Here is a 144,179-nt window from a genome sequence, read left to right as displayed (position 1 = left end):
TTAAATGGCGAGTCAGGTCCAAAAAGAGAGAGAAAACTTTTTACACAGAGGACCCACAGATCCAGGCATAGTGACTCAAGCTCCTACTCAGGAGGCTGAGGCAGGAAGATTTCTGCAAGCCTGAGGCTAGCCTGGACTACGGAGTGAGACCTTGTCAAAAAAAAAAAAAAAGCATTAAGAAAATTAATTAAAAAGCCAAGGCACAGAGAGCTCTGTCAATCCTGTGCTGGGTGAGTGGATCCTGGGAGCTCTCCAGCTGGACAGCCAGCCTAGCAGAATGGAGGAGCTCCAAGCTCAGTGGAAGACTTTAGCTCAAAAATTAAGATGGGGTGCAATCGAGGAAGACACGTGAAGTTGACCTCTGGTCTCCACGTGTGTACCCAAAGGCACAAGGACACACCTCTCACCCTACTCCTAACAAACACACACACAAAGAGCACACAGGAAGAAAATGGCTCCATCTCCAAAATGTCAGGTTTTGGGTTGGCAAGAACAAGAAAACAATGCTGCAAGAAAAGCTAGCAGTCTTGAGAGAAGTAGGGAGTGTGGCGGGGAAGCGGTGTTGGTCTTACTCAAAAGCCCTGGGTCAGGCCCCTTCTTATGATGCCGTGCTTGGTTCCACTCTGAACGTCAAAGCCAATGACAAACTGGTTTCCCTTTTTTTGGTTTTTTTCCGAGACAAGGTTTCTCTGTAGCTTTGGAGCCTGTCCTGGAACTAGCTCTTGTAGACCAGGCTGGTCTCGAACTCACAGAGATACACCTGCCTCTGCCTCCCAAGTGCTGGGATTAAAGGTATGTGCCACCACTGCCCGGCTAACTGGTTTCTTAAAGAACTCCTAGATCAGGGGTTCTCAACCTTCCTAATGCTGCGACCCTTTAATACAGTTCCTCACATTATGGTGTCCCCAACCATAAGATTATTTTCGTTGCTACTCCATCACTGTAACTTTTGAGAACCAATGACCCAGAGGCTGGTGAGAGGAACAGACCATCCAAACACCCACTGAAGGAGCTGCGAAGAGATTGCCGGAAGCAGACAGAGAATCCACGAGTCTTTCCAGAGTGTGAAGAACTGCCAGAGACCAACACCAGCACGCCTGGGTTGTGGCACAGCCGAGTTCAGTTCATACTCAGTGTGCACAGTCTCACCGAGGCAGCAAGCTCCGTGTTCAAGCATAGCTGCACACTTTTAGATTGAGATGAAAAACAGATTCCTACCCCACCCCGAGCAAGCAGTCCGTGGAGAAGACAGCAGATGCCCAGCCCATGGCTAAGACTTCAGGTTCTATGGCAGAGTCCCAGAGAGTGGAAGTGAGAACCACCCATCTTCCAGGAGGCTGGGCAGTCAGGGCTTGTGTCTGTCCATCCCCTTGGTAGACGTGTGCAAGACTCACTCCTGGCTGAGTGTGAACTACTAAGTTTTCATAAATATTCCTTTGCCCAGCTCCAAAGATGATGTCATAGCCCAAGTAATTATGGAGAGTGATTATGTGCCCATCACCCAGAAGCCCTGCCTGTTGCTTTTCTTGTAGGAAGCAGCTCCCTTGAAGACCAATCCCCCAGCTAGGCAGGGATATCAGGCCAGCCCCGTGAAGACTCTGAGCTCTGGGGCCGTGTGTGTGTGTGTGTGTGTGTGTGTGTGTGTGTGTGTGTGGTGGTAGTGGTGGTGGTGGTGGTGGTGGTGGTGGTGGTGGTGGTTGTGGTGGTGGTGGTGGTGGAGTTGGTGAACACTTTGTAGCCTAGGAGGAAAACCAAAGAGATAATTCCCTGTGGGAACAGGCATTGCTGTGTAACATGGACCACACTCAGCACAACAAATATTTCAAGAATCCCCAATGTCTTTTTATAAATCCTCCCCCATCTGCTGGGCCCACCCAGTGCTGCCTGCAGCTGTTTCCAGTTTTCCAGTGGTTGTGACAGCTGGAGCCCGCCTCTCCCACCTGCCTGCTCCTGACCCCCTGCAGAGAGCACCACGAAGGTGCCCTACTCCTGCAGATGCAGCACTCAAAGCCGGCCTGGGGCTAGACCTTAAACTCTCGGAGGTGCTGCAGGCCATGGCCTTGGCCTCAAGGAGCCCATGTCGGCCCTAATAGCCCACGCTGCCCAGTGCTACTTGGCAGCCATGACAATGGCAGTTAAAGGCCCTCAAAGCTGCCCTAATTACAGCCTCCTCCTCCAGGCACTGAGCGCGTCCCCAATCATTTGGGCCAGCCCCTGGGGAGGAGGGACACCTGGCGTCAGTCGGACCCATGTAGTCAGAAAAGCTGGGCAGACAAACAGAAGGACGAATGGCTCACCTGGACATGGACGCAGCCCCTCCCCAAAAGTGGAAACGATTGAACAGGGCGCTGGCTGTGGGTCTCTTTGCAGAAACACCATGTGACTCATAAGTGAACACATAATTAGCTTTGAAGCCCTGGACGTCTCTGCTTGGGAGCTGGGCTTTCTTGGATTCGTCCCATTGTTCATCTTCCCTAAACACAGTGTTCTCTGGAAAGAGACTCCTTATTCCAATGCCACAAAGTGAGACTTTTGAAGAGATCCAGGGAGACACCTACTCTACAGTGGTCTTGACATTAGCAAGCCGAGTTGAGGTAAATATTGCAGGCCTTGGTTTTCCCTTCTGGAAAAGCTTCCGAAGCCTTATACCCATCCCCTCTTCCCCATGAAGAGCCACCTGGCTAGGTCCCACTTGCACCCCAAGGCTTGCAAACCCTAATTCTCTCGAGCCTGCATGTTTCAGAAGTTTCCCTGGCAGGACAATCCTGCGAGTTAATCCCTGTATCTTCACACAGCCCAAGACCTGAGAAGACCCTAAAGGGCCTCTCCCACCCTGCCCAGTGCAGCCGAAGGAATGGAGGAACTTATTTCATGCCTGTGACACTCGCTGAAGATGGCTTCCTAATCAAGGCCTCTTCAGGAGTGAGGTAGACCCTAGGCCAAGCCAGAGAGGCCAGGCTTGGGCCTGCACTGCCCAGCCCCACCCATGTTGTCCTCAGTCTGGCTGCTCTTGGGTGCACCGTTTAAGGGGTGTGAAATCAGAGAGGCTGGACCTGGTTGGAATTCAGACTTCGGGATCTCTCTCTCTCTCCCTCTCCCTCTCCCTCTCCCTCTCCCTCTCCCTCTCCCTCTCCCTCTCCCTCTCCCTCTCTCTCTCTCTCTCTCTCTCTCTCTCTCTCTCTCTCTCACACACACACACACACACACACACACTCGATCTGATCTCCTAGCATCACTACTATGACTGTGAAGGGACCTAATGTGTTCCTGGGACCAAAGTGGGTTCCCAATAAAAGGAAGTGAGGCTGGTTATTGCTAGCTCGTCACTGAGCAAAATCCAATCTCTGGGGGCTACACCCACAGTGCTCCTAACCTCTAGGTTGGGCTAAGGCCTACACTCACACACATAGGAACTCCAACTCCAGTGCACACAGACCACACTCAGAAGTATCTAGAATATGGTCTAGACTACGCTCGTAGGCTGTGTTATTTAGTCACTAAGAACAGAGAAAGAACGGGAATAGGAGACTGAAGGCTGTTTCATCTTCTAGACACACCTCTCGGTTTGCCTTTTCCACCTGGAGTCTGCCACTTGTACTAGTTGAGCCTACAAGGTGTTTCCAGAGACAGTTCATGGAATCCGGGACAGCACCAGTACAAGAGCCCTTTGAAGTCATCTGGTCAGACCATTTGATGGGTCCATAGAGAAGAAAGGACTCACCCAAGGTCACACAGGCAATTGAAGACTCAATATGGAGCCTGGTGAACCTCTGGACCTCATCATGAGACAGGGCCTTCTCTGTGTGAGTTCCCACCTTGAGACAGTGGGGGGGGGGGCGGGGAGAAAGGGAGAAACCTTGTCCCTCCCCCTAACCTGATTGGCCAATATACAATCACCCTCCACCATCCAGTATTATTAGCCAAGTTCAAGTCCTCCCCCAACTCATTCCGCAAGGCTGCCCTGATGATGTGTTGTTAAGAGTTAACGGAGTAACCTGGAAAAGGGGAGAGAAGGTTCAGAGGGGGGGGGGGCCACCAGAAGGGTTGAATTTGGTAATCTCAGCACACATAGCCCATGACCTAGGAACACTAATACACCAGACACAATGAACCCTTGAATCCCACAGTAAGACTGTCACAACTCCATCCTCCAGGGCCCATCAAAGCCAAAATATTGTCTGTTTTGCTTTTGAAAAAGAGAATGAATAAGAAAAAGCAATTTCTCCCCAGGCCCTCTGTGGGGACCCTCCCAAGCCTGGGGCAGGCCCAACCTGGCTTCCCGCAGAGGCTAGAGCAGGACTGTCATTTGCTAGGCAAGAGCTGGAAGAGCACAAACTGCCCGGCAAGATGGCAGATGTCGGGAAGTGGGGACTTTTTTAAGAAGTCACAGAGTACAAGACAGAGGCTCCTTCCCAGTGTATCACTGGTCTGAAGCAGCGGACAACGGTGCGGTCTCTGATAGAACATCTCAGAAGCAACCCTGTCCTACATCCCACAGCCAAGGCAGGCACCGGCACGGGCGGCTTCAGTGGCTCTACTGTGGTCAGGAGGCAGGAAGCAAACTCTCATCTGTAATCACAACTTTCATGTGTGTGCTGGCAGGACAAAGTCTGGGCGACGTCTTTCCTATCTGCCATAGCTGCACATCTGGGGTTACTTCCACCCATGCCTCACATCCTCCATTTGCGGAACTAACCTGGGTAGTGCCCCCCCAGCCTTGGGATGGGTCTCCCTCTACCTGCTGTGGGGTCTTCTCAGAGCTCTTCCAGGCTACGACCCTCTCACGTGCCTTCCCTGCCACTGTCCCTGCTGAGACCAACAGCTGACTCACGACCACAGGAAAATTGGACTGTCTGGCCCTAAATTTACTCCAGATGTTCAGGCAATGCAGAAAGAAAAAAAAAAAAGACCCAGTAAGGGAATTTCCAAGTCACAGAGCGGGGACAGCCGCACATCTGAGAGCTGCCTGTTATCGGTAATGGCAGCGAGCTACCCTGGAAGAGAAGCTGGTTGGGGGGGGGGGGGGGGGGACAGGCAACACTCAGTGAGCACATGTGTCATCATGGGAGTCATGGTCTGAGCTGGGGCAGTGCATTCAGCCCTAAAGGTAGAATGGCTCAGGTTGGAAGGTCCAGAAGCCTCTGCTTTTCCACAGTTGGTTTCTGTGCGTGTGGGCAGAGACTCAGGTATGGATGCAATTAAAACCCACCCAGTCAGTTCCCTGATCCTCAGCACTGGAATACATACATACATACATGTATATATATGCACATATGCGTGCATGCATATATACATGTGTACATAAATGCATGAATGCATGCATGCACATATATACGTATATGTATACACACACACACAGCCCAATACTCATCACAAATCCACCTCCAGCCACTCCTTCCCAAACTCATCAGCTCCCCTGTCCTTAGGCTCTGTGACACTTTTAGGTGACCAGATCGGGACCATCTAAGCCACACACAGAGCTAGAATCTGGACATCTAAGCCCATAGTTGGATTACATATTGGCACTCCTAAAGAGAGACTGCGCATCTGTTGGAGTCCAGCAGACAACCCTGTCAGTCTATGACGGAGAGCTGACTTCTCCCAGGCAGAAACTCATGAGGCAAAGGGTACCATCCTGGACAGATCTCTGTGCAAGGGCCCCTATAAGCAGCCACCTCAGTAGATGCAAAAGAAATTATACAGGTTCCAACAGCTGAAACCTAAGAGAAACACCTACCCTTGTGGATCTGATATCCTGGAAGAGGTAAACCCCATACTTCAGTCAACTTTCAACTAACTCCCTGCATGTCAAAAGTTCTCCCGGCTGCATCCCAAACTGACTCCACAGACCATAAAGACAAGGGAAGCAAACAGGGCATCAAGATACACAGCTAGACCCTGGGACCGGAGCAGTGGGGGCAGGCTCTCGCAGCTCCTGCTCAGGCTGTACCTGTCCAGGTCCTCAGAGCATCCCAGGCACGAGCCAGCCCTGCCCCTTCTGGACTCTCTCCCGGGATCCTCTGGTCAGCCGGGAGGTGGGGCGCGGCCGGGAGGGAAGGGCTGGCACTCACTTACCAGCAGCTCCACGCGGCTGCCGGGTCAACAAGAGGAAGCCGGTGAGGAGAGGAGGAGGACCCAGCGGGCTCAAGACTGCAGCATGAGTGAGGGCCCTCTGGGTCCTCCCTGTTATTTAAATATCCCCTCGTGAGTCACCGCAGGGGGCAGTGTCGGCCTGCGGGGCGGGGCACCCGACTCTGGGCACATCATCAGGGAACTGCGTTCAAGCTCAAGCGGTGTTCATCGACTGAATTGGAAAATAAGTTTCTCTCCCCCCTCCCCCGCCCCGCCCTTCCCCATCTCCGAATTTGTACTCTGTGTCCAATGTGATGCTGGAAAGAGGGTTTTCTGCCACTTCGTTGAGTCTGAGTGACTGAGACTCTATACTTGCCTGAGGCACCAGTCCGGGGTGGTCCAAGTCTTGTTTTCCGTGGCCTTTGAGTCCATTCTCATTTTCCTTCTCCTCTCCCCTTCACTTCCCTTCCCTCCCCCCTAATTCTAAATTTTGTAAATAGAAATAGCTCCTATTTTCCAGAAAATATGCAAGACCAATATAAGGAATATTCAGATACTTCACCCAATTCCTCCACTGTTAACATTTTAGAAAAGACATTTATTTTAAGTTCCGAAGAAGAACATAATTTTTTCCGCCATGCCTCTTCAGAAAGCAGCACTTCATGTCCCTCTGAGGCCATCTTCCCTGGACTGTGACAGCCATGAGGTGGTGACTGAGACTGAGGTATCTCCACACCTCCCGCCTCTGCACCACAGCCTGAGCCTGCCCTGCAGCCCCTACCCGGTAGGGAACCAAGATACTGTTTCTCTTCTGGGGAAGAAGATAGGGGTGTCACAGTTGGGGAGGGGCTTCACGACCCTCAAACAAAGCAGGAACCACTTAGAGACTGAAGGTGACTTGGCTCAGTTCATCTTCTCCACCAAGCGGCGAGAGCGGTGTTTGCACCCAGCACCTGGTGGAATGCCAAGAGCCTTAATTAATGTTTGCAGGGTGCTTTGAGATCTGCCATGAAAGGAGGACATAAAAGTGCCGGGTTATTACTGAGACAGTCATTTGGGTGCTCAAGCCCCACAGCCTGAATCACGCCTCACCGTGGCACCATGAATCATGGCCAGAGACAAGTGTCCTGGCTGTTAAACAAGGAGCCCAGGAGCTCGGCCACCACACCCCCAGCCCCAGCTCTCCGGCTGCAGCCTCCTTTCCCACTAATAGCTCACAGGAGAACTCCTCTCTTCTCACCCCCCAACCCTGGAGCCTCCACCTCTTGAACCCAGAGGCATCAACTTCCTGCCTGTGTACCTTCAAAAATAAGAATATTTCGCTTGTCCTGTTTCCTTCATCCAGTTCCTACACACAGTCACTGCGCTTGACTCTGCTAAGAGCTGTAGTCAACAGAGGACACAGTAAAGACGGCCGTCCAAGCAGCAAGGCTGTGGATGGATGCCCTGAAGGAGCTGGGCTGCGTTTCTCTATTGCTTCCTCTACACCTTGTTTTCTACCATACTACGGTGATGTTCAGGGCTTGGTGATTTCTGTGTGTGTGTGTATGTGTGTGTGTGGCTGCCCCATGCTTTGCAGGATAGGATACGCAAGAGCATCTCTGGCCTCTATCCTCTAAAAGCCAGTAGCATCACTTGTGTAGTGGTGACAACAGAAAATGTCCTTAGACATTGCCAAATATCGCCTTCCATGGGGAGGGGTGGCAGAGGGTCTGTTGATGGTTCTCTGTACTGCAAATGACGTCATTATCTCCAACACAAGACCCAGGCTGGTGCTGACTCCTCAGAGGTCACACATCAAGGGGCAGAGAGAGGATCCAAATTTGTGGCTTCTGTGCTGTTCATATCGCCATGGGACTAATTGCTCAGACAGGTGTGACTTCGACAGATACAAACACCGCATGGTTTAGACAGGCTCCGTGGAGGGAAAACCGTGAACAGAGGGTGGTGGGGTATGAAGGACAGAGCAGTCCTTGGGGTAAGGGTGGAAGGAAGCGTTTGCAGGCATGGTGCCAAAACACAGTGGAGCAGTTAAGGGAAACCACCGAGGAGGAACAAGGAAGGCTCTTGGCCAAATGTCACATTTGTCTGAAGCCCAGATTTGGGATGGAGTTGAAGAAGCCTGGGATGCCTTGTGTGTGTGGCCTGGCAGGCAATGGGGAGCCACCAGGAGCACTGGAAGGGACAAGAAGCATGAGCAGAGCCATCTGTAGGACGCTGGCATGGGGAGCGGGTGCCAAGTTTCTGGTTCTCATGGTAACATGTAGTTGATGTACTGTAACCAGGACATGCAGGAGGACCACCTTGGGTACCCTACCCATCCTCCTACACCTGTGCTTCCTCAAGTATGAAAAAGCATCATGGTGCCCAGTCAGCCCCCACAAGTGAGACCCATTATTGCTAAAAGGAAAAGTCTGACTCACCCGCCCTAGGCTCTGTGGCCTCAGGGCACACTTTCTGTTTATCCCGTGGGGGAGAACCAGAAGGGCCAGGTTTGCTGAAGAGCTCAAGAGAAGTCTGCCCCCCTCCCTCAGACCCATGTGGATCTATTTTGGTTAAGATGGGTACTGGAGATGGCTCAGTGGGTCAAAGTCCTTGCAGCACAAGCCTCACAGCCGGAGATGGATCCATGGAACTCAGGGACTCACATTTAAAAAGCCGCCTGCACCCCTGCAGTCTCAACCTTCCTAAGTCAAGACAGGAGCAGGAGACAGCAGAGTCACCTGGGAGTTCGTAGGCCAGCCAGCCTGGAGCTGCTGCAGAGCAGGAATGAAAGAGGCCTTCCCTCAGCAAGGCAGAAGGAGAGAACGACTCGCAAAAGGTGTCTTCTGGCTTGTGTGTGCGCACCGCGGTATGCTAGCACCCAGATTCACACAACAAATCTCATGTACATGAACTTTCTCTCTCAGACACAGAGGCAGACAGAGAGACAGACAGACAGACACACACACACACATACACACACACGGGGAAAGAAGGATGGGCAGTCAGGACTCTGGATCCAGCTTCTGTTCTGCGGAGGAAATCCCTCATAGCACCCTACCACATGGCATTGTCATCGCATGGATCCCCAGTGGAGGGACAAAATGAAAAAGACAGCGAGCACCCAAGGCTGCGAGGCTGTGGGCAACAGAACAACCTACTTTGTTCTAGCACAGGCAAGATGTGCAAAGCTGTTTGCCAGGGTCATCTCATTCACACACGATGGCGGTGAATGTACCACTGTGTTCAAGAGTGTTCAGAACAGATGTCTGACATCTGTCTTCCTCAATACAGAAAGCCGGGGAGGGAAAAGAAGGACTTGGACCCATGTACAGGGACCAAAAGAATTAAAATTTGTCTAGGAAGCCGGGCAGTGGTGGAACATACCTTTAATCCCAGCACTCGGGAGGTAGAGGCAGGTGGATCTCTGTGAGTTCAAGGCCACCCTGGTCTACAGTATGAGTTCCAGGACAGGCTCCAAAGTTACACAGAGAAACCTGTCTCGGAAAATCAAGAGAAAAATATCTGATAACAACAACAAAATTTTGCAGGAAACCCCACAGTGGGGGTAAGAATAGTTGAGGCTCTAACTGCCAGAGGAGGCCCCTCCCAGGGGAACAGTGTGATGACTAGCCACTCTCACTGCTAGCCCTGCACAGCACTTTTTCTGGTCCTTGTTTCAGCTTTTCTACAGATGACAACGTGACTATAGCAAGGCAGCAGTCGCTTCTCGATACATTATCACCACTCTGTAGAGCAACACTGTTCCTCAGTTACACCTAAACCTATGGGGAACAATCTTACTGACTGTCAATCATGGCCTCCCAGAAGTCAGAGGACAGAACAAAGTCCCAGTGTCCCCTTTAAATAACCTTCAAAGCCATTCTACCTCTCTCCTTCTAGGTCCCCTCGACTCCCCCCACCCCTCGCCATGGTCCTTCCATCTCTGAGGCAGCAATGGCCATGGGGCCTCTAAGGTCCCAATGGGTGGCTTATGGTTCTCAGCTACTCCCATGGTCCTGGCTATTCTCAGAAGTCTAGTTTGAGCCCCAAAGCTGTGAATCTCAAAGAGATTCATAGATACAGGTTGTTCGTGTTTTGTTTGCTTAACACAGGGTCTCACTATGTAGCCCCTGGCTGTCCTGGAACTCAATGTATAGACCAGGCTAGCCTCGAACTCACAGAGATCCACCTGCCTCTGCCTCCCAAGTGCTGGGATTAAGGGAATGTGCCGCCACCACTGCCTGGCTATAAATAAAGTTATATTTCTATCCTGCCTTCTGTTAAACTGAAGTCAGCCTTCCTGGAATCCCCACCCATGGGCTCTGTCCCATTTAGGGACCGTATTATCATGCCTGCTCTCACCTGGGGGCCACCTTTATGAGTAGGGCCCATGAGCGGGCTCACTCTATCAAAGCCCTTGTCTCTCTGGTACCGTTGGTCTCACCACCTCCTCTTGCTACTCTAAGCACCAGCATTTATTCAACAAACTCTGTGCCAGGTCTCAGACTAGGCGTTAACACACGGGAATGAATTCATGCTAAGAGAACTCAAACACCTCAACAATCAAGTTCAAGAGTAAAGACACAGAACCACGGGACTTTTGAGAGCCACAGAACAAGGCTTTCCCACAGAGCTGACGCTCGAACTGCTCCTGATGGAATGAGGAGGAATTCGGACATTCTGGAAAGAAGCAGGGGCATTTGTAAAGGCACAGAGGTGTGCACAGTAAGAATACCCTGTGTGTGAGAAACAGAATAGCAGTCCCTAGACTAGGGTCATGTAAGAAGCAGAACAGCCATCCAGGGGGAGGGCAAAGCCAGCACAGAAAGAGTGTCGCCAAGTACACATTCTGCAAGATGCAGCAGCATTCAGCTGGGTGGGGGTGTGTGTGATCAGATCAGCGTGCCGTGGTGGATTTCATGGGACATCTGGCAGTGTCTAAAAACATTTTTGTTCTCCTCATTTGGAATAGGATACTAGCATCTGGGGGATGGGAGGAGAGACACTGTGAAAAGCCCTGCAATGTATAGGACAGCCCCCAGACAGAATACTCTGTGGTCTGGGAAATCGCTGATGCTGAGGAGAAGAAAGGCTGATGTGGAAGATGGATGGTTTGGGTGACAGTGTAGAGTGTGGGTTACTAAAGGACATGGGGTGGGGAAACACGATAAACATGACGGTAGTAGCTTGGGCAGATGATGAAGCATTGATAGGTAGCTTGCATAGCCAATTGGCGGAGTCCGGCAATGGAATGTTTATAGCCGCGCAGGTCCTGCTGAAGCAGGGCTGCTGGGGTACCGTCACCACGAAAGCCAATATCGCAAGAGCTGAATCACGGTGGCGTTTCCATCCAAATGTGGAATGATGGCTTTGCTACATTGACGATGTCATCAGCTGATCCTTAGGCCATGGTTGTCACCTTATAAGCTGCTCCTGAACAACCTGCCTTCACGTTCATATTTCTGCCAAAGGAAAGCAAAGGAAAGGCAAGAAAAGAGATGGACACTTAGGCTTATGTTTGTTCTCTCTCTCTCTCTCTCTCTCTCTCTCTCTCTCTCTCTCTCTCTCTCTTTCTCTCTCTCTCTCTCTCTCTCTCCAAAACAGGGTCTCTCTGTGTAACAGTCCTGCCTGTCCTGGAACTCTCTATGTAGACCAGGCTGGCCTCGATCACTGAGATCTGCCTGCCTCTGCCTCCTGAGTGCTGGATTAAATGTTTGTGCCATCACTACATGGTTTTGGCCCTTCTCTTTAAGGAAATGATCTAGATGCCACACTCTTCCAATATCATTCATACCCTACTGGCCAGAGTTTAGTCACGTGACTGTTCCTGTCTGCAAGGGGAATGTAATCTTGAGCCAAGCACCATGTACAAAGAAAGATTCTCACATCTGTGGAATGGGGAGTGAATGGCCTTTAGGGGACCATTGACAGTCTGTGCCATCAGTGATGCTGTAAAGGCCATTAGCCAGATGTAGGCATGGATAACTGAGTGGTTGGCCAGTGTCATCAAGAGAGCTGAATGATGAGGGAAGAGAGAGCTGTGGGGCAAAGCTGAGCCCACTGTAGACTTCCCAAGAGAGTCTAAAACCACATCTGGACTCAGAGGAAGGCACGAGGGTAGAGCTCTACGCAGTAGGTAGTGGGGAGTTATTGCACAGAAGTGGTACCTAATCTGGAGACTGCCAGCGCCCTGGCTTAAAATAGATTCCACATTAGAGGGATGGGAGGAAGATGGAGTCTGAGCTTCCTGAAACGCATGCTTGAGTGCACATGTGCATGCATGTGCTTGTGTATGTGTGAGAAAGAGGCAGACAGACAGAGACCAAGAGGCCACAGTAGAGATGGTTAGAATGACGACCTGGGCTTGATCCTGGACCCCACATAAAGGAGACAGTTGGCTCTGAAAAGTTACCCTCTGACCTCCACACACTCACACACAAGATTATAATAAATTAAATAAATACAATTAATTTTTATAGAGGCTACAGTGAGTGGCAGAAGTAAGGGAGGAGGGGATGGAGAAGAACGGAGAGAACAGCCAGGCACTGGGGTGTGGTGAAGCCAGGGAACCTCAGTGTGGGAAAAAGTGGGCAGGAGCAGGAGGCAGGGTCCTGAGGGAAGGTTCAGAGTGTGTGGTATATGTGTGTTATGAGTTTGTGAGTGCATGTGCACATGTGTGTGCATGCACATGGGAGTCAGATGATGATATCAAGCATCTTCACCAATCACTCTTCACCCTATTATTTATTTTTCAATTTTATTTCTTTGTTTGTCTGGGCACATACATGGAGGTCAGAGGACAACTTTCAAGAGGCTTGACAGGAAGCTCCTTCATTTGCTGAGCCATACAGCTAGCCCTTTGAAAAAGTCTTTATTTGAACAAGAGCTCACTGATTAGATAGACCAAACTGGTCAGCAAGCCCCAGGTGTATTCCCAAAATGCAGCTTCCCAGCAACCACATGGATTGCAGGCAAATGCTGCTATACCCTACTGCCGTATAAGTACTGGGCATCCAAACTCAGGCCCTTAGCTTCTGCCTCATCGCAGCGCTGTGATGGTCACATCCAGAGCCCTACTATGAGACATCCATGATGTAGCATCCATCATCTGCATGAGAGTTCACTCAGTCCTGGACTCCCACGGGCCTGGGAGAACACAAGGACATGAGTAAACATCAGGGGCCGTTTGCCATCACAGTCTCGTGCAGGGTGTCTTCACAGCACACGAGGATTCTTAAGGACAGAAAACTCAACATGCCCATAGACTGAGTGAGACTGTCTAGTGGAGAAGGAGGGACCTAGAAAAGAAAGATAGACCGAATGGCTATGAACGTCAACCCAGCACTCAGTGTGGTCCCAACAGTCTGGAACAGGGTCCCTGATGCAGAGAGGGCTCTTGCTTCCGATGGCTTCAAACCTCAGCTCCGCAAGTGCTCACCCTCCCTCTCTGAGCCTTCTTGTTTCGCTGTGTGAAGTAGATGAGCTTCAACGGCCACCTGCCTTGCCTGATGGACTCAGAGACAGAAGACAGATCAGATGCGAGACTCACAGTGCAGAACGCCGCTCAGTAGCTGAATAGGTGGGAACTCCCCGAATCTCCCCAGTTTTCTCTGTCCCTAAGGCCGATGCTCTCAGCAGCCAAGAACACAGGCAGCCTGTGAGGAAGCGCCTTTATCACCCCTTGCTTGTACCAAAGGGGCTGAATTTGGGGTACATGAAGTACACCTGCCCATCTCTCAACGGCAAGGATTCTTGTGATAAATGCGTCGTCAGGGGATTTCATCACATGTAAACATCAGGGACTGCTTGTACAAACCTAGAAGGCTAAGTCATGCGAGATACAATCTGAGGGAACCACTGGAATATACCTGGTTCACTGTTGACAGAAACATCATGTGCAGCACGTGACTGCACCAGGCACCATGCTCTTGTTGGAAGCATGATGCCTGAAATATTGAAAATATATAGAATAACGATAATGGGACAAACAAGCAGACAGTCACCTCCTTAAAATCCTCAGTGACAACTCCCAGACTCATCCCCATCCATACCCAGTTATTAGTGGTGTTTCTCCAGAGGTGAGTTTCCTAAGAGTGTCCGGGTCCCCGGCATGTGCTGCTCATGATGGTGACTGCAGAGTCATGGGTGTTCCAGGAGGATGTTTGCTCAGAGCTGTGGGTGGAGGGGAGAGTGTCTCACAGTGAGAAAGCAATCCCCAAACAAACAGGCAAAGGATCCGGACAGACAGTTCTCCAAGGAGTACACACTGGTGGCCAATAAAGCTACAAAAGAATGCCCAACGCCACTGCATTACAGCGGTGAAAATTGAAGTGTAAGGACACACACTGCAGGTGTTACTATGAGGAAGAAAAAGACCCAAAATAATATGTCAGAACAGATGCCGATGAGTTGGAGTGACTGGTTGATAATGGCAGGGATATAAAATGACACAGCCACCACGGAGGGCAAGACAGCACTTCTAAAATGTTACATACAGGAGGACCACATCATCCAGCCATTCCTCCTCTGGGCACATGCCCCAGGGCAGAACTTCTCCGCCCATAGTCACAGCAGGAGCAGCCTGAATAGCCGGAAGTGGGAGCAATCCAAGTTCAACAGCAAATGAATTATTGAACAGATCATAGAATGTGGTACAAATAAAAATGTGTATGAATCGGTTCCAGTTTTAAAAAAGAAAAGGAATATGGAAATTTTTCTGAGAGAAGGAAACCTACCTCAAAAAATATTGTGCACTTTCACTTTTAGGAAGGATATATGTATACTATATAATATATATATATAATATATATATATATATTTGTTAAATTCCTAGAGTCAGTGTATAACAAAGTGATTGCCGTGGAGTGGGGTGGGAGATGGGGATTGACAATGGGTTGGGCTTCAGTTGAGGAGCTGAAAACTTGCCGGAGATGGATGATGGTGACAGCCACACAAAATGATGGTGCACTCAGTGCCACAGACCGCACATTTAAAAATTGTTGAGGCAAGCTGGGTGTGGCAATCCACACCTATTATTCCAGCACTCGGGATGCTGAGGCAGAAGGATTGCTACTCCGAGGTTAGGCTAGGCTGGGCTACATAATGAGATCTTGCCTCAGACAAAATAAAAGATGGCTCGGCAGGCAAAGGTCGCTTGTGCGAGCCTTGAGACCTGGACCTGATCTGCAACTCATGTAAAGGGGAAAGAAACCCCACAAACTTGTCCGAGGCTGCCAGCCCCGCCCCCAGTAACATTAACCAAAGTAAAATTTCAAAAAATAAAACTTAAAAATAGTTAACCTGTTAAGTTTTATATGTATTTTATCATGGTAAAAATTAAAGAAAATAATAAATTGTGTGTTACACGTATTTGAATACACAAAGTAGACCACCTGGTAAAATTATGTCCCAGACAGTTAAGATCCATCACTGTAATAGTAAGATGACATTCCGTAAAATCAAAACTCGTCCTTTCTTAAATTATTAGGAAAAAAACCAAGACCACAGAGAATCATGCAAAGCATTCTGGCACCTGCTTCGGCAGGGGCCTGGCAAACTAGAGAAGCCATCCTTTGCCCTGGTCAGCTTTGGGTTCCCCTCACCCAGCAGGTATGGCCCAAGCTTTTGAGGAAGGCTGGATTGTCTCAGGTGACAGCAATATGAGCCATATTCCTGTCCCTATAATTTTGTCTGTCATATTTTTTTTCACATTTTTTTTCTGATGCCGCCTCATGATTTTTACAGTGAAGAAAACATTCCTTGGATTCTCCATTTTTAAGACCCTATTTTCCAAGCGTGCCCATAGTGTTTCCCAAGTGGGTCTGGGAGTGACCAGTGATGCCATCTTCCCTGGGTGAATCATCCTGGTAACCTTATAAGGATGGCCTGGACTCATGGTCCGGAACAAAATGCTTGCCAAATCTCTGCAAGGGGTTTCCAGAGACAAGCTGGGATGATCTTCAGTTTCTACTCCAGGAGACTAACACCTCTAAACAAAGCACAGGGCACCCCAAACACAAGACAGTCTTAGTCCCCTGTAAGTCAGGCATCTGGCTTCAAAACTGGGGAGAGAGGAGTGGTCCAGTCAGGATAATAAGACAAAAGGAAAGGGGAAAACAGGAAGCTGCAGGAGGCTTAAAATAAATTGAGCATCTGGAGAAAAGAATGGGATGGGGGCACCACAGACAGGAGCAAAGCCTATTCTAGAGAAGGCTGCTGTGGGAGGGGGTGAACTGGAACCGCTAACAGGAACATGAGGCCCTTGCACACCTGGCAGGTGATGATGGCTGGTCCAGCCCTCAGTCCATCATTCGAGAGCAGTGGCTCTCAACCTTCCCCATGCTGTGACCTTTCAATACAGTTCCTCACATTGCGGTGACCCCAGACCACAAAGCTTATTTCATTGCTACTTCATAACTATAAATTTGCTACTGTTATGAACTGTAATGTAAATATCTGATACACAATAGCTGATCTTTGATATGAGAGCCCCGTGAAAGGGTTGTTCAACCCCCAAAGGGGTCACAAGCCACAGGTTGAGAGCCACCACTCTAGAGGCTACTGTCCTGTCACATCAGCCTGAAGAATTGACCAAGCCCAAGCAGCAAGCATGTCAAAGGCCTCTGAAACATTCGTTTTCGAAGAGCCCAGCAAAATTCCCTGAAAACTGAGGGAGTCTGAAGGCAGACAGCAGGCACATGGGAGTCAGGAGGGGATGGGGCTGCTGCAGAGAAAGAGAAGGAGGAAAAAGTTCTCCTTGGCCTACAGCAATTTATTCAAGTTACATTTAATTGTCCATTTTAATATGAGACTTCCAAATTTTATGCCACAATAAAACAGAGCAGCCTTTGAAATGATTAAACTAACCACGTCGCAGTCCTTACGGCGAGAACAGCTTCCAGAGCGTCACCACACCTAATTAAAGGTCAGGGATGGGCGCTGTAAGGGATCCCATGTTTCCCTTAATCTCTGCATGAATGAACAGGTCTGTTCTGGATGCTCTACAAGACAGGCTGCAGAGGTAGGGCCACAGGTACCCAGCCGTGAGAGACAGGGCCACACTACCCAGCCGTGGGAGACAGGGCCACAGGTACCCAGACGTGAGAGACAGGGTCACACGTACCCAGCCGTGGGAGACAGGGACACACGTACCCAGCCGTGGGAGACAGGGCCACAGGTACCCAGCCGTGGGAGACAGGGCCACAGGTACCCAGTCGTGGGAGACAGGGCCACACGTACCCAGCCGTGGGAGGCAGGGCCACACGTACCCAGTCGTGGGAGACAGGGCCACAGGTACCCAGACGTGGTAGACAGGGCCAAAGGTACCCAGCCATGGGAGACAGAGCCACGCTACCCAGCCATGGGAGCACCACTACACCACCCACTCCTTTTGGTTTTAAGGTGCATTTTTTTATTTTATGTGTATGGGTGTTTTGCCTGCATGTGTATCTGTGTGCCACATGGCCCGAAGAGGCTAAAGAGGGTGTCAGAACTCCTGGAACCGGAGTTACAGATAGTTGTGAGGTACCATGTGGCTCCTGGGAATTGTACACAGATTCCCTAGAAGAACAGCCAGTGCTCTTAATTACTGAGCCATCCCCCACCCCCAGCTACTCCTAGTGAGACACTATGAAGAATAGGAGCGTGCCATTAGCTAGGGGGAAAAGCAAGCTAGTGAACATGTTCATGAAAGACAACAGGAATCCAGTGAGCCACTTCCTTTAGTGGGTCTCGGGGTTTCCTGTCCATACAGTAGGGCAGGACTTGAGGCAACCATACAAGACAATCTATTAGGCTAATGGGGGGAAAACCTGCATCTTTACTTAAAAAACAGTTTCATCTGGGAATGAAGGAAGAAAAGGGAGAAGGTAAAGAGAGGAGAGGAGAGGAAAGGAGAGGGGAGGGGAGGAGGAGAAATCTCTTTAGGTTCGTATTTGTATCCACCAGTCCTTGCTCTCAATAGGTGGTCACTCGGTTTCTTATTTCCTTGATAGCCTCTCACTGAACCTAAAGCTAAGCCAGCAGCTGGCAAGCCTGGTGATTGGATCCTCTTGTCTCTAGCCCCTAAAATGATGGAGTTATGGGGGGGGGGTGTCCCCACTCCTGGATTTTTTTTTTCTGAGACAGGGTTTCTCTGTAGCTCTGGAGCCTGTCCTGGAACTTGCTAAATAGACCAGACTGGCCTCAAACTCACAGAGATCCGCCTGGCCGGGCGGTGGTGGCGTACGCCTTTAATCCCAGCACTCGGGAGGCAGAGGCAGGCGGATCTCTGTGAGTTCGAGACCAGCCTGGTCTACAGAGCTAGTTCCAGGACAGGCTCCAAAACCACAGAGAAACCCTGTCTCGAAAAAAAAAAAAAGAAAAAGAAAAAAGAAAAACAATAACAACAACAACAAAAAAAAAACCAGAGATCCGCCTGCCTCTGCCTCCTAAATGCTGGGATTAAAGGCATACGCTGCCACCACATGGTTCTGCTCCTGAATTTTTAAAATGTGTGCTGAGGATCTGAAGTTGGATCATTATACTTGTCATTACCCAGCACCCTCTTGACTCTGCATGCTGGGACCACACATGGATCTTCCAGTCTGGATAACTGCTCTGTGTTTTGCTTCTTGTTAGTGGTTTGTTGTTATTGTTGTTGTTGGCTTGCTTTATTTTGATTTCTTCAAGACATGGTTTCACATTATAGTTCAGGCAGGCATGAAACTCGCTGTGTAGCTCAGGCGGGCCTTAAGCTCATTGGCAACCCTATGACCTCAGCCTTTCCTGTGCTGGGATTACAGGCAAGGGCTACCAAACAGCCATTGAGTACATAGGAAATGACAGTTGTGAACCTGGGTTCTACTTCAGAGCCACACCTCAATTCCGGGAGCCACAGGCTTGGCAATAGCATTGGCTGTTTCCTTCCTAAGCCATGAAGAGGATGAAAAGGACTCAGCCCTTCTTCCTACAGCAGACAGCTCTGAAGGAGGGGAAGCCAGAACGCTGCTCACCACTTCAGAGGGCACAGGGAATACGTGGCTACAACACGATGGGTAAGCGATACAGCCGGAGTCACACCGGCTAAGGATAACTCCCGAACACTGCCCTGCTGGGCCTAATCTATCCCTTCTATATAGCACCAGACAGTTTCTCACATGGAGGGTCGAGCTGTGGTCCTCAAGCCCAGGCTCTTCATGATAAAGTCAGAGACCTCAGAATCTGCCCAGTCCATTAACTCATGTATCCTTCTGATGCCTCATCTAGAAAAGAGTTGAGCAGTTCACATAATACATAACAAGGTTGCCTAAATTAAAGCTAAGAAAGCAAAGGGCTAACAGGGAACTAGGGATACAACCAAAGTAAACACTCAGCATTCATTCCATGGTCCTCTACTCAGCTGTGCCCAGGTAGGATTCATGTGCTTTTCTGCCATTTAATGTTAAGCCATTAAAAGAAATTTTGTCAAGCCTGGTGGCACAAGCCTATAATCCCAGCTACTTGGGGGAGCTGAGGCAGGAAGTCTAAACATTCAAGGCCAGCCTGCGCGGTTTAATGAGCCTTGTCTCTTAAATAATAGCTCAATGGCAAAACAGTCACCTAACATGAGCCAAGTCCTGTGGTCCCAGTATCATAAATGACAAAAACAAACACATTTACGTTTTAAAGGTAGACTTGGCATCCTCTCCACACTTGTGACACAGGCAAGAGGCAGCAGACGCCACAGCCACAGAGACAAATACTAGAGGGCTTGAATAGAGAAGACAGTGACGTGGCTGCTTCTGTGCTAGTCAGCGGGCATGTGATGACAGCCCTCCATGACCTGCCAGGCAATGTCCCCAGTGGATTCGGGACATGCAGCCGATTACTGCTCAGACAATAAGGCCTCTGTGAACCTGCCTTCAGACAGGCAGAGCTTGAGGGGAGAGAATGAAAGACAGCCAGGTCTGGCTGGGCATGGGGCAGGGGTGGACTTCAGCAGTCAATGACAGAGAGAAGAAGCTGAGCATTCAAGGGAAGCCCAGGCAAGATGGCCAAAGAACCTTGCCGTGGTAGACAGATATCTCCCAAAGCCTCCTAGCAGGCAATCAGAGAAAGGCACTATGTCTACTATGTGGCAAACACAATGATGAGGCACCAAAGAGGAGGGTAAGTGACCTGAGTCAAGGACCAGGCGGGACATTCCCCATAAGGGTCTTTGCAGGGAACACGGACACTGGTCCAAAGATGCCCAACAGTCATCCCGACTACAGGTTCTCATGAGCGCCAGGGGTAATGTCGTCTCACAGGGCTGAGGGCGCCACCACAGGCAAACAGGAGAGCCTACCAAGAGCCAGATTCCTACCCTCTGGTCTTCAGGCTTGTTTGAGGTGCATCTGTGGCCGTCAAGAGGAAGGTATACGCCATATTTCTCCTCTCAGCATCTCTCCCTAAGCATTAATCCTCTTGTCTGGGCTTTGAAACCACAGGGCCTTGAGGCTGACAATGCCCTTGCAGCCTACTGTCAAAGAGTGGGACCTTTCCACCTCAGAAGTCAGACTGTTTCTCTGAAAATAACCTCTTCTAAAGCAAGTCTTCTAAATGCTCTACAAAACAATCGCTTGATCTCGGTTAATCTGTGTGAAGGGGCCAGGCATGGTGGCTCATGTCTTCAACCCCAGAACTCGGGAGGCAGAGGCAGGTGGATCTCTGAGTTCAAGTCCAGCATGCACTACAGAGTGAGTTCCAGGACAGCCAGAGCTTTTACACAAAGAAACCCTGTCTCAAGAAAAAAAAAAAAAGAAAGAAAGGAAGGAAAGGAAAGGAAAGGAAAGGAAAAGAAAAGAAAAGAAAAGAAAAGAAAAGAAAAGAAAAGAAAAGAAAAGAAAACAAAGCAGCAGAGCAGCCGTGCCATAGAAGGAAAGAAAACTGCAGGAGCTCCCGGGTCAAAAGCCCTTTCAGTCTCTACTGTCACCACTTTTGTCCCCAAAACAACTGCTCATGACCATCAGCTTTGAGGCAACAGCAGGTCCCCAGTAAGCCAGGGGGCCCTGCACTGCGGCAGTGTTCTTTTTATGACAGAGACAGGCCAAGGATCCAGCTAGGAAACCCTCCCCTTCACTCACCACCACTGTACTCGGGACTCCCAGGCAGCAGCTAACTAGCATGAGGACCAGGGATGCCAAGGTGACCGAATTCAGAAGGGCCCCTTCAGTCAGGAGCCCTGAGAACCACTGGTAGGTGTTTGTGTTAGTTGCGGTTAGGACCACGGGAGCCTGCATGGGTGGAGACTGTAGGGCAGACACTGTCAATGACTGTCTACCTAATCTGAAAAGGGACAATTTTTAGAGCTGTTTTACTGTGAGGAGAGGGGAGCAGGGGCCAGCATTCGGGTGCAGACTATATGATTGGGGAGGTGGTCTTGACGGAATCAAGGTAGAGGGTGGGGAAGGAAAGTGAGAAAGGAGAAGGCTGGGGTCCAGGAGTCAGACCCTGAGGTGGGAAGTTCCTATGCTCCAGGCTCCTGCTTCACACGTAAGAGTACAAAGATGCCTGTCTGCGTCTGGGACATCTCAGTCTCATTACCTGAAGCCTAAAGATGATTGGTGTGACCTGACGGAGGACCAGGTGACTCTGCCAGTCTGGAGGATGACACCTGTGAGAGGCCCCCTCCCCTAGAAATAGCTTCTCAAAAAGCCTGTTATTGGGCACAACTGGTTTGGCATGCTTGTCTGAGGAATGCAGGCTGACCCCAGGGCGTGAAGCGTCAGAGCCAGGACAGTTTTTGCAAAGTGCCCTTCGACTCAAGCAGGTGGCTCAGCAAGGTCACAGTCAGTGTCTCAGTTGACCAGTGACTGGGTTGGTAAGTTACACCCAGACCCACCCAGTTCAGCCCAGGGCAAGTGGGTAATTAGCCCTAGACTGTTTGAGGTACAGGGATCTCAGAGGCCATTTTCCAGTCCCACTCCTGTCTCCATCCAACATTCTTTCCCTCCAGCCTAAGGCTGCTTGGCTTGAGGAAGCTTCTGCTGGTGCACTGGGCCACTAGAGCCTTGGACAGTGTAAGAGCTCCTCCTCTGACCCAGCAAGCACTCTGCTATTTCCAGGTCTTCCCTAGACCCCATTCCTTTGAAATGACCTTAAACAAGACACCTGGGTATCTGCTTGCTAATGGGTTCAACACTAAACAAATCCACACCTAATTGTGGTTGTCAGTGTATAACAGAATGTTGAAGTTGGAAGACAGCATTACAAATCACACTTCCTCTAGCCACCTGAGACCCCTCTCCCTTCCTGCACTGATACCTTGGTCCAAGACATGAGAGAAACCTTTATCCTAAAAGACAAAGCTATGGACATCTAAGGCTCAGGATACGTAAATGTGTGTGGCGGTCTTCCAAAATAAAACCTCAGTAAAGAAGAGCTACTTTTTCAGAAAGCCACGGGGTCATGGGCCAGCAGGTACCTGCTCCCAAGAGCACAGCAGGCATTCAAGATAGCCAGTCCCAGCTGCCAACTCATGCATGCCACATTCATGGGGGAGCGTGCCCACCAGGACTGCCCACTGTTCAGTAAGCCCCACACAGCGCATGAGAGGAAAGCTAAGCACATGTCAGTTTTGCTTGAGGAACACCCGCTAAGGAAACTGACCCAAGCAGAGCCACAATGCTGCAGACTAGATGCCACATATCAGACAGGGAAACGAGACGCTTCCTTTCTTATTGCTGCTTTTGTGAGTGACCCCAAGCCCAGAACAAGTCTCGCTGGGTTGAGAGGAAGGGTGGCCATGTTCCACTGGAGGCCAGGAAGAGTCAGCTCCATGCCTTTCCAGTGCAGGCTACCACGTTCCTTGAATCCTGGCTTCTCTCATCATGTTCAGAGTCTGCAGCACCATGCCTTCACCTCTTGCCTCTTTCCTTTGCTGGGGAATATCCCATAGATAACCCTGGGACCCTCCACTGAATCCTTGATCGGATGACTTCTACGGAGTCTCCTTTGCTGTTTAAGATAACACGTCCAATGGCCTGGGATTAGGAAGGGGCATGTCGGAGGCTTTTAATCTGCCTCCTATGGCTGGAGAACCGCAAACTCTCCCGCAAACTCTCCCTGTGGGAACAATCACACTGGACTGGACTAAGGCTTTGCTAGATTTCAATGCAGAAGTCCTTGGCACAGGTGAAAGCATACTTTGTTTTTGTCCTTGGTTTGGTTACTTGTTTTTTGTTTTTTTGTTTGTTTTTAAAGATTTATTTATTTATTATGTGTACAGCATTCCTTCCACGTGTGTCCGCAGGCCAGAAGGGGGTGCCGGGTCTCATTATAGATGGCTGTGAGCCACCATGTGGTTGCTGGGAATTGAACTCAGGACCTCTGGAAGAGCAGTCAGTGCTCTTTCCCCAGCCTTTGGTTACTTGTTTTTAAGAAAGAGTCAAGATCTGCTTGGCTGCTTCCAGTACTTGTTCCCCACGGAGGAGCAGTCAAGCCCCAGGACTCAACTAAGGAAGACTTTTCTCTGTGCAGAGCTGGTAACCGAACTACAGTCCCAATGCCTCGATCGTTGCTGGAAAGATCAATACCCCTTCAGCCAACCACAGTGAGGGCTGTGCAAGGGAGGGCCAGGGTGCACAGTGCTCAAAGAGATCCAAGAGGTTCCCCGAGGCTCATCGTGGGGTAGCCTGTGTTTGTCCTAAATCCCTTTGGTAGGTTGCAAGTCAACATTTTAGCAGAGAATACCTTTGTCAAAGCAGGACCAATGTCCAAATTTCATTGACACCATCTCCTCTACTTACAAATCAGCTGAGAAGAACCCAAGCCAAGGACGAATCTAAACTTGAGCTTAAAGGGGACCGAAAAAAAGATACTGATGTCCTTTCTCTTTTCTCATCACACGGAAAGTCAATTGATGCAACTTGGATTTCTGTCTTCTGGGGAGTCTGACTGCTTCAGCCAGGTATTTCTGGGGGAGAGGGAGAGGGCTTTGGCAGTGGGGTATCTGGACACAGGAGAGACATAGAAAAGGCTTGCTTAGACCTCTCATACACCTGTTATCTCTGAGTCACTTTACTGGCCCTGTCTCGAGGGTGGAGGGAGGGATAAAGCAGACACAAGCTTGCCGTCCTGGTGAGCAGTGACGGGGGTGGGGGTGGGGGGAGCGGCTCCTCCCGGCCTGCGAGCTTCTGTGAGAACGACACTTGTATTTGCCTTACCATCTTACACCCTGGGAAGAATGAAGAAACTGAGTCAGTGGAGAGCTGTGGGCCTTGGTTCCTGCTAGGTAGGGAGCAAGCAGCCTGTAGCTGCTGTCAGCAATGGTGGCCCCACCCTTAAAATCCTTCCTTTCTCTCCTGACCTTCCTTCTTTACTTCCTCTCCATCCATTTCATCTTCCTTCCTTCCTTCCTTCCTTCCTTCCTTCCTTCCTTCCTTCGTTCCTTTTGTTTTTTCAAAACAGGGTTTCTCTGTATTGCTTTGGAGCCTGTCCTTTAACTAGTTCTTGTAGACCAGGCTGGCCTTGAACTCAAGAGATCCGCCTGCCTCTTCCTCCCGAGTGCTGGGATTAAAGACGTGCGCCACCAGCGCTTGGCCCATTTTTCTTTTTATATTCTGATTTTCTCTTCTTTCTCATCAAAAGCCAAGCCACTGCAGCCCCCCCCCCCGCACTAAGTAATATTTAGCTCCCAGGGAGCTCATTTCATACTTGAAGGACTAGAGCCCCTAGATCAGCATGGCTAGGAGTGGCCTTGACCGACAGGCCTCTGTACCAGCTAGTCTGCTCCATGCCCAGACAAAAGGGAGTGTACATTTGGTAGCTAGGAGACTGTTGATCCCATGACAGCTCTCCTGTCACCAAAGAAACTCACTCCTCCACTCTGAACCTTGTGTTCTTGTCAGCCATAAATAGGACTAATATTGACTATCTCCTGGTTGGTTATAAGGGACAACTGGAATCACAGTGGAGGGCGTGCTTAATGGTCACTAAAGGTACATTGGCTGCACAGCCCCTGAAATACTGAGTTCTCCCAAGGGCTGGATTTGGAAACACCAGGGCCATGCTGACTAATCAAACCCAGGGACCACTGGCACCGTGGTCAAGCAGGTATTGGGTGGAGGGCTGGGCTGAGGGTCACTGGGCAGCGGGGTGGAGGGCTGGGCTGAGGGCCACTGGGCGGCAGGGTGGAGGGCTGGGCTGAGGGTCACTGGGCAGAGGCTGTTCATTGTTTTCTCCCCTCGGGTGTCACCCTCTCACTCCAGACCAGCCACTGGACTCAAATAATGTTTGTTTCTTTACGATGCTGATGGATCATCCCGTAACATTCCAGGGCCTAATAAGGGGGTGCAGGCTGCTGGGGAGTGAGTCCTGGAATCTCCCTGCCTGTGGCACACCCTGGAAAGAATGGTGAGCTTTAAAGGCTGGGAAGCCCAGAGAAACTTCCCCCAGAACAGACAGAGTCAGTTCCAGCATCAGCAGAGGCTAAGATCTCCATCTACTGAGGTTCTAGGAAGGTAAGCCAAGCACACCCCACAAAGGGAGGCTGGGGTAGATGGAAGGCATTCTACAGGAGGGACCCAGGGCAAGGAGGATCTGAGTCTTCCCAGAAGACAGGGAACCTTCCAGAACTAGAGTTAGAAGAGAAGCAGATAGACTTCATACAGGTATGGCCTCCCTTTCCCAGGACCACATGTGGATACCAAGGGCCGCATCTGGATGGTAGTAAAGGAACTGAGTGTCACAGGCAGAGGAGAGGGTCATCAAGGGACTTCATATCCCGGCAAGTTTATGAAACAGAACAGTTGAGGGAGTGGTAGGTGCGGAGGAAGCTGCGGTCAGTGTGGGTGGAGAGATGCCACCTTCCTAAGGGAACGTCATGGAGGGCTGAACACAGGTATGAGACGTGAGGATGAAAACCAGGGAGTTATTTGAAAGCTAGTGTAGAGCAGCAGCTTCTGCTTCCAGACGAAGGGAACAGGGAAGAGAAGCAAGTTATTTAAAGAGATGACAGAACTTGGACAAAACTCTCCATAAACAACAACAAAACAAAGTCCCAACCCCTGGTCATACGTGGCAGGGAAGCTGCATCCTTGAGCTCTCAGCACGATGGTCACCTGGACAAGGCAGCACAATGACATCACCAGTTGTCATGCCAACATGAATGAGGAAATTCACAAGATCCTGCCCTAGATGGAAAGATGCAGGTGGCTGATGGCTGGTGAGAGACTGGGGGGGGCAGGGGGTGTCCATTTTCCTTTGGCAACCACCTTCCACATAGGTTGTCACATCCAAGGTGGTCAGATCCGGACATATCTATACAAGTAACACTAACCAGAGGCGCGCGCACACACACACTCACACACACACACACACTCACACACACAAACATTTAAAGAAGATGTCATGAATTTGGGAGGGATCCAGAGAGGCACAGGAGGAGGGGGAACAGGGAGGAGTGGTGTGGATGAAGTTCTTAGAAAGAAGAATTAGCAAACAAAACCAGCTTGCTATCCCAGTGGCCGAAAACAAACCTTGCCCTCAACAACTCCTTCACATGTGCACAGAGCTCCCAAAATCAGTTATTTTTCTTGCTTCAGTTTTAAAATATGGAGTAAAATAGCCAAGGGTTCGAGAGGAATAAAAAAACAATGAAGACATCTCAGAGGGACCATATTTGTACATCAAGACCTTAAAAAATTTAAAGGATCTTTAAAAAACTCAAAACTGATAAGCTTTCAGAACCTGAGAAAACTTCAAAATTCACAAAAATTTATAATCTACCATTTGACCATACCAAAAGAGAAAAAACATAAAGCATCCTGGCAGATGTGACAAAATCTGCTAAAATCCATTTGTAATTTTTAATAGTACCAGAGCTTGAAAGGACCTGTTTATGGAGGAGACCATCAGTCAGGAAATTAAGATGCTGTTGGGGGCCACTTACTGTCACGATGATAGCCATTGGTTAGCCACTGCAGACAAGGCTTTTAAATGTAAAAATAAGTAAACGTTGGGTATAAGGTTTTAATAAGAAGCAGCAGTTGTTGGGGTTATTGCCAGCCATAAGATGGTCATGTGTAAGGACTGGGGTCATAGGTCTGTGATGGAAACCTTGCCTAGAATGTGCAAGGCTCTGAGATCTTACAGGAACTCGAAGAAAAAATAAATGACAATACCACACACAACAAAAACAGGACAAAACCAATAAAAGCCATAATTGAAAGAAGATATTTACAACACATGCATCTTATAGAAGATTAGTGTCCACATGTAAAAAAATTCATAGAAATCAATAAGAAAAAGACAAAATGAGCCAGTGTAAATTGATCAGTGTGTGTGCAGATCATTTCCAGAAAAAGAAATCTCAAGTGTTTAAAAAACATTTTAAGATAACTGAATTTCATTACTTGCCAGGAAACCAAGATCAAACAGCAACGAGAAACTATTTTAGGGTCATGGAAGTGACTCGGTGGTAAAGGGGCTTGCCCAGTGATCCCTGGAACCCACATAAAGGCGGAAGGAGAGAACAGATTCCACAAACTGTCCTCAGACCTCCACATGCACACAGTGGCATGCACATGGGAACACATACATATATACATACATACATACATACACACACACACGAGCACACACAGAGATAATACACTTCTAAAGAAGCTATTTTATACCTACCAGATTCACTAAAATATAAAAAATCCGACATTAACATGAACTGCAGGGTATAACCACTATAAAAGAAAGGGAGAGAGAGAGAGAAGAAGAGGTAGTCAAGTGAGTTGGTGCATATACCTTTAATCCCAATGCTGGGTAGGCAAGTGGATCCCTAGGAGTTCAGGGCTAGCCTGATCTACACAGTGAGTTCCAGGATAGCCAGAGCTATGCAGAGAGACTCTGTCTCAAAACAAAACCTAAACCCAAAACAAACAAAAGGGAAGTGGCAAATAATAGTATATTCACTTAATAGAATATTATATAAACATCAAGTGTCCTAGAGCTAAATCATCATATTGATAAATCTCAAAAGTATCCTAGTTCAGGAAAAGCTGAAGACCATTGTATGTAGGTTAGCATCGTTAAGGTAAAAACTGAAAACACACAGAAGGATGAAAACACATTTATTAAGTAACTTTATTGCTTGATAAAGAGAAAAGGGAATAAAGTCAAGGAAGAGATTACACAGGGCTTCCAACATAATCTGTTGGTTTTGACACTTAAAAAATTGGCGGACAATGAGAGCTGACGAGAGGCCAAGGACAATCAAAAAACAAGGTTTTGATCCTACTTCATGTTCTGGCTTTGTGGGAGCCTAGACAGTTTGGATGTTCACCTTCCTAGACCTGGATGGAGAGGGGAGGACCTTGGACTTTCCACAGGGCAGGGAATCCTGACTGCTCTTGGGATTGGAGAGGGAGGAGAAGAGGAGTGGGGGGAGGGGGAGAGGGGCGGGAGGAGGGGGAGGGAAATGGGAGGCGGGGAGGAGGCGGAAATTTTTTTTTTCAATAAAAAAAAAAGAAAAAAAATTGAATCAAGTGCTAGGCAGTGCTGACACACGTCTTTAATCCCAGCACTCAGGAGGCAGAGGCAGGCAGATCTCTGTGAGTTTGAGGCCAAAGAGAGAGAAGTCTGAATATGTCATGAAGCTGGCTGAAGTGTCTGAAGCTGTCCTTCACACTTCGGTTCTGAATGTCCTGGAGTTTGGGACAACCTCACGGCTGGTAGGACCCCAGGGCAGAACCCCGTAGAAGTGAGTGGGCATTTTGTTTCACCCCTGGCTTTGCCTCTCTACTTTCCAGAGAGCTTGGTATAGAATAGTAAATCAGTTTGCCAAATGAACAACACATGAAGAGGCAGGGAGAAGCGTTAGAACACGTGGGTTCTAGACTAGCCCATCAAAACAGCTGCCACTGGGCCCCAGAGACCAACACAATGTCTTTACCTAGGAGGGATTACCTCAAAGCAGGGACAACTCTTACCCTCACCCTACAGGTGAACAAAACAGGCTTCATGGGAGAAAGCATGGCCCAGAGAATAGTGATTAGAATTGAATCTGCATTTCACACACACACACACACACAAATCTGGATTTTTAAGTTATAAGTGGCTCCAGATACCCTAAAATAACACACAGGACCAGACTGAGGGTGGTGGTTCCCAGCACCTGAGAAGCAGCACATACAGGAAGCACACAGTGAGGAAAAGGGAGGGCATCACCAAGGAGGCGATAGTTGAAGCTGGTGTTGAAGAAGTACATGCAGACAGATTTCAGGATCCAGCTCTTTCTCCACCACGTGCCCTGATGGCATTGGAAGGATCCATGGCTGTGAGCAGAACCCAAGCGCACAGGACCGAGATCACAGACAGATAGATATAGCTGGTTTGGATATAACCTTCTGTTTGAGAAAGTTTATTCTCTTATATACAGAGGGGGAAAATATCTTCTTTAAAAATCATGATACCAGCTGAGTATGGCAGCCCAAGCCTATAACCCCAGAGCTCAGGCAGGAGGATCTCAAGTTCAGAAGCAGCCTGGGCTGCAGGGTTACACAGTGTCTCAGAAATAAGAGGGTGTGGAACGAGAACGTAACTGTATACTCTTTAGTAGTGACTATGGTTCCTGGAGCAGTTTCTGTATGCAGGGCACTGGGTTAAGTCTTTGTGGGTTTTATTACCTTTAAGTCTCACACCAACCCTGTGAGGCCGGCACTGTTTTGTCCCCTTTCAGGGATGAGGAAACCCAGGCTTACAGAGTGTGTGTACGAAGTCCTCAGGGGTTAGTACATGGGGACACCGAGACAGAAGCCGCAGTTGTCAGTTCCCAGTGCATGTGTTTAACCACTGCCTCTCCCAAGCACAGACAGCCAATTAAGGCAACAAGGGTTTAATTGCTCTCAATTGGAAGGATAAATGAGAATGTGCTACAAGCATCGACCGTGGAAACCAAGCTATCATTACGTTCATGAGCACCTATCACACGGGCACAGCTCCATAAATGCTTGTGAAATGAGGTGGCATTTACCTCTAGGAAATGGGAACCAAATGACACATTTCCCTGGTGCAAAGCAATGGAAACTCCCAGAAGGCCAATGGGACACACGGAGCAGCTCCCCAAGCTTCCTGGCACATGGATTCTCAAGATGAGTTCCGGAACCCCTCAGCCAGGCTTTGGCTCCTGTGGAGGGAGCTCTGTTTCTGAGCAAGCCTCCTCTGTGATGGACTGAGCCAGGACACACGGGAGCTCCCAACCCCATATCAGTGGCAAATGCCATTCCAGTCAGGTCAGGAGTGGATGCCAGGAAGTGGCCCTTGTCCCTGGGGGTGGGGATGGACGCTCCTGTGTGTTCTAGCTCAGCCCCTCACAGAAGAGGCTCACCCTAAAATTCGTCGCTGGATCAGAATCCAGTGCCCTCCCAAACAGTTCTCACAATGAACCCGAAATGAGAACAAAAAAGATCGGACATGAATCTCCTTTCAAGTAGAAAGAGACAAGAAGACTCCAGCTTTCTCCTGGGAAAAGTCATCAGTTCTGGGATCTAGGGTTCGTTTTATGCAGGTCTTCCTTCAGTAAATATTACCCAACACTTGCTGGGTGCAGGAGAGGTCTTGCCCACCTAGGAGTGTACTCAAACTCAGAAACTAAGAAAGTGCCGCAGGGTGGGATCAGATGAGCCAAACACAAGCCAAGATTCCTACCCCCCACTCCGAAGCTAACAACAGAGAAGGGAACCGAGAACAGGCTAGCAAGCTTAGCGATTTACAAAAGGCACGTCTTAGGAGAGGGGAACAGAAGAAACAAACACTGAGAGAGCGAAGAAAAAGAGCAGGGGAGAGAAGAGAGGGCATGGGAAAAGGCGGAAGGACGCAGCATCCTGACTGGATTCTCCCTGGGGCCCCGTCCACACTACTCTGGTCACTTTTTTTTTTTTTGGTTTTTTTCGAGACAAAGTTTCTCTGTGGCTTTGGAGCCTATCCTGGAACTAGCTCTGTAGACCAGGCTGGTCTCGAACTCACAGAGATCCGCCTGCCTCTGCCTCCCAAGTGCTGGGATTAAAGGCGTGTGCCACCATCACCCGGCTCTCTGGTCACGTTTTAATTAGTTACATGAATTTTCCATTGCCTTAAACAAGAGCTTCTCTCTGATTAATGTTCGAAACAGCTGGCCGATTTTAATCATGACAAACACGATGATCCCGGCTATGATGGCCTGAGCTACTAAAAGCAGAACATAAAGACCCCAGTAGAGGCTGTGATCGGAACCTTCACTCTTGGCCACTAGTTGGACCCACGCGCGGGACTGCGAGCTGTGAGGCAGCTGGGATGGGGCGGGGGCTTCCAGGGTGTTCTCGGCTAGAGGGTTGAGAGGCAGGCGTCGAGGGTGCGGGCACCATGGGTCACCCTGCAGTAGGTCCCAGAACGACAGGCCCGCGCGTGGCTCCGGGCCATGGCACTGCGGGGGCTCTTCTCGGCTCAGGAGGTCTTGATGATGCTGCAGCCACTGGAGGAAGGGCCACAGACCACAGTCGCAGAGCCAGGGGTTGTGACCCAGCAGGACCTGAGTCAGCTGGGGCAGGGCCGCGAACACATCTCCAGGCAGCATCTCCAGCTGGTTGTGCTCCAGCTGCACGGTCTCCAGGCTGCTGAGGTTGAGGAAGAGCGCGCGGGGCAGGGTCCGCAGCCGGTTGTGGCGCAGCGACACCTGGCGCAGGCGGCCGAGGTTGCGCAACGCGTCGTCCCGGAGCCCGGTCAGGGCGTTAGAGTGCAGGGCGAGCACGCGCAGCTCAGCCAGACCCAGGAACGCACCGCGCGGGAGCGCGCTCAGACGCGGGTTCCGCGTCACTCCCAGCGTCTGCAGGCCGCTCAAGTTGCGGAAGAAGGCGGCGGGCAGCGTGCGCAGCTGGGTGCGGTTCAGCCACAGCTCCCGCAGACCGGCCATCTCCCCGAACAGCACCTCCGGCAGCTCCTCCAGAGGGTTCTCGAACAGGGTCAGCCAAGTCAGGCGGCTGGTATTAAGGAAGAGCGCGTGTGGCAAAGAAACCAGGCGGTTTCTGGACAGAGTCAAGGAGCCCAGGTTTCCGAGGCTGTCGAAGGCACCGGGTGCGACAGAATAGAGGTGATTCCGGTCCAATCTCAGCACAGTCAGGGCGCCCAGGTTATCCAGAAGCCCTGAATCCACAGACGCAAGCTGGTTTGAGTAGAGCAGCAGTGTCTCTAGTTTAACCTGCGCCCCAAGCAATCCCTTGGGCAGGTGGGTCAGGTTGTTTCCCGATAAGTCCAACACCTTCAGCTTCCGCAGGCTCATGAAAAGGTTAGCAGGAAGAAAAGAGAGCTGATTCTGGTTCAAACAGAGCTCCTGCAGGTTAAGCAGGTTCTGAAACAGGTTTTGGTCAAGATCCCTTAGTGAATTGTGGTCCAAGAACAACTGTTCCAAGAGCACTGTTTTATCCAGGAGCGCGCCTGGAAGATGAGAGATTCTGTTGCGCGTCAACCTGAGGGTTTTTAGTTTTATCAGGTCATTGAAGGTGCCGGGGTCGATGGCGGAAACGTGGCTGTTTGAGAGCATCAGGCGCTGCAGGACTGTCATGCCACTGAAGCTGTGGTTCCGCAAAACGCCCTGATCCATTCGGAAGAATACCATGTGTGTGAGGTTCCTGGGCAGACCCAGCGCGGCGATGCTACCCACGCTGCCGCCCGAGCACTGCACCGCATCGCGGACCTCACACTTGCAGGATTTAGGGCAGGGGAAGGTCTGGGTACGCACGAGTGCGAGCACCGTACAAAACAGGGCGCTCCTTAGCATGTCTGAAAGACAATGACACAAGGCTCAGATCAGATCTTGGAGACTGGCATCTGCTGCAAGCAAAGCTCTTTGGCCAGCATTCTCACTGCCTTGGAATGTTGCCCAAATACAACCAAGTCTCCCTTCATTCTTACAAGGGTCGATTAAAAAATAAGCTACTTTTCTATTCAGTTTATGTGGGTGCTGGAGATTCTAGCTCATGCTTGCCGGGTACATATTCTTACCTACTGAGCCATCTCCCCAGTTCTCGGTTTAGAGCACTGAAATTTGGACATCTTCAAGCTACAGAAAGAATACCTTAAACTCTTTAGAAAATGAATTAAAATTCTCTCGGTCATGTTCAGTCATCACAAAGTAGTGTCTGCTGGGAAGACTGGCTGTGCTACCGAGTCTACTGACTTAAGCAGGGCTGGCTCTACCCAACAACCAGGAAGGGAACAGCAAGACCCACTCCATTTTCTTACAACCAAAAATTTAAAGAACCAACACCCAACAACACAGTGCATCTTCCTTTAACCTCCAAGCACAGTGGAGCAGGTGATAATGCCCGAGGCTTTATGTTATGCGTCTCTGCGCTTTGCTCTGTTAGCATGAGGAGGGCGGTGTGCTGAGCGCTTCAACACATTAAGTAACTTAAGTCACACAGAATTTGAAGGTGGTCTTTCTGACTCACACATTATTTAAATAATGAGCTGTTTGCTTCTAAGCCAAGCGGCTTAATGAAAACTACTCTGTGCACTGAATTAACTGGAACACACAGCAATACTATTTACCCAATGTTTCCCAAGGAAAAATTTGTACCAGATCCCCTTTTGCCCCATACGAACTGTAATTATATAACTAATTTAAAGAACATTTGGCCTTACCTGAAGTGGCTTCTGTACCCTGGACTGACTGAAATGCTGCTTACAGCTGGGCCTGTGACTCGGCACTTCATAGAGGAAGAGGGAGTCTTCCTGCATCCGGAGGATAAAGACCTTGCCAGAAAAAAAAAGTCATGGAAGACTATCTCAAGAAGGCATATTCTAGGTTTTAATGACAAGAACTTTCAAACTGTGAGAGCCCATGTTAAAGAATCCTACTGCTGAAGCTACATATTTGGTAGAAGGCAGAATTTTCCCCATAAATGGCAAGCTAAGACTATTAAGAAAGTTTGGGGATGTATGGATCATTGCAGCAGTCACACCAATAGATTATACACACACACACTCACTTGGTATGTATTGAGCATGGGTGCATATATACCACAGCCCCACTTCTGTCAGAAAACTTAGGCAGTCAGTTCTCCGCTTCCACTATGTGGATTCCAAGGACTTGAACTCATGCCATCAAGCCTAGAGGCACCTTTACCTGCTGACCCATCTCCTTTGCCCAACGTTTTATTTTTTAAAATAAGGCTAATGTCACCCCCCCTCTTTGATGACTAGTCTAGCCATCGCCAAACATGTTTACTAATGGCCTTGTTCAAGAGTTCTTGTTCAGTGTACTGTAACGTCCAACTGCCCACCACAGTGTACTTATGCTCACGCCTCTTGCTTATGCTTGGATTCTTTCGATCTTTGTCATTCATATTGTTTCCATGACCGCCTATCCCTCACCTGGCACAGCTCAGGCCCAGCCTAAAGAGAGCAAAACAGCACAGCAGTGCACCAACCTATTGTCTCAAATGGGTTTGAACTTTGTGTTTCTGTTTATGATGAACTTGACCTCTTTTTTTTACAATGAAGTCCTGTGCTCCAGCTTTTGAGAAAATTGGGTTTGCCTTTCCACACACCTATTTTTCCTCTTTGTTAGACAGTCTTGCTATGTAGCCCAGGCTAGCTTCAAATTTATAATCTTCTGTCCTCAATGTTCCGAATTTTGGGATCACAGAGAATGTACCATGATACCCAGTTGTTTTCAATTTTGTATATGCAGACATTCTTAATACTACTAACCTATTGTCAAGTCACAGGTGTTAAGAAATCCTTCCAAGGCAGAATACCCCCCACCAACTAATGCTCTAATGCCCTTTTCCTTAGCATTCAGATCTCTAGGAGATAAGCAGCTTCCTTTGTATGTACCTAAGAGGCAGAGTTACTTTAAATGTACTCTTATCATTAATTTCCATTTTAAACAAAGTTCATGATTCTTCAACTCATTTAGAAACAAAGACCCAAGGTTTAGGGAGACAGCACAGTCAGCAAAATGCTTGCCTTACAAACATGAAGACTCAATACATTCAGAGAACTCACAGAAGCCAGGCATGGTAGTCAGAGATCCCTGGAGCATGCTGGTCAGCCATATACTGGTAAGCAGACCTTACCTCAAGACACCCATTATATATACAACGCTCAGCTGAGATTATAGAAGGGGGAGTGCTTAAGAAGTGCTTCCTACAGTTGGGAAAGAGGCCCCCTCGATGTATACAAGCACACAGACTGTTGTCCCCCTTCCCCCCTCCTGTGGTGGAGATTGAACCCAGGGCTTTGTATGGGCCAGGCAGGGCAAAGCCTTCTACCACTGACTGAGCTAAGTGTATTCAAGCCCCGCAATGGACTTTTAAACTGGAACCACCTAGTTCTAGTTCTGAATTACAGGACCAAAACAATACCTTTTAAGGTCTGATGGGTTCCTCTAGTTCTCCCCAGGAGAAGCAACTCTAGAGCCCCAAACTGCCATCCTAATTGCAATCTGCAGTCAGCCCTTCCCCAAACCAGCCTTCCTCTCTACCACCCACTCGGGTAATTATAGTCAATACAGTTGACTCTGGAATCTGGATTCTTGTTTTTCCTTAAGGGCTCCTTTGGCTGCCCAAGGCACACTACACCGACTACTGACAGATTGTGTCTCTAGCATTATTTTCAGCATTTCCCTCCCATCCCCTGATGTTTACCACGCAAATCTATGTTCTGTGTAACTGCAACTTCCCTAAGGCACAGGCCAAAGGGTCACATGGAAACACTGTACTGTAATTCCAAATCAGGGAAAAAAAGAAACAGAAGAAAAAGAAAAAAGAAAAGAAACTAAGTAATGGATCCTGAGAGAGCTGCATTTACATACTAAAAAAAAGAAAAATCAAAACAAGTATGTAAAACCCAGAAAAATTTAATTTATTAAAATTTTTATTTTGAATAGCTTCAATCAAAAAGATCTCATAAGGTTATTTACAATGCTGAATGTACAATTGTGAATATCTACCTTTCTGACATCGGGGTACCATTCTTGAGCAGCAATACAATTTTAAAAATATAAAGATGTGGTATCATTCTGATATATAAAGTTACTTAAAAAATTCACGGTCTTAGGGAGTTCACAAATCATAACAGGAAGTAACTTTTATTAATTTCATGTGCACATAATTACCAAATTGTAATACATTAAAAATACATGTAAATGTCCAGACTGTACAAAAGTTAATACCCTATCTCGTTAAAAGTTCCCAGTAACCTCCCACCATAAATATACAAAACCCTTTTCTTAGACACATCAAATCTGCATGCATAAAATTAGATGTTGCTCCTCACTGCATATGAGCTCTTGCTGCTTTTGGAACAGGTTTTACATATGTGTATTATATATTATATATATTATATGCCACATATAATATATATAATATAATACACATCTATATATATATGACACATTATTTACCATGCCTTTGAAACTGTGCAGAACTTTCATCAACATGGGAAACAAAATAAATAGTGTAAAAACATTAACAGGTTTACTTAAATGCAAGTGCAATTTGGAAATCTTCCAAATCTCAGGCTTATAAAACTTATAAAAGTACTGGTTTATTGTTGGTTTTTCCACTCACTCAAGCACTATCTGCAGCATTGCTATACAGCAGTTGGTGCTGGAAGATAGAAAACAGTTACCACTATTTGTTTATATTTGATGGAGGAAAACAACTTTAAACAACCCTGAGGGAGACCCACATTAAAAAATCTTATTTATTTAAAAAGTTAAAAAGTTACATATCATTATTTAACAATTACTTTCCTGGACATTTCTGTCCTTTAAGTATGTGCATAAATAAAATTTAAATCAGCAATATTATCAATCTTAATACATCAAAATAATATATGTACAGATTTTAAAATTTAGGTCTGTATATACTCAAATAATTTAATGTAAAATCCAGGACCCAAATCTCTATGTGACGGTGACCTACAGAAGACTCCGTCTACCTACGGTACTAAGCAGGACCCATGTCTGAACTCACAGACATTCCACAAACAATATTCTCACTGGAACAACCTACCCTGTCTATGTTCAAATCTAACTTCCTACAAATGCTTTCTCTCACCTACATAAAACCTTGTTTCCTTTGTGAACAACACAGACAGATGAAATATAAACCCTTATCAACTCTAAATATTAAAAAGAGTATGTGTCAAAAATAGCCTTTTATGACCATTCTCTTGAGGGTGTTAAATACAATTGATATTGGGTTTCTAAGCTGCAGCTAGAAATTAATTATATGCTTCTGCATTTAAACCAAAAAAAAAAAAAAAAGACTTAACAATTCAGAAAAATCACTAAGAATAATATGAGCATTATTTGAAATGAATATGGACAATATAAAACAACAGAGAATAAGTAATTATAGAAAATAGTGCTAATTCACAGCTCAAGAGGTCTAAGATGCATAGCTTCATAGAATCATTCATGGGACAATTGTTCTTATCATCTAACATATAGTAATATCATACATTTTGTTGGAAAAATTCGATTATGTGTTTTGTAAGAATCACTAGTGGCAATAGCAGTAACAGTGATCCTGAGAATAATTTACATTTTTTTCTACAATTATCAAACATCATTCAGGTCTCTGCAACACAAAAATAATAAAAAAAAAAAATGGTTCCAGAAATCTGGGTAACAACATCTGGTAAACTGGTTAAGTATGTACTGGTAACATCTGGTAAACTGGTAAGTATGTACTGGTAACATCTGGTAAACTGGTAAGTATGTACTGGGACAGTATGATCAACTACGAGTGAAAAATGTAACATGTGGTTAGCTAAGAAAGAACATAGAATAACCTCACACTGCTTCACTAATTCAGGGTCCGTTTTTATAGCAATGCCAGCTCCCCAAGTTCATCATAACTGTGGGCACGGCCAAACTCCCAAGTCCTACCTAGGAAGGCATTGTGGAAGTTCTTTGAGAACTGAACATTAATCAGATTAATCACACAAGCGTGAAAAATGCTTTCTACATTTCTTTTGGCTCAATAAATGTGTATACTTTATTTTCTCAAGCTCACTTGTAACAAAACAGGCATGCGCTGACCTCTGGTGCCACGTAATGGCATAAAACAAGCTCTACTCACGTTCACATTGCTTTGTAAAAGCCACACTCAGTATTCACTGAGCAGAGCCATACACCAAGGTTAAGCTCTAACTCAAAAACCAAACCAACAACAACAACCAAACCAAACAACAAATTTATCCTATTCCTTTAGGTTATAAAAAGAGAGAGCGAGCATTTAAAATGATATAAATCCTGAAAGAAAAACAAACAGCGGGTATGAAGAGATGCGAGGTCTACCACCAAGAGAAAGGATCATCTCTCTCTGCATGCATGTATTTTGAGACAGGGCTCTACTCTAGGATATCCCTGGACTAAGGACACTCCTCCTGCCTCAGTCTCCTGTGTAGGAGTACAGGCCTGTATCACCATGCCTGACTCAGAAATAAAACTTTTCTAGTGACAAAGAACGTTTTTAATGAGGCCAACTGGGCTGTTGATGTCGGACACGGCATGAGACCCACAAATGTTACAAAAGCTATCAAGACAGCAGAGAAGCACCTTGCTGGCTAGAAAGTGATACCAGACAGTCTACACACAATATAAAACCAGAAATGGAAGTTACCTGAGATGCTCTACCAACAATAACACACAAACTCACTCCTTCTTCAGAAACTGGTATATGTAACATAGAATTCTTTGGGAGAAACACTGGAATCAAAACAGACTTCAACCTATTTTCATTCACGGAAGGCTAATCACAATTAACAACCATAAATTTTTAACAGTCCCAATTTAGGGTCTATATATAAAAGGAACTAGCTAATAAAGGGCTTGTGAAAATTAAAGAGGCAGACTAGTGTCAAAAGGTAAAAATTTAAAAAACCTAACAGCTCTCTCATACCCAATATAAAGTGTATATCATATTTAGGTTACTGCATGAAGATCTAGCCAGACTGATAGCTAATAACTGTGAGGCAAATGCCCTTTTACTGTTTTTTTTTTTTTTTTTAATCAACTACTGTCTTATGAGAGGGATATAAACTGAAACAGTGCCATTCTGACACCTAGCATCACATCCTCCTGAACACTGTCTCTCGCACAGCAGGGACGGTCTCTGCTATGCTATGGTGCTGATCTGACATGATCCATTCTCCTTTACTGCAGTTTTGGCTTCCGTCGTGGTCTGAGGCTTAGGTGGCCATTCAGGGTCATCTCGGAGCTCCTGCGCCAGGTACATGTATTTTGCTTTTGGTGTCTTCTTTCTGCAGCTCAAGGCCCAGGACAAGCAACATTTTCCCCACCGATCCACTGACTCCTGGGAAAGGAAAAACATCCTGAGTAAGGGCTTATTTGTTAACATATGTGTTGTGCATAGAACAACATGAAATAACTTCTGAGTACAACAAATAACTAGGAAAAACTTTATTCAAAAAGGTCAGCTTTCAATTTAGGAACAGATTGTTTTTAAACAGGACTTTCCCCAGCTCCTTTAGTTTTGTGCACATATGTTCTTATGCTATTTAAGTAGCTTTTCCTAGCAGAAAACACCTCGTATATTATGAGTAACTTTAAACTACTCAGGAAGTATTTTTTTAATATTTGATTTGGAAATCCTCAAATTCTATCCCAAATTATTTTTTATATTGATACCTAGCAATCACTTTTAGAAGAAAGTGACCATTGAAAGACATCATTGTTACTGCTAATAGCCTTTTCAAAAGACAATGCCTGAGGTAAACACCAGAATCTCACTGTCACATTAAAAAAAACTATTATTTAAAACCCATCTCCAGCCAGGCATGGCGGCACAAACCTGCAATCCCAGCTTGGGTGCTGTGGTGGTTTGTTTTGGTCACGTTAACACAGACAGGTCAGAGTCATCGGCAAGAAGAAGCCTCAACCGAGAAAATGCCTGTAGGCAAGTCTGTGGGCATTTTCTTGACTAAAGATTAATGTGGGAGGGACCAGATGACTGGGGGTGCTGCCACCAGAAAGCAAACTGAGCAAGCTATGGGGAACAAGGCAGTAAGCAATGTTCCCCACAGTCTCTGCTTCAGTTCCTGCCTTGGCTTCCCCTGATGATAGACTGTAACCTCTAGGTCAAATAAGCCCTTTCCTCCCCAAGTTACTTTTGGTCATGGTATTTATCACAGCAATAAAAACCCAACTCAACACAACTACATAGTAATTCTGTTTTTAAAAAAAAAAAAAAATAACGCCATACACTCAATGATATAAAACTGCTGTCTCCCTAGTGTTCCACAATGGGAAGAAGATGCACAGTGAGAACCGGGCTGCAGATATGGCTCAGTGATAAAGAGAACCAACTGCTCTTTCAGAGGACTTGAGTTCAATTCCCAGCACACATGGCAGCTCACAACCACCTGTAACTTCAGCTCCAGGAGCTCTAATGCACTCTTCTGTCCTCCACAGGCACTGTACATAGATGCAAACATACTACACATGTAGGCAAAATACAAATTCATAAAATAAAACTAAATTGAAACCACTGTGATCAATTATGATATTACTGATGAATATGACCTTAGATAAATAATCCTTCGAGAACAGGAAGACAAAGTTCTTGCAGGAAAATAAAACTCAACAGAATAGTTCCAAGCGAAGTTTGAAATAAATCTAAATGACTATTTCACCTCTGAAAACAGCCCGTAAATTACTTGGTTATTGCTTCTTTCAAATAAAATTTATATCCCAGTTATCCTTTTGCCAACCAATAACCCAGCCCACACTAGGCTCTAACCTCAATGGAAGCAATCCTACAAAATGGAAATACAACAGATGAACATTCTACTGTGAACATCCTCCGTACCTACAGTCAAGAAAGGCAAATGTGTTATAATACATAGTTGAAACACACTTCTTAATTGGTCAACAGGACCCAAGCATGTATAATACCCATAATCCTAGTACTAGGGAGGCCAAGGCAGGAAATTTTGGGGCTCATTACAGCCTGAGCTAAACAGTAGGTCTGGGGCCAGTTTAAGCTACAAAATGAAACTTCTATCTCAACAGATTGATCCACCAAATAATAAGGCAAGTAGTAGCCAATGGGAAGAACCAAAAGTACTTCAAAATAAAAGCACTGAAAACTGTTATTCCCGGTACTTTTCTCACTTTAGTAAGACAACCATCAGGAACCCTGCCTCTCTTTTTCAAGTATGTAAATAAAACTGAGTTGCATCACTCCCAAGGATTTAAAGGCAAAACTGTAGTCACAGATAAGTTATATTACATTCTAGGGAAAACTAAAAGATTTGAAGATGATTCATCCAGTAATCTCTATTACCACTACAATCAAAGTTATTAGCTGTGCATGGTGGCACTTGCCTATAACACCAGTATGCAGGAGGATCTTCAGAAGTTTGAGGCTGGCCTGGTCTATACCATGAGTTCAAGGCTAGCCAGTGTTACACAGTAAGAAAGACCCCCCCACACACATCAAAAATAAAAAAAAATAAAAAAAAAAAGGAAAGTTCAAGGTGGGGTGTGATATTACATTATTCTTTAAAAAAAAAAAGAATCCACGGGTACAGCCTTTAATCCCAAGAGAGAGAGGCAGGCAAATTTCTGTGAGTTCAAGGCCGGCTTAGTCTACGTAATGAATTCGAAGCTAGCCAGGGCTGCGCGGTGAGACCACGTCCCAAAATAACTAAATAAAAATAAAAATGCATATTTCGGAAATTGAAAAAAAAAAGTAAAAATAAATGAATAAAGAATCCACTACAAATCCACCCAGTAATCACCATGCCCAGGATCCCTCAGGTGATCAAGCACCAGTTAGCAGTTTCCTTCCCAGTGTAGCTGCACCACACAACAGTCAGTCATCTGAGATGACCCTATACTACTGAATTTTACTGCTTCCCCAGTGCTTCCATTCTTCAGCCCAATTGTGGAAAAGAGCACTGTTCCTAAATATGAAAGCTGTCACTTTCACTGACGGTAGCACTGCTAAAGCATCAGAGAAACACATCATGCTTGTCTGTGCAGACAGGAGACCTCTGAGTGGAAAGGTGATGCACAGCAGGCAAAGAGCCTAAGACAGACACACACAGACACACATAGACACACACATTCCCTCTAAATTCACTGCTCTACACCTGTGGAAACAAAGGCAAGCAATATAATTAAAGTCAATCACAAGTGACATCTTAAGTGCAGTTTGCTTTTAATATTTAATATATATGCATGTGTATGTATATACCCACACACACATATATATTCACATCTGTTGAAAACAATGTATATTCATTGTACATCAAGTCACAAAGAACACCTGAGATTCCTCCTAGTCTACCATAATTAGAAAACATGTTTGTTCCTGTAACCTTAGCTCCCCCAAATGTCACAAACAAAAAATAAATACACCACACACAAGGTTCATGAGACTGCACATAAATGTACCACACACATCTTCAAACAACATAATTCACTGGAAGAAAATATTAAAGGCTACAGTCATGACAGAGATCAGGAAAGGAAAGATGACGGCAAAAGAAGAAAATAGGTCAATGTGCGACAAAAAGGGTATTTTAGTCATGGGACTTAGAATGAGCACTTGGATCTCCTCAACGCAGTTTCAGTTCCTCAAGGAGGACAACACTGAATCCTTAGATTTAATTAATTTGGAATAGTTAACATGGTCAAAAACAGAATCTCTAAGACAAGAGCAAGAATATCACTGGTCAACAAAGAAACCAGACAAATGTTTATAAAGACCTGCAGTCACAATCTTGCTTCTAAGATATTCCAAGTTGCTCATTCTAATGCCCAGATCTTTAAGGCCAGCAGTCATTTAGGAAGCATTTTTTTCCATGTATGGTATATACTGTTACTTTCATAAATCTTCCACATCAATCCTCATTATAAAACAAATATAATCCAAGCATCCTACCAATCTATCTAAGTAAATTCAAATGGTATTTTCAAATAGTTTTTTCCAGTTGCATAATGGCTACTGCTTAGTTAGATTTTCACGAAAGAGAAAACGTAACTCAGGCATAAAACCTCAAGAGGGTCACAGCGCACAGCAGCTCTAGTTCTCTCATGACTTCCATATTCAACCACCTCAGTTTAGTGTGGGGCCTAGACTGCAACCCACAGCCCTGAACTAACTCAGCAGTGCCCCTGAACATGAAAGAAAAGGGGTGTTCTTTCTCTAACACTGAGAGCTGCGGTCTGGGATCTCATGGGCTTCTCTGTAAAACTGAGCACCTCCAGTTAGGCAGGGCAGAGTGAGGACTGTGGCAGAACAGCCGCACACACGGCCTGCAGTAAAGCTAGTGTCACCAGCCATCTCTGCTTCCTTCTCACCTACGGTTGAGCTCTCGCTATCAGCATGGGCGCAGCTCTGAGATACATAATTCTTTTTTGACAGGAGTTGTTGTCTATGTACCAAAGGACATTTATTTAGCAGCACCAATGGTCTCTACCCATTCTATATGTCAATAACAACCTCTCTCCCTTACGTGTGATAACCAAAATTGTCTGCAGACACTGCCACTCCCTGGCGGAGGAGGAGAGAGGGTGTTGGACAGAGTTGCCACTGAACAAGAAGCGAAGCACTTCACACAGAAGCATCACTAAAGGAAACTTAATCTTTATGCACCAAGATAAGGACTCTCCTTTTCTAAAAATAAAGCTCCAAAAAGTGCTTTCTAAAACCACAGAACTAATCCAGAAGGGGTCTATTTGCAGGACTTGTGGAGCTTACATGCTAATAAACTGCCCTGTTATCTTTACTGCCTCCCAAGAACATTTTTAGAGGTAGAACTTCACATGAATAAAAACTTAAAAATTAAGAACCATATTTACAAATTTTGAAGAGACAGTAGTAAAGAATATATATATTTACCATTCGAATTGTGCTTGAATAACTGGGTAGGGTGACACTTAATCCCAGCACTGAGAAGGCAGAGGTTGGCAGATCTCTGAGTTCCAAGATAACCTTGGCTACATAGATAAACTGTCTCCAAAAACCAAAAGAAAAAAAAAAAACATTTCTAATTCAAATATTTTGTTCCTTAAAAGACCCATCTTTTAAGCAAGTAAACCCCTCTTTAGAATATGCCTGCACTTCCTATTTAGAGAAGGTTAGAGATTTCTTCAGAGAAGGTTAAAAATTTTATGTTTCCCTAGGCCTGTGCCTTTCCAACACTAATATCTCACACGAGAAGGGTGACCTGAGCCAGTCTGAGCTGAAATAATGTAGCAATAGTGAAGTCACCAAAAGAAAATACAGCTATGTCATTATCACAGAGGAGGTTCAGCTAAAGGACCTGAGCCCCACAGGTCTTTCCGGCTCGGCCCTCTACTAGTGACAAACAAGCATTGCACTGCTTTGAGAAAAATGAAACTGCAGTTGACTTCAGATTCATGCTGCCACTGCATACCACAGTTATTCCACCATGCAGCACAGAGCACAAAGTAGCACTCTACATCGTACACAGCAAGCCTGGAATCTAACCTGGATCTCAGGCCTGCTTCATTACCAACATAAAACTCAGGAAGTCACCATTTAGGTAAAAGGTGATGAAAATGAGTTGATGCTCTAAGTCAGAAATGCCAATCCTTGAACACATATTAGCAAGGCACATCACGCATGTCATAAAGACAATGGGTAACATTTGGAAACAGGTTCTAATGTAATACAATCTGTCCTTCAACTCTCTATGATCTTTCCTTCTACCCTCATCTCTCCTGTGCTGAGACTGTGTGCTACAACTTTTGGCAAGGTGCGATGTTAAATGTTAAAGTTCTTGTAGGTTATGATTAAATAACAGCGATCTACAGACTAACCTGTACATTCTATCAAGAGTTCTCGGGAGCCGGGTGGTGGTGGCGCATGCCTTTAATCCCAGCACTTGGGAGGCAGAGGCAGGTGAATCTCGGTGAGTTCAAGACCAGCCTGGTCTACAAGAGCTAGTTCCAGGACAGGCTCCAAAGCCACAGAGAAACTCTGTCTTGAAAAACAAAACAAAACAAAAAAAAGAGTTCTCGGGAGGTAGAGGCAGGCGGATCTCTGAGTTTGTGACCAACTTGTTCTACAAGATCTAGTTCCAGGACAGACTCCCAAGCTACAAAGAAACTCTGTCTCTAGGGGGAAAGGGGGGGGGCTCTCTACTGTAACATCCTCACACTAGGTAACAAATTTTTCTTTCCTTTTGCCAGAGGGATCTCTGTGCTATCTGATAAATCAGTTATTCCACTCCCTTTAAAAGCACTGCTTACACAGAAATGAGCAAATAATTTTCAAATGACTGGTACTAGTCAGGGAAAGCTAAAGGCCACATTAAATTAATGCATAGCAACTGTCAGAACAAAAACACAGAAATAAAATCGCAGAAAGTGTCTCCTCATCATTATCTAAGAAAAAAAAAATTTTGTTTACATGATTGTCATTTACCTTCTAATCAGACTAGTGAAAATATAATAGCATGCATATAAAGCATATAAAACATAAACTATAAATCAGGCAAAAATTACAGAATTAACTCTCAGCTGGGTGGTAGTGGTATATGCTTTTATTCCCAGCACTCATGAGGCAATGGTAGGCAGATCCCTGGGAGTTCAAGGCCAACCTGGTCTACAAAGTGATTCCAAAACAGCCAGGGCTACACAGAGAAACCCTTCTGGGGAAAGAAAAAAATTAACTCCCATCTTTTAGGATAAAACAGACTGAAACATTCGAGTGAGCACATACACACATACAGAGGATTGGAATGGAAGAGACTTACGAAATTCTCAAAGTCCTAAAAAACTTATATTAAGTATTGAGTTTTCTAGGACTCCTTACCAAAAAAGAAAAAGAAATGCCAGGCACAACAGAGGAGGCTGAAGCTGAACACACAGAATAACAGAACAAAGTACACAAGTGGGAAAGCCAGTATGTACGTGAAGAATCAACAGTAATCAACAGCTCATTTCCAACCTGCGGTGGCTGTGTGGTGGTGAAACGATACTCTCCTTGTTTGTCTCGACTGAACACAACCTTCCAAAGGACCGTGTCAAGGAAGAAGCTCTGAGAGATATTCCAGTGAGTTAAGAATTAAAAACGCCAGGTCATTCCTTTTCAACATGCACATTTGCTAACATTCATACAATGTTGCATCATTAATATAAAAAATGTGATTTGCTTTTCATATGGCAAACTTCAGAAAATACTACAAAAGGTTAAGTAACTTTTGTAACAAATACAAGTCATAAAATTCTTGATAAAAACAAGACTAAATTTTCTACAAATCAGGTTCTGGTCCCCAGTGCTTCCCTAAATTAACAATGTTGATGATCCATGGTCATTTTCTTAAAGAGTTACTTTTACTTAATATCTAGTATCAATTCTGTCTTCATATTAATTCTGTCTACATAACTATACAAACATTTCATCAGCAACCAACACAAATAATTCTCTACATAACAAGAATAAGAGATGAACTTACACAGTAGGAAAAGAATCCTAACACAATCTTAAATGTGCTTTCTAGAATTTTTGAACAGAAAATACATTCTATAGAATGTAAAATGATCGGCTACAAATATCCATACTCCCATCTCATCTCAATTTAAAAACCCAAGCCATTTTTCCAAGTGGCACACTCTACTTTCTGTTGGGAACAGAGCTCTGTGAGCCGCCCGGACACCTGCTCTTCTCTTTACTCACTGCTCCTTTTTGCTATCTCACTATCTAATGCCTCCTATATTCATGAATGCAACTCCATCAAATCTAGATAGAACTGCAGAAAGGTCTGATCAGGAAGTTGAAACAATCTGCCTAAAGAGAGTGTGGGCTTCTGTACAATATCAGCTGTTCTCCCACCATTAGTACCTTTAAATCACCCAAGAATCCCCAAACTGGGTGCTTACCTCGACCGTGATAGACACGAAGGCATTGATAAGAACAATGATAAGCATATGTATACGCCACTGGTATGGTACACATACAATCTAAAGGAAAAAAATTAAGTTAGTCTTAATTGATATTATAGCATTATATCATGGTATCTGAAGTCATGCCTGTAATCCCAGTCAGTACTTAGGAGGCAAAAAAAGGAAGATCATGAGTTCAGTTAATCCTAGATATCTTATAGGTACAAATCAGAGTGGAATACCTGAGACCTTATCTCAAAAACAAACAAACAAATAAATAAATAAATAAATATCTGAGTTTATCAAAACCAATGCTATGTACCTATATGTATATACATATTTACATAGGTACATGTATATATACATATATAAAATGCAAATACACACTTTATCCATTTAACTTTTGGTAATACCACAAAGTATGCATCTTTTCACACAATAAAACTATCTCACAATTTAAAAAGTGATTGCTCTCACCATCAAATCTTTTTTGTTTGTTTTTCAAGACAGGGTTTCTCTGTGTAGCCTTGATTGTCCTGGAACTCACTCTGTAGACCAGGCTGGCCTCGAACTCATAGAGATCTGCCTGCCTCTGCCTCCCAAGTGCTGGGATTAAAGGTGTGCATTACCATTGCCTAGCTAGCATTAAATCTTAAGATACTCAAAAGTCTAAGCTACTCTAATCTACAGTATTACAAATGTCTAACAAGTTGTTGTTGTTTTTTTTTTTTAAAGATAAAAATCTTTCAAAAATAAGGCAGAGACACTAGAGCAATGGCTCTGTGGTTACGAAACATGTGCTTCTCAGTATCCAGATCTGGTAGCTACATCTGTTGGCTACCTGTTAACTCCAATATCAAGGAATTAAATGCTGTCGTCGTCTGGCCTCTGTTAGGCCCTGCAATCAGCATGTACATTCCTCCAGATATACATATAGTTAAAAATAAATCTATTTTTAAAAATGAGGTATATACTAATTTAATGCTGGTCAAATTAAGTTGACATTCTCCTGTTCAAGCTTCTAAACAGCTAGAACTACACCCACACACCATAGTATCTAACACTAAAATCTGATTGCTCTCTTTGACCTAATGTACTTCCTATTAACATACTACTGTTCTAGTAAAGTTTGAGATGAGAAGACTGCAAGGGATGGATGCTAGAACACCAACCAGACCAGGGATAATGAACCAATGAAGCTCAAGAAAAAATAGAAATATTTTCAGAACAGGGAACAGCAAAAACAAAAACAAAACCATAAAACAAAAACACTAAGAAAGAGTGAGAGAGGCATCAAGAAGAGAAGCAGCAAGATGGAAAGAAAACACGATACATTTAGCTTTAAGCCTCAGCTTCTAGATATCGTATGTGTGTATGATGTATACACATACTTATGCACACACAACACAGGAGGTCAAAGGAGGATGTCAAGTTTCCTGTTCTATCACTCTCAAATATATGTCCTTGGTGCTGGGATTAGAAGCATACACAACCATATCCAGCATTTTATGTGGGTTCTGGGATTTGAACTTAGGTCCAGCAAACATTCTTGGCCCTGAGCTAGTTCAACTCCAAAGTTAAGCTTTTTAAAATGCTCATTTTGGACAACTGCTATCACTTAGTATTCAGGTCTACCACTCAATAGTTACAGCTAAACTCAGGGTACAGACTGAACAGTCTTTAACTTACTGATGCCAACTGCAGGCAAACCATTGAGTACAAGGGAGATCAGCTGAGCACTGAGCGAAAAGAGGACATGTTCAGAAAAATGGGGAATTAATGTTTAAAGATGGGTCAGAAAGAAAAGAGCCACAATGGAGGATCTAGAAGGAGGATCACGGAGGGCAGGAAAAAGCCAAAGGGAAGAAAGCACACAACTTAAGGGGAAGATGTCTCAAAGCACTAGCCTGGTTACATGGTTCAGTATTTTGGGAACTAAAGGCCGGGGGTGGGAGGGAGAGGAGGGGTTAGAACAAAAAACTTCAAAGAACACACACCCATTGCACGTAACTAAGAAGGTGGTCTTGGTCAGGGTAGTTTTAGTAGTTCAGCCATGCTAGGTGGCAGAGTGTATTGAGGTGAGCATAATATGTGTAATAACAATTAACTAAATGTCTCAATCAAACATATGAACACAGTCGTGCACTGCTCTTCAAAGTTCAATAATGCAGTTTTTATGAAAAGACTCAAGATAAAATTTCCTACAGCTAGGGTAAGATTTGTCACTTTTCCAAACTCATGTTGAGATGAGATGTGTTGTTAAGAGGCAACGGGGTCTTTATAAGCAATTAGTTTAAAGGGATTCCATTTTCAAGAAAGGACCAATGTACTTTCTGCTAAGACAGTTTAAACCAAGAGCAGGTTGTCCAAAATGAATTGGGCTTCCCTGGCTCTTTGCACGCCAAATTCAAAGTCCACCTTTTGGCTCTGAGGAAAATGGAAATCCTCACTGAAAGCTGATCAGATGCTGCTGCAGGGCTCTCAGACCTCCAGAACTTTAAGCTAAAAGGATCAAAACAAAACCTCCTCTTCTCTTTATAAACTATCTTTCAAGTAGTTTGTTATGGCAACAGAAAACACTGAAAGGGCTAGAGTGATAGCTCAGTGGTTAAGAGTACTCAAGTTCCAAGCACTAAAATGGTGGCTCACGAATCCCTACAACACCAGTTCCAAAGGGTCAGTGGTATCCTTTCCTGGCTTATTTGGGTACCAGACAAGCTGTGGCACAAATACACACAAGCAGCAGTACATATAGATATGTGTAGACCCATACACATACACAAAAAAATCTTTTTAAAAATGAAAACATGGGACTAAACCAGGTAATGGTGGTGCAGCTCACACCTTAGTCCCAACACTTGGGAGGCAGAGGCAGGAGGATCTTTCTCAGTTCAAGGCCAGCCTGGTCTATAGAGTGAGTTCCAGAATAATCAGAACTGTTACACAAAGAAACCCTGTCTCAAAACAAGCAAACAAAATAACAACAACAACAAAAATCACACACAGAGCAGAAGAGATGGCTAAGAGGCAAAGAGAATGTGCTGTTCCTCCATGGTCCCAAAGTTAGTTCCCAGAACCGACTATCTGGTGACTCACAAACTCAACTCTAACTCTGGTTCCCGAGGATCTAATGCCTCTGGTCCCTGAGAAAAACCTGCACTTAAATACACATATCTACATGTAAACACACGCACGTGTGTGTATGTATGTATATTATGTGTATATGTATGTGTGTATGTATGTATATTAAAAATCTGAAAAAAACAAAATAGTAAGAACAAAAACACACTCCTAGAAACTCCATTTTTGTGCTGGCCTATAAATACATATCTATTTGTGTTATAAAACTTAGAACACCAAGATATTGTTAATAACCTAAATGAAACTAGTTTAAAGGGGGGGTCTGCACTACAGATTTCTCTTGAATCTTCTTCTTTAAAAACAAGGTCTTGGGGCTGGAGAGATGGCTCAGAGGTTAAGAGCATTGCCTGTTCTTCCAAAGGTCCTGCGTTCAATTCCCAGCAACTACATGGTGACTCACAACCATCTGTAATGGGGTCTGGTGCCCTCTTCTGGCCTGTAGGCATACACACAGACAGAATATTGTATACATAATAAATAAATAATTTTTTTTTTTTTTAAAAAGGTCTCACTTTGTTTCCCATGGTAGCCTCAAACTCCTGAGCTCAAACAATCCTTGGTATCTCATGTTAGTGTAAATAGATATGGCTTTTGTTCCCTTGACATACCAATCCTGCAATACATTGAACAAAAATGTACAAAACATCTCATGGAGAAAATTACATTACTGAATGGAATCTCACTGTTAACTCTGTGAGACAGACCTTCCTTTCCAAAAAGAATCTGACTAGAGATGCAGGAATTTAATCATGGGTGCCACCATCCCATGGGCTTGGGGGTCCAGACTGACAAAGACGGAAAAAAAGGATCACCTTCCTATTCAACAGCTACAACACACACTGCAGAGAGCAAAACCCTTATTTACGCCACGCCCCCAATGTGGAGCCTCTGGGAGCTGCACCTTTCAATTCAATGCAACTGTGCTTTTTATTTTCTATTATTTAATCTCCACCCTGTGCATGTGTTTCTTGGTGGTTTTGTCTATGTGCTGCTGTTAGGTTTGGAGACTGTCACGTTTCTTCACCCATTAGGCTTTCTTTTAACTATATCTTCCATCTATGCTTCATCTCTTCAATGTCTTTTCCTTTTTCACCTTTAATCCCTCCTCTTTTGGCCTCTCAATTATAACCTTACACAGCCTTACCAATTCCTATTATCTGTGAACCCTAACAGTATCTCACCTTCCCTCTCCTTGATTCTTTCCTCAAAGCTGAATTCATACTTATTTTTACCCTCACCCACCCTACTTTGATCCCAATCCTAACCTCATTAACTGAAATACTCCACTATTATCAGTGGTAGTTCATTTTCCAACAGACTCAATTAGAAGGAGTGCTGTGGTTACTGTATTCACCTCAGGAAATAAACAGAGCCTATTACCATAACTCCTTTCTGAACTAATCCTCAACTCTACCATAGCTAAGTCTCACTTGAACATGATAAGATGTACTTATTAAATAATAAACAAAAAAAACCTTTCAAAAATTGCTAATCCTACAGTAATGGCATCTAGTATAAATGAATTATATGAAACCCCTGGTTGAAACATAAAAGATAAGTATACTTGGGCTGGAGAGATGGCTCGGCCGTTAAAGGCTAGGCTCACAACCAAAAATATAAAGAGTTCGGTTCCCAGCACCCACGGCTGTCTCTCCAGCCACTAAAAAAAAAAAAAAAAAAAAAAAAGATAAGTATACTTGAAGATATCAAACAAAATAAGCTGCTGAATAAAAACATAAGCAATTGAACAAAACAGAGAAGGCAATATAAGGCTCTAAAGAGGAACTCCAGAGATGGAAATACTAAAAACCAATCATCTGCAATGCTGGGTGGAGACAGGTCAAATAAAAAGCTCCCTGCAAAGTTCCACCAACTGAGGATCGAGGAGAGGAGAGAAAACGGAGGAACGAGAACAACCCAACATAGACAAAGAAAGTATAAAGTTGTTAGTGAGAATTTATAATAATGTGTGACATTTTGTAAAGACCAAATACAGGCATAGGAGAAAAATCTTATTTTAAAGGGAAAGAGAACATTAACAATATTTCTTCACATTAGGAAAGATGCCAGCCTAGTTACAGGATGCATTTGGGGCCAAACAAGACCAGAAAAGGAGCTCCTCAGTCACGGCTAATTAAACAGCAAACGGAAAGCAGCAGGATAAAGATGAAGGCAGCTCATCAGGAGAGCAGAGGGCAACTGAATTTAAAAAAAAAAAAAAAAAAATACATTTATTTATTTATTATGTATACAATATTCTGTCTGTGTGTATGCCTGCAGGCCAGAAGAGGGCACCAGACCCCATTACAGATGGTTGTTAGCCACCATGTGGTTGCTGGGAATTGAACTCAGAACCTTTGAAAGAGCAGGCAACGCTCTTAACCTCTGAGCCATCTCTCCAGCCCCTGAATTTTAAGAGCCAAAAGGCTTGTAATGGTGTCTTTCAAGTTCTGAAAGACAACTGCCAACCCAGAATACAAGGATACTTTACCCCAAACTGTGATGTGCTTAAATATGCCTGAAACAAACTACCTGGTGTCAGTTTCTCTAAGTTTAAAACAACACTGGCTACTGAGTTGTGTTGAACTGGGTTCCCTTTCTCTTAACATTGTGGTGCTTGCAGAGCGCCCACAAGAAAGAACAAGACTAGCCGGGCGGTGGTGGCGCACGCCTTTAATCCCAGCACTCGGGAGGCAGAGGCAGGCGGATCTCTGTGAGTTCGAGGCCAGCCTGGTCTACAAGAGCTAGTTCCAGGACAGGCACCAAAGCTACAGAGAAACCCTGTCTCAAAAAAAAAAAAAAAAAAAAAAAAAAAACAAGACTCCACTTGGTCAAAGCTATCTTGAAAAAAATAACACTGCTTAAGGTATAAGCATAATTGATTTCTAGTTATGCTAAAGAGCCACTGTAACAGAAGCAGCATGGTAATAGCAAACAACAATAACAACAAAACCTCAGATATGGAGATCAACAGAATATAAAAGAGGATCCACGTAAGAGCGTACACAACTATAAGGTGCCAAAAGCACAGATAGTAAAAAAGGTAGCATTTTCAACAAAGTATGACAGGGAAATTGGAGACCAAAATGTAGAACAAAACTAGTGCCTCATCTCAACTCTAGATGGATAAAAGAACCTCAGCATAACACCTGAAACTTTCTCAAGAAAAAATAGAAAGCAGATATTAAGATAACAACTTTGTGAAGAAAAAAAAAAAAAAAAAAACTGACTGCTCAGGCAGGAAATAAGACCAATAACAAATAGGGTTTCATAAACAAAAGTTTCTATATAGCAAAACCACCACCACCAAAATCCCTGTCAATCAAGTGAAAAGGGAGCCTATACAACGGGTTAAAAAAAAATTGCCAGATACACATCTGACAGAGGATTAGTATATAGAATATACAAAAAATCAAGAAACTAAAAACTAAGGAAACAGTGCCCCTCCCACCCAGAAAAAAACAAAAAGCAAACAAAAGGGGGTACTGAGCAGAGAAGTCTTAAAAGAAAAAAAAAAGCTGGAAAATAAACATTTAAAGTATTCAATACCAGTAGCCACTAAGAAAACTGAAACTGCTTTGAGACTGCATCTTACCTAGTCAGAATGGCTACCTTCAAGAAAACAAACAGTACGAAATGCTGGTGAAAATGTGGGGAAAGACCCTTAATCCACTGTTGGTGGGAGTATGAATTAGCATAGCCACCATGGAAACCAGAGGTTTCTAATTGAAAAACAGAATTACCATGATCCCAGCAATACCACTCCTGGAAACGTTCAACGATTTCATATCCTACTCCAGGGATATTTACACTTCATGTTCACAGCTGCTCTAGTCACAACAGCTAGGAAATGAATGGATAATGAAAATGTGCTGCACACATAATTTATTCAGCTGTAAAAATTAAATTATGTAAATAAAAATGAAATTATGTAAAGGCTATAAAGAAAAATGAAATCACCTGCAAAAAGATGGATGGAACTGGAAAATGTACTAAGTATAACAACTTAGGTCCAGAAAGACAAATACTTCACACTCTCTCCCATATGGAGAGGAGCTAGAAAAGGCTTATTAAGAGGGAAAGGAGAGCCGGGCAGTGGTGGTGCACGCCTTTAATCCCAGCACTCGGGAGGCAGAGGCAGGCGGATCTCTGTGAGTTCGAGACCAGCCTGGTCTACAAGAGCTAGTTTCAGGACAGGCTCCAAAACCACAGAGAAACCCTGTCTCGAAAAAACCAAAAAAAAAAAAAAAAAAAAAAAAAAGAGGGAAAGGAGACCTTAAAGGGGATGGAGAGAGTGGCACGCATGTAATATAAAAGTAGAGGGAAAAAGTGGTAGTGGTTAGGCAGGGTTTCAGGTGATGGAAAGGTTTAAATAGGGCTGGGGTGATGGGGAGGAAGAGAGAGGAGGGGGGTGAGCTAGTTTAAAATGTGCATCCAGGGACTGAAGAGATGACTCAGTGGTTAAGGGTATTGCGGAGGACCCAGCTTCAATCTCAGCACCCACAAGACAGCTCACAACTGTGACTGTCAACAGCTGATCTGACTCCCTCCTTCTGGTCTCTGGGCACTGCATACATGTAGTGTACTTACACACATGCAAGCAAACCACTCACACAAACAAATAAAAATAAGTGTTAAAAAAGTATATATCAGAAAGAGAAAAACTGAGTTTAAAAGAAGTATCATGTAAGGGTGAACAACATTTTCCCCAGAAGACATAAATTATTGCATGAAAATTATCAATGTCAGGTGTGGGATACTTTCCTATAAACTATGGGTGAGGTAGAAGTATTGTTCTGAAATATATAAAGATCCCTTACAAAATCATAATAATTTGGAGAGTCCGGTACTACCAGGAAAAGATAAAGAGAACTCAAGTATAAAATAAAGCCCCTAACAGGATGAAAAATCACAAACTTTACATTTGGGGAACTGAAAGATGTCATAAGAACCACTGAAGGAAGACACATGGGAAAAGATATGCCAATGAACTAATCAGGTGTAACCAATAAGATCAATTTAATTGTGTTCTTTTAGAGCATCGTTTAGTAAATACAACCACATCTTAGACAAAGGAAAAGAAGCAATATTGGGAAAAACAAATGGAGGTACTTTAATCTTTCTTCAGTATCAAACATCAGAAATACCATTTAGCTGTTTACCTTCCATATAACAGTACAACGCCACTTTCTATGAACGTCTTAATACTGTTACCCCAGTTACCATCAACCATGACACAAGTAGTGAGTGCTAAGCCTTACCTCAAGAACCTGGTCAACAGAGGCAACTGGATGCAACATGATGAATAGTATGAAAACATACAAAATAATCACAGATATAACAAAAAAATCTGGAAAAGAAAGGAAAATTAGGCATTTCCTTTAAATTAAAAGGTGCCAAACACCAAGCAGCATATAATTACTTCAAGATTTGCTTTAAATACCTCTACTTAAGATGAAATATAAAAAGCATATGCTGTTATTTCCTACAGTATAAAACATTCTGCAACCCCACCAGACATCTAAAGTCCATTAGCTTCAATCTTAAACGTACGCCAGATAATAGTAGCACATGCTTTAATCCCAGCATTCCAGATACAGACAGATTTGAGTTCCAGGCCAGCTAGAAATATATAGTTAGATCTGTGTATAAAGTGATTCCCCTGCTGCAATTCTACACTTACAAATGGAAATCTAATATTCTACTTCACAAGTTATCCAAAAGTTGTTATGGTAGTTAAAGAAAATGCTAGTTGGAAACACACAAATACCAGTAAAAATGGGGAGAAAAGTAAAGAACTAAAAGAAATAGTCACAGGCAAGTATGATGGCACAGAACTGGAAAGCAGAGGTAGGAAGACTGAGTTTGAGATCACCCTGACCTGCAAGGTAAGATTTATCTCAGGAGAAGAATGAATCAAAATGGATGGATTAAAGGATGAAGTTCCTGAAGACATAACCCATATTAGATACTTTTCAAATCTTACTGCATAATTTTGTTCCTGATAAATATATTCCTTAGTTAAGAAGTTTGTTATATTTACTTAAACATATTTTCAAAAGTTGCTGAGTTCCCCCCAACATCTGACTTCTGAAAACCTGCCAAGATTTCCATAAGAGAAAAAAAGTTATCTTCCACTGGAGATAAAACAGCTACTATGGGCTAGGAGATGCTTGGCAGTGGAATACTTGCTGCTCTTCCAGAAGATACAAGTTCTGTTCCCAACACCCATGTCTGGTAGCTCACACTGTATCTTAACTGCAGCTTCAAGAGAATGTAATAACCTTTTCTGGCATCCGTGAGCACTGCATACATGTCACACGGAGATGGAGATGGAGACACCCATAAATAAAAATAAGCCAAGAACTACTCAAAAAAGTTAGATGTCACATGGCTTTTCATAAGCACACAATTTTTTGAAAATAATCTAAGAATTCAACAAAGAATGGAAAATCAACTATTCAGGGAGGTAGGAATGTCTACCCTCAGATTCTGGGTCCTCTTAGAATTGTCAGCAAAGTGAGCATTTAGCAATCCTGCTAAAGTACAAATGCTCTTCACTAGAGACAAGTGCCAGAGTACGTTATGTGTTGCTGGTGATTGCGGGTCTGGGGCAAAGTGGTTAAGCTAAGAACAGCTTGGGCTATGGACACTGTTAGATATGAACAAAATCTAAAATAAGTTAGTTTGGTGGTACATGTCTACAATTCCAAGATTTGGGAGACTGAAACAGGAACCACGACCAGTTCAAGGCCAAAAAGCTTGAAACATCACCAGTTCAAGTCCAAAAAGCCTAGATTGGATGGCAAGACACTATTTCCAATGTTCTCTAACAGGTAAAATCAAGTCCCAGCTGACTGTAACACAAATCTTTCTGACAGAAAAGTATTTCTTGCCTATTCCCTAATATAATACATAAAGCAAAATACACACCTATGATTTGCCGTCCTCAATACACACTTCTCTTGCTGCTTCTCAATCCTGTTTCTTTCTCAAACATTAACTGCCACCTTCTGACTTAGCTATCTATCCCTTTTCCTTTACTCAGTTATCTGTCTCTGAAAGGTCAACTTATTTTGTAGGGCTAAGTTATCTGAACTATTCCCACCAATTAAGGCATGACAACTAGACAGGAGAGATCAACATTTCAGCTCAACACCTTCAAAGGCAAAGACAGGAAATGGACTTTGCAAACAAAAACTACAAGGACCAAGCAACAACTGAAACAGAAGCTGAAACTATCGGGCATGACGGCTCACACCTACAACACCACAACCTGGGAGGTGGGAGATCAAAACGTCACTCTCAGCTACGTAAGACCCTGTCTCAAACAAAGAAGTTCAATCTAGTGAGAAATGACAGTCAAGAGTACATTATCATGGTACTTGAAATGGAAGCACAGCCAAACATAATAGTGTACATATACCTGCTTGAAAATGTGTAGCTAGACTGACAGTAAGTTTTATTTTAAAATGAAAATAAATCAGAAAGGAGGGAATACCATTCAGAAGAGGGTGCCTCCGATATTAGTAACAGCAACAAATAAAAATCTCAAATGTAATATATTACATTGATTAGAACTTGAGAACAACTGAATGGTCTTAGCAAAGAGCTAGTCCAAAAAGTGCAATGGCAATGCACGTCAGTGACAGGAAAACAAGGGGTGAAAGAAAACTAGCAAAAGGTATATAGCCAACTATATTGGTTCCTCTATACACTCTTGCATATGCTTTACAGAAAATTTTATGATTATATCTCTGTTGAAATATTTTAGAACATTTAAAAAGAAATCAGGGCCATCATCAGCAATAAATAAAGTGGCTATCATGTATTCACATCAATTGGAAGCTAAATGAGAAGCCAAATGTGAAGTTTTTAAAATCCTGTAACATATGTATTTGCGGAGTGGAAGGGGATTTGAGATAGGGCTTCTCTGTGTAGCACTGGTTACAACTCTCCCTGCTTGGAATGACTCAATCAATCAATCTCTTCCCAACAATTTAAGTATAGATAGGGTGGAGTATATTTCCTTAGATAGCTTTCCTAATGGGGAAACAACCTGAGGGCAGTTTTCTTTATAACTAAAAAGAGAAAAAAAGGAAAACCACTATCTCTAGACACAGTGCACTGCACCCGAAATCTTAGCAAAAGTATGAAATCTGCCAATAAAACTTGGTAAGACTCTGTCTCAAGAGATAAAAGAGGGGGTTGCTGATGAGGGTGCATAATCCCAGTGACCTGAGTCTGATCTCTGACATCCACGTAAAAGGTGGAAGGAGAAAGCAGACTCCTGTCCTCCACATACAATATTAAAAAAAAAAAATAAGGAAGGAAGGAAGGGCTAGGGATGAGGCTCAGTTGGAAGAATACTTTACCCAGCATTACACCCAAGGTTGGGCCCCTAATGTTACAGAAACTGGGTATGGCAGCAAACACTTGCAATCCTAGCACTCAAGAAGTGAAGGCAAGAGGATCAGAAGCTCAGGGTAACCTCAGTTATGCAGCCTGAACTACACAAGACCTTACCTTAAAAAGCAAACAAACAAAAGAGAGTTGGGGATACAGTTCAATGGCACAATACCTACCTAGCTTGTGGTGAGTTCCTAGGTTTAAGCCCTTAATATCATCTCCACTCCCTTCCTCTAACTCCGCCCCCACAAAAGGTTCACCTTTCAGTACATTAACTTTAGTTTCATAAACTAAAACTATACATATACTAAAGGTCCTATTTTAAGTATCACAGAAGGGTTCTAGTGGGTCTTAGTAACAGCTATTAGTACAGTTACACAATAACATGTATAATAAATACATAGTAATAAAGTTCTTCTCTTAGTGAAGAACTATCAGTACCAAAAGGAAAGAACAAAAAACTTACCAGTAAAAACAAATTTCAATGTTAGCTGTTCAAACATGCACAAGGTCAAACTTGGGATAGTGCATGTGGAAATGTTCAACTTTAGGATAAGAACAAGGTCTACTGATTATTACTTCTATGATGTCTAAAATGTAGACCTGGCATTTTAACTGAATAATGATGTCTTTTCATGGCCACAACACAAGAATACCTGCCATTTTCTCCTTGACAGCAAAAGCCATGTCAACTAATGTTTTCAATTGTTAAAACTGTTATTAAGTGTGTGAACTGGCATATGTGAGCATATGTGGAAGTCACAGGACTCCTGTGTGTGTGCAGATGAGTCTCTCTTTGTAGATTTATGTAGGTTCCTAGGACTCGACTTAGGTCAAGTTTCTCAAGTAGGACAAGTGCTAGACCATCACATTTAAATTTAAATAAAAAAATTTTAAATTTTTCTATTTTTAAAAGCTGGTAACTAACACATAACACCAAGTTTTGTTCATAAGGTCTAATTTATGTCATCTATGTTATTGCCTATGGACAGACACAGATCTCTATGCTGTTTGCCAATTCTGTAGTGGGAAGCAAAAGTGATTTAAAATTAGGAACTCCAAAGACACTGACCACAACAGTATGAGTAGAAAAAAGGGCAGGTGGCTCTGTATAGAATACCCCAAAGGAAAAGATACCCACTGTCTCCTGAGTGCCTCCTACAGATTCCTGTTTCCAATTCTAATTCTCTGTGCTCATTCACAGAAAGGAAAGGGCCCAAAGTAACAGGATATGAAAACCAGTTGTCGCTTTCACTTTGAAAATTGTAGAGTGGGAATGCTCATGAAAGTGAGAATAAGAAAGTAAACATGCAAAGATTTAGAATCGTGTCTAAGAATTTAACAGTTAAAATTCTTCATTTATTTTATTCATTTTTAAATTTTTTTAAAACTACTTTTGAGACAGGGTCTGGCTTTGTAGTTAGATAGGATTGTGATTGACACACTTACAATTCTTGTAGCAAGGCTGCCTGAATGGTTTTCCTTTTGAAAAGGCAACCGCCACTGTGAGGTACTGAAAACTGGAGATAAAAAATACTGTGGTATTTTCATAATTTTGTATTGTACACGCATCAAGTTCAGTTCCGTTGTACAAATGCGATGAGTTCCAACACCCGCTTCTTGTTGTATTACAAACACTGGAACACAAAAAGATCCCATTAGGAGCTTAGCAGCATCTCCCCCAAGAGGCCAAAATGACATCTACAATACAAAGAAGTAAGATGTTACTTATAGCAAAAGACGCAGCAGCAGCAACACAGAGGGCAGGCAGAAAAGCTTTCCCCTTTAGCTAGATATTCCATTATGTATCATTAAAATTATAATCAAGTAGTGTCTTTTTTTAAATTTTTGGAATTTTAGTACAGTGAAGAACATGAACAGGCCAGGTCTGCCTTTTTGTGCTACCACTTTTAACTGCCGGATATATATAGTGAGTCCCACTTGGATACTAAAAGACTAGGTGATTAAGGTTTTGCCACCATGAGTGGATTAATTTATTCATGTAATTAACAGATAAATGGGCATATGAGAAAAGGTTTATTATAAAACCCAGTTTAAATAGTCTCTCATTGTGTGATGTCAGGTATTGCCTAAGACACCACCATTAAAAAAGATATCATGTAATTTCTCAGTCAGGAGGTAAGATAAATCGATTTTCGTAATACAAGGTAACTCTGTGGTACAGAGTAACAAAAATTGAGACACTCTTCTAAAGTTACCTTGACAAAAAGAAAAAAAATTTATTAGGTGTTTAAAACAAGCTACATGAAACTCCTGTACATATTTCAAGGCTCATCTTTTCATATTTATCTTACACAAATACTTATAATGGATTGACCAACTTACTCTGAATATGGATCACACACTTTATACTGCTTGACCCAGAAAAAGCCCAGCGACTGAAATCCAACAGAGATGACAATCTGAGACAAGACGGAGAAGAGGAGTGCCCCAGATATAAGGCCTGAAGGTGGTCTCTGTGCCACAAGTTCTTTCCAGGCAGGATTCAAACTCACTATATTTGAAAGAACAGAAAGTTTTTGTCTAAATTCCCCACTAATAAAAACATAACAAAATTCACTTAGAAATGAAACTTAAAATTCTGGTTTTGTCTATTAAGTATTTAGTAAGAAAGTTTCTAAGCACTAATTTAAATGTTATACACATTATAATAACCTATAAAACATTTTATTCTTTTTTTGTTTTTTCTTTTTCTTTTTTTTTTTCTTGTTTTGTTTCATTTTGTTTTTCGAGACAGGGTTTCTATTCTCTGTGGCTTTAGAGCCTGTCCTGGAACTAGCTCTTGTAGACCAGGCTGGTCTCAAACTCACAAAGATCTGTCTGCCTCTGCCTCCTGAGCGCTGGGACTAAAGGCGTGAGCCACCACCGCCTGGCTAAAACATTTTATTCTTATTTCAAAAATGCCTCCAGTAAGTTTTACATTTCTGTTGAAATTCATGGGAAATACTAGTTCCAGTAAAAATAAGAGTATCTGTAAATCAACATATAGTACTGCACACCTCTAATTCAGAACAGGGGAGGCAGAGGCAGGAGGATCGCACGTTTATGATACACAAGCAAAACCATGTCATATCCTGTTATGTCATAACATAATGCAACATGAAACTGGAAAAAGAAATAGTTACATGTTTTCCCTTTAAAGAAATTACTAGTAGGGCTGGAGAGATGGCTTAGAGGTTAAGAGCACTGATTGTTCTTCCAGAGGTTCTAAGTTCAATTCCCAGCAACCACATGGTGGCTCACAACCATCTGTAATGAAGTCTGGTGCATTCTTCTGGCCTGCAGGCATACACGCAGACAGAACACTGTATACAAAATAAATAAATCTTTAAAAAAAAAAAAAATTACTAGTAATGTTTGAAGCAATATGAATAGAATAGTAACATAAAGTAGAATTAGTCCAATTGACAGACAATACATGGGATCTACCAATTTTTCTTCTATAGTTTATCTTTTGATAATAATGTGTGAAAAATCACACTGACATTTATTAAAATTTGCTCACCCATTAACTAGTTTTATCATCCATTAAACATCTTAACTCAGCAATTCTCATCAGGGGTAATTTTAGCACCCCAGGAAAGATTTGGTGAGGGCTGTTATAGCAGATAGAATTTTGACACATATTAGTTATTTATCTTAATGTTAGTATCACCAACTTCCATTCACATAACTGAACATAGAGAGGCTTGGAACTTTCACCTTTATGTTCTAGTTATGCATGAGAAGATACTCTGTAGGCTATGGCAAGAGAAACCAACCGAGTCACACAGCCCTCCACATATAATCAATCTGTCCTGCCTGCAAGACGTACTGGGGACATGTGAGAGTGACCAACCAAAGACTGGTCCAACTTGAGGCCCGTACACCACAAGAGGGAGCCCACGTCAAACACTACTTAGCTAGAAACTGGAGTAGATAACTGGAGACCTGGGGTAGGGCCAAACACAACTGGTCTTTGGGGAAGGAAAAAACATCAACAAAATGATTCCTAATGATATTCTGCTATACTCACAGCAGTCATCATCAGAGAGGCTTCCTCTGGCAGCTTATGGGTGCAAGTGCAGAGACGCACTGTCAGACATTATACAGTCTACATTAAAGGTTCCTCCCCTTGGAGATTGAAAAACCCCATGAAAAAGGGGGAAGAAAAGACGATGGGACAGAGGACACCAGGCCAATGTGGCCCACCAAATCAACTAAGTAGGGTTTACATTGGCTCACAGAGACTGAAAGGGTAAGTACAGGGTCTGCATGGGTCTGCACCAGATGCTCTACATGTTATGGCTGTTAGCTTGGTGTTTTTATGGGACTCCTTAGAGGCAAGTGGGCTTATCTCTGACTCTTTTGCCTGTTCGAGATTCTTTTCCTCCTACTGGGTTGCCTTGTCCAGTCTCAATGAGGGTTTCATCTTGTCTTATTGTATCTTGTTTTGTCTTGTTTGGCTGCTGTCTTTAGAAGTCTGCTCTTTTCTGAAAAGGAAACGGAGGGGGAATGGGTCTGGGGGAGATGGGAGGTTGGAAGATGCTAGGAGTGAGAGGGGGAAACTATGTTTGGGATGTATTGTATAAGACTATTTTGAGTAAAAAAGAAAACCTGATTTTTAGTTAAGAGAAAGATAATGCATCAAGGTCAAGTCAATATAATGGCTAACAGAGGATCCTCTGATTTACTAATTGAGCAAGGGGAAGATAAGCAATTAGTATTTTAAGGTCCAAATGTTGTGAATAAATCCATTATAAAGGTTTAAAAAAAGATACAAAAACGATATAAAAATTTATGAGCCAGGATTAAAACTCACTTCCAGTCTAGAAAACAGACAGGGCAAAATATAAGCAACCAGTAATGAAACATATACAGTAATAAAGCAGCCAGTAATAAAACATATTAAATTACTTAATATTACAAATTTTCAAATGCTTTGAGAATTAAGAAAATTAGCAAAATACTTACTTGTAAATACCACTACCAAAATGATTGCCAGATCAATGAAGAGAAACTGAAAGTCTCCCAGGTTACTCAAGATCTACAAAAGCAATTGTGAAAGTTTAAGAGTATTTTCATAGCACTGTTGCCAGGCAACAGCCTTGTTGTCCCCCCTACAAGAATGACACTTTCAAAATGATCCTTCAATCTGCTTAAAAACTGAACTACATTTGCTTCTGAAGTTAGTCAACAATAACATCATTTGTATAATTTTGACCGAATGTTAATATATGAAGGTTTAACTTTAAAATCTGACAAAGCATTCTTGATTTTTGACAACAAATTTTTACTCAAAATATTCAGCATTCCTAATCCTCAGCATTCTTAAATATCAGTATCTTGAGTTTCTTTATACTCTAAGTGTTCCCTTTGTAAATAGTAAAAAGGGGATGTTCTCATAGTGTCAGTAGGAAATCTACAGGGAGATCACGTCAATCATAATCTGATAGAGTAACCTATTGCAACTACTGTCAAGATTCTCTTTCAAAGACATAAAGTTCTATCAAGTATTCCTGAAATGTCTTTTTCTGTAAATGCACAGTGAAGTTAACTACAACTGTGATTATAACACAGATGGCATACATCTAACATAACAGCAGTAGAGAATCAGGACTTCAAGGCTCTCCTCAATCACATAATGAACATGAGGCTAGTCTACAAACATCAAATTCTGCTCAAAACAAGCCAAGCCAATCTGTACTACAAACTAAAAAGAATAAAATCAGCATTTCTTCCCCACAAAGCTGTAGTCATGGGTGCAGGCTTTAATGAACATGCATGCCAAATTAATGACACTGCTACTCATTCAACTTTATTATCTCAAGGTAATTTTATATACAAATTTCATTTTTAATCAATGTACTAAAAAAATCAACAAACACATGCCCAGTATCTTTGGTGCCTGACCCTAAAGAACATCCCTTGGCAGTACTGGTACTCACAGAATACAGGAGAGTAACACTGAAGTATTGTATGATGCTGTATAATGCCATAAATTTAAACACACAGAAAGATGTCATTAAAGCAGCACGGCCCTCCCTGTGAATAGAAATGTCAACATGTGATTAATAGCACAGCACCTTAAGCTTGACCTTCAGAGTATGATTACATCATGACTGATGAACATCAACATTCACAGCGACAATAAAGTTTGATATCAAAAAACTATGTCACAACACAAAAGCATCAATCTACTATTAGTGAGTTACAGGTCAAATGCATATTCAAACAAGTCTGTACTGCTCTGTATGGTATTTTACCCCATTATATTATAAAGCTTCGAGCCATGAATACTAGCTCTCAGATCTGTATTCATAGCCACTGGGGAGGCTGAATCTGGAGGCTTATACAAGTCCAAGGCCATCCAGGCTACATAGGTAATTACTGGCCAGCCTATGATACAAAGTGAAACTCAGTCTCAACATAAAGAGCAAGTCTGGAGGTGCGTGTGTGGTGGGGTGGGGTGGGAGTCGGGGGTCCTGTGGCTGGAGAAGAGGCTTAGCAGTTAAGAGCACTGGCTTTTCCAGAGGATCCAGCATTCTATTTATAATACCCATTTGACAAATCAAAAGTACCCATAACTCTAGTTCCAGGGCTCAGACGCTCTTTTCTGTTCTCCTTAGATATCATATCAAGCATGTACACACGCAAAACACAAACATGTTTTATTGAGGTCTCTTGTAAGAAAAAAGAATGGAGGAAGATTATTTCAATTTCCATTACCTGATGAGGTTCGGCACACAGGAAATACTAGGTGTCTTAGAAGTAAAAGGAGACGCCACGGAAGCTTCAAGCTCAGACAAGGAAATGCCACCATGTGCCCTCTTCAAAGCCTAATTGTTTCAAGAATATTGATTAAATTTTGTGAATATAACTCAAGCTAAAGAACAAACTCCAAAATAAATCACAAAAACCTTACTTACACCACAATCATTTGCACCATCACCGCACATCCCAACAAAGTAACTAAGAAAAAAAATAAGATTAAGCTTTTATTACACATCACATATAAAGTAATGGATTCTCCAGCAGTCACAGAGAGCTAACAGATCAATGAGTTTTCACACTAGATGAGCACAAACAACATTCTACTGACAGCACACTGGGCTGAGACTGGCATGACCTGAGTAATTTGTTTCTGCTTGAAAATGGACAAATAATTTTGGTGTCTTGAATTCCTTGTCTGTAGAGCACAAGACTTTAGCCTATATATTTTATAATACACTTTTTGTGTTATTAGTAAGGATTTCTCCCCTTAGATACTTCAAACATTACTGGCTACTAAAATTTCAGAGTCCTGAACCAAGTGCATTTGTATGAACCTATACACCCAGAACTTGGGAGGATCAAGAGTTCAAGCCTAGCTAACACACTACCCTCAAAACAAGACAAACAAAAAACCAAATTATAGTCACTTCTTTCAATTAATACCCACATATATGCAAGCAGCACTAAGTGGATTGAGTAGCTTAAAAATAAGAACACATGAGCTTGGAAGGGAGAAGTGTAAGAAGACCTGGGATAAGAGGGAATGGGGAATGGGCTTGTTTATAACAAACTATACATGAATTTCTCTGTGTGGGTATAAACTTAAGAAAGGACTGTGAATATTTTTCTTCAGCCAGATAAATGTGAGCTTGTTTACCTATCTTACAGAAAATAATTCCTCACACACACACACACACACACACACACACACAAATGTACTTTAAATTTTTCATCTAAGAAGTGTTTCAGATTTTGGGAAATTTACATATATTGAAATGCTTGCTTCAAATTCTATCGTGACAATCAAAGTTTAAGATTTTGAAGTATTTCAGATTTCTGGTGTTTGGATTAAGGATGTTAAACTTACACATGAGAAATATTAATTACTATTCTGAATTTGAAAATGAAATTAGAATTTATTTGAAAATTACAATGAGAGGAAAAGCAAAAAACAAAAACAAAAACCCTATGAATACTTACTCTACATTTTGCAATGCTTCTACCAATTGTGTCTTCTGATCTGGTGCCATTCGAGCAAACACGGTGCCATGTAACATCAACTAGAAAACATACGTTTTTTGTTTTGTTTTGTTTTTATTTATTTATTTTTTTAAATGTTCATGAATAGCACATGTAAACATCGATAAATTCATAATACTTACCTTCGGAACAAGATCTTGAAAATGTTCGAGTATCACTGAAAATGACTTTCCATTCATCGCAAAATGATAGCGAGTTGACGGAAGATCCTCTAAACTATCATGGGCAAGTTTAATCGGAATAGCCTGTACATGAGACATCAGAACAATATTCAGGAAGCCATACCAAGAAATACAGTTGTATGTTTAATATATTTAGTCCAAGATTAAACTATTTCACATTATATATTATACATGTCATTAAAATCTTAGTTTTAGCCAGGGGTGGTGTATACCTTTAATCCCAGCATTTGGAAGGTAGGGGCAGGTAGACCTGAGTTCAACACCAGCCTGGTCTATGAAGCAAGCCCAGGTCAGGGCTACACAGAGAAACCCGGTCTCAAACAAACAAACAAAAACTTTACCATTTATTCAAAAAGTAGGGGGAAAAAAATCAATATTAAGATTACCTGTAATATTTATCAAAAAAGGAAGGAAGGAGGAGGGAGGGAGAGGGGAAGGGAGAGAGAGGAAGGGAGGGGGAGAGAGGGAAAGGGGGGGGAGAGATAGCAATAAAGAGGCAAAGGCAGGATCAGCTTTGAAGTGATCTGAGAAATGATTTTTCTGTTTTGTTTGTTTGGTTTTCGTTTTTCCAGACAGGGTTTCTCTGTGTAGCTCGGGCTGTACTGTAACTCACTGTGTAGACAAGGCTGCCCTGGAACTGAGATTATCACCTTCCTCTGCCTCTCAAGTGCTGGGATTAAAGCTTTGTGCCAGTCTTGCTGGGATTAAAGGCGTGTGCCAGCACCCGAGAACTGCAATTTTATGAACTGCCTGGATCATTTACTGCAGATTATGGTTAAAACTGGGTATTTGGTTCCAGGACAGGCTCCAAAACCACAGAGAAACCCTGTCTCGAAAAACCAAAACCAAAAAAAAAAAAAAAAAAAAAATCTGGGTATTTGGGAATCTTACACTTTGAAACTACGGTTCTCAATTTTGACTAAATACCAAAATTTAAACATTCAGATTCTTTTTTTTTTTTTTTTTTTTTTTGGTTTTTCGAGACAGGGTTTCTGTGGTTTTGGAGCCTGTCCTGGAACTAGCTCTTGTAGACCAGGCTGGTCTTGAACTCACAGAGATCTGCCTGCCTCTGCCTCCCGAGTGCTGGGATTAAAGGCGTGCGCCACCACCGCCCGGCAAACATTCAGATTCTTACACTAATGAATCAGAATCTCTGGAGTCATAGTTCTCACCTCTATTTTCATTTAGTTTTTGTTAATACTGGGTTTTTCTGTACCACTGCTTGTTTTGCCCCAGACTAAATTCAAATAAACAAACTTAAAAAGATAATATAAATATTACCTCTGAGTCAATTGCTGATGATTCATTACACTGTGTTAGGGAGTCTGCATAATGCCAATTGATCTTGGCAACTTTCCCATCCTTTGGAGGTAATGCTTCAGCAATAATAACTTTATCCTGAGGTAGAATCATTCCACAGTCTCTGGCCACAGAGACAGCCGTCAACATGTTGTCACCTAATTTTCCAAAGTATTTTAAACACATTAAGGTTGAAAAGGAAACATAAACCGGGCGGTGGTGGCGCACACCTTTTATCCCAGCACTCGAGAGGCAGAGGCAGGTGAATCTCATTGAGTTCGAGGTCAGCCTGGTCTACAAGAGCTAGTTTCCAGGAAACAAAATACAAAAAAAGATAAGGAAACATAATGTATAGAATGAGTATTAGGCATCTACTATAGTGCCTATGGCTGGCAGAAGGGCGCCCACAATAGCTCTGCTGGAAAGGGAACTGTTGCCAAGCCTGATAACAGAGTGTGAGTCCCAGTACTCACACGGAAGGATAAACATTCCTGTAAGCTATTCTCTTGAATTCCACACATACATACACATAATAAAGAATTATAATTTTAAAATTCTAACCTAATTCTAACAAACACTCGGTATATGCCAACACTAAAAATTATAAATAATCCCCAAAATGAACAAAGCATGCACTTATCCCCCAAGAATTTTATATTATGTCACAAGAAACATTTATAGATAATTCACAAGTCAATGTACAACACAGGGTACAGCAGACAGAACGAAAACCAAAAGTTTCAGTTTCTCCTTCAATATGAACTACATTTTCTATAAACAGATTTTGTTAGAAATCTAAGTGAGAATTATAGGTATCTTATTATCTTTGACAATTATTTAGAGTTGAAATAGGACAATACATGGTAGAGCCACTAAATAGACACTAAATGGACACCTGACTATTCATCGATCTCACACCACCTGAGCTTCAGAGTCACACTCACCTGTGACCATGACAGTTCGAATGTTGGCTTTATGCAAATCTTCAAGTACTGCAGGGGTTTCCTGTTTTAATTTGTTCTGCATTATAATCAATCCCATAAAATCCATGTTGTTTTCAATGGCATCTCTGAAAAGAATATATAATAGTTTACCTTGGACAAAAGATTGACAGAGAAATCTAAAATATCTAAATCTAAAATATCTTTAAGCTATAAAGTAAAACACAATGAATGAACCACAGATACAAGTACCAGTTCACTATCTCCAAAAACTTAAACATCTATTCAAGGGAACAGAAAGCGCTATGAAAACTATACGTGACTGAACAACTAGTCTTCAAGGGTGACAATGGCAAAAGGTGACATCAGAAGGAAAGAAAAGACCAATGTGTCCTTGTGAGAATTAGGACATACCTGCGGTTTTCAGAGTGACTTATGTTTTATCAGTTCACTAGTATTTTGTTTTTGTATGTATGTATTTTGTCTGCATGTATGATTGTGGTGTACCTAGTGCCCGTGGAAGTCAGCTGAAGATGTTGGATCCCCTGGTTCTGGGGTTATGGGTGGTCGTGAGACACTATACAGGAGCTAGAAACCAAACCCAGGTCCTCTGAAAAAGTAGCCAGAACTCTTAAGTTCTGAGCTACATCTCCAGCCTCCTTGCTCTGTTTTTGTTTGTTTGTATTTTTTAATGTACAGATCACCTCTCCTAAACAGGCAGAAGTATCAGGACAAACTAAATTCCTTTCACGTACAAAATACTAAACACAGCCTGAAAAATTACACTGCCCTTAAAGGCTAAGTACATCATCAGCTATTCAAAAAAAAAAAAACAGAAGGGTGTAAGCTAACAGCTGTAAAGCTGACAATCTAGTATCAACTGGAGACAGGACTCTGAGTAATCCTGTCAGGGATAATCTTGCTGATTATGCTGAGGTGGGAAAACCCACCCACTGTAGGTGCCAGCATTCTCTGGCTGTGATTTTGGCCTGCAGAAACGGAGGAAAGAGACAAGTAGAAGCACAAAATTCAGACTTCTGTTTCCTAACTGTGATGAGACTGGATGCTTCAAGCTCCTGCCGCCTCGACTGCCCTACCCCACCATGATGACTGTACCTTGAACTGTGAGTTAAAAAAAAACCTTTCTTCCTTAAACTGCTTTAGCCAGGACTTTATCATAGCCACAGGAAAAGTTAAGTCAAATATAAAGGCTTTTACTCTATATAGCAGAGTAAAAGATGTCAGTAATGTCCTTCAATAAAGGATAGGGGGATATGGGAGAGAAGGAATATCAGGTATTATAACTCATGATTTGTGTTTGATTCCCATTGGGTGGTTTTAGAAAAAATGAACACTAGAATCATTTACTGTTCCTAAAACATGCCTGGCACACAGTAAAAATTTGCTAACAGGCTAGAGGATGGCTCAGTAGCTAAGAGCACATAATACCACTTTTGACAGGGACCCAAATTCAGTTCCCAGCAACTATTTCAGGTAGCTCACAATTGCCTGTAACTCTAACTCAAGGGGACCATTCACTCTTGGTATCCACAGACCCTGCAATCACATGTACAAATCCATACACAGACACACAAGTACCTTAAAAATCAAAATAAAAAACAGAATCTGATAACAATTTCACAAACTACAAGTGTTTCCAGACTTCTAAAGAAAACAATTATTTGAAGAACATTAACACAGGCAAAAAAAATTGATGAGTGGGGCATGGTGGCACACGATTTAATCCCAACACTGGGAGGAAGAGGCAGGCAGATCTTTGATTTCTAAGCAAGTCTGATTCCAGAATAGTCAGGACTACACAGAGAAACTGTCTTGAAAACCAAACAAAAAGGGCAATATAGAATAAAAAGGGGGAAAAAAAAACAACATAGTTTTACCTCAAACACCAAAAACAAAGCTACAATATACGTATTTCACACATTCAACCTTTACTGTACATGACTTACAGGAACATAGGGATACATTATGGGGACTGTAGGACTGCCACTCAGTCATACCTGCTAATATGTTGTACTTTATGCCACGTCAGTTTTGACTCCAATTTTCTGTGTGCAAGAGCAATCACACGGAAGCCTTGTTTGGTATAATCTTCTAAAACTTTCTCAAAATCAATTGGAACTTTTAAAAAGAGGAAATTTGACTTTAGAATTGTTACTGTAAGCTTATATAAACAGCTGAGTTTTACCCAGAACCTAGCTACTTCCTTACCTGTTTCAGGTTTACAAAGACTGGCAATAACCTCAGGGGCTCCTTTCATGTAGGCATCCATTTTCTTGTCACCTAGTATCCTTGCAACCACACTCATCCGTTGTAAAGCAGAAGAAAATGGGAACTGTCGAACAATTCCTATCTCATAAACAGCCTATTTAATTTAGAAAATGCACAAAGGATTTATTCTTTAAGAATAAAAACAAATGTACTTAATCTAAGAAGAAAACATTCTTCACTTACTGGTAGTTCAAACAGCTCCTAAAACCAAGAAAATAAGGTACAGATTAATATACACCAGTTACAAAAAACTAAAACATTCACAAAATAACAAGCAACTTTGAGTATTTAAGTCAGAACCTAAGAATCCCAATACAACATCTCCCATTAAAAAAAGAAAAAAATGCTGTCATGGTGCAGCTTCATGGAATGACCACCCAGGAAGAATGCCATAGCTCAGGCTTCATGGTATGACCACCCAGGAAGAATGCCATAGCTCAGGCTTCAATCCCTAGCACAAGATGTCATGGATTAAGGGAAAATAGTGTTCAACACTTTCAAATATTCTAGAATCATAAAAATACTGACACATTAAATGCTAAAATAAATGAGAGACAATGGAAAATTCATCTAAGAGTAAAACTAGTATGAGTGCTTTTTTACAAATTATTTGTATACAATTCTAGGGATACAGATGCAAACTAAAAAGATTAGCTATCACATGTGTAAGTGGCAAAGGACACAAGGGCACTGAGAATTAAATTTCAACATTTCCAGAGAATGCCTGTCTCCCACCAGGGTAGCCATTCTGATAAGCTCAGTTAGAACACACCTGTATCTGCATGGGATAACATACCCAACACCCTTCTGATAGAGGTACTTCTAACCTAGAATTCAAAGTGACATCATACCATTTCTTGGTTTCCTACAGCTGTAGATTCAGGAAACAGCTGTTTGGAAGGACGAACCACAGTGGGCATAATTCGGTTATGAAGTGCTGTTTCTTCCTCAGTTGCTTCTTCCAAAATCTAAAAGTAAAACATACAACATACCACAAAATTCCATATTTGTTTCATTTCTAAGTGGTTCATTGGGAGGTGGGGAAGCAATTGCTGCCAAAGGACATATGAACACTAAACTATTAACATAAATACATTTTACTTAAATATGTTTATTTTTATTAACATAAATAAAATAAAACATAAAAAGAACTACTCAGACACCTCGCAACCTTTGGGTGAAGGGAGAAGTAGCTTAGAAGTAGAATAAAGGAGCAAATATGAAGCCTGTTGTCTTCAGAATGAGCTGGAGGCACATGGTTTTTTAAAGATTTTTACCCTATAATACAGGGATTTCCTTTCTGCCAACAAATGACACAAGTGTGTATGTATTCACAGGTATACACGTGTAATCCCAGTACTCAAGAATACAAAAGCAAGGCCAGGCGGTAGTAGCACACACCTTTAATCCCAGCACTTGGGAGGCAGAGGCGGGAGGATCTCAGTAGTGAGTCTGAGGCCAGCCTGGTCTACAAAAGCGAGTTTCAAGCCAGCCAGGACTGTTACTCAGAGAAACCCTGTCTCAAAAACAAACAAAAGGAATACAAAAGCAAAGGAATCACGATTTTCACACTAACCTAGGCTACACAGCCAGCTTAAGGTCAACTGGACTACATGAGAGCTTTTCTCAAGCCTAGACAGAGTTCAGATATAGTTAATGGAACCACTAAATAAAAATAAGCTGTACAAGATAGCATGTGATTTTAGAGCCATACCATGAAATCATAAACAGCTTAGCTACTATAGACGTAACCTCTTGATTTTCACCTTTTTAAAAAAATATATATTTTTTTATGTGCATGGGTATGGGTATTTTTACTCGAACATATTATCTGTACACCTTGTGTGTACACAAGAGGGTCTGGACTTACAGAGAGCTCTAAACTGCCATATGATGCTGGAAATTGAACCTAATATTATGCAAGAATAGCTTATCTGACCATCTCAGAAACTGGGATGTATCTTACTGTCCTATGATCAGTTTTAAGGCAAGTTTAAGAAGAGGAAACCACAATTTAAAAAATGCTCCTACCAGACCAGCATGTGGGGCATTTTCTTGAGTAATGACTGATGTGGGAGAACCTAGCCCCTAGAGATGGTGCTACTCCTAGGCAGGTAGTCCTGGATGGTATGAGAAAGCAAACTGAAGCCAGGTAAGGTGGCAGGCACACTTAGTCCCAGCGCCCAGAGGCAGAAGTGGTGGATCTCTGTGAGTTCAAGGTCAGCATGGTCTACTTAATGCATTCAAGGACAGCTAGGGCTATGTAGAGAGACCCTGTTTCAAAAACCAAACACAAAACATACAAGCAGGCTGAGCAAGGCTTGGGAAGCAAGCCGGTAAAAGCCACACTCTTCCATGGCTCTGCCTCAGTTCCAGCCTCCAAGACGTTCTAGTTTTGATTTCCTACATCAACTATTTTAAATGATAAATGCCACGTGGAACTATAAACTCAAATAAACCCTATCCTCCCTAGCTGCCATTGGTCCTGGTATTTTACCACAGCCATAAAAACCCTAACCAAAACAGAAATTAGCACCAGGTTGTGGGGTATTGCTGTGTCAGACCTGACCATGTTTTAGAGAGGATTGTGGAAGGAGCTTTGGGATAGAAAAGGCACTGTATGCTCAGAGTTCAGTGGGTGGTGGCAGTCTTGGTTGTGAGATTCAGAGGGAAGAAACGACTCTTATCAGGGCCATTTATGTAATATATTTAAATTAAGAATCGGTGGTTCTGGTCAACTGGAGTTGAAACTGGCTGTGATTAACAAAGGACTAGAACCACCGGGTAGTGGTGGTTCACACTTTTAATCCCACATGGGAGGCAGAGACAGGCGGATCCCCGTAAATTCCAGGGTAGACTTTCAGAACAGCCAGAGAAATCTTGTCTCGAAAAACCAAAGTTAAACAAAAAAACCAGATCCACTAAAGTAAAACCTTTGCTGGCACAACTGATGCTAGTCAGCTGGGGCTAAGGAATTAGCAGTGATTAAAAAAGAGGCCAGAATCACTGAGGTGAAATCTTCTGGAACTATTTCCTCAGAGTCAGCACACAATCTAGTCCAGGGTAGACAAGGCTGCATCTCATGCAGACACCCCAAACTGATAATGTATTAGAATCACATAAACTTGTTTTGAAGGCATGAAAAGGGTCAGGAAGAGCAGCTGAGGCTGGCATTGTGAGTTGCTGAAGTCTTGGAGGAGAGTCTGGGAGTAAGCTACTGGTCAAGATACAGACTAGCGCCATATAAACAGAGTGTAAGGCACCATAAAAACAAAGTTAAGAGCTCATGCCTGTACTCATGAGTTAAAGGCAAGAGAATATCCTCAGCTATACAGCTATGTTTAAAATGGGCCCTACGCTACAAAATGGGGGGGGGAGGACGACCCTGTTTCAAAAGAAAAAAGGTTAAACTTACCCATCCAATGGCTTCAAACATTTTCAAATCAAGTGGGTCACCAGAAAGAACACCTTCAATTTTTGTAAGTGAATGACAAGTAGCCATGCAAGCAACAAATTGAGATTTTACCAATATCTCACTGCAAACATTGTCTTCTGGTAAAAGAAATCTAAACAAAGAATACACACTGAATTAGTTTTGCATTTTTCTAGACTCAACCCAACATTTTAATACATCTTTACAGGTTTGCGATAAAGTAATAAATAAATAAATAAATAAATAAATAAATAAATAAATAAATAAATAAGCAAAACAAAACAAAACAAAACAAAAATACAAATAAAACCAGGCCTGGCGGACACATCCTGTAATCCCAGCACTTGGGAGCTGGAACAGGAAAACCAAGAAGTTCAAGATCAGACCAAAAATTACAGTAAAATACATGAAACCCCACCTGTACATAAATATTTAGGTGGGGGGCTAGGGATATGGTTCAGTGAGTAAAGTGAGCTTGCTTGCTATGCAAGCCAAGTTGTATGCATGGTGTTTGCCTGCCTGCTGGCACTGGGAAACAAAGACAAAAAATCTTGGAGGTTCACTGGCCAGCTGGTCTAACTGATCAGTTAGAGATCCTGTCTCAGAAACTAAGATGGAGGGCAAAAGGGAGAAGACACCAGACACTGATCTCTGGCTTCCAAAGGAGCACACATACACATGCAAACCTGCGTATACACATGTGTGGTACATGCACATACCCAACTCACCTCTCAAACAGTAGAAAAAGAAATGTGGGGGGCATTTACAATATAAAGTAAAAAAAAAAAAATTACCACAAAAACATACACTGTCCCAAAAACAAACCACGGGGCATCTTGTTCACAACAGCTATGAAAAAAAAAATCGGATACCTAACCATAAACCAAACCAAAAAAAGCAGTAAAAGGATCCTTGCAACGCAAACTTTCAGAAACTTGAAGACAAGATAACAGAATTTTCGCTCATGTCCATAGACTGACAAAATAGTGTTAAAACAGCTGAATTACCAAGAGCTATCTATATGATTCTTTTTCTCTTTTGTTTTCTGAGACAGAGTCTCATGATGTAGCTCTGGCTGTCCTGAAACTCGCTCTGTAGATTAGGTTGGCCTCAAACTCAAGAGATTCATTTGCCTCTGCCTCCTGGGGGCTGGGATTAAAGGTGTGTGCCACCACATCGAATTTAACAATTTATAGATTTCAATGCAGTCCCCCATCAAAATTCCAGTGAATAGCTGGATAGAAAGAAATCTTAAAATTTATATGGAAGCACCATGCCCTAACATAACCAAAGTAATCTTTAGCATAAAGAATATCTGACCCTCAAATTCTATTAAAGCCACAGTTACAAAAGCAGCTGGGTACCAGTACAAAAACAGACAGGTTCACTAACTGGAATAGAACCAAGTACCCAGAAGTAAAAAAAAAACAAAAAACCCTACAGCCTAAAGCTACTAATTCTCAACAAAAGGATCTAAAGCACACACTGGAAAATGTCCATATGTAGAAGAGTAAAACTACAGCTTCATCCCACGTCACTCAGAATGGACACAGATAACTTAATGTGAGACCTGACATTGTAAAACTATTGGCGGAAAACATAAGCAAACCACTTCAAGACAGAGGCATGAGCAGAAGTTTTAGGGTTCCAAAAGCATAAAAACTGGCAAATTTGATTTCATAAAATTAAGAAGATTCTGCGTAGCAAGAAAACCATTAACCAGAGTGAGGAAACAGAGAACGGAAAAAAACTTTTGCCAATTGCCTCAGAGCAATAACTATGACAATGCAAGACCAAAATATCAAATCACTTTATCAATAAAACTGCTAAAGAAATAGTTCTCAGAAGAAATACTGGCTATTTGGCTAATAAACACTGGAAAGGTCTTGAACATCTTTAGTCACCAAGGAAATGCAAATCAAAACTATAGTTGCAACCAGGGCCAGTTAAGAAATGGAACCACCCACATATCCATCAACACATGAATGAGTAAAAAAATATACAGTAAAATTGTATTTAGTCAAAGAAAGCTTACATTGGCACATTTATAACAGAAAATCATTTTGTTAAGTGAAATAAGCCAAGCTCAGCAAGACAAATCACACTTTCTCTCATCTGAGGTATTGTAATTGAAAACTGTGATATGTGTGCGCGTGTATGAGCACGTTTGTTTAAGATATGAAAACTAGAATGAGGAACATGAGAGGAAAAGATCTTAAGATGGGAAAAAGAGGGCAATGTCATATATGTGACATGAAAGCAGAGGGTGAGGGGGGAGAAGGAAGCAGTGTGGAGAAGAGGCCTAAGGGGGAACAATGGGGCAGAGGAGTAAACTAGAGCAAAGCGAAAGTCAGATGAATGAAAAAGCCATAATGAAATCCTTTACTCTGTATGCTAACTGAAAAGCAATTAGTTAAAGACAGCTCAGCTTGGGATAAAGGTGCTTGCTTGCCCCACAAACCTGGAGAGAAACCATGTCTGACAACCCGAGCCTGAGTTCCAGCCCCACATGCTGAAGGAAAGGAACTTACTCCTACAAGTTGTGCCGACTACAAGCCTACACCTGCCTATACACACACACACACACACACACACACACACACACCATAAATTCTAAAAGATATCGGAAACATATATACATGAATAAATTTATTCTCTGTGGTAGGTACACAGTTGTCTATTATGTTAGAAAGCTGAATATGCTAAAATGTTAAAAGTTAACTAGACTATCTAGCTAATATTTACCGGGTATTTTCCACTCGCTGAATTCCCCAGAGATCTAAACCATCTTCGGTAAGAGTTCCAGTCTAAAATATAAAAAAAGTACACACGGACAAAGTAAGGACAATTGCTTACAAAAAATAAAATGCTGAGACTCAAATCAATGAGCAACTATGCTACAAATACACAAGAAAGAAGCAGAGTCTGAAAGAAAGGAAAGAGAGGTGGGAACTCGTACACTGTCAGGGAACCTGCACAACAGTACTTGGACAATCCCTCCTTCAAGTACAAGGCACTACCTGTGTGAACTGTATTTAACTTACTCATGTGCCAACAATATAAACAAAATGCACCCGTCAACCTACTTACCAACAAGCAGTATCTGTTGATGTGATGGCAGAACAGCACAGGTTATGGAACAAGGAGCCGAGAAGAAAATTTAAACACCAAGAGGAAGCTAATAGTTAAACCCAGGTAAGAAAATGACCAGTTTTGCCAGGCAGTGGTGGCGCACGCCCTTAATCCTAGTCTTGGGAGGCAGAGGCAGGCGGATCTCTTTGAGTTCGAGGCCAGCCTGGTCTACAAGAGCTAGTGACAGACAGACAGAGAGAGGGAGGGAGGGAGGGAGGGAGGGAGGGAGGGAGGGAGGGAGGGAGGGAGGGAGGGAGGGAGGGAGGGAGGAGAAAGGGGAAGGAAGGAAGGGGGGAAGGAAGAAAATGACCGGTTTTCAACAAAATGGTTGGGGATTCAATAAAAATCACAGAATATTAAAATACATATTTATGAACAATTAAAAATATTGAGGACTGGAGATATGGCTCAGAGGTTAAAAGCACTGGTTGCCAACTGCTCTTTCAGAGGTTCTAGAGTTCAATTCCCAGCAACCATATGGTGGCTCACAACTGTCTATAGTGAGATCTGGCACATACATGTAGATAAACACTCTATACATAATAAACAAATACATCTTTACACACACAACACAGTAAATACATATCCACAGATGCTATTCTATTACATTATAATTGCCTAAAAATACGAAGGACCATATAATCTTTACTCATTTCCATTAAGTTTTTAATTTTTAAAATTAATTTGGTTTTGAGTATGGGTATTTTGCTTGCACATACACTTGTTTATCCTATGCATGCCAGGTGCCCAAGGAGGTCAGGAAAGGGAACCATTACCCTGGAACTACAGTCACAGAAGGTTTTGAGGTGCCATATGGGTGATGTGAGCCAAACTCAGGCTCTCTGATCCTCTGAAAACAGTCGATGCTCATAAATACTGAGCATCTATCTCTCCAGCAGCCATATATATTCAGTTTTATTACTAAAAGATTTTGAAAGACCTGGGCTCAATTTCCCAGCACCTACATGGTATCTCACACCTGTCTGTAATTCCAGGGGCCCTCTTATAGCCTGTGGGCGCTGAACACACATATGAGGACACCTTGATCTACATGAATTCCAAGCCAGCCAGGGATATATAATGAAAACCAGTTTTAAGAGAAGGTGAAGAGTGAAGAAAAATATTTCAAAATCTACATATGCTAAGTAACTGGAAAGAAGGAAAACTACAGAAACACTAAAATTATGGGCAAATAAATTCATAAAGGAAATACAAATACAAACATTTAAAGTAACAGTAATTATTATGAAGCCAAACCAACCTTATCAAAGCAAACAAGATTCAGCTGTCCACAGATATTTATCCTTTGGGGACTGATACAGAAAATCCCAACTTTTTTCAGTCTTCTCTGAGCATATACAATTCCAGCAGTCATTGCAGCAGGTAGTGCAGGTGGCACAGTAATTGTAATGATATCAAGAGACTTAATAATTATTTCCTGAACTTCTTCCTACAATTAACATAAAAATAAGTGTCAAACTAACAATACTCAATTAATTAATCTAATGAAAAAACACACTATTTTTGTATTTATAAATATATACTCCTATCTATTACTGACATAATTTTTTTTCATTCAAAGATCTTATAAAATGGCTGAGGCATATAAACAGTAGCTTAGCATGTTTGAGGCCCTAGGTTCAAACCCCAATGCTTATAGGTAATTCTAAACAGAAGACTCAATGGACGAACAGAATAGCAGCTAAAGACGAATATTTACTCTTAGAAATACTTATCTCATTCTAACAGCTTGTATTCTTCACATGACTGCCTTCAAATCAGGTTGAACAAACTTTATCTGATACTGTCTCATCCTATAAGCACCTGGACAGTCTCCACAGAAGCTAGAAAAAAATCAGTCATGGGTCCTTACATGTGCCTCTTTTAATGAGTGTTTAGAAATAATTTTGCTAAGAATGGTGGTGCGCACCTGTAATCCCAGCACCCAAGAGGTAGAGTTAGGAACAAAAAATAGCTAAATAAGCAAGACAAGTAACAACTGTATATATTAACTTATTCCACAAATATGAAAGAGTGTTTGGTGTCAGACATTCTAATGAATAATATGCTATGATGAAAATGACTTATACTTGTGGAATTTTCTTGTTGAGCAGGATCTTGCAATACAGTCCAAAACTTCTAATTTTCCTGCCCAGGTCACCCAATGTAACTTTGCCTTCGAATATAATAACATACTAGTGTCACAGTTTTTTCTTCAGACATAGTTAGAATTAACTGCAGTCATATGTGAAAAAATTAAGTACCAAACCTATCAAGTTACATACCTTATTTAAAATGCTATTGATGATTGTATAGATAAACCCAATGCCAGCCACCACCACAAGACACAGCAGAAACAAGTAGGCATCTCTATAGAGTTTAAAATCAGTTGGCTTGGGATACAGTATAGAACGAACAAGCTGTCCTTTGGAAGTACTAAATCCTTTCAAAAATTAAAAAGAAAAATTACTTATCTTTTCATGAGAATTAACTTCCCAATCATAATTCCTTTATAAACATCCAGTAGGTTTCAAATTCAAAGAGATTTCATCTACCTGTTCTAACTACTATGGCTTTCACAAGTTCTCCAGTGTAAAAACGGGTCTGAATAACAGTTGTCCCACAAAACAGAGTGTGTCTCTTGTGTGTCTCTGGACTGTACAACTCCTCCCCCGTTCCTTTTACATCCACTGAAGGGTTTGGCAAGTTAGTCTTTGTCACTGGAACACTTTCCCCTGTTAAGAAAACCAAATGTTAAAGGAAAGCTTAGAAATCAATGTCAAATACATACTGAAAAAACAGTGGAATATTTTAAGTGTTAGCGTACTGTTTGTAATATGTAATAACTGCCCTATATATGGAGGACATGGTGTAACCCATGAGCTTGTTGTCCATCAGTTGGTTCACTGACAAATACCAAGTGGTTTCGCACAGTAAGTCCAGAGTGATTGATTCGTGATTCATAAATAATGCCTAATGACCTTCAAAAAATTTCAAAGACCAAACAACACACCCTTAAGAACAGAGCTGAAAGTACCAGTTATGTCCTGACATCTTTAATCACCACTAGACAGAACGACACAAATATAGACAGAAATATACCACCATTACAAAGAAAACTTGGGCAAGAGAAAAAAAAAAAGAATAGGTAGTATGTGGTTCTTTCTTTTTGTCCTTTAGTTCTCAATAGCATTCTTCAAAAACAGCCAGAATGTAGAAATTTGTTCGAGATTGTGTGTTTTAAGCCTCAAAATATACAGGAAACAATTTCTAGCCAGATTAAAAATTCACAATTTAAAAGGCAGAAAGATCTATTTCTAAATTGTGAATTTCCAGTAGTTACCTTAAAGTCTACTTCTTTCCAATTAAAGAACATAAAAAAATCTTAATAAATAATGAAATTCACTGCAATCTCTATAGAAAAGGACTTCTCTCCTCTTCCCTTACTATCATACATTTTTCTATGTCCAAAGAGCGGCAAGAAACAGGTCCAGAAACATGGTTAGTACCAGAATAGTGACTTAATTTCTTTTAGCTCAGAATGTAGTCTACTTGCACACGCAATCACTATCAAATACATTTATGAGTAAATGATAGAAATGGTATGATTTTTAAGAAGCTTAAACTACATAACATTAATACCATCATAAACAATAAGCAAGATAATGGTGATCCCATTTACCTGTTAACATGCTTTCATTTACAATGCAAGTACCATTAATAAGTACTGCATCACAAGGCATGACTGTCCCATTTAATGGAATGATCATGACATCTCCAGGCACAAGGTCTGTAGAAAAGATTTCTTCTATTTCTGAATTTGAAAAGAAAAAAAAAGAAGAAGAAATTTAATTTGAAATAGAATTACAGCAAATAAACGACCTATCCGAAAGTTTCCTGCTCTCAGTAAGCTACTGATACAGTGTGTTAATACCTAAAGTGTAGCACATGAAGTCTCAACAAACAGGACTACATTAGCAATGCATCAAGACTGGAGAGATGACTCGGGGGTTAAGACACTTTGGCCAAGACACCTGAATCAATTCCCAGCACCCACATGAAGGATTACAACAATCTGTAACTCCAGTTCTAGAGACGCTGACAGCCTCTCCTGGCCTCCATTGGCACCAGGCATCAAAATACGTCAGTTGGCTTGTCTCCTAACATGCTGACTAAGCACAGGTGATACAACATCCTCATCACACCTCCATGCTCCGGTCAATCTGCCATCTTAAAATACAAGCATAAATTCACACAGGAAATTTGGCTGTAACAGGCAAAATGAATTCAGATTTCTAATATTACACAGCAACTAAAGAAAACATGAAAAATTTATCGTATTTTCTTTTCAAAGATATTCTTTTTTTAAATGCAATTATTTATGTCTTGCCTCTTCTCAATGTTTTAGTCTCTTAAATGATTAAAAAATATATCAAGATTAAATATATAATAACACTTAATTCATTATTCCCTTGAAAATTTAAATCAGGCATTGAAATCCCAGCATTTGGAAGGCTGAAAAGCAAGAAGATCATGAATTTGAAGCCAGCCTGGCAAGAAGGCCCTCTCTCAGGTCTCTGTCCATGTAGACTTAAAAACCTTCAAAAGCTGGGTGTGGTGGCTTTTCACTGAAAAAGTTCCAAAACTATTGTGCTGCCTTGCAGTTCTAGAGCTTGTAGCAGCAAGAGCAGAATTTCAAGATCATCTCCTCCGGTACATAACAAGGTCTAGGCCAACCTGTGCTGCTATAATATAGAAACAAAACACACACACACAAAACCACTTTAAAAGAATCCTACCAAAAATAAGAAGGTAGCGAGTGAGGGAGATTCTAGAGACAGAAGTGACCAGGAAGAAAGCAAGGACTTGGAGACAGTCAAGAAAATGGAGCTTTTCGAAGGTAAAGCTCATACCTGTAATCCCAGCTACTTAGGAGGCCAGGGTAGCAATCCTAACTCAAAAGAAAGGGGGAGAGGTCTGGGGGGAGAGAAATGTGGAGAATATAAAAAAAAAAAAAAAAAAGACTGATTTTGAATTCTGGAGAAATGAAAGTGGCTACTGCCTCCAAAGACCATGGCGTTATGCTAACCTTCACGTCAACATCTCAGACAGCTTATATGTCCCAAGCATTCTCCTCACAATTACTGTTTCCTTTATACTTTGTCCCATGTGACAACACTGCCCAACTGCATACATCTCTTGAGACTTCACTTTCAATTATCACATCTTGTTCAAGGCCCACATTTCAAACCCATATCCTTTCTTGTTAACTCCACAAACCTGTTCTTGATCTGGGTGATGCCTTTAGTATTGTTCCCCGAAAAACCACTCTAAACATGGGAGCCAGAATTAATGTTTTTTCTGAAAGACGAACAAGATAAAATCTGCTTAAAGTCATTTGGTAGCTTTTCAGCCTTTGGAGGCATCCAAATCCCTTAGACCCCTTCATCTACTTTCAGCACATGACTGGCTGGATTCCAGATCTTAGAAGAGTACAGTCTTAACTTCAGGCCTCGGGGTGCTCCTCTCCTCATCTTAGACTCCTCACCAATTTTCTTTTCCTCGTTTTTTGAGACAGGGTTTCTCTGTAGCTTTGGAGCCTGTCCTGGAACTAGCTCTTGCAGACCAGGCTGGTCTCGAACTCACAGAAATCCATCTGCCTCTGCCTCCTGAGTGCTGGGATTAAAGGCATGTGCACCACCATGGCTCGATCCTCACCTGTCTTTAATTTAGCTTTCTTTGACTTTAAAAAACCCACCCTGAGTACCTAAGAGCACAGCAGTCTAGTGTTAAGAAGTCCCTGCTTGCCGGGCGGCGGTGGCGCACGCCTTTAATCCCAGCACTCGGGAGGCAGAGGCAGGCGGATCTCTGTGAGTTCGAGGCCAGCCTGGTCTACAAGAGCTCGTTCCAGGACAGGAACCAAAAAGCTACGGAGAAACCCTGTCTCAAAAATCAAAAAAAAAAGTCCCTGCTTTCATAGTACTCACCACACTTTGTTGTTTATCATGTCCTAGAGCTTAGCAAAGAGCCTCTACATTGTACAATGTTATATAAAGGAACGTACTGTCCACAAATCTGGGAATCTAAATGTGTATTTTCAATTCTGAAGAAGGAAGAGAGGAAGGGAGAAGAAGAAATAATAGGGCTGGTAAAGTGGAAAACAGTAAAGGTGCTTGCCACCAAGCCTAATGACCTTAGTTCAATCCCAGGACCCACATGGGAGAAAGAGCAGGGAGTGTCGTGGGTTGTCTTCTGATCTCCATACATGCCACTGTACATACATACAATTAAATAAATAAATGCAATTTTAAAATATGTATAAACACATAAAAATGGTCTTACTTTACACAAGTATTTAATTACATATTATGTGTTCATTTACTCTTTCAACCCTCCTCTGAAGTACTTACCTTCATTTACTCTACAAACTGAAACTCTCACAGTACTGTGAGTTGCCACCATATCATGTAACATAACATATTGCTGAAAGAAAAAAAGAAATAAACAATATACAAATCTGTTCCTCGAGATAAATACAAGAAAGCTCAATTACTGTGATCATTTTTTTACTATTCTGCCTATATAAAAGGTCAAAACTCATGGGATAGGGAGATGACTCCATGGCTACTTGCTTGCTACTTCTGGTGGCTTGAATGAAATGGCCCCCACAGGTCGACACAGGGGCACTATTGGGAGGTGTGGCCTTTGGAGTTTCAAATGCTCAAGCCATGCCCAGTGTCACTCTCTCCTCCTGTTGCCTGTTGATCCAGATGTAGAACTCTCAGCTAACTCTCTATTACCATGCCTGCCTACACACCACTGTGCTTCCTGCAATGACAATGAACTAAACTGCTTAACTGTAAGTCAGCCCCAACTAAAAGTTTTCCTTTATAAGAGTTGCCGTGGTCATGGTGTGTCTTCACAGCAATAGAAACCCTAACGAAGACACTACTCAAGTTCAGTTCTGAGCACCCTTGTGAAAGCTAAATGGGCATGGCAGCCTGCCTATAATTTCAGCACTCAAAAGGCAAAGACAGAGGATTCCTAGAGCAACCTGGCTAGCTGAACTAGTTCAGTAAGTGAGCTCTGGGTTCAACTGAAGCCATGCCTCAATGAGTAGGGCAGAAAACAATCCAAGATATCCAGGATCAAAACGAGGCCGCCAGGCACAACTGCACTCACTTACATGTAAACATATCCATGCACACACCCAAGTTAGAAATTCAAGAATTACTGTTTTAGCTCAAAGATACACTTTAAATGAGGCAGTCTTGAGAACATACGAATTATCCTGTCAACACTTCAATCTTTAATAAGCAAATATAGACACCTATAGCTTCTGAGTGATCATGTGATAATTTGATTCTAAAAACATCTAAAAGTGTAGCTTTGTGAGCATATGCAGTCTTAAATTCAAACTCTAGTACCACAAAAACAATAAAGTATTTGATTCTCCCCTCTGACCCAAAGGAAAAAAAATAAAGGAAAAAAAGCCAGGGCTGAAGAGATCGCTCAACGATTGATTAAGAGCTCAACCAACTCTTATAGAAGACCCAGGTTTATTCACAGCACCCACACAGTGGCTCACAATCATCTGTAACCCTAGTCCCAGAGGATCCAATAATCTCCTCGGGCCTTTGCAGGCACCAGACACTTGAGGTGTACTGACATAAATGAAGACAAAACAACAGTGTACACACACACACACACACACACACACACACACACAAAATGTCAAAGACCAAGCTAAAGTAGAAAGACTGGTTAAAGGCTACCCTAGTTACCGAAAGGGTCTGCAAGAAGCCCATTAAAGACCACCAGTTACATATGCAATAAGCAAGAACATTTATAAATAAAAAACTGCGAACATTTTGGGGTAGCACATAGCGACCACCCAAGAGGTTCGCAGGCCCCTTTTTATGACAGATTAGGGGAATTCCAGGGAGGAGAAATTAATCTGGGGGTGCTGATTGTACTGTAGGTGGCTCTAGTGGTTAGGGACGTTTTAGCAGCAGGGTAGAGAAAGCTATCTTTAGCTATAAAGAAGCTACGGTCATGTGCTAAGCCAACAAAAGGCTGTGGAGCACCTGCTAATTGGTTGCCCCTGAGTTGTAGTTTTCTGGAGAACTCCTTGCTCGGCTCTAGTCACCTTCAGTAAATCAAAATACATCCCTGCCAGGGACTATTAGAAACCTGTCATGGCTTTGGTCTGGCTCCCTGGCCCTCTCAGCTATCTTGTCTAAATGAACAAACAAACAAACAAACAAAAAAAGGAAGTTTGTATGTGTACTTATGGAAATATTACGTTAAATGTATTCTATACCAAGTACTAGCATTCTAAAAAACTTACAAGTTACCATAGAATGCAAATATATTCCTGAAAGATGTAAGAAATTCTGACTTACCTTCCTAATGGAATATAGTGAGCTTATAATGGATACTATGGACATGATCACAATGGCTAGAGCATAATAATAGTATTCATCAATGCTCCACAGGATAACACTGAACAGCTGGAAAATGTAAAATGGGTTGAGAACCTAAAAACAACAAAAGGATACATCAGTAGGCATAAATGGGATAACGATATGTATAAACATGTGGATTCTTCACCTCTTCACCATTTCACTAGAGATGTAGACAACCAGATACTTTTAGAAAGGGCTCTGTATTCTTGCTTCCCATTAAATACTAAAAATTGAGTCAATAAGCTTAAATTATTTGCATTCATTTAGATTCATACCAAAGGCAAATACAGATTCAACTAGAAAAAGTTAACCTGTATGAATTTAGCTATTCTGCATTATACTTTTGGTTAAAGCTAATTTGTAATAAATTTTGTGCTCTGGGCTAAAACAAAACTTTTAATCAAACAGAACAAATGTTTGCTTTTAATGAACTCCAAAGAGAAATTTACTTGTATTTCAAAAGTTCACTGACAGACAAAGAGAAGATAAATATGTGATAACGGAGAAACTGCTTTGTTATCTCAAAGGAAATTTCTTGGTATTTATTCTCAAATAAAAGTAAGACTATAAAGCCCTGGTCGTGAACTTTATAAAATGGTTATTTCATCTCCCTTAATTCCCTCCCAATGTCTTTTATAACTGCTGCTTTGTACCTTTCTAAGCACTTTCATATATGTAGTACCATTTTACTTCAAACCTAAATTAAATATTAAGAAATTATTCCAACTTTATCCATAAACAAGTAGCAGGTAGAAATGTTTTCTTAAGATAAAAATCAAAGACAGCTACCAATAAGATCCGCCTCAAAGATCCGCCTGCCTCTGCCTCCCAAGTGCTGGGATTAATGGTGTGCACCACCACCATCAGGAACTTTTTTCTTTTTGGTCCTACATTTTTCATTCAGTACACTAAACTATTTTTGCAAGCTGCATCAAATGGCTACTCATATTTCTAGTAAAGTATTCATCTAAAGCCAAAAACCAGAACAAAAGACTGGCAAGCCTTCCTGAGCTAGGTAGTTACTCACTAACTTCTTTTACATAGTCATAATCCTTTAGTCACACAGTCAAGGCAGTTATAAACGAACCCTCACTACAAGAACTAACACCATTCCTTTCATTTCCAATACGACACCACATGAAATGAGAAAAGGATCAAAGAATGCAAAGCTATATTAGATGTGATAGAAACACATACACACACACACAAAGAAATCTGTAATAAAAATGCAAAATTATATACATTATAAATACTTCTCTACCAGACAACAAGTTTTCCATCTTAACTTTTCAAGTAAAATATGAAGCAAAGCTAAGCAGAAAACCAAGACTGTGTCCTTACACATGACTCTCCCCAGTTGACGGGAACACACACTATCAGTTACACAGAGTCTTACCTCTTTAATTAGAAGCTTAAAAACAGAAGGCACTTTCACAGCAATTTCATTTACTCCATAAATCAACTTTCTATGAAAGAAAAATACGGTAACTGTATTAGTAAATGATTTAGGAAAAGAATTATGTTAGATATAAGTAAGGCCAATTGTTCTTACGACTCTTGCTTTTAAAACCTTATGTTCCATGACTAAAGTTCTATACTTTAAAAAATAAAAAATAACTCCTGTGTAGTTCTGGCACACACCTTTAATCCCAGCACTTGGGAAGCAGAGGTACGCAGATCTCTGTGTGAGTTCGAGGCCAGCCTGGTCTACAGAGCAAGTTCCAAGACAGCCAGGAACGCATAGAACAACCCTGTCTTGAAAACAAAAAACAAAACAAATAAAATTTAAAAAGCTATCTATGCTATTTAAACCAAAGCAGTCAATACTGGTAACCAAACTTTTAGCAGTTTACATCGTTTTGAGTCTCATTTTTACTATGACAAGAACTTTCTTATTAGTCAATAATCATGTCAGTAAAAGACTCATTTTGTTATGTCTAAGCTGTCCTGAAAATTACTACATAGATCAGGCTGCCTTCAAACTCATGGAAATCCTTCTGTCTCAACTTCCCAAATCCTGAGACTAAAGGTGTAAGCCACGACAACTGACTAAAGTTCTCTTCTTGACAACTGATTTTCATTTTTATTTTATGTGCATTTTGCCTACCCGTGTCTATGCATCACATACATGCAATACCAACGGAGGCCAGGGGAGCACATTGGATCCTCTGGAACTGGGATTACAGATAATTAGTTGTAAGCGGCCACGTGGGTGCTAGGAACTAAATCCATGTCCTCTGGGAGAGCAAGTGCACTTAACCACTGAGACATCTTCTCTAGCCCCCAAACAGAGCAAACTGTACTGAGATTTAAATTACGACTTTTATAAGAAATTAAATACTTCGAAGAATCTTACTCTATTTTTTTTCCCTAGGGAGAATATTTTACTAACAAAGTTCATTTCAAAACACTGCACACTTGAAATCCTTCAGAAAAACACTTTCTTAAAGTTGCTTAGTGACAGGGGATGCTGCTGCTCCACTATCAGAGCCGCTGCCATTGATGCATAAGACCCTGGCTTCAATTCCAAAGGACCGCATAAACCAAGCATGGTGTGGCACTTCCCAGGAAGCCCACCACTTGGTAAGCAAATGTAAGACCAGGAGTACAAAGACATCCATCCTTGACTACATACTGAGTGAAGTCAGGCTTAACTATGAGCCCTTTTCATTATTTTTTTTAAATAAATAAATAAATAAAAGCCCCCCCCCATAAAAACCGGAGAAGTGGGGGGTGCGTGCCTCGGTGTAGGCTGTAGCTTGAGTAAGGCTGTAAATTCTACCCGATCCCTCATCCCTTTAAAACCCACAGGTTCTTCATTTTAATCTCCTGTAATGATTTGTATGCTATTATAAATATAGCCTTTTATAAAGTGTTAAATCTGAATTTTTTTTGTTCAAACATTGAAAAACACATTACAATAGTACAAAAAAATTCCAATTCAATCCAAAAACTACATTTATCTTTAAAATATGTAATACACTAGCATTATTTTTATACTTTAACCAATAACACACAAAAAAGCATGGCTCCAGTTTATAGTTTCCTGGTGGGAAATCCAAGCTCATGCTTACAATTCCCATATCAGAAAATCTAAGGTGCTGCTAATTTACAGAACACTCCATTATAATATGCGTGACTGAGGATGGAACTCCACACACTAAACAACATTCCAATTTCAGAGACAAGAAAATATGAGTTTTGCATCTTAGAATTGATGAAATAATAAAACTTTAGGATAGTTAACTTTAGCTTAATATTCTTATAATTCTTAAACTAAAGGAGTTTTGCTCAAAATATCAGTAAGGGCACAACTAACAGCATGTTTTGCTTAAGTACCTACATTATACGGTACAGAGTTGGCTATATACACACTTCTGAATTTAGGAATTTTGAGAACAGATCTACTTTAGTTGGATAAAGTTACCTGTAGGCATGCATCCCCTTTGTCAGTCCTGCACTATGCTTTTCATAAATTGATGTACAAGAAACACCTTCATCCAGTCCCCTAAATAAATCCAAAGTTTTTACTTTAAACAAAGTTTAAAATATCCATATTAATGCCTCATTTTGCTATATGTGTGATTTTAAAACTGTAACTTCCTTACAAACTTCTTAGAAATTCTTAATAACAAAATTAGAAATCATGAGAATTTTAAGATCTCAAAGTCTTAAATAAAACAATGAATTGGTATAAGTCTCAAACACAGCTATGTTATCCACTATATGTCATGGCTCTAAATAATACTATGTAAGTAAATGTACATTATCCTTTAACAGTTTTCAAAGGTTATGAGTCAGCAATAAAACTAATAAAACTTCAGATAAAGTATAACTAGTGAGAATTCTAAACAAGACTTGGTTTTTATCCTGTTTCTCCTTTATATTTTTAGTTTTAAATGAAGAAATCCTATTCATTTTCTTCCACAATGCACCAATATAAATACTTTCCTGAACTACTACTACATATCTCGCTTCAAATATAGACCATAAATGTCTAAGACCTAGAACAATCCTAACTAGGATGTTTTCCCCAAAAAACATAATTTTACTTATTTTAACTGTTACCAGTCAAACATTTCTAAACCAAGAGAATTAAACATATTAATCTCCTTATTCTCTACATTTTACATACAGGGAAGCTAAGCTCTACAATTTGTTGATGTCATTAGGGTAAGTTTAAATTTTACAAATTTCAATGGCTGGCAGAGACCAACCAATTATATTAGACATTCTTCCCATCAGAGCTGATGACTTCTCCAGAATGCAATTCAAAGACAGACTAGCAGTTCAGTGTTTAACAAGACTGCAGGACATTGGCATCTGACATCAGCATTTTTCCTTAAAGTGATGGTTCTTCAACTTTAGAACCAGGCATGAGAAAACCATCAGGCCCATTACAGAACAATCTAATTCTTTAGTATTTCAGGTAAAATTTCCACGTATTATCTTAAGTATACTTGATCCTTTTTTTTATACACACAACAAAATAAGGGATTATTCCAATTTGTCCTATCAAAGGTAACACAGTTGCAAGTGCTCTTTCTCATCACTGACAGTAAAGTTTTCTAAATAAGTATTCCATGATTCTCTGATTACAAATGAACGAGACTAACAACATAGGAAAGGTAAAGCTCTAGGGTCGGGGAGAGGGGCTCGGTGGTACAGTCACTCACAGCTTATTAGCATGTGTGAGTCCCAGATTCAATCCTAAACCCAGTGCACACCCAAAACAAAGTAAAATAAAATAACAAGAAAAAACAAGTAGAAAACCTAAGCTGTGAGGTATTCTAAAATTCTTCACACCCCTCAGCCTCCCTGACAGCTAGCATCACAAGCATGTTCCACAGGCAAGCACGAGCTTTCTAAATTTTATGTAAATTTTTCAAAGATACAAGTTGCAGGTGAAACTCACTTTATAAGTGAATAAAGGTAATAGAATGTCTCTCTGAATTTATGTAACATTAGAATACAGCTTTTTTAAATGCATTTTCAAGATGTTCGTAATATATTCTAAGCAAAAGAAAAATACTTACTTTAAGAAATCAAAATTGTGAATGGTATCATTCCAGAAATATTTTATGCTATGGTGGGTGAAATAACGCATCTGTAGAACACACATAAATATTACATCACAAGGCTTATCATCACTTCTCAAAACATGTCATTTTTTTCTATTAAACTTGGTTTTATTTAATGGCAAATATTTTACAATGCATCTAATTTTAGCTCACATATAATTTTGCAAATTATGATCTACCTTTGACAACGTAGAACATTATGCTTTTTCAAAAAAGCTTTGATACTCCATCACAGTACCTGTTGGGACTGAGTCTGTGAGTATTTATTCATCTCGCATCTATTTTCTTCAGTCAGATTCTCAGTTAAATGAACAGCATGGCCATTAGAAACCTTATTAACTACAGATTTTGTATTAAAATTTGGTTGATTTTCCAGAGGAAGAAAGCGAATTTTTGCACAAAACCACATTCTAAATTCATCCTTAGAAGAAAGGGAGAAAAGTTAAGTAAGTTATGCACATTAAATAACAGCCTGTACTTTTATGTAAAGTCTATTACTTAAAAATTTAGTCATCTCTTGCTGAGAGAGTATCATTTCCTACTCACTTAACATGAAAAATTTGATCAACTTTAGCACACCATCAGTACACAGATTCCATAAAAGTTCACAATTCAAGCCTTAATTTACTCACATATATAATAAACATTAACTATTACAGCCTCTTATAAAATGTTTTAAACTAGGGTTCTAAAAAAAATTGTTTAAGACATAACATCATACGGTCAATACCTGGTCTAGTCAATGAGTGGTCAGTACTCAGGACCTTAAGACAATTAAGCATCTAATAATCCCCTGGGTCACAAAGAACTATAAGATAGTCTCATCCTATTTAAGACTTTTTAGCCTTATCACCACAAAAATATTCATTTCAAAGTCATACCTGAGAAATACTAAACATTCCAAAGTCCCAGTCACTTATTCTGAACAGTTTACACAAAGACATTACTGATAATCAATCAGCTACTAGTAATACATGCATGGACTTACAGTAGTCCTGAGCAGCACCACTTCACAGTCTTTAACTGCAGCTCTAACGCATGTGGCTTTCACTCGCCACTCAGGCATCCAATAGAGGAGGAGGAGGAGAAAACCACCAGTACAAATCACTCCTATGGAAACCATGGCAAGCTTCCAGTGGCATAAGTTATAGCCATGTATCTCCTGAACAAAAATGGCAATCACACGATTAATGAGCAAATGGTAAGTAAGGCAGATAAATTTATTTCCAAGATACGTATTTTTATATAAATTTCAATTTCTCAACTGATTATCTGTTATTTTCAGTAAAACTTACTGAAAATTTCAGATTTAAAAGTAAAATTTGTTGAACATGATCTATATTTATGTCTAATAAATTATTTGCTACTAATTCAACTGTGTGTGCATGATTAATGAGAAAATAAGGCAGATAAACTTGTTTCAAAGATACATAGCAAATCATATATATTTTAAGTGTAGGAATGTTTTGCCCATGTGACTGTAAACCATGTGTGTGCAGTGCCCTCACACCAGAAGGGGCTCTGGATGCCCCCTGGAAGTTGCATTACAAATGGACCCAAGTATCCATGTGGATACAGAGAATCAAACCTGGGTCCTCTAGAAGACTAGCCAGTGCTCTCAACCACCAAGCAAGCTCTTCAGTCCCATTCCTTGTAACTTTCATCATTTCATTTAAAACTTTTTAAAAAAGTTTTTGTTTTGCAACCATTTCAGACTTACAGAAAACTGTAAAAATATCAGCATTTCTTCTAGATCCTTCAATCCAGTTTCCTCTGTCAAAACCAGTGTTCCATTACTGTCAACTACACTCGGTATCAGGATTTCACCAGTCTTTTTTACTTCCGTCATATTTTATGACACTACATTCACTGACTAATTGAGACGAGGATCTCAGACTGTTGAGATGGCTCAGACATTAAAAGTGCTGGCTATGACACAGGGTCTCACACTGATAAGTGATACACCCAAGGCTGGCCTCTAACTTATGATCCTCCTGCCTTTGTCCCCTGCATCCAGGATTACAAAGCATATATTACTATGCCAGGCACATTACATTTAGATGATTTTTTAAAAAGTAACTTGCTAACTGTTTCAATATCACTGTAACTGATGAACTTTACTAACCCAAATTATTTTTAATATTCTTGAATTCCCACCCACAGTTGTTGCCAAATAAAACACCTCAAACTGACAAAGGCTTCATGAAGTATACATTTCAAGTAAGCAGTGGGAATTTGTTTATCTGATGGCAGCGAGATATACTAAAACTTATTCCTTAATATGGTGGTGATACATGCCTATAATCTCAGCACTTGGGAGACTAACTCAGGAGAGGTTACTTGGGGAGCCTACAAGATGTATCAGAACAAATGTTCTTGCCATGCATGCCTGCTGACTTGAACTCAATCCCTAAAGCCCAGAAAACTCCTGAAAGTCGTCTTCTGACCTCCACCACATGTACCCCACGGCACACACGTACTTAATGTACACACAAAAATAATAAAGCATACATTTTTAAAATTTTAAAAATAAACAAGTCAGGTGGCAACGGCACATCCCTTTAACCCCAGGACTTGGGAGGCAGAGGCAGGTGGATCTCTGAGGCTGCTTGGTCTACCTTGAGTTCCAGGACAGTCAGGGCTACACAGAGAAACCCTGTTTCATAAAACAAAAACAAATAATAATATTAACAACAACAAAAACAACCACTTCAATTTAAAAACTCAAGTCAAACCAGGTAAAAAGGCAAGTGCCTTTGATCCGTGGACTTGAAAGGCACATGCAGGTAGAACTCATGAGACTAAAACTGGCCTGGTCTATGGAGTTAAATTTCAGTTTAACCAGGGCTTCATGGTGACTTTGCCTAAAACAAACAAAATATGCATGCAGAAGCGCACATGCACACACACACACACCCTAAATCAGGATACAAAAATTCATATGCATGTGTCATGCATAGGCGTTTCACTAGGGATCAAACCAAGAGCCTCAGAACATTAGATGGACAAACACTCTACCACTAGGTTGTACCCCAACCCATGTTGGTTTTTCTTTCATTTTATCTTTTTACTCCTTAGGAAATTATGAAAGATAGTTACCATTTCATCTTCTTGACCCTTGTTGATAGTCTTCCTTTCTTCTTTGTCCATTTCTACAGAGGCTTGATAGGTGCTGTGCTTCACACAACAGGTGAAGATAACTGCAAGAACAAAAGAAACAAATGTTGCTTTTCTTTAAAAACAGATCTTGACTGCCCAACACAACTAGATGGTAAAACCCCACTGCTGATGACACCACACACTGAGAAATCAAGTTGGAACTCAGTTATAAACTGTCTCCCTGTGGAGAACTTTCCTAGCACCAGAAGGTGCTACTGGAGAGAAGTTATCAACAGTCTTACCCCAATATGGATTTTGTTCACTACAATACCAACCTGTCAGGCAAAACATCCTCATGGGTACAACAGGGTCATGACTGTTATGTACAAAACTAACTACTTTGTGATCGTATTTGGGGCCCATTCCACAGGAGGAAAATCATGCTTTGACATGTAACCTGAGTCTCAGGCCCTAGGAGGAACCTATTATTCTTGTTTTGTCCAAACTACCTTCCACATAGTTATGTTTATACCCACAGACTATTGCTGCTCTCAATCTTGGACAGAGACACATCTTTTTGCAGTTAGTAGACTCATAACTGGTAGAATAAGTAACTGTTGAAAGCTCAACCCTAAACACCACATCTGTATCACTCTCTTCAAGGCTCACATCATTGTAAATGGCAGGGAAAAAAAAGAACCCAAAGATGGGGGAAAACATTGTGAAACGCTGATGGAGGAAGGTCATTGGTTAATTAATAAAGAAACTGCTTGGCCCTCATAGGTTAGAACATAGGTGGGTGGAGTAAACAGAACAGAATGCTGGGAGGAAGAGGAAGTGAGCTCAGATGCAGGGCAGCTCCCCTCAGAGCCAGACGCAATGAAGCAAGCCGCCAGGTCAGACATGCTGAATCTTTCCTGGTAAGACTGGTGCTACACAGATTATTAGAGATGGGTTGATCGGGATATGAGAATTAGGCAGTAAGGACTAGAGCTAATGGGCCAAGCAGTGTTTATATGAATACAGTTTGTGTGTTGTTATTTCGGGGCATAAGCTAGCCAGGTGGCCGGGAGCTGGGGCAGCAGGAACTCAGCCTGCAGCTCCCTACTACAAAACGCTGTCCTCTGCACATAACAGCCGCACTCACTAACTCACAGCAGCAAATATGGCCATCATCGTTCCATCATGGACAGAGAAGGGGCTCACAGGACCTGAGCATTAGCTTGGGGAGGAGGGCAAATTTCTTCAGTGGAATAGTCACTAGTAAGTTGTCCTATCAACCATAATTAAACTGAATGCATAATAGCAAAATCAAAAACAGAACATAAAAATTTTTTTAAAGCTTGTTGAGAAAAAGTGTTCTGTGAAAGTGGGAGAAGAAGAGGCAGGAGGATGGGTATGTCAAAACATACTATATGAAATGAATGACGATATCAAAGAATCTTTAAAAAATGTTAATAATACCACAACTTTAATCCTAGCCCAGCAATTGAAAGAAGAATATCTGTGCATTCAAGGCCAATCTGGCTTACATAGTAAACCCCAGGCCAGCCGAGTTGCAAAACTGTAAGATCCTGTCTCAACAACAAACTTTGTTGTGTTTTTGAGACAGGGTTTCTCCGTGTAGTCCTGGCTTCCCGGGCTTGCACTGTAGACCAGGATGACCTCAAACTCAAGAGATTCACCTGATTCTGCCTCCTGAGTACTGGGATTAAAGGCATGCACCACCACCACCTGGCCAAACTTTAATTTCTTGGCAATAAAAATGGTGGTGTTTTACAAATGTCTTTAATGATCTCTCCCCTATCCCTTTCTTAGTAATCTGTCCATTAACTCAATTTTCACCCCAGACAAGCTTCATAGAGAGTAGAAAACAGTCAGAGAGGATTGCTCAGTGTACCTGGTATCTATCAGACAAGGCTGGTTCAGTGTTATCCTAATAAAATTTTGGCTAGGAATTACTATTAAGTATGTAACACATTCAATAAGCATTTGTTAGGTACAGTAATCCCTTAAAACACAGACCAGGGGGTACACACCTGTAATCCCAGCACTCAGAATAGCCGGAGTCTGAGGCTAGTCTGAGCTACTTAACCTTGATGAGATTCTTCCTCTCCCTACCTAACACACTCCCAAAACAGGCTGTGAGGTTGGTTTTCTTGCTGGTGCTTGTTGTTTTACTGTAATTCAATTTCGTTCCATGAAATAGTTTAGTTTAGCTCAAGGTAGATGAATAAGACTACATACCCTAAAGCTGGAGGATGAAAAAAATAACTTAGATTGTTATATATCGGGGGCTGGAGAGATGGCTCAGTGGTTAAGAGCACTGGCTGCTCTTCCAGAGGTCCTGAGTTCAATTCCCAGCAACCACATGGTGGCTCAAAACCAACTGTAATGAGATCTGGTACCCTCTTCTGGCATGCGGGCATACATGGAGGCAGAATGTTGTATACATAATAAATAAATAAATAAAATCTTTAGATTGTTATATATCAAAGCTGCAGCAGGTATGGATTAATGAAGCATACTGTTTTCAGGTCATAAATAGCGGTGAGTCAAAAACTGGCATATTATTGTGACTGCAGAACCTGCAAGTACTATTTCTGAGGAGCTGGAGAACCTGCCTAGGGTTCTTAGATTAAGTGTTCTCCCGCTGAGCTGTATCTGTATCCCCAGAAGACTTCCAGTGAGTTCAACCAACCAGGGAGCAAATATATTTGAGAAGAGGAAGCACTTGTACTCGACATGTACACTTTTTTACTGTCATGAATAGCAAAAGAACATGCATGGGTTAAGTGCAAATAGTATACCACATTGCATAAAAAATTAAATACCTCAGACTTTAGTACCTGGAAAATCCTGGCATCAGTCCTCCACAAATATCAGTGGCCAGTTACATATAAATTATCAGTTCTAAATCTCTTCTCTGGCTGGCCTGGAAATCACTATATAGGCCAGTCTGGCCTTGAATTAACTGAGATCTTCCTGAGTGCTGGAATTAAAGACATCTGGCACCACTGGGACAGTTCTAACTTATAATACAGTGTTAATACACAAACCCCTGCACACTGACAATAATTATAAAATCATACAGGAGAGACAAAATCTAAAAAGTTTGAGTTACTGCTTTAAAACAAGCTGGTGAGATGGCCTCACCACACAAGCCCCATGACCTAAAATTTGACACTGTGAATCCACAATGGAAAGATAAGAGTACTGGGGGGGGGGGGGTACACGCACACAGGCACGTAAACAAAACAAACAAAAACAAGCAGGGTTTGTCTCTGCAGAACACAGTAAAACACTATCATCTCACTCAATTTAGACTCCATATGTTCCCCTAACTAGTATACATCAGATCTGGCACATAGCAGACAATCAAAAAAACACTTGCTTGACCGTTACTGTTCGACAAAGATATTTCTGTTAAGACAGCAATAATTTTTAAATGACAAAGAATTTTAGACTACTCTCTATATAGAAATGTTTAAAATCCATTTACCAATCAAAACAAAATATTAAACCGAATGTCACTGCAGAAATGCAGTAGTTTTAAAAGAATCTAGTCCAGCTTCTCCAAAACAAGTCATGCTACCATCCAAAATCCTTTGGACAATTTAGGAATATCTTCTCAGTCTATGGCAGTACTTCGGCACTAAAGCATACTTAACAGTTATCCCAATACCATAATAACAATCCATCAAATCAATGATTTGAAGCGGTGGTTATTCAAGGGCTGGCTATCTAGAAACAATTAAGCAAGCCCAGCATCGTTCCCTGTGATAAAGATCAGTAGTCAGTGCCTGAACTTGTAGCGTAAGGCCAGTCCTGCTTGTCTTCAAAGGTTAAGTCTCCACTAGAGAATACTGGACTAAGCTGGGATTCATTAAGCTCAGCACCACTAAGGATTTATTGGTAATAATTTCTGATAACCAATTTTAGTTATTTCCTATCACCACATTTACATAGAAAGAAACTACTTCTAGTCTTTAAATTTAAATTTTTATTATTATTGTGTTTGTGTAAGTGCAAGTGGGTATTCCACAAAGTGTGTGGAGGTCAGAGGACCCAAAGTCAGTTCTCACCCTCTCTCCAGTGCCAGATATTGAACTCAGGTGTCATCAGACTTGTGAGATAAGCACTTTTACCCACTGAGCCATCTCACCAGTCCCTGCTTCCAGTTTTTATAATCTTCAGTTTCAAATAGTGATCAGATTTACCCCCTGTCTAAAACAGAGACAAAATGCATAATGATTTAAAGAATGAACATCAGGCAATGAAGGAAACTGGTAACTGAGCACTGTGAAGCTAACACAGCATGCTCTACACTTGCTCCAGTTTACTGAACACAGATCAGGAAACTCAACTGGGTCCAGCAATCCCTAAGCTTCTAAGGCTAGGAGTCAAGAGAAAGACATTAAGTTGTGTCACCAGAAGATCTGCACACAAAGAGCAACCCTGGGTATGGCTGGCCCACCTATAAAGCTAGAAGCTGGAAAGTGGAGACTGAGGATCAAAGTTCAAGGTCAGCCTCAGCTACTTGGAGTTCCAGGCCAGCGTGAGCTACAAGAGACCCAGGAGAGAGGAAAAAACAGAGGGAAGGAAAGGATCTGAAAAGAGGTCCCTAGTCTTTTTCTTTTTTTTTGTTTTTACAGGATCTCACTATGTAGCCCAGCTGTCCTGGAGCCCACTATGTATGTAGACTGTAGCGCCTGCACTATAGGATGGTAATCAAGCCAGGAACTAAGCTGCAGACTTAAAAACACATGCACACAGAGACACGAGGACACGGGTCATCCTTGAAACGAGAATGCCAACTTTATTGTGTTCTAGGTAAGCTTATATAGGGATCTTATATAGCCATACCCCAGTTTTCGGGATCTTTCAAGCTGCAGGCCTCACCAGAACCCACTCCCCTGCCATCAAGGTCTCGAGCTCAGAGCAGCTGCAAGCACTGGTAAACAAGTTATTTTGCTCAGTTCACTTCAGCAGGCAAAGGGTCTGTGGCAGGCAAATAAAGTCAAGGGGCCAGGGGTCTGCAGCCCCCAACAGTGGACCAGGCTGACTGCCTGTGTGCTGGGATTAAAGTTAAAGGTGTTCATCACCACACCTAACAATCCCATCTCCTTCCTTCCTCCCTCCCACCCCCCACCCCACCAGCTGCCAGTCTTCAGTTGAGTACTTATTGATCACTTGCCAAGATATGTAATCAAAGCTAGCTCAAACTTATGGCAATCTTTTTAGCTCAGCCTCAAAAGTACTGGAATTATAAGGAACAAACCAGTATGTTAACGTGGAATTGCCATTAAAATTCAATGTCTTCACTGGGCCCACAAACTATTTAAAATTTTTTCCCCTAAATTTAACAAGTATTAACTATATTCCCAAGATTTTGAGCAGTGAAAAAGCGTACCAAGGAATACTCCAATTCTTCTTGTCTTGCATGGTAATTTATTTTCCTAAACAGTCACTGTCCATGTTATATTGCAATACTTTATACAAAAATTACTTCTCTACATGTCAACTGCTTTAAGACATAATTAACGCCTTACCAGTTTTAGCAAAATTGCAACATTAATTTAAATATAAAGCTGTTCTAAAATTCACCCATTATCACTAACTTCAAATATATTATACACCTCCTAGGAAATTACCAAGAATTAACCCTTCAAATACTCATAATTCCAACTCTGCTTACATTTAAAACATGCATATTATAAATGTAAATGTTTATATAAATAAACCTTTCAATGACTCCATAAAGATAAAGAATAAAAGAATCTTAAAATACAACACAACCAAGATGCACATTAAATACTTTTCTGACACCTACATAAGACATTTTCAGCATTAACAACAAGCTTCAAAACTACATTAAACAAAGCCTTGTTGGCTTGCTAAAAGTGCATTTTTTCAATTAAGTCAATTTCTTTATCACAGAAAATAAATCTTACCAATAACATTATACCATTATTCCTCTGAAATCCTGATACTTCAGCTTTCAAAAACTGGCTCTTCATATAAAGTAAAACCATAAAAATCCATACACTAAAATTTTATGCCAAATATAGGTTCTGTTTAAATTCCTTTTAAGATGATTAAGATATTAAAATCTAGGACTTTTTAATTCAGAAACTTTAAATGGGTTTTAGAAGATATACCTTCTGTTCTTTGTCACTGGCAGAGCTCCTACTGAATAAATCCTATCCTGCTAGCACACACAAGTTCCGGTCACAGTGCATGCCTGAATCTTGATGTTATCTAAACAGCAAAGGGTTAGGCTATTGTCCTTAACCAAACCCTTCCTTGAATTTATAATGAAATGGATTTACTTCACGGGGTGGGGGAAAAAATGCAATGAAGAACAAAATGAAGCTATCAGAACTAAAACTCACCAAGTTTAAGATAATGCTTACCCCCCCATTCCATAATTTCTAATTACTGATTGTCTTTAGTCTGTTCTAAAATGGTCAGGCCCTATTTTCTAAAACAAGACAAACTGGCATCAACAGGCAGAGAATTCCCCAAACCTCTAAGACATCTTTGCTTTCTAATACAGTAATAATGTAATAATTCAGAGCCAAATGTGGTGTATACATCAGTAATCCCAGCAATCAGGAGACTGAGGTAGGGAGAATAAGTTCAGGTCAGTCCAAAATAAAAGGAAATAAAACTTCTTAAGCCTACCTAGAATTCTTGAAAAATTAATTTTACAAGGTTCTTTAGAGTGATCATTAACTCAAGTAAAACTTCAAGCATAGCAATTTTAAGTATTATAATTGTATTAAGTATTAGTCCTGCATTCACTGTGGAGTTGTTCTGACCTCTACATACATGCTCTGGCATGTATACGCTTACATCCCCCTGTGACATACACAAATAAAATTTTTAAAATAAACATTTAACCCCCATTTTTTTGAGATTAGGTCTCTGCATAAAGCCTAAACTGGTCCAAACCTTTTGCCTTAATTTATCATGTCCTGAGATTACAGGCATTTATCACTCCACCGAGCTAAAAACCAAAGGACACAAAGGATGCTTCAAAGATCCTGAATTATAAATACCACAACCAGCATTCTCAACTGATTTTATTTTCAAATTTATAGCACCCACAACAAATCCACAACTCAAAAGTTTTGTGCAACTGAAGCAAAATATGCCTTGGTACATTTAAACTAATCCAGCCCACAGAACAATCTTAATCTTAGTATCTACACAAATACCTATGTAAAAAGAATAATAAAATCTTAATCTTCCAACCAGAGTAAGCAAACTATGACAAGTATGAGGACAGAAGTCAACTTCAAATCAGCTAACAATAAAAATGACATAATATAGCTTAATGAATACGTGGAAATTTTACAAGGATACCAGCTAAATTTTAACAAAGGTTCACTCAATACCCACTTTATCACTTCCATCTCAGACTTTCTCTTATAATACATGCTTTTGTTTCTGTGTTTAGGCTTAAGGAAGGCTATTGTGTCCAATATACACCAATCCAAGACTGTATTTACATTTGTCAAGTGAAGTCTTTGGGATTAATATGAAGAATGAGTACAGCCTTCACTATTTTTAATCACTTTTATTATACACACACACACACACACACACACACACTATCTTTTAAATGAGCATTTTTATTTAGAGGTATCCCACATGCTTAATACTGTCCTCATGAGACAAAATAGTTAATCTAAATAAAAGTTTGGATTTTATTTATTTATTTAGGTTTTTTTTTTTTTTTTGGTTTTTCGAGACAGGGTTTCTCTGTGGTTTTGGAGCCTGTCCTGGAACTAGCTCTTGTAGACCAGGCTGGTCTCGAACTCACAGAGATCCGCCTGCCTCTGCCTCCCAAGTGCTGGGATTAAAGGCGTGCGCCACCACCGCCCAGCTTATTTAGGTTTTTAAAACAGAGTCTCAACACAGACTGGTCTTGAACTCCCTACACAACTGAGTCTGGCCCTGAACACTTGACCCTCCTGCCTCTACCTCCAGAGTACAAGGATCATATAGGCATTGCCACAGCACCCAGTTTATTCTACATTTTAAAAAATGTCTATTGCCGGGCGGTGGTGGCGCATGCCTTTAATCCCAGCACTCAGGAGGCAGAGACAGGCGAATCTCTGTGAGTTCGAGGCCAGTTCCAGGACAGGAACCAAAAAGCTACAGAGAAACCCTGTCTCGAAAAATCCAAAAAAAATAAAAAAATAAAATAAAAAAATAAAAATAAATAAATAAAAGTCTATTTAAGGGCTGAAGGGGAATGGGAGAAAGCAGGATGAGTGAGGGAGTGAGACAACAATTATACATATATGAAAACACCATGTTGAAAACTATTATTTTGTAAGCTGACCAAAAACTTAGTTTTAAAAATAAAACTGGGAATGACGGTGCATGCCTGTAAAACTAGTGCTTGGGAGAGAGATAAGAGGATCAACAGATTCAAGGTATCTTCAGCTGCACAGGGCGTTTGAACTCAGCTTCAACTTCACGTGATCGGGACTAAAAAAATAAGTAGAAGTTTTCTTATCTGATTCAATTATTCAAGTCACTAGGGTCCTAGAAGTCTCATATTTCTTTCTCATGTATGTGACAGTTCCGAACTTCATGTTCAAGGTTAAAAGTTATCAAAGTGTTAGTTATAACTACATAGGTCTGATTCCTACCCAAACATAATGAAAAATGCTACATCAGGCAAGAGTTTGAAACAGATTTATCCTGCAGACAGAATAGTTTTAAAAACTAGCAGAACATGCTGGACATTGTACGCCAATCCCAGCAATGGCAGGTGGAGGCAGGCGGATCTCTGAGTTCAAGGCCAGCCTGGGCTACAAGAGCTAGGTCCAGGACAGGTTTCAAAGCTGCAGAGAAATGTGTCTTGGAAAGAAAAAAAAAAAAAAAACTTAAAAAAAAAACTTAAAAAAAAAAAAACAACTAGTAAAGCAGCTTAGAAAGAAAACTGCTTCTAACACCTGAGATAAAAGTCACTGTGCTAACCAACTGTGACCATCCTCTGTGCTATGGTAAAAAGAGTAAGGGAGTTTAGTTTTCCTTCTGGTAAAAACACCAAACAGTTGATAAACTTCCATTTCTACAATGCATGGCCAATATGAAACCTTCAAAACACTCTCTACCTGGATCTCACTTGTCTCTTTACTGTCAGCATACTTTCACAAGCACATTGTCTTTTACTTTTGTTTTATTTATTTTGTAGTGCAGGCTTGCCTACAACTCATAAACCAGGGCCTTGCACAAGCTCAGCAGGTGCGCTAAGCTACAGTTAATTAAATTTATCTCTTTTCTGTTTTGGTTCAGCTGAGTAAAAGTATTAACAACACATAATACAAATATGATGATCATCAAAAAATTATCATTTGGTTTTTGTTATTTGTTTTTCAAGACAGGGTTTCTCTGTCTAGCCCTGGCTGTTCTGGAATTCACCCTGTAGACCAGGTTGGCTTCAAACTCAAAAGATCTGCCAAGCATGTGCCACTACTGCCTGACTGCAAAGTCTTATTTTATTGAATTCATCTATAGAATAAAGTAAGCAAGTGCATCATCATATTAAGAGTAGAATAAACTAGGTATAGTGGTACTCACCTTTAATCTCAGCACTCAGGAGGCAGAGGCTGAAAATACCTCTGTGAGTTCAAGGTCAACCTGCTCTACAAAGGCAGCTCTGTAGAAACCCTATCTTTGTTTTGTTTGCTTTGTTTTGGTTTTTTTTTTTTTGGGGGGGGGGTCGAGATGGGGTTTTAGTCCTGGTTGTCCTGGAACTCACTTTGTAAATGAGGCTGTCCTCAAACTCACAGAAATCCATGTCTCTGTCTCCCAAGTGTTTGGATTAAAGGCATGCACCACCATGCCCAGCTCTGTTTAGTTTTTTGTTTGTTTTGTTGTTCTGTTTTTGGTTTTGAGACCCTGTATCTTAAAAAAGGGAAGGAAAAAAAGCACAGGCACTATGTAAAACTTGTTGCATTCTTTCACCTGTAGGTGGCAATCTAATGTTGCTAAGGAAAAAGGAATAGTTAACTAAAATATTCAGTGGTTAAAGATGAGCTATATTATCCACCAATTTGTTTAGTTAAAAACTCGAAATATCAGTATGAAAAGGGGTTGCTTTCTGAAACGCCAAGTTCATGTGTCTCAAGAGAAAAAATAAGATAAATAACAAAAACCATAATGAGGGCCGGGCGTGGTGACATAGGCCTTTAAAATTCCAGCATTCATAAACAGAGACAATCTATGAGTTCAAGGCCAGCACGGTCCATAAAGTGGGTTTCCAGGCCAGTCAGGGCTCAATAGCGTGATCCTCTCAAAAACAAAAAAAAGTCTCCAAGACACATTCATATTGCCCTCCCACCTCAGGACCTTTTTCCAGGAGGTAAGCAGTGGTGAGAAAGTCCACACCACCAACCTCAACTGCTCAGTGATAGCTGATGTGAGGCAATGGCTAAGAGCCCTTTGTGGACGAATTATTCAATGGTTATCAGCTGATTATGCTCATCGCTTATCACCCAACCTCACTGCCCAGGAAATATCCACTGCCTTGGCCTCCCACAACCAGGCCAGGAATGCTGTAGCACCCAGCTTAGACAAGCTTGCCCTAAGGACGGCACCAGCGCTGATATTTCAGAAGAATCCTATGACTTGTCTAACAGTTGTCTAAGCTTAATCACTCAAAATGATACATGAAGGTCACAAAAAAGACTAAAGGTGCTAGATCCTGACATTTAACAGTGTTTCTAGGGCAAGATAATTAATTAGGTAGGTGGTGAAGGGTCTGGACAAATCTGAATTTTTCTTTCTCACCTTTCCTCACTACTTAACGATATTTGAATTTGGCTTCGTCTGCCACCCATGTACCTTGTAATTAAATTTTTACTACAGGAAGGAAGGGGGGGAGGAAGGAAAATTATGTGGTAACTTAGCCATTAAACAGGTGATAAAAGCAAGAAACAGGTATGGTGGACCCTAATACAGATATGAAGAAATTATTCTGAGGAGGGTAATAGGGAAGTAACATTAACAAAGTATGACTTCTGTTGAAATTCACTACTTTATAGGTCAACTTAAAAATTTAATTGTAGCCGGGCGGTGGTGGCACACGCCTTTAATCCCAGCACTCGGGAGGCAGAGGCAGGTGGATCTCTGTGAGTTCGAGGCCAGCCTGGTCTACAAGAACTAGTTCCAGGACAGGCACCAAAGCTACAGAGAAACCCTGTCTCGAAAAACCAAAGAAAAAAAAATTTAATTGTAACAACAATAACAACAACAAATAAAGCCCCTAGCAATGGTGGGACACATCTGCAATCTCAGCACTTTGCAAGTAAAACAGGAGGGTCTGGAATTTAAGGCCATCCTCAGCTACACAGTGGCTTGAGACCAGCCTGAAGAACTACAAAGACACTATCTCTTAAAAAAAAAAAAAAAAAAAAAAAAAAAAGGAAAGGAAAGAAGAATGGAAGGAAGGAGAGTAAGGCTGCACGTGGAGGGAGGGAGGGAGGGAGGGAGGGAGGGAGGGAGGGAGGGAGGGAGGGAGAGAGAGAGAGAGAGAGATGGAGGGGGCTGTGCATGGGCACATGACTTTAATCCCAGAACTAGGAGTCAGAGGCAGGCAGCTCTTTGGCCAGTCTGGGCTACATGGAGAGAAACCATGTCTTGAAAAACCAGAAAGAGTAGATTTGGGGTTAGTAGTGGTGGTGCATTGGTGATGCATACTTGTAATACCAGTACTCGGGTGGCTAAGGCAGGTAGACTATAAGTTAAAGCCATCCTGGGCTTACATAAGATCTTTCCTGCCTCTTAAAAAAGATCAACAAAAAGAACATCTATCTTTAGTATACACAAACCCTTGGGTTTGATCTCTAACAAGAGAAAGGGAAGGGAGGAAAAAGAATTTACACCATCTTTATAGAAAGACAACTTACAGCATCTTTAAATTTTAAAATTATATATACCTTAATTATATACCAAAATTATATATACCTTAATCTAACAATTCTAATTAAAATCCACATCATGCGTTATCTAGACTAAGTATATATAAGTATATATGCATAAAACATATTCCTACTGTACTTTTTTTTTTTTTTTTTTTTTTTTTGGTTTTTCGAGACTGGGTTTCTCTGTGGCTTTGAAGCCTGTCCTGAACTAGCTCTGTAGACCAGGCTGGTCTCGAACTCACAGAGATCCTCTTGCCTCTGCCTTAAAGGTGTGCACCACCATCGCCCGGCCCTACTGTACTTTTTTTGTACCAAGGGAAAACAAAAACCTAAGCCCCTTAGAATCTAAATCAATGTCCACCAACAGAATATGGATAAGCCTATAAAATTAAGGCAAATGAATTAATTTATATGGAGACCAAGATAGCTCTCTATACAAGAAAAAAGAAACATGATTAATACAGCACTTTTGTATCAAAAACTTACATGTATGTATTTAAAAACGAGCTATGAAAAAAAAATGAGCTATGAGGCAGGAATCACTAGTGGTGCAAGGCTTTTATCCCAGAACTCTGGAGGCGGAGGCAGGCTGATCTCTGTGAATTTGAGGTCTGCCTGAGCTACACAATTCCAGCCTAGCCAAGGTTTCATAGTAAAACCCTGTCTCAAAGAGGGAGAGAGTGGGAAGAGGGGGAGGAATTGTAGACACACACCAAAGTGTTAATATTAACTCAGAAAGTATAAGTATTATAGAACAGAGATCACAAGTGTCCTTCAAGTTCCTCTGAATAACTGAATGTAAAATTTTTGTTCATTTTCCCCCTTTAAGGATGACAGTGGGACTTGAATAAAAAGTTATTTTAAAACAAGCAAAAGTGAAACTGCATAATAGAGATATTAAATACAATAAGGGTTACAAAAAAAAAAAAAAGAGTTCCAGTAATAGTTTATCTTTGTTAGCAAGGCAAATTGACAAATGAGTCTAATTATCCCAACCTAAAATCTATAATTTCAGACTTTAGGTTAAGGGTTTCTTCAAATAATATATAAATGAAAGGTTCTCTCATTTAATGCAAATTGGTGTCAGCTTAAAATTACAGTACTATTAACTAAAACCACTAATACTCAGTTGACATTAAAATCAATGATTTAAAAATGATAGTTGAAATCTAAATACTCATTAATTCTAAGATTGCTATTTTTCACATTTTACCACAGTTAAAACTGGAGTACTTTTTAAATGTTATTGTTGCTGTCAGCAAGAGTCAGCAGGTCACTGACATACATGGGTCACTGCATAGAATGCTCAAAGTTAGTATCTCTGTTCTTATTTCTCAAAATTAAGTGTGATATATGTGTACATTATTAGTAGTAACTACATGCTTAAAGTTACTAATGTATTTTAAGTGACTTCACTACAGTTGGAATGTCAAACAAAAAGTAATAGCATGTACAGAAAGGACTCAAAATACAGCAGCAGAGTGAACAGGAAGAGCCAGGATGAAAGAGGGAAATAGAGAATACTGGCAAGGAAAAGAAAAAAACAAGACAAGAAAATTTCCAGGGCTGGAGAGATGGCTCAGTGGTTAAGAACATTGCCTGCTCTTCCAAAGGTCCTGAGTTCAATTCCCAGCAACCACATGGTGGCTCACAACCATCCGTAATGAGGTCTGGTGCCCTCTTCTGGCCTGCAGACGTACACAGACAGAATATTGTATACATAATAAATAAATATTTTTTTTAAAAAAAAAAAAGAAAATTTCCAGAGAATTGATTAGATTCTTAAATCTTTAGTGTGTTTAGGAGATAGAAACCCCAGAAATATCTTCTAAGACAAGGTCTCATACATCACAGGCTGGCCTTCATCTTGTAGGTGCAACCTAGAATTCATGAGACTTTGATCCTCCTGCCTCCACCTTCTGGGTGCTGAACTTACAGGCCTGAGCACAATGCCTGGCCTATGTAGTGGATTGGGGGAGTGTTTAAAATCCTAGGCTTCTTGCATGTTAGGCAAGCACTCGACCACCCCAAGCTTCACTTCCAGTACCTCACTTTTTTTTCTTTACTAACAGAAAGCTTAATGTTTACTTTTAGTAACTCGGCATGGTTTACTTCAGGATTACTGCAGAGCTTTCAAAACACCAAAATTCATTTCATTCATGATCTTTACTACAGTATGACTCATATTTCACGCTTTCAGGCTTGACGATTTGAAGATTCAAACACAAAGGAGCAGAAAATCAGTAGGAAATTGTTCTTTACAAAAGACAGAACCCTGCATATTTGCAATTGTAGCTAACAAGCACTTGGAGCCCCTTGTCTGTTAGGAGAGAGCTGTACATTGAGGTAAGGTATGATTATAATGGACAGGCTGGCCTCTAACTCCAAATCTTCCTGAGTCAGCCTCCAAGGTAGCTGGATTAAATACACATATACCTGTCTTATGTGAACTTCAGAAATTGTATGAACGTGTTTTTCTGCTTTATTCTTTTTCTCAATTCAAATCATGCTATGTTGATTCACTGCAGTACAAAAGACCTCAACTAAGCTGGGCGGTGGTGGCACACGCCTTTAATCCCAGCACTGGGAGGCAGAGGCAGGCGGATCTCTGTGAGTTGAGACCAGCCTGGTCTACAAGAGCTAGTTCCAGGACAGGCTCCAAAACCACAGAGAAACGCTGTCTCGGAGAAAAAAGAAAAAAAAAAGACCTCAACTATATCCTAAGAAAAATTTTAAAATATACTCAGATAGCAAAGGCGGAAAAATCACTGGTTCAAGGTCAGCATAGGCTACCTAGCAAGACCATGCCTGTGGGATGAGTACGGGGTGTGGTGATACTTCATTTAATCCCAGCACTCATGAGGCAGAAGCAGTCAGATCCATGAGCAGGAAGCCAGCCACATCTCTCCATTGAGCTTCAGCCAGTGAAGGTTACATAGTACAATAAAAAAAATAATAACTAATATGTGTACAGGTATACTTAGTCTAGAACCACCTTCATCAGCATATACTCAATTTACTGATATTGCCAGGGCCTCACCCACACTAGGTAAGCACTCTACCACTGGATACTCTAGTACAATCCCAGGACTAAAGAATATCATTTGAGCCGTTTGTGGTGGCGCACGCCGGTAGGATTTGCTGAAGGAGGCAGAGGCAGGAGGATCACGAGTTCGAGGCCAGCCTGGGCTACACATTTTGGCGGGCGATGGTGGCGCATGCCTTTAATCCCAGCACTCGGGAGGCAGAGGCAGGCGGATCTCTGTGAGTTCGAGGCCAGCCTGGTCTACAAGAGCTAGTTCCAGGACAGGAACCAAAAAACTACAGAGAAACCCTCTCGAAAAATTAAAAAAAAAAAAAGTATCTTTTGAAAAACAAGAATGACATTGACAGTACTATCTTTCACAGGGTTATTTTCCAAAAACCCATTAAATCAATTTTTGCTACCAATAAAGCTGATGCCTTTATTCATGAGGAAAACAGTGACCCAGCTTCCAAGATGCCCTTTCTACCTCCCACAATTCTGCTTATCTGCAGTTTACCTTCTACTAACCTAAAAAAGGGGGCAAGTAGCCAGTTTACCAAGCTACCACTTCCTATGATCACTTAACTGCTAATATCCGCTGGCCTGTTTTATAACAGTGTCATCAGGGACAAAATACAGCACTACTGGAATGTCTGATGGCAACAACTGCCCATCAGTTTTTCAGCACTGATCTCTCATTTCCAGACTCAGATTCAACTTCTGCATGCTTGTTTACAGACAGCTAAAATTCAACCTTTCTTCAAAATATACTGCCCCTCAAATTTATCAGTTCATTCTCCACCTTAATGAGTATGATTTGTCTAAAACAAGTGACCTTGGACTTCACTATTTAACACCTTTATCAAACTGGTCATCATTTCTATTCTTTCCCATGCCCCTTCACCAGTCCCATCTCACTGACACTGTCTCAATTAAGGTCATTTTCCTAGTCTTCCTCAGTCACATCTATACGCAAACTAACTATAACCTCTATATAAGTCTCAACAGCTTGCCACTGTCTGCAATCATTTCTCAGATTTTAAGAGTGCCTCCAGAGCATTTCAAAAGATTCCCTGCTCATAAAAATTGAATAAATGGTGACTTAAAACACTGCTCTCTAGCTAGCATCTGAAGTCTCACAATGCAAAATATGAATTTCTCTACCAACGTGGAAGTAGGATCCAAAGTAAAAACTAATTACAAGACTTGTCAGAGCCTTTAGAATCTGTCACTTACCAAATACTGTCAATCACACTTACAAACTTTACGTCCCTTTCACAGAGAGCACAATGTGCAGCTCTTCAAATAGCGCTGCCACTTCCTGGCTCCATTCTTCTATATACAAATACTCTTTCTGCCAAGAACGCCTTTCCAAACCTAGCCTGGCTGAGGCACTGCTATTAATCCTTCAAGCCAACTCAAGCCTTAACTAAGCTTTGACTGTCCTTTCAATCTTCTAACTGAGGACTCCTCTCACTTTTCCCCATTACTCCAATTGTCAGAGCAGTTACCAAACACATCAAACTTAGCTTTAAAAGCGTTAAACTGATGATACTCAAGTCAGCACCTGGTAATGTAATCGAACGAATGAAACGAGTTAAGACCAGGTGTAGAGCCATTCTTTTTTTCTGGGCAAAAATCATACAATAAATTTTGGGTTTGGGTATGTTCCCAAACCCTATGCCCTTTCCCAACTAACTTAGCCAGATCCCTTCCTAATCTGTAACCCTCCCTTTACAACCTCATCACAATATTATGCCCATCAAATTAATTCCTCTTTCTCTCAAGAGCAGTTCTCCAATGCTGCGACCATTTAATATAGTTCCTCATGCTGTGGGGACTTGCAATCACAAAAATTACTGCTACTTCATATTTTGCTACTGTTATAAACTGCAATGCAAATATCTGATATGAGGAATAACTGATAGGCAACCCCAAAGGAGTTGTGACCCACAGGTTGAGAACCACTGCTCAAGTCATTCTGCTCCGAAGTATACAGAAGTGATAGCTAGGAACTGAAGAGGGTTCAGTGGGTAAAGTGCTTGGTAAGCCCTGTATGAGGATCAGAACCAATACAAAAAAAAACAGAACCTGGACTCAGCCTGAAGACAGGCAGATCTGTGAGGTTCACTGGCCAGCTAGTCTCGGATAGTGAGCGAGACAGTCTCAAAAAAAAAAAAAAAAAAAAAAAAAAGATGGAGAGGTGGTTCAATGTTTAAGAACCCTGGCTGAGGGTGATGGCGCCAGCACACGCCATTAGTCACAGCACTAAGGAGGCAGAGGCAGGCAGATAAGGCCAGCCTGGTCTACAAAGTGAATTCCGGGACAGAAAGGAATTCTACAAAGAAAAACCCGTCTCAAAAAAACAAACACAAAAGACCTAAGTTCTGCTTCACAGACCCCATAAAAAAGCCAAACATGGAAAGTCTAGTCAATCAGTGAGCTTCAAGTTCAGTGAGAAAGGCCCTGTCTCAAAAAATTAAGGTGGGGCCGGGCGGTGGTGGCGCACGCCTTTAATCCCAGCACTGGGAGGCAGAGGCAGGCGGATCTCTGTGAGTTCGAGACCAGCCTGGTCTACAAGAGCTAGTTCCAGGACAGGCTCCAAAGCCACAGAGAAACCCTGTCTCGAAAAACCAAAAACAAAAAAAAAAAAATTAAGGTGGAGAAGCCACAAGACACCCAATGTCACACCCCACCCCCACCCACAAACACCAAGACAAATGGCCACTGAGAAATATTTGAGATTGTCTTTTGGCCTCCACACAGATGCACACAATACCTGCAATACATGTGCACCTATATGCACACACAGGTATGTGCAGGTAAACACATACGCACAAAGTATGAAGTGTCTCCTAATAGTCTCAACTTTTAGCTAACCTTTTAATTATGTTTCATTCTTTGGTTTAACCCTAGGAAAATGACAGATTTTCATAAATACCTAGAAAAGGTGATAAACCTAATATGAATCTCTAAATAACAAAATGAAGAATAGATGTGAGGTTTGGTAGTATACCTATAAGTATTCCAGTGTAATCCGAACACTATAAAAGCTAAGGAGAAAGGCGGAAAGCTCATGACCAGCATTAGCTAAGCTACACAGAAGACCCTGTTTCAAATAAACAACAAAAACTAGAGAAAATATAAAGAGTGGATGTTTCAGTTCTGTCATACAGAAAGGATAACCCAAACAATACCTGAAGAGTCTAATGTAGCCAGGAACAGACACTGGTAACAGAAACAGTAAAAAGGGAGAACAGAGTATAAAACAAACCAGTTGCAACTGGGAAATGGTGGCGCACACCTTTAATCCCACCCCTAAGGGGGACAGGGAGGAGGAGGCAAGTGGCCATTTCCAGCTTCAAGGCAGTTTAAGTATTTCCCCCCCTGGGTAATTTTCCCCTACAGAGGCCTTCCTTCAGTGTGAACTTGAGGTCCAAAAAGCAGGACATAAGACATAATTTGATTCTAACTCAAATACAGATTAACCAGAAAGAACTAGGAGCTAAATGCAGTGGCAAAGACTTGTACTCTCATCTACTAGAGAGGCTAAGGCTAGAGACTAAAGTTCAGGCTTGCCTGACTACAGAGTGCAAGACCACCCTAGCCACTGTAAGACTGTAAGAAGACTTTTTTCCTTAAAAAAAAAATAAAGGCCAGGCGGTGGTAGCGCACGCCTTTAATCCCAGCACTTGGGAGGCAGAGGCAGGTGGATCTCTGTGGTTCGAGACCAGCCTGGTCTACAAGAGCTAGTTCCAGGACAGGCTCCAAAGCCACAGAGAAACCCTGTCTCGAAAAACCAAAAAAAAAAAAAAAAAAATAATAATAATAATAATAATAATAATAATAATAATTAAGGGCTTAGATCATAGCTCAGTGGTAGAATGTTTGCTTAACATGCAGGAAGCCCTATGCTCAATCCCCAGTACTGTGGAGGAAAAGATTAACAATCAAAATACTTGTCTTTTGTAGCAAAATAAAAAGTATTTTTCATATTTCACAAATGGGAAAAAACAAAGAATCAAGGATACTGTTAAAAAAAAAACTCAGACACATATGTGAAAAACATTCAAAGACTCATTTTAAAACCAACTAAAAATAGTATTAAGAAGCCGGGCGGTGGTGGCGCACGCCTTTAATCCCAGCACTCGGGAGGCAGAGGCAGGCGGATCTCTGTGAGTTCGAGTCCAGCCTGGTCTACAAGAGCTAGTTCCAGGACAGGAATCAAAAAGCTACAAAGAAACCCTGTCTCGAAAATTAAATAAATAAATAAGTAAATAAGTAAATAAATAAATAGTATTAAGAAATGTGACAAGCAATCAAAGGCAACTCTCCAAAGTTGGTCTCTATGCATCATAAATCTTAGGATCTGGGAGGCAGGAGCAGGTGTATCTCTATGAGTTCAAGGCCAGCCTGGTCCACAGAGTGGGTTTCAGGACAGTCAGGGCTACACAGAGAAACCCTGTCTCTAAAAACAAAAAACATAAAAAAGAACTTGGTTCTCCATAGAGCAGTGATTCTCTTACTAATGCCACAACCCTTTAAATACAGTTCATTTTGTGGAGACCCCCAACCATAAAATTATTTTCACTGCTACTTCATAACTATAATTTTGCTAGTTATGAATCATGAATATTTGATATGCAGAATGTGATATGCAACGCCCCCAACAGGGGTCACAGAGTATCACACTGAATTCTGAGATGTGCTGTTATGTCAGGATCACAGTCTCTGCCTCTACAAGTTGGTTTGACCATCCATACACATGCAATAAGCCAACTGAAACAGTCAAAATTAGTAGTGAAAACAGAGATTTGGTCAATGTGCTGGTGTAAGGAGGGACAAAGTGATGCAGCGACCCCTGGTCAAGTTCATCTTCTGGGTCTTAACCATGAGAAGGAAGCCAGAGTTCCATATTTCTACTAAGCAGTCCAGGTCAAGGTGTGGTTCCTGTAAGGTAGTATGTCAAGTTGTAACTTTTTTTCCAGGGGGAGATTTGTGCCCATCCATTGATCACCCTTCCCTACACACAGGGTCTTATGCTTTAGGCTTTCTCTTCCTGGGGGAGCTCTAATTTCACAATGCACACTGTTTCAGTAGTCCAATGGACTGTGTCCCTTTAGAATATTTTCACCTTTGCCAGGCTGGTTACAGTGTCACTACTAGAATACAAAAATGAACCCTGACTCTGGCCAAGACAGACTGAAATCAACCCTTTATTAATATGCCATTTACCTCCCCAGACACCAGCTTCTGTTGGCAGTCTAAATTGTCTGTTACCTCTCAGCATTATATTTTCTGCTCTTGAACCTTTATTTTAATGTCCAATGCTTTTGTGAAGAAAACAAGAAAAAATAAAAAGAGTAAATTCAGTCTACTAAGGCACAATTTGTTCTTTCTGAACCTTTCTTTCCTAACTATTCTATGTCATATGATTGCTCATTCCAAAGACTTACAGAAAAGAATTGAGAGAAAGTTCTGATTAAAAGGTTAACTTCATACCCTAAAAGCTATTTATCAAGCTGTTTTACCACCTCAAATTATACCAAAGGTTCAAATATGACCCGTGGGATGCCAAGAGATCTGGTGTTAGAACGTTCTGGGGAACTTTGCAACAATTCCCATTCTCAGATAACTTTAGTTTCAGGTATGTGTATTTTTGGATAGCTTTCTTCTTCACTCCCATTTTTCAAGACTAAGAATAATTATAAAAATAAAGTTTAAACTATCAGAGTAGGAGTCATGCTTATGTCAATTCATGATATTTTATCCTTTTTGTTATTTTATTTTTGTTCTGTTACTGTGAGTCAAGGTCTTGTTAGGTAGTAGTACAGGCTAGCCTTGAATTTATGGTGAGCCTTATGTCAGCCTCTTGAGCCAGCGTTACTATACCCAACTTGTTTTGTTTTGAGCCAAAGTACCACCAGGCTGGTTCTGAACCACTAGCCTCATATCCTCATGCCTTAGCCTCCCCAGTCATAAACTACACACTCACAACACTGTGCCCAGCCATATACATTACTTCTATTTTTAATATCAGTAATGCCAAATTTGTAACTAACACCTTACATCAGATTATCATTAACATCAGGATATTCTACCTTTTAAACACCTACTTTCCTCAAGATTAAGTTATGGCTCAGCAGTTAAGATCACATACGCCTCTACCAGAGTACCCAAGTCTGATTTCAAACACCCCACATCAGGCTGCTCACAACTGCCTGTAACCCCATCTCCAAGGAATCTAACACCTCTGGCCTCTATAGGCACCGGAACTCCTAAACACAGACACAATTTTTTAAAAATAAGGGGGGCGGAGAGGCCTGGAGAGATAGCTCAGCAGATAAAAGCACTTTTTCCAGCTAGACATGGTGGCACATGCCTTTAATTTTAGCACTCAAAGGAAGGCAGATGCAGGAAGATCTCTGTAAATTCAATGCCATATTGTTCTACATAGCAAGCTCCAGGACATACAGGACTACATAGAGACCTGGTCTCAACCCCTGCCCCTAGCCCCCCTCCAAATTTGTTGCTCTTGCAGAACTTAGGTTCAGTCCTCAGCACCCACATGGTGGTTCATAACCTTCATAGGCCCAGTTCCAGGGATCTTCCAGCCTTTCCTCCTTTCTAGCCTCCTTAGGCACAAGGCATGCACATGGTATACAAACATAAATGCAGGCAAAACATTCATAAAATAAAAGCACTTTTGTATTTTGTAAAAAGTAAATTTTTTTTTCTTTTTGGTTTTTCGAGACAGGGTTTCTCAGTAGCCATGGAGCCAGTCCTGGAACTCATTCTGTAAACTAAGCTGACCTAGAACTCACAGAGATCCGCCTGCCTCTGCCTCAAGTGCTAGGATTAAAGACATGTGCCAGGTCCAGCAAATCAATAAAATTTTTAAAAGATTAAATAACCTTAGAATACTTCGTATTTCTACCTGAATTCTGAACTTCTCTCTCAAAGTAAAAGAATTCAAGTAAGATTTCCTTGCTTCTTATGTATTATTATCTGGATAAGTTTAGGTGGCTAATCAGAACATGGCTTTGATTATTACATAGTTAGTTACTCTCTGTATAGAGGCCAGTTAGCTTCAATTAACAGAAAGTTACAAAAAACTCCTGTAGCCACCTTATAGATCAAGATTTAGCTAGATCAGATACGGCATACATTAGTTCCCTTAAACGAACTGGGCAGTACAAGACCTCCCAGTGCACACATGGAATCAGACTTTGTATGTTTTTTCCTATACAAACATGTCTATTAATTTATAAATTAAGCACAGTAAGATTATCAATAATAACAGAGCAACATAACATACTGTAATGAAAGCTATGTGAATGTTTCCAATTTTTTTTCCTCTTAAAATATCTTATCTTTAACTTAAGAAAGCAATTTCTAGTTTTTCTTTGGATAATCTGAATTGCTAGCTAAATAAATAGGGATCCTTACAACTAAAATATCACATCAGTCTATTTATTGGTTACAATTTGGCTAATAAGCAACTGGTAGGCACAAACAGCAAGTATACTGGACCAGTAGTTGACTGACTCATGGCTAGGCCAGAACAATGGGACAGTACAAAATTTCATCATTATTCAAAATAATACAAAACTTAAATGTCTAAATCAGTGGCTCTAAACCTTCCTAATGCTGTGACTTTTTAACAGTTCCTCATGTTATGGTAACCCCAACCATAAAATTATTTTTGTTGCTACTTCATTACTGTAATTTTGCTATAGATCGTAGTATTATTTTTGGAGATAGGTTTACCAAAAGGGTTGCAACCCACATGTTGAGAATCACTAGTGTAGAAGGTTTCTTTCTGGAATTTTCCATCTAATATTTTCAAACCACAGGTGAATGATGTTAACTAAAACTACAGAAGGTTAAATTATTGGTGGGTGCTGTGTAGAAAGAATACTAAATAGAATACCTTTCATCACTAGAATTCTAGGGTACATCAAGTGTATCAACAGATGTTAGACACTAAATTAACCACTTCTAGTGTACCTCAACAAAAGTGTTCTTGAAAATAAATGCTAAGCTGTTAACGCATGCTCAATGTGTGGTCTAGCCACATACAAGGTGTAGGACACCGAGTATACTGCCAAACCATCTGGTTTACAGGCCTGAAATAACAGGTCTACAATCCCAGCTACTTAGAAATTCTGGACAGGAGAGGTTCAAGTGAAGGCTATCCAGGGATACACCGCAAGTTCAAAGCCAATCTGGGCAAGTAAGTTGAAACCTTACAGCCAAAGGGGCTAGAGATAAAGCTCTGAATAGTGTTTGCCTACCATCTGTGAAGCCCTGAATTCAAATTTAAATACAACAAAACAGAATCCATTGTACATAAGACCATAGAGCTAGGAAGTGGAGTTGCATGCCATTAATTCCAGCACTCAAGAGAGAGAGGCAGGTCTATAACTGAGTTCGAGCAACCTGGTCTACAGAGCTAGTTCCAGAACAGCCAGGGCTGCAGAGAAATCCTCTCTTGAAAAAGAAACAAAGTAAAATAAAAACATCAAGATTACTTGTCTTCCAATATTTTGGTTACCTTTCAGATTTTATTTCACTATCACCCAACACTGGGGAAAAATACAGATGAAGACAAATTCCCCGGTGTGCTCTCCTGCCATGCTCTGACCACTGGCTGGGTTCCATGAGTGCAGTAATGCGATCCCAGCACCTTGCTAAGATTATTATTTATTTCAGGAATGAAGCATGTTCTTCGGTGGTTTCAAAGCCACCATGATATAAAAACACAATGCACAAAATGGGAAGAAGAAAGGAACTCTGAGTGTCAGGAGAGCTAAGTGCTCCTTTCTTTACATAGGCTGTTAACCCTCAAGTCTCTTTGAAATGTTACCACTCTTTGTAAATTGGAATTAAAGAGGAAAGGAGAAAAAAAGAGCAGTTAAGCAATTTACAGTTTAAGGACTTTGAAGACAGTCACAATCTAAGTTTAACACTACTTTCTGCAACACAGAAGTTATTTCTAGGTTTATCAAAGTGTATGACAAAACTTCAGTTTCCTCATCTAGAAAATGAAGTTCAATACTTACCAAGTATTTATTTTAGAGCCTAGCATACCGTTGGCATTGATTGGCAAAGTTAAAAAAAAAAAAAAAAAAAAAAAGCAGTAATCAGTCTGGTCTGATTCCTAAATTTCATGCAAATTATTACAATTTTCTATAGTTATCAGTTTTATGTAGATCAGGCTAGCCCTAAACAGTCTGTGGCTGAGGATTACAAGCATTTGACATTACACCCAGGATTTTACCCAGTGCCTCATGGAGAATAGTTAGTTTACCAACTGAACTATATCCAGAACCAAACACTTATCCACTGAAGAATCAATATATGAAAAATATACGTTTGGGGCTGCTGAGGTGACTCAGCAGTTAAGAGCACCTACTGCTCTTCCAAGGACCACGGATCAGTTCTCAGCACCCACGTGGCAGTTCACAACTGTCTGTATCTCCAGTTCTAGGGAATTCAATACTCTCACACAGACATACAAGCAGGCAAAACACCAAGGCACATAAAATAATTAAAAAAATTTGGAAAGCTGTCATTACCTAATGAACTTTTTTAATGCTAAAATCAGATAACAGAACCAAGTACCACAGACATTGAGTTTTGTTCTAATAACTATGAAACTAGTCTCATGCCAATATAGAAACTTAATTTCAAGCTAGTTCTAAATTAAAACTTCAATTTGTTACTGGTTGACCTGGACAAAAAAAAAAAAAAAAATCATTCTACAACACCAATTTGAAGCTTATCAACTTTGTTTTCAAAATATACTGTTATTCAATGTTTTCATCTAATTATAACTGTACTACTTAAATGAAGCAATTAAAATAATACTTTCCATGCCCAATCCCATTTACCAAATATAAACGCTGATGTTCTGACAAAGTTTAGAATCTCAACTACTTCATCTTCAACTTAACCTAATGAAGAATGATGGGGGAAGGGGGATAACAGATGTTAATACCAAAGAAGCAAACTTTACCCTCTAAGCTAAACGCTAAGGAAAGATCATGGAGGCCAACCTGGGTGTACATAGCCAAACCTTACTTTTCTTCTTCTTCTTCTTCTTTTTTTTTTTTTTTGGTTTTTCGAGACAGGATTTCTCTGTAGTTTTGGGGCCTGTCCTGGAACTAGCTCTTGTAGACCAGGCTGGCCTCGAACTCCCAGAGATCTGTCTGCCTCTGCCTCCCGAGTGCTGGGATTAAAGGCGTGCGCCACCACCACCTGGCAGCCAAACCTTACTTTAAAGAAAATTTTTTTCTTCATTTTCTACAAAAATCATTATTAGATTTACTATTTCAAAAAACTTTCAAAAACTGATGAACTTTTGAAGTTATTGTTAAACCCAGATGGGCTGTCCACACAATCTATTTTGGCAACCACAGCCTATTCAGCAAAGTAATAATCCTCAAAAAGAATGCTACGCATAGTCCAGAAAGATAAAATTAACATGGTATTTTAGCAAAGATGTTCTAATCAAAGGTACACTTTTAATGATGTACTGGCCCTTCAAAAATAAAGTCACACTGGAATTAGAGCTCAGCAGTAAAACAGTGATAACTGCTCTTACAGAGAACCCGGAGTGTGGGCAGGGGGCTCACACCACCTGTAACTCCAGTTCAAAAGGGTCTGACCTCCAAGGGCACCCACACATGTTAAATACATACTAATAGACACATACAGAAATAAAAATACTTTAAAATAATAAGCTTTCATGCTAGCCATAAACCCTCTAGAAGAATGTTCATCTTAAAAAGTCCCCACATTTCTTGGATTTAAAAAAAAAAACGTAACTTCCTGTCCTGTAGATCAAAAATCACCATTAACATACTCAAATATGTTCCATTCAGTCCAGAATCGTATAAGTTTCTAGGTTTATGGTTCCATTCCCATTTACTTTGCACTAACATAAACCACTAAATATAGTTCTAAATCTCAAACATTAATGATTAATAGCTAATTATATAAGTGACTCATACCTCTTATGTCCAGACACCCAAGATCCTAGGACGCTTCTGTCAGTCCTAAGGGAAAAGGAAACAATAAACACCTGTCACAAAAGCTTTCCAAATTGGGAAGCCCCGAACAGTTACTGTCAATGCCCAGTGCTATTCCTTCCCTCCCTCCCAACTCCACACCCCCCACCATAAAAGATACCGTTCAGCCCACAGCCTGTCTGTGTGAAGGGCAGACCACAAAGTCCTAGCGGAAAGGGCTCCGAATCTTTCTAGCCCTCACGGTATGGCCTGGCTCTTCACAATCTCCAGCGCTGACACCTCATTATGTCCGAAGTCACTTTTCCTTTCTGGGCCTCGGTTAGCTATAAAGTGTGCTGATACCCATAGGAATCTACTACTACTCCGTGGCCGGGGCCGAACTTGGACTCGTCGGCACCAGCACGAACCCGTCAGGGGCCCTGCCCACCCTCTTCATCGGGACACATCACCTTCTAGACTTTCTCGAGCGGCTGACCCGTCAGCCCGGGCCGCACGCAGCGGATGCAACTCCAGGCCTCCACAGCCAGCCAGCCACACGTGGTCCCAGACAGTGCCGGGTCCCGTCGCCCTCTCCCCGTCACACACACCTTCCCTGAGAGGTGATGTCCAAGTCGGGCCGTGGAAGCAGCCACCTGGTACCCGCCATCCGGGGCGACGCAGCTCGCCTTCTCCAGCCTCCCCCATCACCTTGGCCACCCGTCCCACACCCCGCTCGCCCAACCACTCACCAGTCGCGCCGCCGTGCTGACTCCTCGGCGGCCTCCCGGCCCGGGCAGCCAAAAGGCCGCAGGGGGCCGGGCGGCCGCTTTCACCGCCGCCGCCGCCGCTGCCGCCTGTCCTCAACCCAGCCCCATCGCCCTCGGCCAGCGCCGGCGGCCGCGGGTCGCTCAGGCTCGAGGCGCCGCCGCCGAGCGTCGCGGCTCGGACTGTGGGGACGGAGCGGCCGCGGCGGGGCTCCGGGCCGCACCGGGAGCAGGGGCGTTCGCGCTCCGCTCGTCGGCGCCTGCGGCGGCGGCGTGCAGCCGGGCAGGGCAAGAACGAACAAGGGAGCGCGTCGCGGAAGACCGGCAGGGGAGGAGGGGGAGACGGTCTGCGCGGAAAAAAGGCCTCCCGCCGTCGGCGACGAAGCGGACCCCCTCCCCGCGGCCACGGCGCCCGGTCACGCTGCGGGGAGGGCCGGCGGGCACACGGGGAGCACCCTGCGAGCTCAGGACTCCCGCGCCGGATGTGAGGTCACGTGATTGCCTCATCCCAGCGCCGAGCGCGGAGGGACCGTCAGGGGGCGGGGCGACTCTCCGGTCCCGCCCACCTCGCAATCGGGCCCCCAGCCTGCCTAAACGAGAGTAGCTAGCGGGAGGCACTCGGGAAGAGCGCTTTGCTGGGATGCTGCTCCGGGCTTGTTCTGCGAGGGTCTGTGAACTGTGTGTGTCTTGCCAGGCACAGAGGAGGTCATAGTCCAAACCCCTATTTTAGGAACAAAGAAACTGAGACCCAGAGTGCTGACTTGCCTAAGGTGACGACAGTGAAGAGAGGACTCCTGTGCTAACTAGGTGAAGAGAGAAGTCCTAGCTCCGGGGCCACATTCTTTCCCTCCTTTATCCGCCCCCCCCCCACCTACACCAAAAAGAACACTTTAATTCCATTGGAACTCCTGGCCCAGCCCGCGGGCGTGGGACAGAGAACAGAGTCAGGTAGGCAAGAGAAAGCTTCCACACCGGAGACCGCCTGAGCCTCAGGGAGGAGTTTTCCGACAGTGCTAGATGCAAATTAAATACTTCCCTCCACTGGAGACTTATCTCGGGGCACTACCCCGCCCGGATATTCAAATCGCGGGTTTGGGTTTTCATTGCCTTCCGCTCTGCTCTGCGCGGCGCCGAGCGCGGGTAGCTGAGCTTGCCACCTGCTGCCTCCAACTCCGCCATCTTTCCGCCCTGAGTCCACCTCACCTGCGTACCAGACGCCTGGTCATCACCTGTTATTGTTCTCCCGCCTTCCTGCAAACATAACTCTTAGCTGCTTGAAGGTCTTAGAGGACGGAACAGCACGTGCTCAACCCTGTTCCCCATACTTAGGCTTAGTCCGCCAGGGGCAAGGAGCTTCCAAGCTAGTCATCTCTTTAGGACTCTTGGTCCAGAGCACAGAATGGCACCTCGTTTGGGTCAGCACAGTGTCCCAGAACCATGGCACTAACACGCTTCATTTAGGAGCTAAAAGGATGTTGCCCCTGCCCTCCACTTGCTGCCCTCCACCCACAGCAGTGGGGTCCTGGATGGTGACCAGGAAATTTCTTGCCAGATGATATGGCCCTCACACTAAACCAAGATAAGCCACAGCTGTGTATTCCCAGCTTGCCACAAGGTTTCAAACTTGAGTGTGTGTTTCTTGTGCTGGAGTAAGAATGTGGCATAAGGATTAGGGTAGCCTGGGTAGGGCCAAGCCTACTCCTTCCCCACACATACTCCTTCCAGTCCCTTCGCTCCTGGTTAGTTACCTCCCAGATTTTAAACGAGCTCAAGTCTCTCTAGGCCCTACAAATGTCAAGGCAACCATCCACTTATAGAGTGCCCTCCAGTCAGCTGCCAAGTTTTTCTGACCCATTCACGCACACATTTTGAACAGTACCCACCCCCCACCCCCGCCTCATTCCTCAACTCTTGGCAAACTGACCACACACACACACAGAGAGAGAGAGAGAGAGAGAGAGAGAGAGAGAGAGAGAGAGAGAGAGAGAGAGAGAGAGAGAGAGACCCATCACCAGCCATTGTGGCAGAAATGCTTCTTCCTCTGTACCACCTCTCTGCACCCCTGGGTGTTCTCACCTTCTACTCCCTCCGTTTGTAGACACTGTGCTCTCCCAGTTCTCAAGTCTCAGTACCTAAGACCTCTGCCCTCTTCAGTGGCATTCTTAAGTGCCACCAATTGTGAAGCAGCACCTGAAATGCATGGCAGCCCTCAGCCCACAGCTGCACTCACTCTGCCTCACTTGCTCTGGAGAATCATCTCACCTCTGTTGTCAACTCCCAAAGCAGCCAGAGCTCGCTCACTCTCTCTCTCCCTCTCTCTCTCTCTCTCTCTCTCTCTCTCTCTCTCTCTCTCTCACACACACACACACACACACACACACACACACAAACACACATTTGCTTTGTTTCGTTTTGTTTTTCAAGACAGGGTTTCTCTGTGTGTAGATCTGGCTGTCCTGGAACTTGCTCTGTAGACCAGGCTGGCCTCGAACTCACAGAGATCTGCTGTTTCTGCCTTCCAAGTACTGGGATTAAAGGAATGTGCCACCACCACTGGGTCAGACCTCTTCAAGAAAGAAAGAAGAAAGAAAGAAAGAAAGAAAGAAAGAAAGAAAGAAAGAAAGAAGGAAAGAAAGAAAGAAAGAAGCAGAGACTCAAATATCCAACTACTTCCATGCATCTCTATCTAGAGCTCAAAAGAGAAACACCAATGGTGTGTCCAAAATTGAACTTGTCCTCTGCCTTATAACTGCCCCTTTCAAAGCTATTAGCACCACCATCACACAGCCATCTGAATTAGAAAGTTAGGAATGAATGAGTCACCCCTGACGAATCGCTAAGCCCTATCTAGTTCTCCTCGAATTCCTACCTCCATTCCACTGGCACCCATCCTTTCTGAGCTATGCCGCTTGGCAGCCTCCCACCAGCCTTCTTCAGACAAGCCCATCCTCCATCCTGCCTAAAGTGCACGCCTACCTAAGAAGGTCAATGCACTCAGGCTTTTATTTTTATTACACTTGTTAGGGGTGGGGGGGCACATCATGGCACAAGTGTGGGTGTCAGAGAACATCGTTTTGGAGTTGGTTCTCTGGTCACAGGGTCACAAGGATGGAACTCAAGGGGACAAGCCTGGCAGTCCCTATACCAACTATCTTACAGTCCAGCACTCGGGCTTTTAAAAGACACTAAGAGCCCACACCTGGTGATACATGCCTGTAAAATCAGCAACTGGGAGGTAGAAGCATGGTGAGTTTGTAGCCAGCTTGGACTATACGAGACCCTGTCTCAAAACAACAAAATAAACCAACAACCCCGAAAAGCCCAGACTTCAAGATGAAGTCAAATTTCTCAAACTAAGGCAGCTCACATGGGGCAAGGGAACTCCTGGAAGAAATAATGCAGTTAAATATCTCAAGAAGTTCTTTGCTACAGATGTTTTGAGTATGGGGAGAAGAGAATCTGAGCACTGGCCTGGGGAGGAGACGTAGAGTCAGGCTGAGGGAAGACACAGAGAAGAGAGTCCCCTAACAGTACCGAAAGTGACGAGAGCTGCTCTTAAAATCTTTGGAAGCGCTGGGCGGTGGTGGTGCATGCCTTTAATCCCAGCACTCAGGAGGCAGAGGCAGGCGGATCTCTGTGAGTTCGAGACCAGCCTGGTCTACAAGAGCTAGTTCCAGGACAGGCTCCAAAACCACAGAGAAACCCTGTCTTGAAAAAAAAAAAAATCTTTGGAAGCTAGAGCAATACACAGCCTATCACATTTCTGGGCCGCAGACTTCTGTCATGCTAGACCCAGGCTTTCCTTTCTCTGATCACTATGTAAGGCCCCACCCAAGCTAAGTATGTTGGTCCACACCTAAAATTGAAGCTTTTAGGGAATGAGTCAGAAGGATCCTGTGAGTGCTGGAGTTCAAGGCCAGCCAGAGTAATGTACTGAGACTGCACCTCCAAAAGAAGAAAAGGAAACAGCATCAAAACACTCAACCCAGGACCACAAACACAGATAATAGTCCTCCAGTCACATTTGACCATTCTTGCCACAAAAAGTTTTCCATTGTCAAAATCCATCTTCACTTTTTCTCAAACCCCAACCCCTCCCATCACTTTATCGCCTGTGTCATCAAAACTGCAAATCATCTATAGATACTCATGCTCATCCCCTTCCCCAGATCCACACGTCACCCCAATACTCCATCTAGTTCTTTTTTCTCATTCTAAAGACACAAAGGCCCCTCCTGATAGAGTTCTCTCTATAAGTGATTCTCAACCTTCCTAATGCTGGAACCCTTTAATACAGCCCCTCATGTTGTGGTGGCCCACAACCATAAAATTATTTTTGTTGTTATTTCATAACTTTGCTACTGCTATGAGTCATAATATAAATATTTTTGGAGGTAGAGGTTTGCCAAAGGGGTCACAACGCTCAGGTTGAGAACCACTGCTCTATTTAAGTTCAGGGTCAGGCCCCAAGGAGGTCACCACTGTTCTCAATGCCAGGGGACTCTTTGTGTTTCTAGAGTTATTAATGTATAAATATATTACTATTAATACCCACACACACACACCCCTGACAGAATTCATCACCCCATCTTTCATTTTTATTCACTTTTTTATTTTATGTATTTTGCCTGCATGTATGTCTGTGTACCACATGTCTGACTGATGCCCTTGGAGACCAGAAGAGGGTGTCATCTCCTGGAACTGGAGTTACAGACAGGCGTGAGCTGCTATGTAAGTGATGAGAATTGAACCTGGATCCTTTGGAAGATAGCCAGTTCTCTCCAGCCCATTATTTATTTTTCAGATGGAGTCTCTGTCACCCTGGCTGGCCTGGAACCCACTATGTAGGCCAGAATGGCTCGAAATCTGTGGCAGTCCTCCAGGTAGACATGAGATTCCAGGCATGTTTGCTTATGTAGTCTTGGAATTCTTCCTCTTTGTTATCCCTTTCCTGTGTCTGTCTGTCTGCCTCTCTCTCTCTCTCTCTCTCTCTCTCTCTCTCTCTCTCTCTCTCAGAGCCAAAGACGACAGCACCTCTGGTGTACATAGTAGCATATTCTTTCCAGGTAACCTTGTCTACCGTGGCCCAGGTCTGTGAAGGCCAGAGGCACTAGACCTCCTTAAGCTAAAGTTACAGGTGCCTGTGAGCTACCCAGTGTAGGTGCTGAGAATTGAACTTGAGTCCTCTGGAAGAACAGCAAGGGCTCTCAACCAGTGTGTTAGCTCTCCAGCCCTATCGTTTCCTTCTTTTGCTGTTTGTTTGTTTGTGTTTTATTTTGTTTTTTGGTTTTGAGACAAGGTTTCTTTGTATAGCTCTGTTTGTCCTGGAATTCACTATGTAGACCAGTCTAGTGGGAATTCAGAGATCAGTGTGGTTTATTTGTTTTGTTTTTTTTTTTTTTTTGGTTTTTTCGAGACAGGGTTTCTCTGTGGTTTTGGAGCCTGTCCTGGAACTAGCTCTTGTAGACCAGGCTGGTGTCGAACTCACAGAGATCCGCCTGCCTCTGCCTTCCGAGTGCTGGGATTAAAGGCGTGCGCCACCACCGCCCGGCGATCAGTGTGGTTTTGCCTCTGCTTCTGGAGTGCTCAGACTATGTATGACACCACACAGGGGCATGTCTCTTAAATATACCCTTTCTTTGTTTGATTGTTTAATGAGAGGGTCTCTAGTTTCCCAGGCTGTCCTTGAATTTGTTATGTAGATAAAGAGGACTTTGAACTTCTGATCTTCCTGCCTCCACTCACTGAGGAGGGCATTGACAAGTATGGGTTTATGAAATGCTAGAGACAGAACCCAGGGCTTTGTGAATGCTACACACAGTTTCCCAACCGAGCTGCTTTTTTTTTTTTTTTTTGGTGGGGGAGGTGTTTTGAGACAGAGTTTCTCTGTAGCTTTGGAGCCTGTCCTGGAACTAGCTCTGGTAGACTAGGCTGGCCTCGAACTCACAGAGATCCACCTGCCTCTGCCTCCCGAGTGCTAGGATTAAAGGCATGAGCCACCAACGCCGGGCTCCGAGCTGCTTTCTAAGCCCATTTTCGGTTGTTGAAGCGGTTTCATGCATCCCATGTTTTCCTCAAACTTGCTATGCAGGTAAAGATGATCTTGACTTCCTTCCTCTACCTCCCAAGTGCTGGAATTAGAAGTATGTATCATCACTGGGTGCGGTGGCGCACACCTTTAATCCCAGCACTCACCAGAGGCAAAGATCTTTGTGAGCTCTAGGACAGCCTAGTCTACAAGGTGAGTTCCAGAACAGCGAGGGCTGTTACACAGAGAAGTCTTGTCTCCAAAAACAAACAAAAAAATTTATGTACCATCAGGCTGACTAACGTACTACACTTTTCTTATCTACTACTGTCAAAGGACACCTCGGTTGAGTCTGTATCTTGGCTGTTGTGACTCTCATTGAATGTGAGAGTACAGGCATCCCAGTCGTGGGACTGATTTCATTTCCTTTTGGTCACTGTCCTTTTTATTTCCTACTCTTTCACGAGCCACTGCAGATCTAATATGCCGTTCCAAATCTGTCCACATGTCTCCACGTCCGTTACCACCATAACAATCCCAGTCACCCCCACCCCTCAAGTGGAACTTGCAGTTGCTCCAGAGCTGATTTCTCCATCGTCACCCTTGCCACTTGCAATCCATCTCACATCCTGCGCATGCGTGGGAGCATCGCTGCCGAAGACAGCTTTTAATGGCTGCCCGTTTCCCTGAGAATAAAGCGGAAATTTCGGTGGCCTACAAAGTCCAGGCCTTTCCCCATTCGCTGGCACTGGGCCATCCTCACCCTGAGTCCCCTGTCCACCTTCCTCATCCTTATCACATGGTCCTCTCTCAGTTCCTCATGCACACCAAGCTCTTTCCTGCCTCAGAGTCTTTGCACAACCTCCTCTCTCTCTCCCTTCCCTTTTCTCCTTTTGTGAGCTAACTCTTACGACCTCGTCTCTGGGCTTAGACACTCAGGCATCAGATCCCGAGAAAGTGCCAGCCCCTCCTGGCCCTTTGTTTGCCTCCATCTCCTTTGCCCCCTCTATAACCATCCTCACAGTCTTACTTACCAGCACGCGTTTATTTAAATCTGTCTGTCCTGTTAAACTCTGACCTCCGGGAAGATGGGAACCGTAGACTAGGGCTGTAGTTTAGTGGCAAGGCACTTGCAGAGCATCCACAAGGCCCTAGGTTCAATTCCCAGCACTAACAGAAACAAAAGAAAGTGAAGATAGATCCATTTGTGGTTCCAGTGTCTTTCAAGAAGAGGCGTTGAAAGGGAAGATGAGGGCTGGTGAGCTGGCTCAGCAGGTAAAGAAAGACACCTGCTGTAGAACCTGGCAATGCAGATTCCATCCCAGGAATGCATCTTAAAAGTAGAAGGAGAGAATAGAGTCCACACACCAGTCTGCTGGCCTCCACAGTATGCCCCTCCCCCAGCTCACATAAACACACATAGTATATTAACCACATTAAGATGTAGTTTTAAATTTTTTTCTCAAGTGACAACTGGGTGTTCTGGCATACTCCTATAATCCTGGCATGAAGATCAGAAGTTTGAGGCCAGCCTTGGCTACATAGTGAATTTGAGGCCGAGGTCAGACTCAGCTGTATTATACTCTGTACTAAAACAAGCAAACTAACAACAACAACAACAACAAAGAAATGAAAGGCAGGTGTAGCTGAGTATGGTGGCCCTCACCTCTAATCGCAGTACTGGGGTTGTTGAATCTGAAAGACCTATATGTAGTTCAAGGCCAGTCTTGCTTACATGGGAATGAGGGGAGATGGAAGGAGAGAGGGATGGAAGGAAGAAGGAAGGAAGGAAGGAAGGAAGGAAGGAAGGAAGGAAGGAAGGAAGGCAGGCAGGCAGACATGTATTCCTAGTGCCTGGGAAATGCAGGCAAGAAGATCCTAAATGCCAGACCATCCTGGGATCTATACTGAGAACTTGTCTCAAAAAACCAAAACCAGGCCTGGCAGTGGTGGCGCACGCCTTTAATCCCAGCACTCGGGAGGCAGAGGCAGGTGGATCTCTGTGAGTTCGAGACCAGCCTGGTCTACCAGAGCTAGTTCCAGGACAGGCTCCAAAACCACAGAGAAACCCTGTCTTGAAAGAAAAAAAAAAAAAACAGGCTCAGTGAGACAGATCAGGGAGTAAAGATGCTCGAGGCCAAGCCTGGTGACCTAAATCTGATCCCTGGGACTCACATGGTGAAGAGATTACAGACTCCCATGAGTCGTCCTTTGATCTTCACAGGTGGACAACGGCATGCATACACCCACGAACTCCTCCCTCTTGGGAGCATCACTACATTTACAATCCTGGATCTGTTTAGTGTTGATATCCCATTCCTCTGCGTTTACTCATGAATTTCTGTGTTTCTTCTTATTTTTCTTACTCATTCTCGGTTTGGGGTTTTCTTTTTGTTTGTGTGAGGTAAAATACTCAGTCTCACCAGATAGCTGAGGCTGTCCTTGGACTCTTGGTCCTCCTGCCTCTGTGTTCCAACTGCTTAACACGCAGGTCTGTGTCTCCCCATACTTGATTTATTCGTGTTCTAGCTGCTAGGCTTCTAAATAGTGTAATGTATTATTATATCCAATATTTATAATAGTATTAGGAATTATAGACTGTTGTTACGTCTGTATATATATATATATATTGTTTGTTTGTTTGTTTGTTTGTTTGTTTGTTTTTCGAGACAGGGTTTCTCTGTAGCTTTGGTGCCCGTCCCGGAACTAGCTCTTGTAGACCAGGCTGGCCTCAAACTCACAGAGATCTGCCTGCCTCTGCCTCCCGAGTGCTGGGATTAAAGGTGTGTGCCACCACCGCTTGGCTCAATCATATTTTTTTTTTTTTGGTACGTCTGTTTATAGATAATACTGAAGAATCTTCAAATCTCATTTTATAGACTAGGAATATATATAAATAACTCCCTCAAGACCACAGAGCCCATAAACATAATGTGCAGCATTCAGACCCCTCTAGAGCCAAACTTCTGATAGCCAAGACCAAGCAAGGCCACAGTGCTCATCCTCTGGCATGCAGAGTGTCTGCTCAAGCACCCAGACTTCAGCTGCCTCGTGAACAAGACCTGCTTACCCGCTGCTAGAACCTTCCTTCTTTCAGAGCACTGGGCCAGAATGCTGCTGAGTGAGTGACAGGCCAATGGATGACAGACCCACTCGTTTTCAGACTTGCCATGACCTGCTAACAATGGAATGATTCCTGCTTTATGTGTTGATTTGTTTGGTTGGTTTTGGAAACAGGTTCCCTTATAGCCCAGGCTGGCCTTGAACTCTGATCCTCCTGCCTCTATCACTAAGTTCTGAGATCACAGGTGTGTAACACCATGCTAGACTCAAATGCCATTTTATAGGGAAGAAAACTGAAGATCACAGGAGGGGTTAATTAGCGTGAGTCCTTCTGACTAAGTCCAGCACTCTTTGTATTCCCTCTGCAGCCTCCACAAAAGCAAATAAGTTTTTTGGGACAGGTGTGATAACTCACATTTGTTCTGACAAACAAGAGGTTAAGGTAGGAGAGGTCAACATGGGCTACAGAGTTGACTCTGTCTCCAAACAGCAATTACGAATGAAGACTAAGAAAATAAGAAGGAAAAAAACTAAGCCGGGTGAGGTAGATCACTCTGCAATCCGTCCTCCATGAGGCTGGGGGAAGAGGATTGCCATGAATTCCATGTCAGTTAGGATATATAATAAGTTTCAGGGAGCCGGGCGGTGGTGGCGCACGCCTTTAATCCCAGCACTTGGGAGGCAGAGGCAGGTGGATCTCTGTGAGTTCGAGACCAGCCTGGTCTACAGAGCTAGTTCCAGGACAGGCTCCAAAGCCACAGAGAAACCCTGTCTCGAAAAAAAAAAAAAAAAAATAAGTTTCAGGGAAACCCAGACTGGCTATAGAGTGAGCCTTATCCCAAAGAAATGACTACCTAGGCGTGGTGGTGTACACCTTTAATTCCAGGCCAAGCTCATCTACACAGTGAGATCCAGGCTACCCAAGACTATATAGCAAAGCCCTGCTCCAAATAATAACCAGTAAAATGAACAAACAAGGCTGGTGAGTGGTTCCAAGTTTGATCCCCAGGACCCACCTGGCAGAAGGAGAGAACCAACTCCTGAAAGTTGTCCTCTCACTGCCACACGTGCAGTGTGGTGTGCACACACACACACACACACACACACAAAATGAATATATGTTCTCATATGTAATAACATAAAAATTTTACATTGAGCTAGTTAAGGAGTGGCTACCTGGAGTCCAGGAAGGAAGAAAAACTGGGGCAGACCAGGTGCTCGCTGTCTCTGGGTGTTTCCTGTGGGACACAGTGGAACTTGGGCTTCCCATTCTTGTGGCGTGAGTTTCCCCTTATAGTAAGTAAAAATATAATTGTTTATCTTTAAAAAAAATTTTACACTGAACAAAAGTACTTTGAGTACTAGAGTACTTGGCTAGCTAGCATGTGAGGCCCTGGTTCATCCTCAGCATAGCAAAATAATAATAAAACAACATCACAGCATATTTTGATCATACTGCTTATTCATATAGTGGATTACAGGCCATTTGCTGATAGGGGCCTCCTACTAGCTTCCCATTGGTAAAAAACCAGGTTTGGTTATGTGTTTCAGTTCTGAGGTATTAATGGTCTCACCACACTCAATTTCAACTTACCATGAGTCTAACAAGTTGGTCATAGAATTACCAAGAATTCAGCAGTCAATTTGAGTCCGGTCATGCAAACCTGCTCTAACACTGTGCCCCCCCCCCCCATGTGAATCTGGAGAGGAATACAAACAACGCTTCAAGTGAGGGGTTGAAGGGCAGCACCTGGCTCAGTTGTTGCAGATTGTCCTTGTGTCTAGATGAGGTGACTGCATTTGTATCAAGGAAAGATCACGTTTGAATTTAAAAGAAAAGAAAATATCACTTGTGTTAAAGACGGAGAAAGTGACTTTAAGTCTAGCCACACATTTCTTTTTCTTTCTTTCTTTTTTTTTTTTTTTTTGTGTGTGTGTGTGTGTGTTGGGGGAATGGTGGTTTCAAGACAGGGTTTCTCTGTAGCTTTGGAGCCTGCCCTGGCACTAGCTTTGTAGACCAGGCTGGCCTTGAACTCATAGATCCACCTGCCTCTGCCTCCCAAGTGCTGGGATTAAAGGCAGATGACACCACTACCTGGCTGGAAACTACACATTTCTTAATTTGAATCCCAATTGTTGTATTATTTTTATTCAGGAGGTGGTATCATTAGTTAAACCTAGAGCCTCACGCATGTTAGGCAAGCACCAGACCTCTCACTTTGACAATAATTTACTTAATTGCCCAGCCTGGCCTTGAACTCATAACCCTCCTGCCTCAGTCCGCCAAGCAGCTGAACTTGCAGTAGTTCTGTGTCAGCAGAGCACCCCAGCCTCAGCGCTAATGCAGTGTTATCCCCCTCATCCCCTCTACGGGATCATCTAACAACCATGCTTAGCACTTACTATCTGTTAGGCTTCAAGTACTCCCCAAGTCCTATACTCAGCATAGAGGTGAAGGGACAAGTCCTCAGACCATAATTCTAAGGTCACACAGCTAGCGAGTAAGACTCAAGACTCGAACTCAGCTCCAGATCCCATGTCTTTATCCTAAACTCCAGAGCAGCCGTTCTCCACCTATGGGTCGTGAACCCTTTGGTGGTCAAATGACCCCTTCTCAGGGGTCACCTAAGACCATTGAAAAACACAGGTATTTACATTATAATTCCTAACAGTAGCAAAATGACAGTTATGAAGCAGCAATGAAAATAGTTTTACAGTTGGGGGTCACCACAACATGAGGAGCTGTATTAAAGGGGCGTAGCGTTAGGAAGGTTGAGAACTGCTGGCCTGAAGTTTAGAGCTCCCAAGTCAGTTAGCTACCTGGTTCCCATCCTGGGTTTTCTCTTCCTTCATTCCTGTCTTCCTTTCTCCTTTGGTTTTTTTTCATGTTTGGCTACTGCTAGTAGCCAGCCCTCGGCTCTATGCCTACACCCACTATTCCACTGAGCGACGCCCCACCCAGTGTACTGGTTTTCTAGAGTTTACTGGAACACAGGCGCACTCACTCACTTCTCCATTGTCTGTAGCAGTGTTTGTTCTATAACGAGAGAGGTGAGGGGTTGTGATAAGGGCCACACGGGCCACACGGCCAAAACACTTACTTTCTGGCTCTTTACAGAGAAAGCTCGCAGCATCTGTTCGTGGCATCCTGCCATGTGTGGGGTGACTCATTAGCTGTTAGTCGTGGGTAAAACTGGATTGGAAATTACCTTTGCTGACCAATGAGACGAGCAAGAGTAATGCCAGTACAGTGACTGGTCAGTGAAGTGGCATTCTTAAGAGCACGAGGTATGACCTTTGCTGACAAGCATCTCATAAAAATCTGTGTTTTGAGGCGTTGAACCGGTATCTTTCCCCAGTTGCTTAGCCTGCTCCCATTCTCAGGAGTATCTTTCCCATTCTTAATAAATTGTCTCTATCCAAAGAGAGAGAGAGAGAGAGAGAACACTTGTGTTTCCTACTTCTTGGAATCCCAACATCTTCGGGTTAAAACGACGCAGCCAGGCCTGCTAACACACACCTGTAATTCCACTCACTTGGGAGACTGAAGCAGGGGGGTATAAATACAAGATATACCTGGGCCACAAAGGAAGCACACAAAATCAACCGGATAATTTAGCAAGACCCTGTGTGCCAAACACATCTGTAACGCCACAATTAGTAGAGGTAGGAGGACCGGAAGTTGGAGTCCAGGAGCCTTTCTGGAGGTGAGGGAAGGGGGTGTAGCTCAGTGGTAGTTACTCTGCTCATCTTGCCTGAGGCTCTAGGTTCAGTCATGAAGTGGGGAAAGGGAAGGAAAAATTCAAAGGCTGCTCATCCAGGCTATCCTATTGGGAATACTATAGCAGGTCTCTAAAGCTAGCTCAAGACATCTCTCGTGATCATCTGCGGTCCTGCTGAGTGAGTCCCCTGCCTAAAGAGGGGCTTTCTACACAGAAGGGCAAAGCCAGTGCTTCCACAGGGCCATAGTACCAGGACGACATCCCGACACCTGTCATCCTGTGCCCAGGGCTGCCGCTCCAAGCGCCTGTTTCACATTCCAAAGAAGCTCCTCGAAGCCTGTCATTTGCTGGCCTCCTGGATACTCAGTCGTTAAAAACTTCCCCTGACCTTTGTAGCTATTTGCTATGGGCCTCTGAGGGACCGCCAGTCACCCGTGGTCTACTTTCAGAGTTGGCAGCTAGAGCAAACACAGGACAGGCGCAGCCTCCGGGGTGGTCTCCTGAGCTTCCCTTAGGGTTCCTAGTTCCAAAAGAAGATTGTTCACTAAAAGGATAGCAGGTAGGGTGGATGGAAGCCAGAATACCACATTCAGGTAGAGTCTCAGTGCAGTAACCCACAAGTCACTATCTCAAGATCTGAATAGCCAGAAGGCTGTTAGCTTCTGTTTGCTTAAGGCAGTTGCTCCCTTGTAGGTTGCTGGGGGGGGTAGGGGAGGGCAATTTGGTCTTATTTACTTTTTTTCCCTCAAGGCATTGAGTTTAGTAAGTTAAGGCAATACTGACGGCCCCAGCTGCAGAGTGGGAGCTCCACTGCCAAAGAATTTCTTTCTTACACATTTCAAAAGTGAGCCTGTCCAAAACACGCCTCCAGCTTGGCTTTACCTGTCATCTAATCCAGGGGAGGGAGGAAGCAGAATCCAAAGAGCTCAAGGTTCTGCAAACTCCGCGACAGCTGCCACCAAAGGAAAACAAGCCAGGAGGGCTCTAATGTGGAGAACTCCATGCCACGTGACTTTGCCACCATAGTCCTTAGATAGACTTAAAATAGTTCATGTGAACAGCTAAGAAAACTGAACTGAAACCTCTTGGAACTGAACAAGTTTGTTATTCGCATTTGATCTTGGTCAAAAGGCCAAAAGACAGTGCCTTAAAAAAAAAAAAAAAAAAAAAAAAAAGGAAAGGAAGGAAGGAAGGAACAGGGTCACACTGTATAAACCAGGTAAGACTGCAACTTGGGACTTTCCTGTCTTAGCCTCCCCAGTGATGAGATTATACACATGTGATACCACACTTTTAAAGTCCCATTTATCTATCGATTCATTTATTTAGAGGCAGGGTCTCCCTTTGCTCAGTTTGGCCTCAAACTCACGAGGATGTTGAGGCTGGCCTGGAACACGAGATGTAGCGAGGTTGCTCCAACCATTGAATTCCTAATCTTCCTATCTCTGCATTCCAGGTTCTGGGCTCGCAGTCAAGAATCACCAAGCTTTTCTTATCTCAGGCTAGCCTTGAACTCAAGATGGCCTTCTGCCTTAGCCTCCTGAGTGCTAGGGTAGTGTGTGCCCTTCGTGCTCAGGAAATGTATAGGCAGTTTTATTTCCCAGCGCTATGGGTTAAGCCTAGTATATGCCAGACCAGTGCTCAGCCCACTGAGCTAAAACCTTAGTCCTAAATTTACCTTTAAACTTAAATACAGTAGTAACCTTAGTTTGCTGTTATATTTTTAAGATTTTGCTTTATGGCCGGGCGGTGGTGGCGCACGCCTTTAATCCCAGCACTTGGGAGGCAGAGGCAGGCGGATCTCTGTGAATTCGAGGCCAGCCTGGTCTACAAAGGGAGTTCCAGGACAGGCTCCAAAGCTACAGAGAAACCCTGTCTCAAAAAAAAAAAAAAAAGATTTTGCTTTATGTGTAGGTGTGTAGGCCTGAGTGTGTATAATATGTAACACATGCACGCAGGTGTCCATAGAGACCAGGAGAAGGTGTCATATCTTCTGGAACTGAAATTACAGACAGAACTGAAGTTCCAGATGGTTGTGAGTTGTCACATGGAACTGAACCCAGGTCCTGTGCAAGAACAGCAAGCGTTCTCAGCCTCCAAGCCATCTTTCTAGTCCTTTTGGCTTGTTTTTAAGTGCGGGTGCTCCTGAGTTTATAACGCAGCATGTAATGATACATAAATCTGTTGTAAACATGAAATATCTTATGTTGAAAATGCCTTAATATGCTAGAGACAACTGAAAATCCCAGCTTAGTCACAGAGTAGATGTTTCCCTTGGCCCCTACACATAGATCATATGCACACACAATTTAATAATAAAAGAAAAATGTAAAGAAAGTCAGATCGTCTTCATCTTTTTACCTCCCACACTGCATAAAAAGAATGCTTTGCACATAATAGTCGAAGGTCATAAAATATGACCCTGGAAACAGCCTCCAAGGAGGTGGGAACTTTATCCACTCAGTCCCCAGCAGCCAGGACCATACGCAGCAGGTAGTAGCCACTGAAAAGATGGTAAAGGAACCGGAAAGACAGACAGCTCAGTCGTTCAGAGCACTTATTGTTCCACCGGAGGATGAGGGTTTCATCCTCACACTACATCAGGTGACTCCCAAACACCCATATCTTTGGCTTCAAAGGCTCCTACTCCCACTTCTGGACTGTAGTATCCCAACTGAGGAAGCAAGCCAAAGTAATACCCTTGAACTTGGCTTACAGCACCCAGCAGACAGGGCTGGAGAATCCCAGCTGAAACTGTCCTGCTGGAGGTCTCTCCGGAGAGCTCTGGGTAAGGAGTTTCCCCTCCAAGAATGAACTTTAAGCTTCTCCTTCCTAATACAGACACTGTTATGCCATGGGATAAATAATGGTAGCCTCTGTGGGCAAGGGCTACCTTCGAGCTGTGCTCAGTGCAATGCCTCTAAACATCTCTGGTATTTGCTGTTCTCCTTTCTCTCTACTAGAGAGCTGGAGGGCCAGCCAACTCCAGCACAGGCAGTCTTGGAAGACACATAAACATGCTGGAGCCCGGGGTACAAGTGTCTTCTTCCCTTCCAAAGTCTCTACTAGATAATGGCTCACGCCTTTAATCACAGCACTCCAAAGGCAGAAGCAAGTGGATCTCTGTGAGTTCAAGGCCAGCCTGGTCTACAAGAGCTAGTTACAGAATAGGTTCCAAAGCTACAGAGAAACCGGTCTCAAAAACAAAAACAAAACAAAACAAAAGACAGATGTGGTCTTGCATTTTCAATCCTGGCCCTGAGAAGACTGAGACTGGAGGATCCTTGGAACTGCCTAGCCAGGCAGCCTGACATAGTTGGTAAGATCCTGGCCAATGAGAAACTATGTCTCAGGATGGCACCTGAGAAATGACACTAAAGGTTGTCCTTTGGTTTCCACACTCAAAAAATGTATGCACACTTGCACGTGTACACACACACACATTCACACAATCACACACACACACACACACACACAGAGTTTTCTTTTTTAAAGTTTATTTGCTCTGCTCTAGATTCTAGATTTTTTTTAACGCTGGGGAGACCAAAGCCAGAGTCTCATGAACACTAGATAAGCGCTATGCCGCTGAGCCACATCCCTAATGCCCATCCCAGACAATGATAGTGATGGCAGTAGTGGTAACAATGATGATTTGCAATACTGTGGGTGGGATATATGGGCTTTGTACGTGCTAAGCGAGCATTTCACCGCTGAGCTCCATATTAGACCTTTGCCACCTTTTATTTTGAAAGAGGGTCTTGATGATTTGTGTAGGCCAGCCTTCAACTTTGGAGCCTCCCAGGATTAAAGCTGAGGAGAAAGACCTATACCACCAGGTCCCGCTTCACCCCAGTTATATAGCAGTGCAAAGCAATTGTGATAATAACATAAGGTAGGTACCCAGGAAGCATCACCATTTCCGCACTGCAGATTTAACAATCCAAACAAGAATGCCTTGTTCAAGCCGGGCGGTGGTGGCACACGCCTTTAATCCCAGCACTTGGGAGGCAGAGGCAGGCGGATCTCTGTGAGTTCGATGCCAGCCTGGTCTACAAGAGCTAGTGCCAGGACAGGCTCCAAAGCTACAGAGAAACCCTGTCTCGAAAAACTAAAAAGAATGCCTTGTTCAAGAACACATAGGTGAGCTTAAGGAACATGGTGTCTCTTCAGAGACATATCTCCTAGTTACTATCCTATATCAGAATCCAAACAGAAAAAAATAGTTTCTTACACAAACACCATCGTTTCAATATCATTTACAGTGGGAAGGACACCTTAAGTTCCAAAGACCTTCAGCAAAATTTGAATGTGAACCAGGCTGGCCTTGAACTCAAAGAGATCTGCCTGCTTCTGCTTTCCAAGTGTTAGCATTAAATATGTGTACACCAGTCCTGTAGGAGGCAAGTAGGTCCTTGTGCTCACAGAAAAGCATTAGGGAAACCAGGAATGTTAAATACACAGGATTGTCTCTTCAAACAGAGGATGTATAACCTGTTTTCTGCCCAAAAGTGTGGGAATGCATGGGGCTAATAGCCAGGTGACCTTTTCACTATCTGGGTGACCAGGCAACACCTACCGGCTCAACTCCAATAGACTCTTATCTTGAACTTGCTTGTCTCTGTCTACAGCACTATTCTCCCCCAGACCATCATGAACTTGTTTATCTTGAGTCTGTTTCCTCAGTTAATCTATAGAATCTGAAAAATGTCACTTGTACTTTCCATGTACAAGAGTTTAGACATAGTCGTGTTTTAAGCTTCCCTGTGCAAGTGGCATCATTGCCAGGAAATTATCACCAGGAAACTTTTTTCCAATTTATGCTGTGCCTACATATACCTAAAATAAACTACTAGGGGTCCTGGTGTTGAACCAAACTGCCTCATCTCCAGTATATGACACTCCACTGACCTTGGTGGTCACAGAGACCTCACCATCCTGTGCACTTCCCCCCCTCCACACTTCGAGCTATCTGCGGGTCTGTGCACGTCATGTGTGCCTGGTGCCTGCGGAGGCCAGAAGAGGATTCAGGCTCACCTAGAGATGTGGGGACTGTGAGAGCCAAAGCTGTGTTTTAAGTTTTAATGACTGTGCCTAAGAAATCCTAGAATCAAAACTTCCCCTCGAAAAAACCAAACAAACAAACAAAAAATGCCTCTAACAGTTAAGTCCCTCATCCAAGGACAGATACCTCCTGAGTTGCTGGAAGCTGTTCAGGTAAGATAACAAGCCTCATGTTTTCACTTCTCTAACCGAGTTCAGTTGACCCTACAGCAACAGATGTGCCTGATCACACGTAGGTGGGAGGTACGCAAGCAGGAATTGCATCAGGATGTGTGCTTGCCCCAGCATCCCAAGGACTACAGGCTCAACCACTACACCAGTTCAGACCTATTACAAAGAGGTCCAGGGACTCCAGAAAGCCTAAGGGCCCTTTATTTACCTGCTATTCAAATCACGTGTTGCTGATAGTTGCTTAAAGGCATAGAGCCTTAAAGCTGAAAGCAGCCTGGGAAATGATCTAATTCAGAAAGGCTCAAAAACAAACCTAGTCCAGGGTCAAGAGATTGTTAGTATAGCATTTGCAGAACGAAGGAGCCCTGGGTTCAATCCTAGCACTGCATAAACTGAGTGTTATTATTACATAGCTACCATCCCTTGGAGGTGGAGGCAGGAAGATTGAAGGTCAAGGTCAACCTCCTCAATGTTTCTAGTTTGAGACATTTGTAGGATACTTGAGACCCCACACAAATGAACGTAGGACCAAAAGCCCAGTCCTGCTTGTGGAATGCCAGCTAGCACTGCTCAAAACCCAACAAAGATTAACAGTTTCTCAACCCATGTGAGGGCTTACATGTTGCAATTTTCTTGTAATAATTTCCTAGATTTTTAATACTTGGATAACTTCCTAATAGGATATTGATTTACTACATCACAGACATAATTAAGAGACATCAATTCAGGTCTGCTGGGATTAAGTTTAAAGCCTGAAAGCTAAACCTTCAGAGAGAAGCAAAGCAGAAAAGCCAGTGTGTGATATAGGATGTCCACAGACAAGCTAACTCGCAGCTGTGTTTTTGCCAAGATCCCCATTTCTGCTTCAGGCACAGCGGTTTTTCTAGTTCTGAATGTGTCAATAGAGCTGCGCTGAGCCTACCTTGGGATGCTCGGGTCCACAAACAAACATTCTGTAGCTCTGGCTAACCGAGAACTTAGCTTGTAGACCAGGCTAGCCTTGAAATCACAGAGATCTGCCTGCCTCTCCCCCTACCCTCCCGCAAGCAAGCACTGGGATCAAACGTGACCACCATGAACTGCGCAGGGTTTTAAACTGGGAAAGAGCCTGTGAGCTGGCAGTCATGGAGGTGATGTGTTCTCAGCTACTGCTCAGTCTCCCCAGAAACCTAGACTGACCCTCAGAGAGGAAATCTTGGGACGAACACTGTTTGGGCAGTGCTCTCCCCTTGTAAATGGGTGTGTATTGTCTCCCTTTGGCCTGAAGCTGCACATTAAATAGGTAAGACTGCCTGGCAAGGGAATCTGAAAGTCCCAAAGAAATGTGTGCTTCCTTCTCAACACATGCTACACACCTGGGGCAAGGAAGGTTCTCAAGTCACAAAAGGCTTCTCCTGCATGCTCCTTTTTATTGGTGTAGGTTTACATGAATCATTATTGGTCATTTCATTTATGATGACAAATCAATCCCCCGCTCAAATATCACTGGATTGTCACAGACAAAAGGAAGAAAAGGTTGGGGAGTCCCTGATACCCTTCTCTTTCTTTTGTACTGGGAATGGAAGTCAGGGTTTGCATAGAGTTGGTAGACAGGTATTCTCCTACTGAGCTAAATTCCAAGCAATGCAGACACACATTGTATTAGTAAGGGTTCTCTAGAGTCACAGAACCTTACAGATATATATACATATTTATGCATCTATTGGAATGACTTACAGGCTGCAGTCCTACAGCGGCTGGTTATGAAAGCAAAGTCCAAGAATCCAGTAGCTGCTCAGTCCCACAAGACTGGGTTTCTCAGCTGATCTTCGGGGATCTCAGAGAAAGAATGAATTTACTGACAGAGATGAGGGCAAACAGTCGAAGAACACCCCCTTCCTTCTTCCATTGTCTTTATGTAGATATCCAACAAAAGGCGTGGCCCAGATTAAAGTTGTGTCTTCCAGCCTCAAGGTCTATATTAAAAGTGTGCGTGCCTGCCTAATCCCAGCACTCTGGAGGCAGAGGCAGGTGGATCTCTGGGAGTCCAAGGCCAGCCTGGTCTACAAGAGCTAGTTCCGGGACAGGTACCAAAGCTACAGAGAAACCTTGCCTCGAAAAACCAAAAAAAAAAAAAAGTGTGCGTTAGCCAGCCTCAAGGTCTGGATTAAAGTTGATCTAACAAAATACTTGAGAAAAACAAAGGAGAGTTGTTGTGGCTCACAGCTTCAAACGAATTGGTTCGTGGTCATTTTACCCATTGTGGGGGCCTGGGAAGAGATTTGCCTTTCAAGCACACCTCAGTAGCCCAGTTCCTCCAACCACACCCTACTTTTTAGGTTCCATCACTTGTCAACAGTACCATCAAATCCAGTAGTGGAGAACCCTTGCTTAGGTTGGAGCCCTCATGGTCACATGACTTCTATTAAGTCCATCTCTGAACATTACCCTGGCAACCAAGTGTTCAACACAGAAGCCTTCGGCTCCCATCCAAATCACGAGAGACCTCACATAGACACAGCTGGTCTTCCCCAGGGCGAATCGTTGGTCTCCACCTACTCCTTTGTGCTCTCTGTGCCAGGGTTCTGTGGCATGAGGTAGAGTGGGTACCTGTAAATGGGAATGAGTGAATGTGAGTAAGAGTACCCTCTGGCTGAGCGGGGGTGGTGCATGCCTTTAATCCCAACACTAGGGAGGCAGAGACAGGCAGATCTCTGTGAGTTTGAGGCCAGCCTGTTCTATAGAGTAAGTTCTAGGACAGGCTTCAAAAGCCACAGAGACACCCGGTCTCGAAAAACCAACCTACCAACCAACCAACCAAACAAACAAAAACAAAAAGAGTTCACTCTGCCCCAGTGCCCTTCTACCTTATGTCCTTAAGAAGCAGAAGGGAGGGCTGGAGACCTGGCTCAGTGGTTAAGAGCACTGCTGCTCTTCCAGGGAACCTGGGTTCAATTCCCAGCACCCACAAGGCAGTTCACAAACATGGCAGCTTACAACGGTTTGTAACTCCAGTTCCAGGGATCCAACACCTTCACACAGACATACATGGAGGCAAAACATCAGTTTACATAAAATTAAAAAATAAATGAAAAAAAGAAGAGGAGGAAGCCGGAGGTGATGGCGCACACCTTTAATTCCAGCACTCAGGAGGCAGAGGCAAGAAGATCTCTGTGAATTTGAGGAAAGCCTGGTCTACAAAGTGAGTTCCAGGATAGGCAGAGCTACATAGTGAGACACAGTTTCAAAAAACCAAAAATAAATAAATAAAAATAAATTTATAAAAGAAGAAACAGTAGGACAGACAAACTTGTTGCTCTGCTTTCATCCCAGATCACCCTCCCTGGAGGCCGCACCTTGTTTCTGGGTCTCCAGCATCTCCAGTGTTTCCAGATCTCTAGCCTCTCCCATGTCTCCCATGTCTCCCATGTCTCCAGCGTCTCCAGTGTCTCCAGCGTCTCCAGTGTCTCCCGTGTCTCCAGTGACCCCAGTGTCTCCAGTGACCCCAGTGTGTCCAGTGACCCCCAGTGTCTCCAACATCTCCAGTGACCCCAGTGTCTCCAGTGACCCCAGTGTCCCCAGGAACCTACTACCTGCATCTGTGAACACTGGGTGCTCTTGTGTCCATTCTCCCTATACTTCCCTCTGTGCTAGGTTTCTTTCTTTCTTTCTTTCTTTCTTTCTTTCTTTCTTTCTTTCTTTCTTTCTTTCTTTCTTTCTTTCTTTCTTTCTTTTCAAGACAGGGTTTCTCTGTGGCTTTGGAGCCTGTCCTGGAACTAGCTCTTGTAGACCAGGCTGGCCTCGAATTTACAGAGATCTGCCTGCCTCTGCTTCCCAAGTGCTGGGATTAAAGGCGTGCACCACCACTGCTTGGCTTCACTAAGTCTTTTCAAGTGCTCGAGGATTTGAGTGCCAGACTCATCAGCTGCTCCCAGGACATGCTCTGCAAATGAAACACAGACAGGAACTGGGCATAGTGGGCAATTTTGTGATTCCAATGAATCTCCTTTCCCAAATAATAATAAACAAAAAATTTTAAAGAAACTCCACCCAGCACTTGGGAGGCAGAGGCAGGCGGATCTCTGTGAGTTCGAGACCAGCCTGGTCTACAAGAGCTAGTTCCAGGACAGGCTCCAAAAAACCACAGAGAAACCCTGTCTCGAAAAACCAAAAAAAAAAAAAGAAAAAAAGAAAAAAAAAGAAACTCCACATCAGACAAAGAACTGATCTCCAAAATATATAAAGAGGTCAAGAAATTACACATCAGACTTCTAAATAACCCAATTAAAAAATGGGATACAGACCTAAACAGAGAATTCTCAACAGAAGAATCTCAAATGGTCAGAAGATACTTAAGGAAATGTTCAGCATCCTTAGCCATCAGGGAAACGCAAATCAAAACAACTCTGAAATACTATCTTATTAATTTTTGAACATGTATTTAGATAACCTTTAATTAAAACAAAGTATGTAGCTTGTTTTCCAAAATATTCAGAGGTCTAGAGCAAAAAAGTTGTTTGTTTATTTGGTTTTGGTTTTTTGAGACAGGATTTCTCTGTAGCTTTGGGACTTGTCCTGGAACTTGCTCTTGTAGACCAGGCTGGCCTTGAACTCACAGAGATCCACCTGCCTCTGCCTCCCGAGTGCTGGGATTAAAGGCATGCACCACCACTGCCCGGCTTAAGCAAAAAAAGTTGTAAAGGAGCTGTGACACATACACATGATTTGTGCAGTTGTTTAATTCTCCAAAGACACAGAAATAGATATGCAATATATTCTCCAGATTTATTTTGCTAAAAAATCTGACAAATCTTTGAAAAATTAAAATAATTTTTAAACATGTATTAAATAACTTTCAACTAAAACAAAGTACATATCTTGTTTTCCAAATTATTCAGAGGTCTATAGGAATAGAGTTGTAGAGGAACTATAATATATCCATATTATTTATGCCGTTTGTTTGATTCTTCA

The 144,179-nt window shown here is 42.5% G+C and overlaps 2 protein-coding genes across 5 annotated transcripts; both read right to left on the bottom strand.

Annotated features, from left to right (window-relative positions):
* Nucleotides 1-31,096: 31,096 nt before the first annotated feature.
* Nucleotides 31,097-32,800, bottom strand: Gp5 (glycoprotein V platelet). Its single transcript, XM_057763401.1, has one exon. The coding sequence runs from the start codon at nucleotides 32,798-32,800 to the stop codon at nucleotides 31,097-31,099; it is 1,704 nt and encodes a 567-aa protein (XP_057619384.1).
* Nucleotides 32,801-35,883: 3,083 nt separating this feature from the next.
* Nucleotides 35,884-121,654, bottom strand: Atp13a3 (ATPase 13A3). 4 transcript variants are annotated; one of them, XM_057764047.1, is made up of 35 exons: nucleotides 121,170-121,654; nucleotides 120,424-120,468; nucleotides 118,471-118,489; nucleotides 94,433-94,533; nucleotides 92,322-92,495; nucleotides 91,572-91,754; nucleotides 91,289-91,359; nucleotides 89,680-89,760; nucleotides 87,649-87,718; nucleotides 86,190-86,324; nucleotides 84,195-84,267; nucleotides 81,467-81,598; nucleotides 80,340-80,519; nucleotides 80,070-80,227; nucleotides 79,046-79,234; nucleotides 77,398-77,459; nucleotides 74,635-74,785; nucleotides 72,071-72,187; nucleotides 71,403-71,420; nucleotides 71,160-71,313; nucleotides 70,949-71,069; nucleotides 68,934-69,058; nucleotides 67,972-68,147; nucleotides 66,631-66,753; nucleotides 66,449-66,528; nucleotides 65,404-65,446; nucleotides 65,204-65,313; nucleotides 64,423-64,519; nucleotides 63,449-63,521; nucleotides 60,821-60,989; nucleotides 59,924-60,111; nucleotides 55,327-55,415; nucleotides 46,922-47,002; nucleotides 45,990-46,079; nucleotides 35,884-39,356 (listed from the first exon to the last, which is right to left on the bottom strand). In XM_057764047.1, exons 4-35 carry the CDS (start codon nucleotides 94,481-94,483, stop codon nucleotides 39,159-39,161), a joined length of 3,762 nt encoding a protein of 1,253 aa, XP_057620030.1. In that variant the 5' UTR covers nucleotides 94,484-94,533; nucleotides 118,471-118,489; nucleotides 120,424-120,468; nucleotides 121,170-121,654; the 3' UTR covers nucleotides 35,884-39,158. The 4 variants fall into 4 exon arrangements, with proteins under 4 accessions (XP_057620030.1, XP_057620029.1, XP_057620032.1 ...); XM_057764046.1 differs by lacking the exon at nucleotides 118,471-118,489; XM_057764049.1 differs by lacking the exons at nucleotides 45,990-46,079; nucleotides 118,471-118,489.
* Nucleotides 121,655-144,179: the final 22,525 nt, after the last annotated feature.

The sequence above is a fragment of the Chionomys nivalis genome, chromosome 3 (genome assembly GCF_950005125.1).
Source record: "Chionomys nivalis chromosome 3, mChiNiv1.1, whole genome shotgun sequence".
NCBI classification, from domain to species: domain Eukaryota; kingdom Metazoa; phylum Chordata; class Mammalia; order Rodentia; family Cricetidae; genus Chionomys; species Chionomys nivalis.
The sequence above is the reverse complement of the archived record's forward strand: the minus strand, read 5'-3'. Positions and strand labels throughout refer to the sequence as shown.

Coding starts and splice junctions, on each gene's coding strand:
- Atp13a3 (XM_057764047.1), bottom strand. CDS start 94,483: ATGGACAAAGAAGAAAGGAAGACTATCAACAAGGGTCAAGAAGATGAA. Junction 77,460..79,045: donor ATCTTGTTTGCTTTGATAAG/GTTGGTTTGGCT, acceptor TTTATATTTTAG/ACTGGAACTCTTACCGAAGA. Junction 69,059..70,948: donor AAAGTACAACATATTAGCAG/GTATGACTGAGT, acceptor TATTCTTTTCAG/AGATGCCATTGAAAACAACA.
- Gp5 (XM_057763401.1), bottom strand. CDS start 32,800: ATGCTAAGGAGCGCCCTGTTTTGTACGGTGCTCGCACTCGTGCGTACC.